We start from the raw sequence: 144,179 nt of genomic DNA, 5'->3' as shown, positions 1-144,179 counted from the left end.
CAGGGTGCGCCGGATCCTTTCATTGCTGCTGACCAATGAAGTGGCCTCTGGACTGAACTGGGCTGGGAAAAGGCCTAAGGAGGATGGGAGACAGAAGAGGGCCTTCAGAGATACAAGACTCTGTAAGTGCATTTATGGTGAGTCATTACTGCTACCATTCTGCCTTTGTCAGGTTGTCATATGGTAACACACCAATCTCACACACACTAATCCCGCTTGGTGTATGGGTCTATATTATGGCCACTCTGCATCGTAGCCTAGCCTACTTACATCACTAACGCTTAATCTATACAAGTTTAATTTTTTAAACTAAATTATAGAAATAAATAAACTTTTCCATGATACTCTAATTTTTTGGAAAGCATCTGTAGTATATTTGACGCTTTGTGATACTTTCCGTTTAATTGTTGCCGTTTGCTCGTTATGCAGCAAAAGTTGATTAGTTTTACCGGAGCAATCCCAAAATACAATTTGGCAACACTTGACGCGTCCCATGTAAAGTGAATGGAGCGCTGCTTCACTTACGCGTCTGCCGCTTCACTTTACATGTGACGAGTCAAGTGTTGCCGAATCAACTTTTGACGGATGACGAGCAAGCGTACGACAAGCATAAAAGGGGTTTAATTGGACTTGGTGGATGAAGGCTACGGAGCATCTGCAGGTTGTTAGAGACACACTCACATTACCCTTCAGATAACGTTTCACCAGACTGTAATGTTACAGTTGTCCCATGTTGGATGCTGAGCATGTTAACTGCAGTGGCATGCTAATTCCTCTGGAGGTCTAAATGGGCCGGTTGTAGTGAATGTCATCGTCACGACGCACGTAATGAAACAATTAAAGGGTCATTCCACGTCAATTCAACCAGTGCCCACGCACTTAGGTCTCAAAAAAATACCAAGTGTACCTATGGTACCCAGGGGACACTTTGTAAATTTTTGTTATGTTAAGATCAATCCTTTCCAAGTTACAGACAGTTTTATGGAGGGAGGAGTGTGTCGATAAGGGGGAAAAAAATCAAGAGCTTATGCTGAGTGAAAATATGCCTTCTGAAGGTCTCAACAGAGCCCAGACAAAAATGCCAATAAAATTTTGATCAACTTTGAGGGACAGATGTGACCATGCAGGATCATCCAGACCATGTGACAATTCAGCTACATACTATTCCTATTTATGTACCAGCATACAATATTTTAACCTCCTACATGGTTTAGTTCTTGAGCTATGGGCTTGTGAACTTGGCCAAAAAAAAAAAAAAAAGAGGACGAACAAAATCGACACCCTCCTCCCTCCGTAAAACTAACTTGAAAAGGATTGATCTTAACAAAACAAAAATGTACAGAGTGTCTCCGGGGTACCATAGGTACACATTTTTTTCAAATTTTTGAGACCCAAGTGTGTGGGCCCTGGTTGATTTGACATGGAATGACCCTAAAGATAATTCCAAAACCAACAAAAGTTCTTGTCTGATACCTACACGGCCCTCGATGCGGCATTATCCACATTAACTTAAAACATGCAATGTTAAAAAGCAATGGCAATAGAGATTAAAAATTTAACTGGTGTTCGAACCACAACCACAGCTAATAAATCAATTAACTTACATAAAAGACTGGCACGCATCGCATCACGCCACCTATTGCCGAAAGCCTACAAATGGTAGCAGCTAACCGCACATAATCAGGTTAACATAAGATAAATAGCCTACACTTAGACCTCCAGAGCCTTATAAACATTCCGTGAAATTAGGCAAATGACACAAGTTGACATGTTCACCATCCAACATGGAACACCTGGAACGTGGCACTAACTTGGTCTACAAAAAAATCTCTAAATAAACAAAATTTGTCCGCAGAATAACCAGAGATAGTCTATCCAATTAGGTCTATACGCATACAACAGGCCAGTTGATTTGTTACACTTTCGTATAGGTAGGCTAAGCTAACTGGGGTGTGGCAGTAGTGCCTGAATACAACGTAGACGACCCGGTCGAGTCCCTCTATATTTTTCTTATGCAAGCGAACATCGAAACTAACGTTAAAAGTAAGGTTTTGTTAGGTAACTTGGACAGTTCCCACACCGAAAATAATTTAGGTTCCCCGAAAGTTCACATAACCAGAAAATGTCACCTGATGACCCCTCTGCCACAGCTGGGCCTAGCGTTCTGCTTACCTTGGTCTTAACATAGGCGTGAGGCTAAAAAAAAAGCGACGTTAAACTGGTACAAAAGACAGTATCATATAGCCTATATAATAAAGGTGTGCTTACCATTTGACGTTCCCAGATGTAAATTCTCTTCAAAGAAATTTTGAAATGCATATATGGCATCGATGGTGCCTGCTGAGCCTTCACCTTGCGACCCCAGTGTGTGTCTGACCTAAATCTCTGGGCAGAATTAACTGATCATTCAACCAGCGCAAACGTTCACATATTCTCCACCAATCAGAGAGCGAGACGGAAAGGCGACGGGAAGATGAGTTGAGGCTTGCTTGCTAGTTATTCATTTTTCTCCTCGAGTTTTACTTGCCTACTTTTTGTTATCTTTTCCCCCTCCCCGAGCGTGTTTGACCTTTATGAGGATAGATGACTGTAGCGAGAGTAACGTGCGGGTGGAGCACAGAGGACGGCAGGACAGAGATCAGGGGGAATACAAGGCTTTATTGCCGGACTTTTCAGAAAGACAAGTCAACCAACACTCAGAGGCGGGCGGGCGGGCGGGCGCGCGCGCGCGCGCACACACACTGTAGTCTCCTCTCCGGAAGCTCCCCTCCGCTCTCACTCTCCCTCCTTAAATAGGGCGCAGTTTACTGGGGAAAACACACACAAAACACAGGTTAATTACCCTCAGGTGTAGCGATTCTGCCACTTACCTTCCCCGACTCCGCCCTCCTGTCACAGACCGGCGCTTGACCACGCCCCCGCTGCCACAATGACATTTAAATAATAGTATTCCACAAAATATATAGCCTATTTTTTTTTTTTTTGGTAGCAGCCTATTATTAGCAGCAGTAGTACAATGTGTAACTGAAAACTATGCTTTGTGTGTGTTTCAGATGCCCTCACTCAACAGCCTGGCATGAATGATCTGGTCTTCACCCAGGCTGTGCAGAAATGGCTACGATATGCGCCAGACAGAACTGGAGGTGTCGCTCGCGCCGAAAGACATAATTAAATGAATTTAAAATAAAAATCTTGTTTTCTTAAAAAAAGGCATGTGTTTCATATTTACTATTTTAGGCAATTAAAATGGAGATCCTGGCTGTAGATAAAGCAGGATATATGAGCCAGATATTTCTGGTAGGCTATCAATTGAAATAACATTGAAAGCGCATTGATGTTTAGTTATGTCGAAATTTCAATGTTGTTTCAATATCGACGCGAATTGAAATACAATTGAAGTTACGTGTGTCCATAGTTAATAAATCAACATCGTTTCAATGTTAGCGGAGGGTGCAAACTGATGTTAAATCAACATCGAAATCTGACGTTGGTTCAATGGTTTAACGTCGACAATGCAATGTTGATTCTACATCGTTTCAATGTCAGCTTGCTATCTGGGTAGGCTTGACTTTGGCATATAAATATGTTTTTATTACATCTCAGAAAATTAAAGTTATCTTTTAACATATCATTCATTAAAGATTACATGTTTTGTGACCTGATGGTAAAAAAATAAATGGTTTTAGGTGAATAAGTTCATGTCCCCATTTCAGTACTCATAAGCGTGGAATCACTCATATAATTCTTTTTATTTTGTTGTTATAGAAACCAAACAGTACATATTTCCAACACAGAGAAAAATCAGAGTCAAGCTTGGCTGTAATGTCTCGTCTCGTCTCGTCTTCTTCCGCTTATCCAGGACCGGGTCGCGGAGGCAGCAGTCTAAGCATGGAAGCCCAAACTTCCCTTTCCCCAGACACCTCGGCCAGCTCCTCAGGAAGAACACCGAGGCGTTCCCAGGCCAGCCGAGAGACATAGTCCCTCCAGTGTGTCCTGGGTCTTCCCCGGGGCCTCCTCCCGGGGGGACATGCCTGGAACACCTCCCCAGGGAGGCGTCCAGGAGGCATCCGAAAAAGATGCCCGAGCCACCTCAGCTGGTTCCTCTCGATGTGGAGGAGCAGCGGCTCTACTCCGAGCTCCTCCCGAGTGACTGTGCTTCTCACCCTATCTCTAAGGGAGCGCCCAGCCACCCTGTGAAGGAAACTCATTTCAGCCGCTTGTATCCACGATCTTGTTCTTTCTGTCATTACCCAAAGCTCATGACCATAGGTGAGAGTCGGAACGTAGATCGACCGGTAAATTGAGAGCTTCGCCTTTTGGCTCAGCTCCTTCTTCACCACGACGGACCGGTAAAGCGACCGCATCACTGCAGAGGCTGCACCGATCCGCCTGTCGATCTCACGCTCCATCCTTCCTTCACTCGTGAACAAGATCCCGAGATACTTAAACTCCTCCACTTGAGGCAGGACTTCTCCACCAACCTGGAGAGGGCAAGCCACCCTTTTCCGGTCTTGGCTGTAATGTACCGGGTTATTTCTGTCCAGAATGTGATGGTAAAGGGACATTGCCAGTGGGGACGACACACAAACACAGGTTAATCCCCATCAGGTGCAATGATTCCACCACTTACCTTCCCTGACTCCACCCTCCATTCACAGACCGACGCTTGGCCATGCCCCCGCCGCCACAAACACATTGCTAGAGTTCTCGTCTCATTATCTCTAGCCGCTTTATCCTGTTCTACAGGGTCGCAGGCAAGCTGGAGCCTATCCCAGCTGACTACGGGTGAAAGGCGGGGTACACCCTGGACAAGTCGCCAGGCCATCACAGGGCTGCAAACCTAAGATTCAAAGCTTTGAATGAGAAAGATTGATATTGCTAAATAAACCATATTACATGCTTTTTAGTAGTTTAACCCCATAGAAGGCAGTACTACACAAGAATGGCAGCAAATAGAAAAATTGTTTTCATTCACGTATTATTTACTGTGACTTTTTTACCAACAATGTATGCAAAGGGACCTTTGAAGCCTGCTTTCTTGCCCTCTTTCCTAGCCTGTTCAACCAACGGCCACAGTTTGTTTCTTGCATCCTTGATCTCTTGAGTCAGGTCCTCGCAAACTTTAATCTTTCTTTCTTTGAGTATGGCTGATGTTCTGGCATCCTTCCAAACTTTGCCCCGTGTGCTCATGACAGGAACCAAACTATGATGTGATGGTTGGCACACACCTCTGCAGAGCAGGGACCTAATCTGTGAGTGATATTCACTGAGTAAGCCAGCTGATCCATGATGTCTGGGGAAACCTGTTTGAAAACGTTGATGATGACATTCTTCACGTTCTCACCTGCTTGCTTCGGGATGCCAGACACTTGTAGAGTCCATCTTCTTTTATAGACATCTAGGTCACTGCTTTTGTCTAAGAGGACATTGTTCTCTTTTTCTAAGATGTGGACTTTACTTTGTATGGCAATGACTTTATTCGACATGTCTTCTACTTGTTTCCCCATAGTGTCAAGGATGTGGGTGACACTTTTAATGGAATTTGTATTATCTTTAACCGTTGTCTCAAGTGACTGCAGCCATTTGAGAGATTCTTCTCACATCTTTTCAATTCTTTCCATTATTATTAGCAAACACAAGATGGGCACAGCCTCTTTATCATCCTCGTCACTGGCACATCTTCGACTTTTTGGCTGGTCATGGTTTCGGAGTTTCTGGTTGTGGCACCAAACACTCTTCATCTTGTAAAGCATCCGGTTCAAACTTTTCACTCAGAGACTTTCTGGCATAGGAATGCTTTACGCCGTGGATCTCTTCCTCTGTTTCCATATTGACGGATAACTCAAAAAAAAGTAGCAAGTAGGTATGTTTACCAACTCCTGTTGGTTTAGTTCGTATAGTGCGACATTCACTTCGCCTTTAGTTAGCAGGTTCACTGAATTGTTAACTCTAGGAGCTAGTTGGATAACAATGAATAAAATGAAAGAAAGCGATGATAAAAAAACCTAAGTGAAAGCCTTGTAATAGCTATTTAGTTTATCAATTAGGTTCATTCTAATCACCCCTTAAGCATATTTAGCAATTCAGCATAATAGATTTCGTTTATCATGTTGCAGAGCTACACACATCACAAGTTACACAGACACCATCTTGGCCACCCCATGGAGATACACCCTTCATGGTCAAGAGGAGGTTAAATGACACGTATGCAATGAGGATGGGATTCAAATCCACACATGCAGAGCAAAACAGATTAGCAGTCTTGAAATAGCCAATCCCAGCACTCCTTTCTACTGAAAGCTTGGATAATGTGAGCTACAGCGTAAGTGCAATGTAGCGTGTGACGCCACTGAGGACATATTCATTACTGGAGAACAGCGCTGCACAGTGGCAAGTTTTGAGTTCTGCTGTCTGGCATGCAAAGCAGTTCATCAAGGTAAGTGAGTGAGCATTAAGGTTTTTTTTTCCTTCTTCTTAAATAATCTTCAGTAGTCATGTGCATTATATTTCCATTAGTCATGCAAAAGCAGTGTTAGTTTTTATGGCAACTTTGTACAGCAGGGCTCGAAATTCGCGGTACTCCGGTCGCCTGAGGCGACTTAATTTTTCATTTGGCGAGTAATTCCTGTCACTAGGCAGCCTGGCTGGTGAGTTGAAAATAAAGATATATGAAGCGAAGATTCAGACACACCGTCAACTAACGCCGCCACATATTAAGCGCGTGCCGTGTCTGTGTTCATCGATGTGTTTATCGGCAGGACGGTCAGGCTGTCGGTTTCTTCACTACTGCGCATGCTTATAACAGACATCCCAAGTCTCCCGGAAGTTCCGGGAGTCTCCCGCATATTGATAGTGGCTCCCTGATGCCCGCAAATTGGAGAATATCTCCCGGAATCTAGAGCAAGCGCGTGCACGCGAAACATCAATGTCTGCATCGCGCATATGACGGAGTGCACGAGAGAGACTGCACGTGCACCAGTTCATGAAGCGCATGCTTGACAAAGAGCATCCTGATTGGTTTACAGACATCCCAACCTGCAGACCGGGGAAAAAAGTCCAATATATTATTATTTGTTGATATTATATTATGGTGCTCTGTGTTGTTCTCATTTATATATTTAACAACAGTATCAAAATACTCTGGTTCTTGAAATAAATGCACATTAGTCATGAACAATGGTAACTACTCTCTTTTGTATTATTTTTGACAGAAGTAAAATCAGGGGTGAAAGTAAGCCGGTCCTGGCCGGTCCGGTGTACCACTAAAAGATTTGACCGTACCAGAAAGAAAAATATATTGTCTCTGAAAAAAAAAATGCACTTTCAGCATAACAACAGACCTGCTAACGTCAATTTACCAAAAGTAACACTTTTTCCTCAATAGAGTGCTTCGAGGTCAGCGCGAACCCAGCGGCGGTCATATTGGAAGTCAAAGTTCACCTGGGTCAGGCTGTGTCAGTACATTGTTGTTGTTCAGCGAAGCAAAAAGGGGTGACAATGCCGAATACATGTGTCATTGTTGGCTGTAGTAGCCGGGGGGAAAAGGGTGGCAAAAGCTTCTACAGACTCCCTAAAGTCGTGACTAACCAGGGAATTGCAGCACAGGAGAAAAGCGAATGGAGGAGACGACAGTGGCTGGCTGCCATCAACCGATCAAATTTAGGACAACTTGACTGTATCCGGATTTGTTCTGATCACTTTGTGACAGGTAGGTTAATATTGTCTTGAATTTCATAGTTACTAAAATAAATGTGATACAAACTATTATCTTTTCTATGTACTTTCAGCAATGATTAATGGATATATTTGTCACATTAGGTAGCTTATGTCTACTGCAGTGCATTGTTGCATTAAATGGCATTTAAGATCTAGGCCTAGTAATGTTTATGTACACATGCTGTTAGTACAAGTTACATACTAGGCCTACATTTTATTCACTAACTAAAATAATTGATAATAATTATAATAGTTTTTCAAACATTATTTAGACACAAATCTATCGTATGCTTCCATACTCTTGTAGTTCTGGAAATCCTTTAGTTCACAAAATGGACTTGGGTGAAACACTAGATAGTTCACAAGATCGATGTATGTCACATGTGGCAACAAGCTGCGGTCAGCTTTCCATTCCTTCTCACTAACAGTGTATGGATCTACATTCCCAATGAAACGTAACTTCTCAGCATAACGTTCCCGTGCCTGCTTATCTAAACTATCACAGTAGTGCTCCATCACTTCAGATGTCTAAATTCTTAAAAAATCCAAGCTTCTAAGCCCTCTAACGTGGAAACGAATCGGTGAATGTAAATAGCTGATATGTACTCTATGAGTGCTCTGGAACAAGTGACTTCCAAGATGGCCTCACAGACCGCAGTGTTACTATTTTTAGCATCATCTCGGAGCACTCTATATACATTGCATATAACTGGTTCTGCCCTGTCTCTGAATTCTGTCTGAAGTGAATTCCTTCCGTGTTTCACTCGACAGACAGCATGCGGGAGAGCGCGCGCGGAGCCACTGCTTCACCATCCTGCGCCACATGCGCAGCTGCTAGCCAAAGGGTTTTAGGAGACAGAATGTCCAAAATGAAAAGTTAGTTTTCAACTGTTCAGCTAAAAAAAATGTTATTCAAACGATTGTGTTGTTGAAATGATGTGTTTGCAATTTATAATCAAAAACTGATACGGGTGGATGAAAGAGTGATAGTGTGATTAAAAAAAGGACTACACTAGTACTACTGAGTGATCAGAAGTCCTAGTGAATGCTTGATAAGTAGACAATAATAAATAATTAGGTGTATTTTTCGGCGTGCGCACTATGACTCAAAATAATGGTACCGGCAAGAAATAAAAGTTACTTTCACCCCTGAGTAAAATTTATACATGAACAAATTTTGGCGAGTTGATTTTCTGTTTGGCTAGTTACTTTGGAAGGTAACTAGTCCGGCTGGCTGGTGAAAAAATATACAAATTTCGAGCCCTGTACAGAATCGTTAAACGATCGCTAACATGAGCTAACTGGCTTTGTTTGGTGTATTTTTGGCTTTTTTCTAAAGATACTTTATTAGTCTTTATTTTTCGATTGGAAATGAGACTAATCCATTGTGTTTAATCCATCCCTTTTTCCAGCGGTGATCGGCAACCAGTGTGAATTATGCAGCTACTGTAATAAACATTGTGATTGGTGTTGTGTTGTGTTGTGTTGTGTTGTGTTGTGTTGTGTTGTGTTGTTCAACACGTTTTCACATTCATTGTTTACTTGCTGACTACTGCAGGTTTGTTTACATCATGAACTTGTTATTATCCATGTCATTACTGTATTTGATTGCAAAAAAAAACCCAAAAGAATTATGTAATTTAAGGTGACCAGATTTCTGAGAAAAAAAATGAGGACATTTTCCGTTTGGCTAATGTTTTCATCTTTGTAATAAAAAGGGGGGACATTTCTGTTTTTCATGTATTTTAATCATGCATTGCATAAAAGTGGGATTTTCCTCACTGAAACAAAATTGTCTTGTTTATCCATCATTCAACGCAGGCACAAACTTTTACAGGCTCCACCAACATTTGAACTCAGATGACTGGATTCACCATTCAGAGTGCTAACCATGACACCAGGGAGCCAAATTATTCAGTGCATTTGTGTTTTAGAAGATCAATACAGACATATAGTGCCCAATACCATCGAAGCTGTGATGACTCTGCAATAAAGCCCAGATTCAAAATTGCAGAACTGGCCCGTACCCATCTTGAAAAGAAGTTGTTCCATGGTGACGGTCACAATATAAAAGTTGTCTTGACCAAAAGGAGCCTTCCTTTGAAACAGTCGGTGGATGCTAGTTTAGAAGCTCCATGGAACCAAAGTCAAACAGCATCATTGTTTTAACCATCAAATTATTGGCATCGACCTAGGCAAAAAAAAAAACACAGACCAAGCTGTACACAAGCCACAGTCCTTGATACTGAAACCTGGGATTGAACCAAAGATTTTAGATTTTGACTCTAACACTCTCCCTACTGAGCTATTTCAGCAACTCCTGGGGCAAGTACATCACGGCTCTATCCAAACAGTTGGATACAAAATTTGTTCCTTGTCAAATACATACAGCAAGCCAAAATTTTCTCATCTCATCTCATTATCTCTAGCCGCTTTATCCTGTTCTACAGGGTCGCAGGCAAGCTGGAGCCTATCCCAGCTGACTACGGGCGAAAGGCGGGGTACACCCTGGACAAGTCGCCAGGTCATCACAGGGCTGACACATAGACACAGACAATCATTCACACTCACATTCACACCTACGGTCAATTTAGAGTCACCAGTTAACCTAACCTGCATGTCTTTGGACTGTGGGGGAAACCGGAGCACCCGGAGGAAACCCACGCAGACACGGGGAGAACATGCAAACTCCGCACAGAAAGGCCCTCGCTGGCCACAGGGCTCAAACCCAGACCTTCTTGCTGTGAGGCGACAGTGCTAACCACTACACCACCGTGCCGCCAGCCAAAATTTTGTTGTGAGATTACATTACAGGCAGTTAGCAGACACTCTTATTATGGGGCTGTGGTTACAGCACTGCTTTTTCCAGGTCACTCTTTGCTGGATCGGTGGAAAATATCGATGGAGAAAGAGTGCTTGGCCATCAATTGGGCAGTCCTCACTCTCCAGTACTACCTGCTCAGACACCCGTTCACCCTCTGTCCCAACCAGTGGGACCACCGTGTGGATCACTCTGGGTATCGCCCTTCAACACTTTAAATTCAATTTGGCCGGGGGCTGCATATGGTGGTGGCAGATTATCTCTCCTGCCAGGAGTGGGGAGTTTTACAGATAAAATTAGGGCTGTTGAAGTTAATGCAAATTCCTTTTAACGCCACCATTTTTTCTCCACGTATGATTAAAGCATGCATTTTCTGTGCCCCTCCACTGTTGTTTCAGAAATCAAGAAGTGACGTAGAGAGAGCAAGCAATGTAGTGAGTGGCTGGTCGGCGTAAGTCGTGATAAAGTGCACTTATGTACAGAATCAACTTATATTGTTGCATTTTGACTGTTTATATAAAATGTGTGTATTTTTATATGCTTTTGATGGTCCAATGGGGAGAAAAGAAGATGTGTTAAGGTGTGTGTAAGTGCACAGGCTGCACACTGGAGTGAGAGTGTGTTTTATTCTGAGAAATTTGTGAGTTATTTAAAAGTGTTTATAAATGCAGTTTTTGCTCATGAATGTTCTGTATATTTACCAGTTATTGCATTTTACTAGAAAGCATCTTTATGGGCTGTGTGGTTTAAAAAAAGCATTTATTTGGGTTTTGTATTTTTATTTTCTTTATTTAAAGAGTTCCAATATTGTTGTCCAGAGTCCACATCAAATAGTTTCTTTAGTTTATTTTATTGCATAGTTTGAGGTTGGAAGCTAAATAGAGAACTCCAAGAAAATACTATATTGTTTTGTTCACACTGAATTGTGCTAAACCCTCAAAATTATTAACACTGCTTTGTTTGTTTTTTTTAAATGCAGTGGGGGGGGGGGGGATAAAATACCCACAAAAATCATTTTTGATGTGACCAGCCTTATCCTTCCCGACCTGGCCACATACATTTGCATAAAGCAAACATATTTGTCCACTCCCACTTCCCAAAACTTGAAAAGTATCCCTTTAAGGTATATTTAGAACACACACACACATTTTATATATATATATATATATATATATATATATATATATATATATATATATATATGATTAATTTGAAATTAATTGCGAGTTAACTACCAATCAAAACTTGTTTTCAATCAAACCCAACTCGGGAAGATAATCTAGGAATTGATTTAGTGAAATTGTTGTTGTGAAAATTCACATGAGGCTAAACAAAGTTAACCTCATCACTTCATCCATTTAACCACGTTTATACAACATTATATCATTCAAATAATCTTTTCTCAGGACTTATTCTTTGTTATTAAATTGCACCGAATAATACGATGTGCAATCATTTAAGTTTTCACAGTCAATGAATTCTTTTGCCAAGATGAGGTACAACTATTTCATCAGCTAATAAATCTCTGTTCGGCTCCAAGGTTTCAGAAATCTGATATTCAAAGCAATGTAAAGATGAATTAACAACTAAAATATTTTGTTTTATCAATCCAAAGACAGGCAATGCACCATTAACTTCAGCGATAATCAGAGTCTTTACCATTAATAAACTTGTTGCCATAAAGGATGAGCCACTTGACAGAGACAACATACTGAATTTCATCAACTTCTAATCTTTGACTGAATGTATTCCAAATTTGACACCTCAGAGACAGGACCCAATTCCTTTTCCTGTGCAAAAATGGCATGTCCAACACTTATTTCATTTTATATACTTTCTATAATTTGATTGTGGTCTACAAATGATTTGCATATATTTGTATAGTTCAATTTTTAAGACCACTTTAAAAAAATGGTGCTTAGAACGTTCTTAAAGATAGAAAACAAAGGCTCATTTTTAGGGGTAATACTTATCAGTGGCATTTTGTTAATAAGGGAATGACTCAAGGAAGTGTAAGTCACCTACATCTTTTTAATTTGTTTATTATTGTTCCCATTTCCGGTTGAGAGTATGCTGTGCACGTTTCGGCTTCCGCTTCTCACTGTAGCTTTTTATCCCCCCCCCCCTTTGTTTTTGTATATGTGGCGCACCCAAAATAGATGCCCACAAGTGTGTAGTTTCATTACTACTTTTGTTAGTATTTTATAAATATTTTTTTTATTACTATTATCACTTTAGAACGGCCTAGTGCCCAGTAGGAACACAAGTGTGTGACACGGGGGGGGAGTGCTTAGGGGGGGCGGACCCTCGCTCGTCCCTCAGATGCACTTTCGGGGAACAACTGTAAACAACCTGTGTCATCTCTCCTTGTTTTTCTGCACCTGTTTACAGGTTAGTACTGGGTAAAACCCCGTCCTTGTTGTAGCGTAAACTACTCATAACTGATGCTTGTTTGAACACTTGTTTTTGTGTTATTTTGAACTTTTAGCATAACAGTTATATTAGAAAGTTGCCATCGTATGAAGCGGCTAGCTGCCGTTAACGTTCAGCAGTCGTTCCGCGAGCCCTCCGTGGCGGCAAACTGAGATACCTCAGCCGGCTAGCAGCCGTCTTTTTAGCTTACCGAATCCTATGGGATTGTATTGATACTGTAGCTAACTGCTAACGTAATATTTTGAGCCCCCCGACACTGGTTTTACCGTTATTATTTCACCAAGTTTAACAAGTATAGATATGCTCACCCACTGGTTTGATGAAAGGGATATTTTAAGAAGTTTAGTGAGTATAAATAAATTAATATACACTGATGCAACACTGGTGCTAAACGAAGTTTCAAGAGTAAATCTGTAAATACACACTGGTCGTAAGACATGATTATTGTGACAAGGAATACAAGTTAATAAATAAATAAATAAATACCTTAACTTCATGAAGGGTATTTTGTAGAGTATTAAGACGCTAGGTTAAGGAATACAGTTTTGATGTAACAGTTATCTTTTGGTAATGAGTGTACAGATTAACTAAGCTATGACCCTGAAATGAATGGTTTTCATCTAGATTATATTGATTGAGTATAGTAATGACTTTGACACTTTAATATTACTGTTTTATAAGTAACTGGAGTGTTTTACAGTAATGAACCAGATCTTTATCGGTGCTATTTGCTACTTTGTAGAATCTCATTCAGTATGAATGTTTATTTAAGTGGTTTACTAGGTGGCTACGGGTAACCTGCTTTTAAATACAATGGAGCTTCCATGCTATTGCACTATTCAGCCATAGTGGCCTTTTATCACTTGTGTAAGGTGACAGGGTAAATGTAGGAATGTTTGGAATATGTATATGTAATTGTATTACATGAACGTAATTGTATTGAACATGATGATACTGACCTACGACACAAAAGAAAGAAAGATATTTTGCTATGAATGATAGTAAATAAAGAGATGCACTTTCGGGGAACAACTGTAAACAACCTGTGTCATCTCTCCTTGTTTTTCTGCACCTGTTTACAGGTACACTTATCTTTATTACCGTGGTACCACTCTTGGGACCCGTAATAAATTTTGGGGGCTCATCCGGGATCTCCTTCCGTCATCCATGGGGAAGCTGATCCAGTGATCTAGTGAACCACGAGGCCACTGCGGGGCGGCGCAACGTGACTGCAACCAGGACGACAGCCGGTGGGTGTCCAAGGGGGCGATCGGATCTCGTTGGGAGTGTCCATTCTGCCAGAGGGAACTGCACTGCTGCGTCAACAGAGAAGCACGTCATGGCCACCGCACGCAAGCAACTCGTTTGGAGCATCACCAAGAACTTGTACAAGCTCTCAGGTACCCAAGTATACCACCTTGCAAAGGACATTGCGACAGACAGCGAAGATGTCAACACACTGGAGTCTTCTGATGAAGAGGGGTGTGTGGGGTATGTTCTTAGGTACATGCAGTCTGACAGCTTGCAGAGTTCAGAAGATGAGGGTATGAGTCAGCTGTTGATGTTGAATGATCTTGTGTGTAACCTTATTGCAAAGTGTGATTCAGTTGTTGTTGTAGCTGATGGTGCACCACATATTACAGACACGGTTACTGCCCCATCACCAGCAGTAGACAACACACACGCTGCGCCTTATCTGCCACCTCCTAGCAGCACACAGCCCATGGCTCTCCCATCAGCCAACACCACTACTGCACTTCATGGCACACAACAGCACACTGCACCTGACTTGCCATCTTCTAACCACACACAGTACACTACTTTTCCATCCGGCACCACCACCACACTGTATGGCACACAACACACAGGTCTCAGCAACATGAGTCAGTCCATAAGCCAGCCTCTCACCACCCACTTGACAAGCATGACCAGCACTGACAGATACATGCCTTATGCAGGTCAGCCAGCACTGCTTCCAACACCACACCACGCCCTGTCACACTCAGCTTTGGGGGGAATGGTCTCATTAAAGGACCTCTCCTACCTCCAGCGGAGGGAGTTTAAAGTACACGGGGGACAGATTGGGGACCACAGCTCTGACATCACATACAATAGCATTTGTAAGCAGATTGATGAGGGTGTCCGAGAGGGTTTCTCCGAGACCGAGGTGATTAGAGGGGTGCTGAAGATAGTCAAGCCCAGCATCTTCAAGGACATGCTGATCAACAAAGATGAACTTACTGTCAGTGAGCTCAAGGGCTTCCTCAGATCCCATCTCTGTGAGAAGGCTAGCACAGAACTGTTCCAGGAGCTTATGTGTGCTAAGCAGAATGACCAAGAGTTCCCCCAGCAGTTCCTTTACCGCATGATTGGGCTCAAGCAGAAGATTCTCTTTCAGTCAAGGCAGGCAAGCGCAGACATCCGCTATGACCCCAGAACCATCCAAGAAGTCTTCCTGCACACCATCTATCAGGGCCTGGGATCAAAGCATTCAGACATTCGGCAGCGGCTTAGACCATTCCTCTCCAACAGCCACGTCACTGATGAGGAGATTCTCTGCCATGTCATGAAAATCATCAATGATGAGAATGAGCACCAGCGCAGACTCGGTCACGGCCCTCGTCAGAAGACAGCTCATGCACACAGTGTTCAGACGGATGGAGGGGACTGGTCAGCTGACACCAGAGACAGTGAGTCCATACAGCAGCTGAATGCTAAGGTGGAGGCTCTGACCAACATGGTGGCAGCCTTGATGGACCAGCAGACAGCAGTGATGGTGGCACCCCACTCAGGAACTCCAGCGCCTCACCTGCCAGCTCACCATCGGCCCCTCCCTGCCCCTCAGCCTCTCCAGACACCCCCTCCTACTAGCAAGTCATCTGCTATGAAGAGAGGGAAGGCACCCATCTGCACCAGCTGCTCACAGCAAAGCCTACAGAGCTGTAGCCACTGCTTTGTGTGTGGAGACACCGGGCATCGGGCGATAGGCTGTTTGAAGAGAAGCCAGCAGCAGGGAAACGCCAGTCGGTCTCTGACGGGGGACAACCAGAGACCAGCCCAGAGCTACAGTCCCAGGTACTGACACCCAGGCATCAGCAGTTCAAGGTGAGTCATCGAGAGAGAAGAGCTAACCATGTACACTCACCAAGTAAATCAACACCACCTCAACATCCAAGTTATACTGTGCCACTGGTCGGTAGAAAGAGCCTGCTAAATTGCTTCATCAGTGGCTATGCCTCCACAGTTCTTTTTGACTCCGGATCACAAGTCAGCATCATCGACAGATCCTGGAAAGAGGCGTTCATCCCCAATCATCCAGTACGTTCTCTGGAAGAGCTTCTTGACACCGGGGAAAGTCTAAACCTCCGAGCTGTTAACGGGCAGTCCATTCCGTATGATGGGTGGGTGGAGCTTACTGTCAACCTCCCAGGCAACGACAATCCCAGCCTCACCATGCAGGTCCCCTTCCTGGTCAGTCAGCTGCCACTTCCCCAGCCTCTGCTTGGTGCTAATGTACTGCAGGAGATGATCAACAGTCAGGCGTCCACTGCTGATGCACAAGCCATTGTCCTCAGTCTCCTACGCAAAGCCCTTGGCGTGGGAGAAGAGCAGGCTGCCGCCATGGTAAATTTCATCCAGGCCACAGAACCACCAGGTTGCAGTATTGCCACTGTAAGAGTGAACAGAGAAGACGTCACCATCCCTCCAGGAAAAACCATGCATGTGCGATGCAGGGTTCCACCTACCTTTGATATCACCTACCACCTCGTCCTGTACGAACCAGCAGAGAACACCAACCTCGAACAGCTCAGTGTGGGAGAAGGCCTGCTTGAAATCAGTCAGGGCAGATGGCCTTGTGTGAGTGTTCCAGTCTCCAACCACAGAAAACATGAAGTCATCCTGCCCAAAAGAACTCAGCTAGGCTTCATCCAGCACGTGAAGGTCCTTGAGGTAGCCAGAGATGCCCAGTCAACTGAACCAACACCACCTGGAACAGTGAGGGCTGAAGTGAGCACTGTCACTGCTCCTAGTACCTCCCCATCCAACCTTTGGCATCCACCTGTTGACCTCAACCACCTCAGCCCTGAACAGCAAGAGGTTCTTGGGAAAATGCTGTACGAGGAGTCTGCTGTGTTTGCCCAAGACAGCACGGACATTGGATGCATCCCGTCTCTCCAGATGTCGATTCGACTCAAAGATGACATCCCTGTTCAGAGAGCTTATGCGTCAGTCCCAAAGCCACTGTACAAGGAAGTCAAAGAATACATACAGGAGCTGCTATTGAAAGGATGGATTGTGAAGTCCCAGTCGCCATATGCCGCACCGATCGTCTGTGTGAGGAAAAAGGATGGATCCCTCCGTCTCTGTATTGACTACAGACTCCTCAACAAAAAGACTGTTCCAGACCGACACCCACTCCCACGCATTCAACACCTGATTGACTCCCTCGGAGGCTATAACTGGTTCTCCATCTTAGACCAAGGCAAAGCTTACCACCAAGGCTTCATCGCTGAGGGCTCAAGACATCTGACCGCGTTCACTACGCCATGGGGGCTCTATGAGTGGGTCAGGATCCCGTTTGGGCTATCCAATGCACCAGCAGCCTTCCAACGGAGCATGGAGGAGATGCTTGACACACTCAGAGACGACTGCTGCATACCATACCTGGATGATGTCCTCTGTTTTTCCAAGTCTTTTGATGACCATGTTGAGGTGCTGCGCCGTGTTCTCCAAGCCCTGCAGCGCCATGGTGTGAAACTGAGGCCAGAGAAGTGTGAGTTGTTTCGCAAAGAGGTCAGGTACGTGGGCCGGTTGGTGTCTGCAGACGGTGTGAGGGTGGATCCAAAAGACCTGGAGGCTGTGCGTGCACTGAGAGACAAGAGACCACAGACTGTTGGAGATGTTCAGAGGTTGCTTGGCTTTCTCAGCTACTACCGAGCATATGTCCAAGACTTTTCCCGCATTGCAAGACCACTATATGAGCTTCTCCAGGTGAAACACGGGGAAGAGTCACCAAAGCCATCAAGAGAGAAGACCAAGGGCCCTCAGCTCCCATCACGTACACCTGTTGAGTGGAAAGCTGAGCACCGGCAGATTCTTGAGCGCCTCATTGACGTCCTGACACATCCACCAGTGTTGGCCTACCCAAACTTTGACCAGCCCTTTGTTCTCCACACTGACGCTTCTCAGCTGGGCCTGGGTGCAGTCCTCTACCAGAACCAAGATGGTAGAATGAGAGTGATTGGCTACGGATCACGAACTTTAACAGCAGCAGAACGGAATTACCACCTCCACAGTGGAAAGCTCGAGTTCCTGGCCTTGAAGTGGGCAGTCAGCGATAAATTCAGAGACTACTTGTACTATGCTCCACACTTTATAGTGTACACGGATAACAACCCCCTGACGTACGTTATGAGCAGTGCAAAGCTGAATGCAGTGGGCCATCGCTGGGTAGGGGAGCTTGCAGACTTCCACTTTGAGATCAGGTACCGGCCAGGCAAGCTGAACATCGATGCAGACACTCTCTCCCGCTGTCCTCTTGACATCGATTCCTTTATGAGTGAATGCTCAGAAAGACTGTCAGAAGAAGCTGTGTGTGCCACCTGGGATGGGAGCAGTATGGCCAAGCAGAGCGATGTGGCATGGGTGGCAGCCCTCAGCATCGCACAACCGCCGCAGAGTCAGCCCGCGCCCTTTACAGTGATCAGCCCTGAGGAACTAGCAAGTGAGCAGCGAAAAGACCCCATCATTGGGAAGATCTTGCCTCTAAAGGAGACAATGACAGAGCTGACTGAGGAAGCCAGGAAGACGCTTGACAAGCCCACCAGGAAGCTGTCACGGGAATGGAGCAGGCTGTGTGTGGAGAATGGCCTTCTTTACAGGAAAGCACTGGGCCGCAAGCAGCTGGTTCTGCCTGCCATCTACAGACAGACGGCACTCACACACCTGCACGACAACATGGGGCATGTGGGTGTCGAGAGAGTATTAAGCCTAGCCAGAGACCGCTTCTATTGGCCTTTCATGAAGAGAGACATTGAAGAGTATGTCACCAGGAAGTGTCGCTGCATCAAACAGAAAAAGCCTGCCACACACGACCGAGCAGCAATGGGGTCTCTAACATCAAGCTCGCCTCTTGAACTCGTCTGTATCGACTTCCTCCACCTTGAGTCCAGTCGTGGTGGGTACGAGTACATCCTGGTTGTTGTTGACCACTTCACCAGGTTTGCACAAGCATACGCCACGAAGAACAAAGCTGGCAAGACCGCTGCTGACAAGATCTTCAATGACTTCATCCCTCGATTCGGCTACCCAAGCAAGCTCCACCATGATCAAGGTCGAGAGTTCGAGAATGAGTTGTTCAAGACTCTCAGACAACTGGCGGGTGTCAGCCACTCCAGAACCTCCCCCTACCATCCTCAAGGCAACCCTGCGGAGAGATTCAATCGAACCCTGCTACAAATGCTCCGCACACTTGAAGAGAAAGAGAAAGAATGTTGGAAAGATCATCTGTCCCACGTCATCCATGCATACAACTGCACCAAGCATGAGGCTACCGGCTACTCTCCCTACTTCCTGTTGTACGGCCACCATCCACGCCTTCCTGTTGACCTTCTCTTTGGGTTGACTGCGGAGGAAGAGACGAGCACTCCGAGGGGATTTGCTGAGAAGTGGAAAGAGAGGATGACTGAAGCCTACCGTATAGCTGCCAGCAACAGCCAGCAGTCAAGTGCGAAAGGCAAGCAGTACTACGACAGGCAAAACAAAGGTGTCACCCTTCAACCTGGAGACAGAGTCCTTGTCCGCAACCTTGCAAACAGAGGAGGTCCCGGCAAGTTGAAGCCCTATTGGGAACAGATGATCTACATTGTCAGAGAGCAAGTCGGTGACAACCCTGTTTACAAAGTGAGTCCTGAAACTGGAGGTCGGCCAGTCCGCACTCTTCACAGAAACCTGCTGTTCCAAGTAAATGATTTACCTGTAGAGCTTCCAGCCACGTCCGTGCCTGTTGAACCACAGAAGAGAAAAAGAAAAACAACACAACCATCAAGAACTGTTGAAAGGACACAGAGTGAGACAAGTGACTCAGAGGCAGATGAAGAGGGACCTGGTTATTGGCTGCAGATACCCAGAGAAGTGCCACAGTTTGAGACCGTCACACATCACCCAGGTGCCATCAGTGAGCCACAGGTCAGCGATGAGCCGAGTGGAGTGCTCTCTGTGCCGAGTGACTATGAGCAGGTTGATGCTGAGGAGGTACCAGGAGGACCAGATGGGTGCATACCGCCAGTGAGGGAACCCCAGGCTCATGAGGAGCAGGTGATGCCTCAGGCCAGTGACCCAGCCGAAGAGATGCAAGAGCCTCAGCCCGATAGTCCGCCTGCACTGAGAAGGTCGACCAGAGAAAGGCACCATCCCCAGATGTTGACCTACACTTCTCTCGGGCAACCCTCGTCTCAGCCATACACTAGTGTCAGTACAATAGATTCTCAGATGACATACCACACACATCCACGGCCACAGTCAGCTATCTACTCTGCCCAGCCTACACTCCACTCTCTCCAGCCTACACCTTACTCTCTCCAGACCACAACTCACTTTCTCCAGCCTACACCTTATTCTCAGGCTACATTCCACCCTGTTCTCCCTACACCTCACTTGCTTCAGCCTACGCCTCACCTTATCTCACCTACACCTCACAGTCTCCACACCACACCTTACTCTGCCCAGTGTACTCCTTATGCTGTCCAGCCCACCCCTCCTGCTGTTCAGCCCGCACCTTATTCAGCTCAGCACACACACATGATCCCCTTTACTTACCTGTCACCCCCCTACCTCATCCCCTACTACTGAACATGTGACATCCCTTCATACTGACCTTGAGGTTTTGTTTGAGATGTTTTTTTTTTTTTCTTTACATGGTTGAGATTTCCAGCGGGTCTTTGATCTAGGGTGATTTAAGCTCTTAGTAGCAAGTGTCGGGAGCCACTTTTGAAGTTGGGGAGCGTGTGGCGCACCCAAAATAGATGCCCACAAGTGTGTAGTTTCATTACTACTTTTGTTAGTATTTTATAAATATTTTTTTTTATTACTATTATCACTTTAGAACGGCCTAGTGCCCAGTAGGAACACAAGTGTGTGACACGGGGGGGGAGTGCTTAGGGGGGCGGACCCTCGCTCGTCCCTCAGATGCACTTTTGGGGAACAACTGTAAACAACCTGTGTCATCTCTCCTTGTTTTTCTGCACCTGTTTACAGGTTAGTACTGGGTAAAACCCCGTCCTTGTTGTAGCGTAAACTACTCATAACTGATGCTTGTTTGAACACTTGTTTTTGTGTTATTTTGAACTTTTAGCATAACAGTTATATTAGAAAGTTGCCATCGTATGAAGCGGCTAGCTGCCGTTAACGTTCAGCAGTCGTTCCGCGAGCCCTCCGTGGCGGCAAACTGAGATACCTCAGCCGGCTAGCAGCCGTCTTTTTAGCTTACCGAATCCTATGGGATTGTATTGATACTGTAGCTAACTGCTAACGTAATATTTTGAGCCCCCCGACACTGGTTTTACCGTTATTATTTCACCAAGTTTAACAAGTATAGATATGCTCACCCACTGGTTTGATGAAAGGGATATTTTAAGAAGTTTAGTGAGTATAAATAAATTAATATACACTGACGCAACACTGGTGCTAAACGAAGTTTCAAGAGTAAATCCGTAAATACACACTGGTCGTAAGACATGATTATTGTGACAAGGAATACAAGTTAATAAATAAATAAATAAATAAATACCTTAACTTCATGAAGGGTATTTTGTAGAGTATTAAGACGCTAGGTTAAGGAATACAGTTTTGATGTAACAGTTATCTTTTGGTAATGAGTGTACAGATTAACTAAGCTATGACCCTGAAATGAATGGTTTTCATCTAGATTATATTGATTGAGTATAGTAATGACTTTGACACTTTAATATTACTGTTTTATAAGTAACTGGAGTGTTTTACAGTAATGAACCAGATCTTTATCGGTGCTATTTGCTACTTTGTAGAATCTCATTCAGTATGAATGTTTATTTAAGTGGTTTACTAGGTGGCTACGGGTAACCTGCTTTTAAATACAATGGAGCTTCCATGCTATTGCACTATTCAGCCATAGTGGCCTTTTATCACTTGTGTAAGGTGACAGGGTAAATGTAGGAATGTTTGGAATATGTATATGTAATTGTATTACATGAACGTAATTGTATTGAACATGATGATACTGACCTACGACACAAAAGAAAGAAAGATATTTTGCTATGAATGATAGTAAATAAAGAGATGCACTTTCGGGGAACAACTACAGGTACACTTATCTTTATTACCGTGGTACCACTCTTGGGACCCGTAATATATAGTTTGATGGTTGTTCTTTGTTTGAATATTTTGTCCGGTGGTTGTGGCGTAGCTCCAGACCCAGTTTTGGGTGTCAGTTCCCTTCAGGCCTTGGTCTGCCATGGGTGATGCCTGTGTTCCTCGCAATGGACTACAGTGAAGTTGTTACTCTTTTAACATCATGGTCGTCCAGCGCTCTGTGCGGTGGTGCTTCTGTGCTCGGTGCACTGTTCTGAATGATGTTGCCTGATGGTGTTGTGGTGGCTGTGCAGGCAGTGTGGGACATACCTTCATGCGCCTTTTGGTGGGACTGTGGGTAGTGATGCCACTGGAATTACATCCTAAGCCTCTTTTGGTGCTTTTTTTTTTTGTAGTTGTAAAGTGGCCTTGGGTGTGAGAAAGGCACCAGGGTATCTGCACATTTTTCAAGTACAAATTTAAAGACTTTTAAGACCTTTTCAAGACCTCTAAATGGAAAAATTAAGACTGTACCATGGCAAAGAAAATGATAAATACGACAACTTAAAACTGTTTTCTGCAATAGGTTTTTTTACTAACTTTAAAAAGAATGCACACAATTGGTGAACAACAGGGCGCATCAGTGGCAACTGTTAGACAGCAAACAGCTGAAGCAAAGTCGTGTGTTTTGGGCCTGCAGAACTACTGTAGCAGCAAGGAGAAGACTGGTGTTTACTGGAGAAAACACCATGAATCATTTCAAAAACGAAAACAATAAACGGCAAGTAGAACCAGCTGAACAACCTTCCAGCATTATTTCAATCCCCAAAAATTATCTTTGATGATGTGTCCGACAGCAAAATCAGTCTGAGTGTCGTACAGTATACAGCTGGCTGAAGATGTTCTCGAGTACCTTCTGCATTATAGCAGGTAACAGCATAAACCTGTTTATGCAGTCATACAATCATCAGAGCGTTACATTAAACACAGAAAAACAACTGTCATCTTTCATAACCATTATCAATATTAATCAATGTGTTGTAAGAACTAAACTAATTATCAGTGCAATTGTTATATCAATGTTCATTATTCAAAAATAATCATTAATTATTATCTATAATCCATGAATAATTGTTTGTATTACTACTACTACTACTACTACTAATAATAATAATAATAATAATAATAATAAACTACTTTTTTAATAATATTTTTAAAAAATTGACTCAATTTTATAACATTTTAATAATCACTACTTATTAGCTATATTAATTAATAATTAGAGTAGCAATTATAATTCATTATTAATTACTACTTAATTAATAAGCAGTGATTATCAAAATGTAATTTAATAATAAGTAGTAATTATTATTATCAACTACTAAATTACACTAATAAATAATAAGTAGTGATTATTAAAATGCTATAAAATTGAGTTATAAGATTGGTTAAAATTATTATTAAAAAAGTAGTTATTATTAGTAGTAGTGATACAAACAATTATTCATGGATTATAGATAATAATTTGTTTTTAATAGTGAACATTGATATAACAATTGAACTGATAATAATAACATTAACAACAAGTATTACTAGTAGTATTATTGTTTATTATTATTATTAGTAGTAGTAGAACAGTTATTTTATATCATCTCATTATCTCTAGCCGCTTTATCCTGTTCTACAGGGTCGCAGGCAAGCTGGAGCCTATCCCAGCTGACTACGGGCGAAAGGCGGGGTACACCCTGGACAAGTCACCAGGTCATCACAGGGCTGACACATAGACACAGACAACCATTCACACTCACACCTATGGTCAATTTAGAGTCACCAGTTAACCTAACCTGCATGTCTTTGGACTGTGGGGGAAACCGGAGCACCCGGAGGAAACCCACGCGGACACGGGGAGAACATGCAAACTCCACACAGAAAGGCCCTCACAGGCCACGGGGCTCGAACCCGGACCTTCTTGCTGTGAGGTGACAGCGCTAACCACTACACCACCGTGCCGCCTATTTTATATCAGTGTTCACTATTTTAAAAAATTATCTATATTCCATGAGTATTTGTTTGTATTCTACCAATTACTACTTTTTAATAATTTTTAATAACTTAATTTTATAACATTTAATAATCCCTAGTACTTTTTAATCACTAATTCATAAGTAGTAATGATTAATAATCAATAATAATTACTCATCTCATCTCATTATCTCTAGCCGCTTTATCCTTCTACAGGGTCGCAGGCAAGCTGGAGCCTATCCCAGCTGACTACGGGCGAGAGGCGGGGTACACCCTGGACAAGTCGCCAGGTCATCACAGGGCTGACACATAGACACAGACAACCATTCACACTCACATTCACACCTACGGTCAATTTAGAGTCACCAGTTAACCTAACCTGCATGTCTTTGGACTGTGGGGGAAACCGGAGCACCCGGAGGAAACCCACGCGGACACGGGGAGAACATGCAAACTCCACACAGAAAGGCCCTCGCCGGCCCCGGGGCTCGAACCCAGGACCTTCTTGCTGTGAGGCGACAGCGCTAACCATTACACCACCGTGCCGCCCAATAATAATTACTATTACTACTAATTATTATTAGTGGTTGTTAATATTAAATTAATTTTTAATGTCTTTAAACACATTTGTGCGATCCAGCGCTTTTTATCGCAAACGAGTCTTCTCCTTATTTTGGGGGTATTTGTCATCCCCCAACCACTTGTCGTTAAACAGACATCTTCCCATAATTATCAATGCTTTCTACCGCCCACGTACGTAAGCTCCCTGTGCATCTCTCACTCTTCACAATCACAACCACCGCACCACGTTTCCTCCAGAAGCCTCCTAACGTTAGCTCTTGATCTACGGAATGCACATAAGACGCACAGAACCAATGCCGCCCCCAAAAGGTACGCTGGTCACTTTTAAAATTACGGTTAAAAAAATACCCCAAACCGGATGGAGACATTTCACTCGTTCAGTCCAATATTAAATTTAATACCTCCCTTTCGAAAATTCCAGTCATTCCAAACAATTTAAGGCATTTTTAGGCCTTGAAAACCGAAAGTTGTATTTAAGAATTTTTAAGACTTTTTAAGGACCCGCGGGAACCCTGAGGCACTATACAAGTTGAAATTATTATTAACGATCTTGATATTGTTGAAAATGAACTGAGTCATATAGTTAAATATGCGGATGATATTACCATCCAAGTTAAGGTATGCAAGAGCAAGACTAATGAGCAGATATGTAAAGAAGTTGTTGAACAATATTTTGATTGGTTTAGGGACAATTGCCTGCCCTACAATATTCTCATCTCATCTCATTATCTCTAGCCGCTTTATCCTTCTACAGGGTCGCAGGCAAGCTGGAGCCTATCCCAGCTGACTACGGGCGAAAGGCGGGGTACACCCTAGACAAGTCGCCAGGTCATCACAGGGCTGACACATAGACAACCATTCACACCTACGGTCAATTTAGAGTCACCAGTTAACCTAACCTGCATGTCTTTGGACTGTGGGGGAAACCGGAGCACCCGGAGGAAACCCACGCGGACAACATGCAAACTCCACACAGAAGGGCCCTCGCCGGCCCTGGGGCTCGAACCCAGGACCTTCTTGCTGTGAGGCAACAGCGCTAACCACTACACCACCGTGCCGCCCCCCTACAATATTAATAAAAGTAATTAATTAGTTATTTATCGGAAAACTAAGGGAGATATGAATTCAGATTGTAGCATAAAGCAAGTAGAGAAGTTTAAAGGGCATATCATTGGTAAATTCAGGAGCAAGATCAATGTAATTCTCCTATTTTATATTAAACTTTGGTCAAATATCTGTAACATTCTGCATTCTCTGCAATTTTTTTTACCTTGCGCAATACCAGAAAAATTCAGTTGAAATCAAGCCATTTGAGGCAAATTGGTCCACCTCTGAAAAAGCTTGCCATTTGGATTTCCTGCCAAACACTGATTTTCGTGACGTCGCGTGCGGGACGCCTCCCTCTGAATCCTACGTCAGCGCTGGTTTGTTTATGAGAAAACGACCTGGTGGTTTTCTGCAAATTTCTTCAACGTTATCATGTAATTATTAAAATGGTTAACAGATGTATCGTAGGAGCTCTGTTTTATGTACAACAGGAAGGCTACAAATTAAGCAAAACAGGCTAAATTAAACCAGCTAACAATAAAGCATCGGGGCTCTTGCCTAGGATGAACACACACATGCATACTTCAACCATGAAAGTGAAACTTAATTTATATCAATGTGCCTAGGCTACGTCCTGTTTTATGTACAACAGGATATAAAAATGCATGAAACAATGCACCTCTCCTAATGTTTGTCAAGCTATCTAATGAGGCATAACTTTTAACATTTATAAGGAACAGAACACACTTGAACAAGTTCTTAGAAACATTTTATGATTTATTTATAATTTATAATTGTGGCCAATTCCTCCTGCGGCGCAGACACCTGTACATGGAAACAGAAAAACATAACCAAAATTAATTTGATGCAGCATTGATAAAGAAAGTCAGCAGTAGGCTATAATGCCACCCTACCTCACGTCTCCTCATCCCTCCCTCTCTCTCTGGCGCATACTTAAGCCACTTCTTGATTGCGTCACTAAAAGTAGCGTGTGTGCTCCCTGGCAGCTGCTTTTGTATAGCATCTGAAAGAAAAAGAACAAAACAACATTGAGACTTTGCATGGTGATAATTGTTAAAGTTTGAGTTGTTAAGACTATGCACGTCACACTCTAGTGGTAGGTGGCAAGTAATGGTACTAGTACAGAAAATATATGTAAAAATCAGAAACCATAGATGTGAATCTTGTGACAATTTAAACGGGATAAAAAAAAAACATTTTAATTTCCCCATTGACACAAAGCGGAAATAGAAATGCCACTACCGGACCATTCGTCACTCAGTCAGCCTCCCTGGACTTGCCTGCACACCTGCTTTTTCTGAGTAAGGCGCCTGGTGAGTTTCTTAATCCTTTTTAATCCTTTGCATCTTTCACAATATGTTTGTCATTGTCGTTATAATCGTAATGTTACAGTTAGTGAAGGAGTTATCAAAGAACGTTTAGAAGTAGTGTGCAAGTACTTGCGACAGCTTACTATTTTACCCTCTTTTACAGCTTTGTACACATGCATAACCTACCAAACAGGACATCATGGATCTTGGTGTCCTTAAACGCAGTTTTTTCCCCCTTTCCAGCCCAGTTAAATTGGCTGGCCAAGCTGTTGACCAGGAGGCTACGCAGCATCCGCCTCACTGTGACCCCTACGTCGGTTCCTCCACAAAGGGCTAAGGTAGACACCTGATAGAATAAAATGTAGCATGAAGACAATAATGAGAAAGTATTCAGTGTTTATCATTGTTTCATTGATTCACAATGATATTAAGTATTTGTGTTTCTTTTTGCAGGTGTTGCAGATGACTGGAAAGGAAAGGTAAGACTCAATAAGTACCATTAGCTGCTTTTGTTTGGCATCTTCCTTCACCAGGGCCTCTGCTGCCAAAAACTCCTCCATGGTGGAGAGTGGGAGCTTGATTAGGGGCGATGTCTGGGGTGTGTCTTGTCTCCCCATCTCTCTCCTTAGGGCCCTGACCTCTTGCGCCAGCCTTCCTACTTCCCCCTTCAGCTCCCTGTTTTCCTCCCTCAGCTGGCCAAGGAGAGCGATGACTGTGCTGATGCCCATGTCTGTTAAGTAACACCAAACATTAGGACTTTTATTTCATATTGCTGGTCATTTTTGAACAGTGATTACAGTTGATGACTCACCACGCAGCAACTGATTGTTCCCCTGTTGCGATGGCAGAGGTGTGGCTGAAATATCAGAGAGTACAATTTAGTTCACTACAAGGTGTGCCTTAATTTAAATTTCTGTTCTAAATTTACAATTTTCATGTTGATTGATTGATTTCCTCTTTGACTTAATGGAAGCAGTGACGTGGCTGGGGTGAATCTGAAAAATTGTATAGTCAGTTGATCAAAATGCATCTACATAGATATTTGTTTGTCGTTTTGTTGTTTTTTTGTCGTTTTTGGCATAAATAAAGGCAATGCATAGTTACCATGGGTTAGTGGCTGGCTGTGAAGGAAAGGGCCTGGTGGGGTTTCTGAAGACAGTGAATCTGAAAAATAGTAAGCAGTCAGTTTTCCTCCCTCAGCTGGCCAAGGAGAGCAATGACGGTGCTGATGCCCATGTCTGTTAAGTAACACCAAACATTAGGACTTTTATTTCACATTGCTGGTCATTTATGACCAGTGATTACAGTTGTGGACTCACCACGCAGCAACTGATTGTTCCCCTGTTGCGATGACAGAGGTGTGGCTGAAATATCAGCGAGTACAATTTAGTTCACTTCAAGGTGCGCCTTAATTTAATTTCTGTTCTAAATTCACAATTTTCATGTTGATTGATTGATTTCCTCTTTGACTTACCATGGAAGCGGTGACATGGCTGGGGTGAATCTGAAAAATTGTATATTCAGTTGATCAAAACGCATCTCCATAGATATTTGTTTGTTGTTTTGTTTTGTTTTTTTAGTCGTTTATGGCATAAATCAAGGCAATGCATAGTTACCATGGGTTAGTGGCTGGCTGTGAAGGAAAGGGCCTGGCGGGGTTTCTGACGACGGTGAATCTGAAAAATAGTAAGCAGTCAGTTGATCAAAACATATCTTCACTTACTCATTGGTATTTTAATTTCTGGCATAAATAAAGGAAATGCATAGTTACCATGAGTTAATGGCTGGCTGTGAAGAAACAGGCCTGGCTGGGTGTCTGAAGACGGAAATGAAAGCATTATTATTTCAGACAACTTCTAGGTCTTTAGTAGAACAACAACAACAAGTGGTACAGATAGTCACCTTCATTAAGGGAGGGGAATTGCCACTCGCTGTCCAGCTGAGTGGCGTCAATAGATGGTGGCCTCCTCCCCCTACGGCTTGGTCCTGCCTCCTCCTCGCTGTCCTCCTCCAAATACCTTTTGTTTGGTCTTTAAAATAAACCCAGGACCTTACTGACACAGCTCAAAACACAAACGAAACCGTAATTGAACTTATAACTGCAAGTTGTGATTTAAAAAAGAAAACACTTTTACCGTCTTTTCCTTGGCCCCATCTCACCATCATCCGATTGCAGGTCTGCTGTAAGGCAGCCTTCCTCAAGCGATCGGGTCAGGTAACGTCTTTCTTTGGCAAAGGTGCCTGAAAGGGAAGGCAGTCTTAATGAAATTGGGTAATGCAGTATTGAAGTATTGTCATTGGTTTAATGAAGTAGCTATGCAGCTCACCACAGGTTGCCAGCACCCTTATTTTTTGATGGAATCGCCATCCTTGTCCCGGGGGGGTGCAGTTCATGGCGGCCTTCACAGCTTTGTTTCCGCCAAAGGTTGGCCAGTAGCATCCCACTTCTCCGTCAACATCTACCACCCAGCTGGACGGCACAACTGCTGCACTCCGGTCTTGGAATTCCACAACTTTCCAAATCTGTGCCATCTATAATAAAAAAAATAAAAAAGTACTCCATGGAAAGGATAGTTAGTGCCTGCCATCCAGCTGGCAGGCACTAACTATCCTTTCCATGGAGTACTTTTTTATTTTTTTTATTATAGATGGCACAGATTTCATTTTTAATCACTAGGCAATCATCGCCCTGCTTTGAAGAAAAGCAGAAATTATTGAAATGCACTTTTTTAAATTGCTGGCTAGAACTTAAGTGTTGGGGTAATGGGCCCTCCTGGTGTGGGTGTAACAACTGTGGTTGTGTAGGTGGTGGTGGAAATAAACAAACTGGCTCCTCTGAAAGGCGTTTGACAACCTGTTGTAAAGGTTGAGATGGCTTGCGTAGCATTTTTTTTAGTTTACCCAAATAATTCTCATAAGGAAAGGATGAGATGTTGTCTAGGGAACCATACTGGTGGTACTCATGTGTCAGATGTATTGTTTGATGTATGCTAAACACAATCTCGTCTTTACCATACACCTCTCCAAAATGCTTTACAAAAGCTATTAACAATTTTTCGGAAAAACAAACCATACTTTCAGAAATGTTTGGTGTGAGTAGCAAAAACATGGCCACAGAAAACAACATGAAGTTTTCATAGAGATCTTGTGGAAGAATGTCCCTCAGAACTAATGGCCCACTGTAAATCATAAATTGGCGCAGCTCTGCCGCTTTCCACCTATCAATTTCGGCGAGTTCATGGGGTTTCCGTGCAAATTCAGCTGGAGTATAGGGACGAAGCTGTATTAACTTTTTGGAGATGGCTTTAATGGCTCTTGTAGGCTGCCTTGTAGAGTTTTTCCCCCTCATCCAAAAATGTATCAACTTTTTCATAACGCCAAGGCAACATAAATGCATATAATCTATTGGGAAGGCAGACACCATTTTCACCAGACCCGTCAGAGGACTTCTGTTGATGTGGTGGTCCTCATCTACCATATTTTCAAACTCCTCGTCTGACCTTAGCCTAACATCAGTCTCAGGATACATCATTTTTTTCTGCCAAATACCAGTCTGATGGCATTTATCGCATCCAGAGTACACATTATGGCATTTAATTTGTTTTACAAATGCTCGAGCAGGAGCATCACAAATGAAGGATGAAATGGCCACCCTCAGCTTTCTACCTCCAAATGTTACCCCATTGCAAAGTAGATCAGAGAGGTCTTTAACAAAGTGCGTCAGATAATCAAACACATTGGAGGGTTTTCCAGGGCCACAAAAGATGCCAACTAAAAATGGTGTTCTGGTGTAATCGCAATCAATCAGTGCCAAAATAGGCCAAAACTGAAGCCTGGTGCTTTTGAAAATAGGACCATCGATGTTAAATTGAACTCTTATTGTTTGAATAACATCTGGTAAATGGATGGTGCTTAATTTGGACAAAATTCCCTTTGCCAAGCCAAAATGGAAGTATTCCCCATTACCTACGGTCTGTAATGGTACTGCAGGCTTAGTGCCCAATAAGGTCCTAGCATCCTTGGACAGTTCAGGGTGGCTTGTTCTCAAAATGGTCAACAGAGCAGTAATGGCAATCAAAGGCACAGAGAATGATGCAGCCCAGTGTTTTAATTTTTGGTGAAGCCCTGACTCTTCAAAAGAGTCACCATCAATATGACTGTCACTGTCACCCTCTGAAGACATGCTACTGCTGTCAGACTCTGCATCACTGCACCCTCCCAACTCAACAGAATCCCCACCATCCTCATCTAAACCCATTGATGATGCAGGCCTGGGTGATGCAATTGAAGGAGAGACTTGAGCAGCAGGATTACCCAGAGCTGACTCAAAATCGGACAGAATCTGCCTTTCTGACATTTCAGTAGCTGTCACAACATGTCTTCTTTTTGACCAATAAGAAGCCATGTTCTCTCCCCTAAAGAAATAAATGTCTGCAGTACTTTTTGAGGGAATGACGGGGTAGTGGTCTTCAGGTTCCACTGAGGTAAACATGGGGGGAACAAAGACAACAACATTTACGTCATTACATTTGAAATAACCTTACACACACACACACACACACACACACAGTTCAAACAATTGTTTTATAGAAAGTTCTGTTTTAATACCAACAATGTTTTAACAATGTCTGGAGTCATGTTCTAATGGCTGCGACCCATACTGCCCTACAAAGCCAAAAGACCTTAATATCACTTAAGGTCAACATGAGTTATTGCCATTTTTGGAACAGAGGACATCAGTTGTATCATGTGATGAATTATTTCGAGTCATTTCTGTTTTTTTCTGGTAACAATAAGACGTCGTTTTTACCGTAACTTCCAAAAGCAAAGGGAAAACCAAGGCAGAAGCCTGTAATGAGTCTGATGAGTTAAGGTCTTTTGGCTTTGTAGGGCAGTATAGGCCTACAGCGTTACAAAGCCCAGCCCCCTCAAGCCGGGTATAGAGCTACCGGTTATAACCACGGCCTATATACTTGATTGAAATGCTTTGTTTTCACTCCATCAAGACCACTACTTTGACTAGTTTTCGACTAAACAATGCATCTGCATGTTTATTGTATTAGTTGAGGGAATATAAGCAATTTCGTTCGTGGTACCTCAAACAAAGTGGTCACTACAGAAGCGTTGGTAGCCTGGATAATCTTTAAAGTTCATGGCCGCGAGGCGCGACCCATGGCTACACAAAAGAACAGGTCAGCTCAAAACGACATGCGACCTAGGCCTACATGCTCGATTTAAATGCTAAGTTTTCACTCCAACGCTAAGTTTTCACTCCAACAAGACAAGTACTTCGACTCGTTTGTCGATTGAATAATGCATCTGCATTGTTGTTGTTTCAAATGGATACTAGTTGAGGGAAATTTCTCCAATGCGTGATATGACTGAAGTTCATCATAACTTCTTAAACTGCTTGAAATTGTATTCGAAATTCCCTTTATTCATAGTGACTGAATAATGGTACGTACCAGATGTCCAGGGATGAATGAAAATGTAGCATGGTCCAGTGTTTTTCTCAATGTTGTTTCAATGGTCCAAGCGTAACAGCAGGCCGATCCACAAGAGAGTCGCGATCCAACCGAGTGGTGTGGGAGTTTCACATGCACCCAGGTATATAACGAAAATGACGTCATCCAGTAAACAGCAGTGGTAATCGCACTGCATTATGGGACAGCGTGGGACATCCAACGACATGTTGAAAACTGGCCGGCAAAAGTGACGATGGTTCAACATCGTATATTCGACCTTCTCTGACGGTCGACAGATCAACCTTTACCCACGGTGATTCAACAGTTATCACTGTTGAAAGTCAGAAAATCACTGTTGAAAGTCAGAAAATCACTTATCAGTTAAAATCAGTTATCACTGTTGAAAGTCAGAAAATCAACGCTGAAATGGTGCCGTGAAACGTCGATTTCTCCGCCGTCGGAGAAGGTCGATTTATCAATCGACCTTCTCCGACGGCGGAGAAATCGACGTTTCACGGCGCCATTTCAGCGTTGATTTTCTGACTTACGATGGAAACCGACCATTCTGACCAAGAATTGGCGCCGTTTCAACGTCCCTCTGCTATCTGGGAGGGTGTAGCAACACCAATCTTGAGGGGATTAGTACTCAACGTTTCCCAAAAGACCAGACAATGAGAGAGAAATGGGAGCGCTTGGTCTGCACAGGCTGTGCAATGAAACTGTGCAAGTTCTCGCAGCCTGCTGGTGCTTCCGCAGGTGACGTCACGATTCTGGCTCCAGACTCCCTTGGGATTTTTCCAGATGTGTTTTTCCAGACGTTATTTTTTTCTGCTGTAGACAGATGGCCTTGTGCAAAATTACCCTTCTGGATGAGTGTGTAAAGGGAAATACTTCCATATATATTAAAAAAAAAATTGGTCCAGGATATGCACTTTAAAATACTAAGAGCAACTTTTCAGAGTAATAATAAATTTAAAGAGCATGTTAAGGGAAAACTCATAGAAGCAAACAAGTGTCTATATGTCCTTAGATCCTTACATAAGGAAGGTGACCAGCAACCAGATATGAATTTTATGTTTTTTTAATTATCTATAGTTTTACCAAAAATTAACACAATTTATTTAGCGCCTATGCACTTTACAATATGCTCTAAGCACTTTACAATCACAAATGAATAAATAATTCAATAACTAATTAAAAAGGCTAATAACTAAATAAAAAATAAATTTATTTTAAAAAACCTATAGATTAAAAGCAAGCCTAAAAAAATGCATCTACTGAAAGCAAAGGTTCACATACATTTTGCCACTCACAGATATGTAATATTGGATCATTTTCCTCAATAAATAAATGACCAAGTATAATATTTTTCTCATTTGTTTAACTGGGTTCTCTTTATCTACTTTTAGGACTTGTGTGAAAATCTGATGATGTTTTGGGTCATATTTATGCAGAAATATAGAAAATTCTAAAGAGTTTGTAGTATCTCTATTATTTCTATTATTATTTCAGTGGACAGCAGACTTCCTGGTTGAGTTACTACACACTTCCTGAGTTGTTTGCGACTGTTAGGGTTTTGCTGGGATTCAAACCTGGCTCGCTGGTGGGATAATCCAGCAAACCCCCACTAGGCCACCAGGGGGATGACTCAAATGCAGAAGCGTGAGGCAGAAGTAGAAAAAGTATCAAAAGGTTTATTTACAATATATGCAGTCCAAAAGAAATAATCCAAAATGCTCAGAAGATGAAGGGAAAAAATAAGAAATATCCAAAGTAGAAAAGTCAAAACAAAAGCCAAAAAAACAGAAAAGAAAAGGCAAAAATACCAACGCTCAGAAGATCCAAAAAACAGTAAATACTAGGTCCAAAAAAGTCCAAAAAGAAAAAGCAAAGTGCAAAACCAAAAAGACAAAGGCAAGGAACATGGTACAGAGGAAACTGGAGCTAAACATAACAGTACAAAGACTCCGTGACAAGAGGACTAAACTCAGGGGTATAAATACACAAACTAATTAAGGACAGGGCGGGGCAGGAAACAGGCAATAAGACAAAAACAAAACACAGAACACAGTGGTGACCTCTAGAGGCCAAAACAAACATGACCAGAAAAGGAAATAACAGCGGCCTCTAGAGGCCAAAACAGTCCCAGTCCTAACAGGACCCCCCCCCCCCCCCCCCCCAGGAGCGTCTCCTGACATTCCCAGGATGATCAGGATGGGCCGAATGGAAGTCCCGACAAAGTTCTTTGTCTAGTATGTCCCGAGCTGGGACCCAGCAGCGCTCCTCAGGACCATAGCCCTCCCAGTCCACAAGATATTGGAGACCCCCACGAACCCGGTGGGAGTCCAGCAGGTGGCGCATGGTGAAAACAGTCTGACCCTGGAAGATGCGGGGGGGCGGGGGGTTCCTAGGGGCAGGGGCATACGTGGACGTCAGTACGGGCCACAACAGGGAAACATGGAATGTGGGGTTAATCCTTAGCGTACGTGGTAACTGGAGCCGGTAGGAGACAGGGTTAACTCTGCGTACAACCTTGAAGGGGCCAATGTAGCAAGGAGCAAGCTTGCGGTTCTCCACCCGCAGCGGAAGGTCCTTGGCGGACAGCCAAACCCACTACCCAGGGCGGAAAGTGTGGGCAGGTCTCCTATGGCGGTTGGCCTGAGTCTGGTTGGTACTAGAGGTCTGGATGAGTGTCCTCCTGACCTTGCTCCAGGTCTTGCGACACCGTCTCACGTATTGGTTGACCGAGGGCACCCCAGCGTCCTCCTCCTGGTCCGGGAACAGAGGTGGCTGGAACCCGAATTGGCACTGGAACGGCGACAGCTTGGTGGCCGATGACTGCAGGGTGTTGTGGGCATACTCAGCCCATGGCAGCCAGGTGCTCCACGATGTTGGGTTATCCATAGCCAGGCCTCGCAGGGTGGTTTCCAGGTCTTGGTTGAGCCTCTCCGTCTGGCCATTGGACTGGGGGTGGAACCCAGAGGAGAGGCTAGCAGTGGCCCTGATGAGCTTGCAGAAGCCATGCCACACTCGGGAGGAGAACTGGGGCCCCCAGTCAGAGACGATGTCCTGTGGAAGACCAAAGACTCGGAAGACGTGATTAAATAGCAATTTAGCAGTGTCAAGGGCAGAAGGGAGTTTGCACAGTGGTATAAAGCGGCAGGCCTTGGAGAATCTGTCCACAATGACCAAAATGACAGTGTTACTTTGAGACTCAGGGAGACCCGTGATGAAGTCGACCGCCACGTGGGACCAGGGACGCTGGGGAATATGCAGAGGATGCAGGAGACCCTGGGGACGCTGTCGTGGGTTCTTGGTTCTGGTCAGTGTTGCCAGATTGGGCGGTTTTAAGTGTTTTTTGGCGGGTTTTGAACATATTTTGGCTGGAAGACGTCAGCAGTATCTGGCAACGCTGGTTCTGGTGCAGACCTCACAGGACAGGACGAATGACCTTACTTCCTTCTCCATGTTAGGCCACCAGAAGCGTCTTTTCAGGAAGTCCAGGGTCCTCCAAGCTCCCGGGTGGGTGGTGAGAGGGGAAGAGTGACCCCACTGGAGAACCTTGGCCCGGGCTTGACGAGGGACGTACAGGAGGCCCGGTGGCCCCGTCCCAGGATCGGGGTCCCGGCGTTGAGCTTGTCAAACGGTCTCCTCAATACCCCAGCGGACAGGAGCCACAATCCGGGATACAGTGATGATAGGCCCAACTTCACTCTCCCTGTTGTTGGGTGAGAACAGCCTGGAGAGCGCGTCCGGTTTGGTGTTCTTAGAGCCCAGGCGGTATGATAGGGTGAAATTGAAATGGCTGAAAAACAAAGCCCAACTAGCCTGTCATGGGTTCAGCCTCTTGGCTTGCTGGAGGTACTCCAGGTTCTTATGGTCCATCCACACCAGGAATGGATGTTGGCTCCCTCCAGCCAGTGCCTCCACTCCTCAAGGGCTCGTTTAACCGCTAGCAGTTCCCAATCCCTCACATCATAGCGGGACTCCGCAGGGCTCAGGGAAGTGCAGGGGTGCAGCTTCCCTTCCGAGCGTTGAGAGAGCACCACGCCAACACCACTGTCTGAGGCATCCACCTCCATGATGAATGGTTGGGAGGTGTCCGGGAGAACCAGAATAGGTGCCGTGCAAAAGCGGTGTTTGAGGTCATTAAATGCCTTTTCTGCCTGAGGGGACCAGACATAGGAACCACCAGTCCTTTTGGTGAGGTCCGACATAGGTGCTGCTACGGAGCTGAAGTTCCTGATGAACTTGCGGTAGAAGTTAGCGAATCCTAAGAACCGCTGAACCTCCTTAACGGACTTGGGAGTAGGCCAGTCCCAGACGGCCAGGGTCTTGGCTGGGTCCATTTGGAGTTGCCCCATTCGTACAATAAATCCCAGGAAGGAGACCTCAGGGACATGAAACTTGCATTTCTGGGCTTTAGCAAACATATTATTCTGTAAAAGTCTCTGGAGGACTTGGCGGACATGGTGGCGGTGCTCCTGTAAGGTCTTGGAGAATATCAGGATGTCGTCGAGGTAGACGAAAACGTATTGATTAATCATATCCCTCAAGACGTTGTTGATAAGGGCCTGAAAAACAGCTGGTGCATTGGTGAGTCCGAAGGGCATGACCTGGTACTCGTAGTGCCCTGACGGGGTGTTAAAGGCGGTCTTCCACTCGTCTCCCTGTCAGACACGGACGAGATGGTATGTGTTCTGTAAGTCCAACTTGGTGAAGATGGTGGCACCTTGGAGCAGGTCGAATGCTGTGGACATCAGCGGAAGGGGATAGCGGTTGCGCACGGTGATCTTGTTCAGGCCCCTATAATCAATACATGGCCGGAGCCCCCCATCCTTCTTGCCGACAAAGACGAAGCTGGCACCAGCGGGTGAGGTGGAGGGTCGAATGAACCCAGAGGCCAAGGCCTCCTTGATGTACTCCTCCATGGCCTTGCGTTCTGGCTGAGAGAGGGAAAACAGTCTGCCACGAGGAGGGGTAGTCCCAGGGAGCAAGTCGATGGCACAGTCGTAGGCACGGTGCGGAGGGAGAACGGTGGCCCTGCTCTTACTGAAAACTTCCTTGAGATCCCAGTACTCTGTGGGAACTTGAGATAACTCGGTGAAATCAGGAGGCTCGGCAGAAGACACAGGAGAGCTAGAGAGCAGACAAGAGGCATAGCAAGCAGGACCCCACTCCACAACCTGGCTAGTGACCCAGTCTATACGAGGGTTGTGGCGGGTAAGCCAAGGAAGACCTAGAATAACTGGGAACTCAGGTGAAGGAATCAGGTGCAGGGATATTTCTTCCTTGTGACCTTGAGACTGGAGGAAGACTGGAGAAGTAACTTGGGTGACTCTTCCATCACCTAACGCTTGGCCATCGAGGGCAGACACAGACAGTGGGACTTCAAGAGGCGCAGTCGGGACATTGATGCTTTGGGCGAAGTGGATATCCATAAAGTTTCCAGCCGCCCCTGAGTCTAACAAGGCTTGACAAGAGTGGACGGACTCACCCCAGGAGATGGAGACCGGGATGTAGATTCCTTGGCCAGGGAGTCCGGGAGAGAGGGTAGGCCCCATCACAACCTTCCCTCGGTTGGACGGGGTGGTCCTTTTTCCAAGAGCTTGGGACATGATGCTCAGAAGTGACCAGGCTTGCCACAGTAGATGCAGCACTTGTCCCTCCTTCTGCGCTCCCTCTCGGCTACGGAGAGACGAGTACGGCCAACTTGCATGGGCTCTGGACAGTCACTGGAAGAGGTAGACGGGCTCCAGGTAGAGGCAGGGAGGCCGGGGAGGCTCAGGACTTGGCGGCGTTCTCTCATCCTGTTGTCAAGGCAAGTAGAATGTGAGATCAGAGTTTCGAGGTCACTTGGGCATCCGATAGAAGCCAGACCGTCTTTGATGGAGTCAGACAGACCATGGTGGAAAGCTGACACCAGGGCAGTCTCGTTCCATCCACTTACTGCTGCGAGGGTCCGGAACGAGATGGCGTAGTCTGCAATGCTTCCCTCCTGTCGGACAGACATGAGCTTCCTGGCTGCATCTTTACTGATGTCTGCCTGATTGAAGACCCGAAGCATCTCCTCCGTAAATAGCTTGAAGTCAGAACACTCGGGTCCCTGTCTTTGCCAGATGGCCGTTGCCCAAGCTCATGCCTTACCAGCTAACAAGGTTATCACAAAGGCAATCTTGCGGCGATCCGTAGTGTAGGTGGTAGGCTGGAGCTCAAAGGTGAGTTGGCACTGGGTAAGGAACTCCCGGCACTCTCCGTGCTTGCCATCATACCTCTGTGGTGCAGGAAGGCTGGGTTCATGAGGTGAAGGAGACAGCATGGCAGGAGGCACTGGAACGGGAGCAGGAGCCAGATCAGGAGATGCAGGCAGAGGTGTCAGCTGTGCCAGGGTTTTCCCAATTTGCTGAAGCAGTACCTCGTGGCAAGCAAGGGCCTCACGTTGGCTGGTGAGCATTCGTCCATGGTCGCTCCGAAGCATGTCAAAGCTGCCATAATTCCCTGAAGGTTGGCCGGGTAGACAGTTGAAGCAGCCTCTGCTGAGTCGGTCATGACGGAGTCTTTCTGTTAGGGTTTTGCTGGGATTCGAACCTGGTTCACTGGTGGGATAATCCAGCAAACCCCCACTAGGCCACCAGGGGGACGACTCAAATGCAGAGGCATGAGGCAGAAGTAGAAAAAGTATCAAAAGGTTTATTTACAATATATACAGTCCAAAAGAAATAATCCAAAACTCTCAGAAGATGAAGGGAAAAAATAAGAAATATCCAAAGTACAAAAGTCAAAACAAAAGCCAAAAAAACAGAAAAGAAAAGGCAAAAATACCAACGCTCAGAAGATCCAAAAACAGTAAATACTAGGTCCAAAAAAGTCCAAAAAGAAAAAGCAAAGTGCAAAACCAAAAAGACAAAGGCAAGGAACACGGTACAGAGGAAACTGGAGCTAAACATAACAGCACAAAGACTCCGTGACAAGAGGACTGAACTCAGGGGTATAAATACACAAACTAATTAAGGACAGGGCGGGGCAGGAAACAGGCAATAAGACAAAAACAAAACACAGAACACAGTGGTGACCTCTAGAGGCCAAAACAAACATGACCAGAAAAGGAAATAACAGTGGCCTCTAGAGGCCAAAACAGTCCCAGTCCTAACAGCGATGAGTCCTTTTTTTCCCCGCAAGCATTGGCGTTAATTACTAATCTTTTTTTATTTTCTTTTTTTTCTCCAAATAATTTTCCAGTATTATCTTCATTTTTATTGTACTGTCACTTTCCTTTTTGTACTTTCCACTTTTGCTTTCCTTTTTCCTTTTTTTTCGGAAGAACGCTGAGACCGGAAGCTTTCTTTTTCTCCTCCTGCGTAAAGACCACAAGCGGAGGCCATCCACATCGGATCTGTTTTAATATCGACAGATCTTCGATTAAGGTACATGAATCTTTTCATCATGGCACACCTTCAGCCTGTTCAGTGTGCTGAGTGCAGGAAGTTTAGTCATTCTTTCTCCGTCGCTAGCGATAGCTTTATTTGTGATAAGTGCAGATTACTTAGCTCTCTGACGGAGAAGATTACAGTGCTAAAAGCACGTGTCCAGGCTTTAGAGAAGGCCAGTGAGCGTGAGAACAGTGTAGTTTCTGTAGGGGAAAGTCTGGATGCCCTAGGTGGAGTTAGTAATCCCCCAACTCCGGCATTAGAGCCCTTACAGCGGGGCGAATGGGTGACGGCTCAGCAGCATAAGTGTAGAGCCAAAGCTACCGCTGAGGCTCACCCACGGGAGCACCACTCCTCTCCGCGTCACGTGTCGAACAGGTTTGCTCTCCTTAGTGATGCACCTGCTGAGAAACCTGAAAGAACTCTGGTTATAGGGGACTCTATCATACGGCACGTGAAATTAGCTCAGCCTTTAGGGGCACCAGCAGCTTTAGTCAGGTGTATACCGGGAGCCAGGGCGCCGGACATAGCAGGTAATCTTAGGGTCCTAGGCAAGCACAGGTTCTCAAAGATAGTTATCCATGCAGGAGCTAATGATATACACCTTCATCAGTCTGAGGTTACTAAGAGTAACTTTGTAGAGTTGTTTAAATTAGCGAAGGCGATGTCCGATGCTGTAGTATGTTCTGGTCCCATCCCAATGCGGCGTGGCAATATAGCTTACAGCAGGTTATGGTCGCTGAACTGCTGGCTGTCCAGGTGGTGCTCTGAAAACAGTGTGGGCTTTATAGATAATTGGGCTAATTTTGAGGGCACTGCTGGCCTGTTAGGGCGGGATGGTATCCATCCCACTCGGGAAGGTGCTGCTCTCATTTCCTGCAGCATAGGTCATAGTCTCAGAACAGGCCTAGTTAATTTCTGACAATCCAGAGCCAAGGCCAGGGAGCAGACGAACAGGCTAAACCGACTGTCTGCTAGCTGCACAGAGTCGTCAATCAGGGTTCACTACATTGAGACTGTGTCTGTTCACCGAGCTCAACAAAAAGGTAGAAATTTTCAGAGAGTTTGTTCCAGTAACCTTATCAATATAATATTAGATCATACTGACTGTACAGCTGCTGAGTGCACCTTTGATCTAAAAGTAGAAATTTTTAGTTCTTTAAAATGATATATCAAAATCTAAAGTCAAAATCTATAAATCTAGAAAGTAAAATTTTATAAATAGAATTAAGAATAGTAGTAGTGACATAGGGCGGCACGGTGGTGTAGTGGTTAGCGCTGTCGCCTCACAGCAAGAAGGTCCTGGGTTCGAGCCCTGGGGCCGGCGAGGGCCTTTCTGTGTGGAGTTTGCATGTTCTCCCCGTGTCCGCGTGGGTTTCCTCCGGGTGCTCTGGTTTCCCCCACAGTCCAAAGACATGCAGGTTAGGTTAACTGGTGACTCTAAATTGACCGTAGGTGTGAATGTGAGTGTGAATGGTTGTCTGTGTCTATGTGTCAGCCCTGTGATGACCTGGCGACTTGTCCAGGGTGTACCCCGCCTCTCGCCCGTAGTCAGCTGGGATAGGCTCCAGCTTGCCTGCGACCCTGTAGAAGGATAAAGCGGCTAGAGATAATGAGATGAGATGAGTAGTGACATAGCTAGTTATATTCTCTTCTCACCTGTGACCCTGCATAATCATCCCTGTTGGCCTCTGGTCCACTGTCTCCTCTCTCACCCTGCTCTTTCTATTGTGGCAATAAAGATTAAAAAATATGTGGAAAGCAACATTTTGAAATAGAATTAGGAATAAGTTAGCCTCTAAGTTAGCTAGCTAGCTTAACTAACTAACTTGACATCTATTTGTCATCTTTTAGCTAAACATTATCTACAATCAACAGCATTACTCAACTTACACGGTTTGTTTGGAAAAAACTATCTAAAGTCTTTAGCCTCTTGGCTGGTTTGCTGAACATACAGAAGCGCTGCCCAGATCTGAATCACACCAGAGATACTCATACAATATTTTCTAAAGTGTCTCTGATCACACACGACAGCGGTGTTTGTTTGCTGCCTTAGCTCCACCTGCTTATGATGCGTTTAAAGGCGGCTCGGAAAAACACGTTTCCATGTGTTAAAAATTAATTGAGTGGTTGTAATGGCTGTAAAAAGTGTGGGGGACAGAGAGCACGAATACGGGAAGTGCGGGGGACATGTCCCCCACGTCCTCTACGCCCATGTCTAGGTGTAACACAAAAACCTGGTTATAAATTCAATACATTTGAAGTTCTTCATACCCATATAATGTATGTAGCCTCGAAAAATAAGTCTACCCAGTTAATTCCATTACTTATTATTTACAGGCCCCTGGGGCAATATTATGAGTTTCTTTCTGAATTTGCAGATTTTATCTCAGATCTGGTTATTTCCTTAGACAAAGTTTTAGTTGTCGATTTTAAGATTCACTTCGATAACCCAGAAGACCCTTTGAAAACAGTGTTTGTGTCCATTTTAGATTCAGTACGGATTAATCAGAATGTCATAGGACCAACCCATAATGGTGGTCACGCCCTCGATCTAATACTAACATTCGGGTTAAACGTAGAAAATATAGTCATATTTCCACAGTCTGAAGTTATCTCCGATCATTATCTCATCTCATTCAAACTATGAGTAATAATATATGCACCTCACCATGCTACTGTATTAAACATACATTCATGTCAACTACTGCACAGAACTTTATAAATGATCTCCGAGAGTTATCAACTTTGATTGGGTCACTGTCAGCCCCTGCATAACTCATCCACTATAGACACATGCACACCTGTAGTATGTAGTAGCAACGATTTCATGAATTTTTTTAATGACAAAATTGAGAATATCTGACAAAAAATTCAAACTAGTAATTTAAGGTCAGACAATGTAAGTGACCCTGTAGTTAACAATATCAATCAATCACTTTTTTATTGTCATATATAACAATGAAATTCCGTTGGAGCAACCCAGCCATACATAGTAGGTGTAAAAGTGCATAATGTAAAAAGTGCATAGTAGTGCAAAGTCCCATAATACCCATTATAAATAGAGTCCAGTGCAGGCACGAAATGTAAACGGTCATAGTCATAGCAGCAAGAGGTATATCAGAAAACAGATCAAGAACAGGGGCACCAAAAACAGAGAGCATGGTCAGATGTGGAGTTAATGTAATGTTGCAGCAATGCAGAGTCCAGTTCACAGTTATTGTAGGGCAAGGTGTGGTCTACTGTCCATGGGAGGAGGGGAGAGAGGGGAGTGGGGCACTGTTCAGCAGCCTCACTGCTTGAGGGTACAAGCTTTGGGCCATTCTGGTTGTTCTGGCTGGTAAGGCCCTGTACCTTCTGCCTGAGGGCAGCAGGTGGAACACGTGATGGGCCGGGTGGTGTTGGTCACGGAGGATGTTACACACTGTCTTCAGACAGCAGGAAGTGTAGATGGTACTGATCTCTGGTAGAGTGGTCCCCATGATTTTACCCGCTGTTTTTACCACCCGCTGGAGTGCATGCTGTTCGGCCTTAGTGCAGCTGGAGAACCACACAAGGAAACCATACGTCAGAACACTGCTGATGGCACAGTTGTAAAAGTTCACCATCAGCTGTTTCTGGATCCCAGCATTCTTCAGTTGCCTCAGGTAGTAGAGCTGTTGCTGGGCCTTTCCTACCGCTGAGGTGGTGTTGATGCCCTAGGACAGGTCCTCAGTGATAGTCACTCCCAAGAATTTGAAGTACATCACCCTCTCTACCGCCTCATTGTCAATAAAGAGTGGAGGGTGGTTGTTTTGTCTCTTCTTGCGGGAGTCCACAATCATCTCCTTGGTCTTCTTGATGTTCAGTATGAGATTATTACCCACACACCATGACGCTAGATGTTGCACTTCAGCCCTGTAATCCGTCTCATTATTGTTGTTGAGAAGTCTGAGCACTGTGGTGTCGTCAGCGAATTTAACAATGAGATTGGAAAGAAAACAAGCAGAGCAGTCTTGTGTGAACAGGGTGTAGAGCAGAGGGCTAAGCACACACCCTTGGGGGGCCCCAGTATTGATTGAAAGGGTGGAGGAAGTGTGCTTGTTTACTCTCACATTCTGTGTTCAGTTTGTCAGAAAGTCCACAATCCAATTGCACAGTGAGATGTTCAATCCAAGATTGTGTAGTTTGGCTTGGAGCTTGAAGGGCCGGATTGTATTAAAGGCCGAGCTGAAATCAACAAAGAGGAGCCTCACATAGGAGTTCTTCTGCTCGAGATGCTCCAATAGTGAATGGAGCACGATGGCAATAGCATCCTCAGTCGACCTGTTCTGTTTGTATGCAAATTGGTATGGGTCAAGTGTTGGTGGTATTGTGCCTATAATGTGTTTGATGACCAGTCTCTCAAGGCATTTGGCAGGAATGGAGGTGAGTGCCACAGGTCTGTAGTCATTCAGACATGTGACATTTGACTGCTTGGGGATGGGAACTATTGTAGCTGCCTTAAAGCAGGCGGGGACCCATGATGTGGACAGCGATGTATTGTAAATGGAGGTCAATACATCTGTTAGCTCCACAGCACAATCTTTCAGCACGCGGCCCAGCACACCGTCCGGTCTGGCTGCTTTTCTGGTGTTGATGCTGTGGAGGACATGTCTCACCTCATGAGAGCTCAAGACTGGAGCAGGGTCAGAGAAAGGGGGGGGCAGCACTGGGTCTATGTTTTCCCTGTCAAAGCTGGCATAAAAGTAGTTTAAAATCCTGAGCTAAGGTGGCATCAGCTGAGGAAGAGGTTACTGTTGCTTTGCTCTTGTAGTCCGTGATGGCCCTGATGCCCTCCCATACCTGCCTGGCGTTTATAGAGTTGTTGAAACAGGCTTCAATACGCCTCCTATGTTGTTGGTTGGCAGTATTGATACCTTCCCTCAGTGCAGCCCTGGCTCTGCTGTATGCCCCAGAGTCCCCAGAGCTAAGTGCCACCATTTTCCTACATTATAACTGTATCAGATCAGCAATTAGAACATTTTACTCCCCTAAAAGAAACTGAATTACTTTCATTAATCTCAGCATCAAAAGCCTCAACTTGCGTACTAGATCCCTTACCTACACATCTATTCAAACCGATAATACCTGAAGTAATTGAACCGCTTCTAAAAATAATAAATTCTTCTCTTAGGATTGGCTATGTACCCAAATCCTTTAAACTAGCAGTTATCAAACCCCTGATTAAAAAACCTGACCTTGATCCCTGTCAGCTGTCCAATTATAGGCCAATATCAAACCTCCCCCTTATCTCCAAGATCCTTGAAAAAGCTGTGGCACAGCAGTTATGCTCATATTTACATAGGAATAACATCCATTAAATGTATCAGTCAGGATTTAGACCTCATCATAACACAGAGGCAGCTTTGGTTAAAGTAGTAAATGACCTACTGTTGGCGTCTGATCAGGGCTGTGTCTCGCTGCTTGTGTTGCTTGACCTCAGTGCAGCATTTGATACCATTAATCATTCCATTCTTCTGGATAGACTAGAAAATGTTGTGGGAGTTAAGGGAACAGCCCTCTCCTGGCTCAGCTCTTATTTAATTGATAGCTATCAGTATGTTGATATAAATGGTGATATTTCTAGATGTACTGAGGTAAAGTTTGGTATTCCACAAGGTTCTGTCTTGGGTCCACTGCTTTTTTTCTTTATATATGTTACCTCTGGGTAATATTATTCATAAACATTGTATTAGTTTCCACTGTTATGCTGATGACACACAGTTGTATGTTTCTGCAAAACCTGGTGAGAGACACCAGCTTTATAGAATTGAGGAATGTGTGAAGGACGTTAGACACTGGATGCTTATTAACTTACTTCTGCTTAACTCTGACAAGACAGAAGTACTTGTACTTGGACCACATGCAGCTAGAAGTAAGTTTTCTGATTACACAGTAACTCTGGATGGCCTTTCTGCTTCTTCACATGCAGCAGTAAAAGACCCCGGAGTTATTGACCCCAGTCTTTCATTTGAAACTCGCATTGATGACATTACCCGGATAGCTTTCTTTCATCTCAGAAATATTGCTAAGATAAGAAATTTAATGTCACTACATGACGCGGAAAAAACTAGTTCATGCTTTTGTTACCTCCAGGTTGGACTGTTGTAATGTCTGAATGTTCCAATAAGTGCATAAACAAGCTCCAGTTAGTTCAAAATGCAGCAGTAAGAGTCCTTACTAGAACTAGAAAATATGACCACATCACCCCTGTCTTATCCACACTGCATTGGCTCCCAATCAAATTTTGTATTGATTTATAAAGTACTACTATTGACCTTTAAAGCACTGAATGGTCTCACATCACAGTACCTAAGTGAACTTCTGCTCCTCTATGAGGGGGCAGAGTTTTTTCTTACAAAGCCCCACAGTTATGGAACAGCCTTCCAAGTAGTGTTCAGGAATCAGACACAGTCTCAGTGTTTAAGTCTAGGCTGAAAACATATCTGTTTCATCAAGCCTTTTGTTAATGGTGTTTATGAGGTAAAGGTGTAGATCTGGACGGTCCTCAGACAGAGTGTTTTGGTAAACTGGGATGTATGGATGCTGTCAGTCCCCACTCGCTTGCTCACTCGAGTTTGTTGACAGTGTAGTGGCTGGCTGCTTTATGTCCTGGGACTCCTTCATGCCTGTGTTATCTTCTGGCTCTCCCCTTTTAGTTATGCTGTCATAGTTAGTTGCCGGAGTCCCTGCTTGTACTCAGTGCAATATGTATACTGTTCCTACTTATTCAGGTGACATTGGGCATACCCAACAACCTGTGTTTTTCTCTCAGTTCTCCCCCCCAAAATCTGTCCCTCTGAGTTACATGTCGGTCCTGGGATCGAGATGCTGAACCTCTTCTGCTCCTCAGACCTGCCTGATCCATCCTGGTGCCCTGTGTCTGGTTGGAGTCTCATTGCATCGCTCCTGTGGAGGGCAGCCTCATGTGGACAGTTGGGGGTCGCGCCTGGAGGACGCTCTGGACTCTTGCAGTGGTGCTTTTGTGGCTGGGGACTGCAGTTGACTTGCTTACTGCAGTTGACTTGTTGACTTTGGGACTGTGGTTGTTGTGAACGGTTTTGTGCTGGGTTTCCGTCGGTGGGGGGTTTATAGCATCAACAAAGCTGACTTTATGTTCGGACTGTTAATGTTATAGTCATGCTGTCTGTTGTTGCCCAAATGAGGATGGGTTCCCTTTTGAGTCTGTTTCCTCTCGAGGTTTCTTCCTCATGTCATCTGAGGGAGTTTTTCCTTGCCACCGTCGCTAGAGGCATGCTTGTTGGGGATAGATTAGGGATAAAATTAGCTCATATTTTAAGTCGTTCAAATTCTGTAAAGCTGCTTTGCGACAATGTTTATTGTTAAAAGCGCTATACAAATAAACTTGACTTGACTTTCAGGAAATGCAACTTCCAAGAGCAATCCTATTCAGCTATGTACCAGAAGAGGGAAATTGGAGGGTCTTGGATGCAGATCACGAATGCAAAATTCCAAGTTCCTTCTACTTAATACTGGCTTCCTTTGCATTCTTTGTCTCATGCTGGGACTTGACCATGTCTCAGTAAAATAAACAAACAAACAAATTAATAAATAAGCAAATAAATGAATGACTGATAAACTTAAAGTCTTCTGTGCAAATGCTGATTTTTTAAAAAATATTTCCTTTTATTGTGAAGGATAATGTTTATGTCCAATTTATCATAGAATTTACTGAGATGAGACTGAACTGGCTGCATCAACAGCTAAATTGGCTGTATTGCAGGCCTCAGATCTGTAAAGTTCTTCTCAAGCACCCTCAGATGGCATGAACTCCTATCTTGAAAGGGAAAAACGGAAATGGCAATCCATCAACGTCTTAAATCCTATAGTGAAGGAATACAATCTGTGATTTTGGAAGCCAACAAAACAAATCAGTGCGATGAAGGGATCCATTCCATCTAATGACCCACAATTCCCAGATGTGCAAAGAACGGAAATGGAACAGTGGTCTGAGGCTGCCTCAAAGCAGTGGGACAATCCCAATGAGCAACAGCAAGAAACCAATACTATGGGAACATTATTACAAATTTGTCGCCAGCCAACAATGGCACCAATGGAGGGTGAGCAGAGGCAATTCTCATATCAGCAAAGTGGTCAATATTCATCTAGTGACCTCCTTACCATCATGCACAGACAAAATGACATAACTGCATCTTTAGTGCGACAATAGTACATTGTCCCTGCCACCCCAAGAAATTCCCATATTTGAAAGGAATCCACTCCAGTAAAGGGCAGTTATCAAAGCCTTTGAACAAGGAATGGAGCAAAAGGCAGGAAAGGCATACTGCTTGTACCATTTGTAGCAATTTACAAGAGGACGACCACAAGAACTAGTGCGCAGCTGTCAGCAGATAGCTCCTGAGCGAGGCTACAGTGCTCAGAGAAAATGAGTACACCCCCTTTGAAAAGTAACATTTTAAACAATATCTCAATGAACACAACCAATTTCCAAAATGTTGAAAAGACAAAGTTTAATATAACATCTGTTTAACTTATAACGGGAAAAAGTAAGGTTAATAATATAACTTAGATTACACATTTTTCAGTTTTACTCAAATTAGGGTGGTGCAAAAATGAGTACACCCCACTACAAAAACTACTACATGTAGTACTTTGTATGGCCTCCATGATTTTTAATGACAGCACCAAGTCTTCTAGGCATGGAATGAACAAGTTGGTGACATTTTGCAACATCAATCTTTTTCCATTCTTCAACAATGACCTCTTTTAGTGACTGGATGCTGGATGGAGAGTGATGCTCAACTTGTCTCTTCAGAATTCTCCATAGATGTTCGATTGGGTTCAGATCAGGAGACATACTTGGCCACTGAATCACTTTCACCTTGTTCTTCTTCAGAAATCCAACAGTGGCCTTAGACGTGTGTTTAGTCATGTTGGAAAAGTGCATGACAACCAAGGGCACAGAGTGATGGTAGCATCTTCTCTTTCAGTATAGAGCAATACATCTGTGAATTCATGATGCCATCAATGAAATGCAGCTCCCCGACACCAGCAGCACTCATGCAGCCCCACATAAGGACACTACCACCATCATGTTTCACTGTAGGCACCATGCATTTTTTTTTGTATTCCTCACCTTTGTGACGCCATACAGTTTTGAAGCCATCAGTTCCAAAAACTATCTTGTTCTCATCACTCCAGAGTATAGAGTCCCAGTAGTCTTCATCTTTGTCAGCATGGGCCCTGGCAAACTCTAGGTGGGCTTTTTTGTGCCTGGGCTTTAGGAGAGGCTTCTTTCGTGGACGGCATCCATGCATGCCATTCCTCTGCAGTGTACGCCGTATTGTGTCATGGGAAATAGTCACCCCAGTTTGGCTTTCTACTTCTTTAGATAACTGCATTAAACTTGCTTGCTGATTTTCTTCAACCCTTCTCATAAGAAGACGCTCCTGTCAAGGTGTTAACTTCCGTGGATGACCTGGACGTCTCTGTGAGATGGTTGCAGTTCCATCTTTATTAAATTTTTGTACCACTTTTTCTACAGTATTCTGACTGATAAGTAAAGCTTTGCTGATCTTCTTGTAGCCTTCACCTTTGTGGTGTCAAGAAATTATTTTCTTTGGGGAATTCTGAAGAGACAAGTTGAGCATCACTCTCCATCCAGCATCCAGTCACTAAAAGAGGTCATTGTTGAAGAATGGAAAAAGATTGATGTTGCAAAATGTCACCAACTTGTTCATTCCATGCCTAGAAGACTTGGTGCTGACATTAAAAATCATGGAGGCCATACAAAGTACTAGATATAGTAGTTTTTGTTGTGGGGTGTACTCATTTTTGCCCCCACCCTAATTTGAGTAAAACTGAAAAAAAAAAAGTGTAATCTAAGTTATATTATTAACCTTACTTTCACGTTATAAGTTAAACAGATGTTATATAAAATTTGTCTCGTCAACATTTTGGAAATTGGTTGTGTTCATTGAGATATTGTTACTTTTCAAAGGGGGTGTACTCATTTATGCTGAGCACTGTATATAGTGGCAAGGGATCTTTTACAGGAACGTTTTGGGAATCCATAGAAAATTGCAACTGCCTATACGGAAAGAGCTCTGGCATGGCAAACAAAATCTGAGGATGTTAAATCACTTCAAGCCTACTCCTTATTCTTGCATGGTTGCCGTAATGTAATAGAGGAGCTGCCATATGTGCAAGAGCAGGACATGCCAGTGAATATGAGGACCATCATCTCAAAGTTACCTTTTAAGATGAGGGAGCAATGGAGAACTAAAGCACATGAAATAATGGAAACAACTAACCATAGAGCTCGTTTCAGTGATCTGGTTACATTCATTGAATGATGAGTCAAAATTCTCTCCGATCCTTTGTTTGGTGACATACAGGATCCATTATTTGGTGCTGTAAGGGAAAAGAATCCCAACAAGTTTAAATTGCAGCCCAGGGATCGAATAAAAGGAAATATTGTCACCACAACAGTAACATGTATGGATTTGTCTGAGGGAGTTCTTGAACCAACTTCAGAGACATCTAAAGGAGTTGAATGTCTTTTTTGTGCTTGTGGTCACACTTTGGATGAGTGTAACCCAGGTCTCCCATTTAAGGATATAACTAAATGGTGAGGGAGACTGGGCCTAAGCTCGTAAAGTAAAAGGTTTACCCCTTATATCTGAAAGTTATTCTAATTTTGTTAAGTCTCACTAATTTACAGTAAGGACCACCACACTGTTTTAGAAAAAGCCAAAACCTTTACAGGTATTTATTTACAAAGGGACAAAATGAAAACTGTTATAAGGTAAATAAGAATTTTTCCCAAATGCAAAATAAAAATAAAATAAAATGCAGGGTCCCTTTAAACGGTGTACGTCAGGTTCTAGGAACTCTGGTTTTATACGTGTAGCGGGTTTAACGTGTGGGTGGAGCACAGAAGACGGCAGGACAGAGATCAGGGTAAATATCATCTTTTATTGCCGCACTTTTCAGTCGGGCACTCAACAAGCAATACTTGGAGATTCACACACAAACACACTCTGTAATCTCCTCTCGACAAGCTCCCCTCCGCTCTCACTCTCCCTCCTTAAATAGGGTGCGGTTTACTGGGGAGAACACACACAAAACACAGGTTAATTACACTCAGGTGTAGCGATTCTGCCACTTACCTTCCCCAACTCCGCCCTCCTGTCACAGACCGGCGCTTGACCACCCCCCCACTGCCACATACCCCCACCGCCCAACTCAGGCCGGGCGCCCGTCCGGCCCGCAGCCGACTCCCCCCCCCCCCCCTTGACGGGAGAGGAAGTCCGCCACGACCATCTGCGCCCCCGGCCTGTGGACCACCTTGAAGTTGAAAGATTGGAGCACCAGATACCAACGGGTGATCCGCACGTTGGCATCCTTCATGCGGTGGAGCCACTGGAGGGGCGCGTGGTCCGAACAGAGGGTGAAAGAGCGCCCCAGCAGGTAGTAACGGAGGGCGAGGACCGCCCACTTGATCGCCAGGCACTCTTTCTCGATTGTGCTGTAGCGCCCCTCACGCACTGACAGCTTTCGGCTGATGTATAACACTGGGCGGTCCTCTCCCCCCACCTGCTGGGACAAAACGGCCCCCAGCCCTCTGTCCAACACATCCGTCTGTAACAAAAAAAGGAGAGAGAAGTCAGGGGAGTGCAAAAGTGGCCCCCCACACAGTGCAGCCTTTACCTCAGAGAAAGCCCGCTGGCACTGCTCCGTCCACTGGACTGGATCTGGTGCCCCCTTTTTAGTGAGGTCAGTCAGCGGGCTGGTGACATCCGAATAATTAGGTATAAACCTACGATAATAGCCAGCCAGCCCCAGGAACTGTCTCACCCCCTTTTTGGTCTTGGGCCTCGGGCAGGCCGCAATTGCTGCTGTCTTATTAATTTGGGGATGCACCTGCCCGTTACCCAAGTGGAAGCCCAGATACCGTACTTCCACCCGCCCAATCGCACACTTCTTGGGGTTGGCAGTGAGCCCCGCCCGCCTCAGCGACCTAAGGACGGCCCTCAGGTGTTGCAGGTGCCGCTGCCAGTCATTACTATAAATGATGATGTCATCTAAGTAAGCGGCCGCATAGGTGGCGTGGGGCCGGAGGACCCGGTCCATCAGCCGCTGAAACGTAGCGGGCGCCCCAAACAGCCCAAACGGAAGTGTGACGAACTGGTGTAAGCCGAACAGTGTGGAGAAGGCCATTTTTTCCCGGGATAATGGAGTCAAGGGGATCTGCCAATATCCCTTCGTCAAATCCAGTGTCGAGTAAAAGCGAGCCGTGCCTAGTCGATCGAGCAGCTCATCAATATGAGGCATTGGGTACGCGTCGAATTTAGACACCGCGTTGACTTTTCTATAGTCCACACAGAACCGGACCGAGCCATCGGCCTTGGGAACCAAGACCACTGGGCTGCTCCAGTCACTGTGGGACTCCTCGACGATGCCCATTTTGAGCATGGCCTGAAGTTCTTCCCGAACCACCTTTTTTTTGTGTTCGGGTAATCTATAAGGACGGCTACGCACTACCACCCCCAGGGGTGTCTCTATGTGGTGTTCTATGAGGTTGGTGCGACCGGGCAGGGGCGAGAACACATCCAAAAACTCGGCCTGCAACTGGGCGACCTCCGTGAGTTGGGTCGGGGAGAGGTGGTCTCCACAGGGGACCGGAGAGGTGCGAGATGCCAATGACCCTTTTTGGACCTCCGGCCCCAGCTCCGCCTTCTCCAGAACTACCGACACCAATGCCACGGGGACCTCCTTGTTCCAGAGTTTCAGCAGATTGAGGTGGTAGATCTGTAGTGCCCCCTCCCTGTCCGTTCACCTAACCTCATAGTCGACGTCCCCGACTCGCCATGTGACCTCAAAGGGCCCTTGCCACTTGGCGATTAATTTGGAGCTCGACGTGGGCAACAGAACGAGTACCTTATCTCCCGGAGTGAACTCTCTAAGGCGCGTGCCCTTGGTGTACAGGCGGGTTTGCCGTTCCTGGGCCTGCCGCAAATTCTCCTGAGTTAGGTGGGTGAGCGTGTGGAGTTTTGCGCGCAGATCCATAACGTACTGAATTTTGTTTTTGCTCTGTGAAGGTCCCTCCTCCCAATTTTCCCGCAGTACATCTAAGATGCCGCGTGGCTTACGCCCATACAATAATTAAAACGGGGAGAACCCCGTGGAGGCTTGGGGGACCTCTCGCACTGCAAACAACAAGGGTTCGAGCCACTTATCCCAGTTACGTGCGTCCTCACTTACGAATTTTTTGATAATATTCTTGAGGGTGCGATTGAACCGTTCAACTAAACCGTCCGTCTGTGGGTGATACACGCTGGTGCGGATCGGCTTAATACCCAGTAGCCCATACAGTTCGCTCAGTGTTTGTGACATAAATGAGGTGCCTTGGTCAGTCAGAATCTCTTTCGGGATTCCAACCCGGGAGATGACGTGGAAGAGGGCCTCTGCAATACTACGTGCGGAGATATTGCGGAGAGGCACCGCTTCCGGGTATTGCGTTGCATAGTCCACCAGAACCAATATAAAGCGGTACCCTCGTGTTGACCGATCTAATGGCCCGACGAGATCCATCCCAATTCTTTCAAACGGGGTCTCGATTAATGGTAGGAGGTGCAAGGGCGCTTTTGGAATGGCCGCTGGATTTACTAATTGGCATTCGTGGCACGTCGTACACCACTTACGGACGTCGCTGCGAATCCCCGGCCAATAGAATCGGGCCATTATCCGGGCGAGTGTCTTATCCTGCCCGAGGTGTCCCGCCATGGGATTAAAGTGAGCCGCCTGGAATACCAATTCCTGGCGGCTCTTTGGAATTAACAACTGGGTGACTCGCTCCTTCGTCTGAGTGTCCTGCGTCACTCGGTATAACCTATCCTTCAAAATGGAAAAATAGGGGAAGGACGGGGTGGCGTTCGGCTGGAGCGTTTGACCATCGATTACTCTCACTTGGTCAAACGCGTGTCGCAGAGTCTCATCTCACGATTGTTCCAGTGGGAAATCCGCGAGGGATTCCCCAATAGAAAGAGGAGGGGCCGGGGGCTCCTCACTCTGTCGCGGAGATGACATAGACGGCTCTGCGACCGCAGCTCCAGCCAAAGTGACACCGGGACCCTCCCCTGACAACCGGCAGGACCCACTCTTTACTAGGCATGCCATCAACCCCCGAAATCCCGGCCAATCAGTCCCCAAGATCAAAGAGTGGGTAAGGCGAGGATTAACCGCCGCCTTCACTATCGATTTTTCCCCTCTGAAATGTATGTGGACCGACACCAACGGGTAGCTGTGAATATCCCCGTGTACACACAACACCTTCACCCCTTGTGCTCCCCCCAATGCCTCATCTTGCACCAGGCTTTGGCGGATCGAGGTCTGATTGCAACCCGAATCCACCAACGCCTGATATGTCGCCCCTTGTACACTTACCGGTATGCGATATGATCCGGCCTGATCGAGGGCAGCCTCTGGCGCATCGGGGATCCACACCACCGCCCCCACCTCCATTGCTGCACACTGTTGCTGCAGGTGGCCCGGTTCCCCGCAGCGCCAGCAAACGGGCCCGGGCCTCCCCTCTGCAGCTGTGTTTTGAGGGTCACTCACCTGAGGGGGGGGAGAGACAGACACAGAAGGGAGAAACGGGAGGGCACCACGGGTGCGGCGGGCCGGCTGGGGTGGAGCCGGCCCCCGCCTCCGTGGTGGGGGAATGGGGCGAGGACGGGACATGGGAGGAGGGGGAAGAGAGAGAGAGAGAGAAGAGGAGAGAGAAGATGGTGTCATCCATTGTCCTGCCGCCGGGACAGCCACCAGATGATCCTCTGCCAGTCCTACGGCCTGATCCAGCGACGCCGGGCGGTGGCACTGGACCCACTCCGCGGTTCCGGCGGGTAGGCGGGCGATGAACTGTTCCAGCGCCACCTGGTCGATGATTCCCTCGGCGTCGCGATCTTCGGCCTGCGTCCCGGAGCTGCTGGCCGAACGCGAACGGGCTGCCGACTTCCTCCATCCGCAGCGCGCGGAAGCGCTGGCGCTGCTGCTCCGGCGTGCGCCCCACGTGCTGGAGGACAGCCCGGCGAAGGTCAGCGTAGGCCAGCTGGCGGGGAGCTGTAGTGTGGCTAACTGCGCCTCTCCCGTCAGGAGGGGGAGGAGGCGTGCCGCGCGCTGCTCCATCGGCTACCCCGAGGCTTCGGCGACCTGCTCGAACAGTGCGATGAAAGCCTCTGGGTCGTCCTGCGGGCCCATCTTGGTCAAGGTGAGGGGAGATGGGCCCACGGCCGGGGTGCTGGTGGACCCCGCCGACGCAAGGAGGTGCCGGAACGCCTCTCGGTCTTCCTGTTGAGCCAGCACCAGGGCTTCAAAGCGGCGATCCTGCTCCTTCCGGAGCGTGACGAGTGCCTGGTGCTGGCTCTGCTGAGCCGTGGCGAGGGCGTGGACCAAGTCCGCGAACGGGGAGGATTCCATGGGGCTGCAGGACAGGTGCTCCACCTTCCCGGGTTTCGGCACTGTAGCGGGTTTAACGTGTGGGTGGAGCACAGAAGACGGCAGGACAGAGATCAGGGTAAATATCGTCTTTTATTGCCGCACTTTTCAGTCGGGCACTCAACAAGCAATACTCGGAGATTCACACACAAACACACTCCGTAATCTCCTCTCGACAAGCTCCCCTCCACTCTCACTCTCCCTCCTTAAATAGGGTGCGGTTTACTGGGGAGAACACACACAAAACACAGGTTAATTACACTCAGGTGTAGCGATTCTGCCACTTACCTTCCCCAACTCCGCCCTCTTGTCACAGACCAGCGCTTGACCATGCCCCCGCTGCCACAATACCCTATAAAGCAAAACTAAAATAAAATGTCCCTGGTCTCAATTTCAATTAACTTCAATAAACTCAAAATTCACCCGTGGGCCCACACACACACACTCACTTCAAATAACCCCAAAACTCCGTTGCAGGCCTGTGCCGAAGCTCGGGTGCGGTGAGACCTAAAACTTTTTGGTCACTTCACTCAAATAAGAGCATAAACTAAGAAGCACGTGCAATGTCAAGTCAGTAATGTACTCACAAATCCAAATGAGGGACAAAGGGGATAGCAGAGGATAGTTAATGGCGACCACAGAGGCAGATGGCAGTCACAGTCCACAATGTAGTCCACATGCAGCAACGAAGTCCAGGAAAAAAAAAAGCAGGGTCCATCCACCAGCAAAACTCGTCTCAATCTTGTTTTCACAGCGTCCGTCTCCTTTAACGGCACAAAAGCGAATTGAGCCACAATATCCTCGAGCTATATCATTCAGTTATACCCGAACGCCAGGTCATACTTAGCGCTAGCGTATTTTAGCATTGGGAAAACAGCAGACATGGAATGTTACGTTAGCATAGCAGGTATCCAAACGCATCTTTTCAACTACAACATGAAGTTACAGCTCAAACTAAAAATGTACATTATATTTACCTTCTGTAGGTCACAGAAAAGCATATCACACTCAGGACCACGGGTAGTCATCCTCGATGATAATTCTCAATGTTTCCCACAACACCTTCGCTTCCTTCAGGACTCCGAATGAAAACGCTCCCTCACTCTCCTGTTCAACTATGCTTGAACCACAGCGTGAATTTCCCGCCCCGTTCCAACATAACTGCATGAATTGGATTGGCTGAGCACTTGCTTACTTGCTTCTGACCAATGACAACGCAGAAATCAAATGACTGACATACAACTTAAAGGAAAAGTTAGATTTCACAGTAATCGCACTCGTGCTCAAATCAATTTCTCGTCTTTTATATAACAGACCTTTTTAACCATATATCTATTTATTTATTTATCTTATTATTTATTTTTTTCTGTAAGTAGTGTAACTTATTAAATCGTACATATATTTATTATGTTTTATCCAAAATTTTTTTCTAACCTAAATATTATGAACTCTTTTTAACAAAACTAATATGCATATACTAATTTTTATGAACTGACTTTTAAATGTTACACAGGGTTACACCCTCCCCCTTCTGACTGTGTAGATGTCCTCATCACACCTTTTGTCTGCCTTTAAGCTTGAAGTATGACGTTTTTTCACATCTTCTGTGTACCTCTTGGATTCTTTGCATTTTTGTCTCAGTTCATTATTGTCTTGGTTTGGAGAATTTAGCTTGAGTTGAATGACCATACCATGGTGCATAATGGTAACTGGCTCACAAGAGGGGTAACCAAGTTTTTCATAGGTCAATCTCACCAGGGGTTTTGGTTTCCTCAGAGTTTTCCGGATAGTAGAAGACCTTTCACTTTCACTTCTTACGCTTTTAGACACTCTATCATGTCTGGTTTTCTTTAATAGGGGTGAGCTTGCTCCCCCTTCTAAATTTTGTTCTTCCACAAACTCATCATGTGTGTCTTGTACTTCAAAGTCTGAATGAGAGGGTGCAGCATCTTCAGACAATTCCTCATCCTCCGTTTGTGTATTTGGCTGATTTTGATTTTCTTCCACCTCAGATTTTCCATCCTCTTCAGAGCTTTCACTCCCTCCAGAGCTTTCACTGCTCTCGCTCTCCACAGAGTTGTGACTTACAATCTCCAGGTGTCTCCTGACCTCATCTACGTCAAAATCTGGAGGATTGCGGACAGTTGCATACTCTGCATCTGATGAAACTGTGTCACTTTCTTCTGCTGGATCAACAAACTTACTTGTTTGTGGACGTTGCCATGTATGTTGTGATCTCGTGACAGGTCTCTGAGTGGGGTTGGCATCATCTGAGGGGTTGGAGATCCTGACCATATAGCCAATGGGCAAAAGATGGTCTCGATGGAGAGTTTTGACCACACTTGTACCATGCTCTGGTTTGACCTTGTAAACTGGCAGATTGGGCAGTTTCTCCACAACAACATACGGTGTTGATTTCCATCGATCTTGAAGTTTATGCTTGCCTTTAAGACCCACATTCCAAATGAGGATTCTGTCACCTTTCATCAAAGGTAAGTCTCTCACACGGTGGTCATGACGTGCTTTGTTTTTCAAGTGACTCTTTGTAGCAGCGTCAGATACGAGTTGATAGGATTTTTGCAACTCTTCCCTCATCCTGGCAATGTACTGTTGGTAAGATGACTCACTTTCACCATTTGGTGAGATTCCAAAACAGATATCAATGGGTAGCCTTGCCTCCCTTCCAAACATGAGATAATACGGTGAGTATCCCGTGGAATCATTTTTTGTACAGTTGTATGCATGCACCAGGTAGGTGATATGCTGACTCCAACATTGTTTCTTTACAGTGTCCAAGGTGCCGAGCATTACCAAAAGTGTTCAATTGAACCTTTCTGGTTGTGCATCCCTTTGAGGGTGGTAGGGGGATGTTCTTGATTTTCGGACACCAAGCATGGACAAAAGCTCTTTGATCAGGCGACTTTCAAAATCTTGGCCCTGATCCGAGTGTATGCATGCAGGTAAGCCATAGTGCACAAAATACTTCTCCCACAATACTCTTGCAACAGTGATAGCCTTTTGATCTTTGGTAGCAAATGCCTGTGCATAACGGGTGTAATGATCTGCCACTACTAACACATTGGCAACACCTTTTGAGTCCGGCTCTATCTGCAAAAAGTCAATGCATACTAAGTCTAAAGGACCATTACTTGTTATCTGATTCAAGGGCGAGGCCTGGTGAGGGAGTGTCTTCCTAGAAACACATCTTCCACAGGTTCGAATGTACTGCTCAACCTCAGCTGTCATCCGCGGCCAATAAAATCTGTCTTTGATCAGTTCAGTAGTGCGTTCCATTCCCATGTGTCCGCACTCATCATGTAGAGACCTTAACACCATAGGGCGGTATCTTACTGGCAAGACAAGTTGTTTGATTTGCTTTCCACACATTTTTTCTTTTATGCGGTAGAGCAATCCATCCTTTAATTCCAACTTGCGGCTTTCTTGTAGCAGCAACACCGTCTCGGGTGAGTCATTTTTGAAGCGAGTCAGCTTGTTATTGTTCTCCATTGCCTTTTTCAATGGCCCAATTGCTGGGTCCATATCTTGTGATGCCTGAATCTCTTTCGGGCTCAGCTGATCAAGAGTGTTTAGGCTCAGGTTAACTGGGAACACATAGGCTTCTGGTACCACTGCGGCAGAAGCTCCCAACTGATCCACCAGTCTGTCAGGCACATCTGCCTCTTTGCTGATGCAGGCTTGCTTGCAGAGGGCTTTAATGCCAGCAGGTGGAACACTAGTCCACTCTTCACCCCCCTCTGGAGTGTACTGTTGAGACAGAAAATCAGCGTCGATATTGTGCCTGCCAGGACGATACTGGATGGTGAAATCGTAGGTGGCAAGGGCGGCAAGCCAACGATGTCCGACTGCACTCAGCTTGGCGGAGGTCAACACATATGTTAACGGGTTGTTGTCAGTTCTTACAATAAACTTGGCACCATACAAGTAATCGTGAAACTTGTCCACAACAGCCCATTTCAATGCCAAGAATTCCAATTGGTGTACTGGATAGTTATGCTCTGAGTCTTTAAGTTTCCGACTGGCAAAAGCTACTGGCCTCAGGTCCTCAGGATATTCCTGGTTTAGGACAGCGCCTAACCCATTCATACTGGCATCAACATGCAGGATGTAAGTCTTTGTGGGATCAGCGAATGCCAGCACTGGGGCATTAATCAAGCAGTCACGGATTCGCTCAAAAGCCTCCTGGCAGACTTGAGTCCACCGTTCTCCAAAGGGCTCTGAGGGTTTGAAATAGACTTTGCTTGAGTCAACAGCCTTTTTGGACTTGGGGTCTTGCCAAGTGGGGGCATAACCCTTAGTGAGTTCGGAGAGAGGATGGACAATGGCGGAGTAGTTGGCAATAAACCTCCGATAATAACTGCAAAATCCAAGGAAGGACTTGAGCGGCTTCAGGTGAGTGGGCTCTTTCCAATGTTTTACTACTGCAACTTTTTCTGGATCAGTAGCTATGCCCTTTGCAGAAACAATATGACCCACATACTTGACCTGAGGCTAACAAAATTGACATTTGTCAATAGAAACTTTCAATCCGACCTCTTCCAGTCTATCCAGTACCTTGAGAAGACGTTGCTCATGTTGTTCAAGTGTTTTGCCAAAAACAATAATATCATCCAGGTACACCAAGGCTTCTAGAAGATGCATGTCTCCAACAGCTTTTTCCATTAAGTGTTGAAACGTTGCTGGTGCTCCTGTGATTCCCTGTGGCATACGCTCAAATTGATAGAAACCGAGAGGACAGATGAACGCCGTCTTTTCTTTGTCCGACTCAGCCATCTCTATCTGGTAGTAGCCACTGCGTAAGTCTAACACAGAGAACCATTGGCTGCCTGACAGAGAGTCCAAGGCATCGTCAATGCGTGGTATCATGTACTGGTCTGGCGTGGTGCGGTTGTTGAGTGTCCTATAATCAATACAGATTCTTATAGTCCCATTCTTTTTGCGGACTACAACGATTGACGAAGCGTAGGGGCTTCGGGATGCTGTGATAATTCCAGCGGCCAGCAACTGTTGTATGTGCCGCCGCACATCATCAATGTCTGCAGGGGCTAGTCTCCTCGACCTTTTCCTGAAGGGTCTGGGGTCATGCAGGCGTATGTGGTGTTTAACCCCCTTGGCTAACCCAACCTCCCACTCATGCAGTGAAAAAACATTCCGCCTCTCAGACAATTTATGCTGAAGCCGACTCGTCCACTCTTCGGGGATTGGGGAGTCCCCGAAATCAAAAAGGTTTGGGTCCAAAGTTTCAGCTGTGAGGTCCGAAGGCTGGACTGGGGTAACTGTGTCCACCGCATACATCTCCGCAATGACAGTCCCCACTGGTATCGAAGTTGTCCTCTTTGACTCATTCTGAATGAGCACAGTGAAACTGTTTCTGTCTATGTCAGCATCTGAGAGCACACCGGGCTGTACCAGCACACCGGCAGGGAGTAACTGGGAAGTGGGTGCGTCAATCAGCACAAGGTCTTTGGATGGGGCACTCTGTCTTTCTACTTTGCAGGTTGCATAATACTTTGCACCTGGAGCAATAGAGAGTGGACCAGGTCCTTTCCCCTTTATCTGTCCCAAAACTTCATCCTTTAATTGCTCTTGTGTTTTAACAGGGGCGTATACAGACTGAATTCTCATGGAATGCACAATGTTATTGTCACCCTTTATCTTCACCAACTCCCATAGGCGACAGAACAGTGATGTATTGGTTCCAACCAGCACAGGGGTTTGTTGTTGGTTTCTTGGCTCAGGACAAATCAAAGCAAGCACTTCTACATGTCCCGACACACCAGTGATCTCTTCCGTAAACTCCATCTCTACCACGACGTAACCTTTGTAAGGATACTCTGTGTCAGTGAGCCCCCAGAGTCCAAGGCGAGAGAGGGGTTTTATCGGGACGTCTGGTAAGTGTTTGTTATACCAGTTCTCAAAAATAATAGACACGTTGGACCCACTGTCTATGAGAGCATCACAGGCCACATCATTGACTCTGATAGTGTGAATAAATGATGGACCTACCAGACCCTCCGGTAGGTCAGGGTTATTCTCTGGGACTTCAATCTTGTTGATTCTAGCTACACACTGCTCTTCGGTTACTGGCTGTGGGTTCTCTTTGTTGGCATCAGGGGAACTTCGCACCAAGCGTATGAGTTTTCTAATGACCTTCTGGAGGTTCTCAGGTGCAGTGCACTGAATAGCTATGTGACCATTTTCCCCACATCTATAACAGAAAAACTCATCACTGTCTTTAGGAGGGGACACTTTGGAATGAGTGGGCTTGGAACCTGAAGCAGCTTTGTATCTGTGAGGCTGTGATGTGGGTTCTCATTTTGGGTCTGATGTGTATTTCACTGCCATTACACTCATCTTACTTTCTAGGGCTTTCACTTGTTTTCTTAGTGACTGTAGTTCAGTCTGTGAATCATTTTTTTGTTTTTGCTTTTCCTTGCCTCTGAGAGAATCACTGGATGGCAACTGGAGCCTTGGATTGTCTCTTTCCTCCAACTGAGCTCTCAACTCTTGAATCTGAGCTTGTAGTTCACTCTAAGAGACTGAAACAGGTGCTTTCTCTTTTCCTGCTTGAATAGTGCGTACACGCTGGTGACGCATCGGTGCTGCTTGGTTTTGTCTGGCTGACTGGCGACTTTCCTCTTCCATCACTTCTCTTAACAGGTTCAAAAAGGTAGGGGGATTACTGCGCCGATCCCTGATTTTTAACTGAAGCAACATGAGTTCAGAGGTGGATCCTCTAACAAGCTGCTCTAACCGAGCGCTGTTAGCAGCGCTGACTGGTAAACCACCTCCTTGTACTACTTTGACAAGGGATCTCTCTAATCTTCGCAGAAACTCAGACAGGCGTTCACCAGGCTGTTAGTGGAGAGCTCTGAACAACAGATATAGTTCCTCTGCAGACTCTACTGTACCAAAAATGCTTTCTATAGCCTCTATGTACTCACACGGGCTAGCATCAGGTTGAGTCAGGCGCACAGCTTGAATGATCTCGAAGGCGGGCCCTTTGAGACTTTCCAATATCCGACATCGTTTCTCTTTGTCTGAGCACTCACCTTCCTCTACTAAGAGTGTGGCTTGCTCCAGCCAGTTGTCTAAGGATTCCTCTCCAGCTGGGGTGGGACTGACCCCGGAAAATGTCCTCAAACATCTGTAGGAGTGGCTGTCAGGCAGTTTATTTGTTCTGTTCATTACATCACCGACTGCATGAATGATGGCTTCTGGGTTGCTATTACCCTTTTTTGTGGGGGTGCATAGACCCTGGATGTCCTCTAAGGTTCTCCCCTCCCTCTGTAGAAAGGTAAGCAATTTATCTTCAAAGTTATCAAGCTGGGGCTCAATATAGTATACGGCTTTCCAACTACGGCCACCACTTATGGGCATTATCTCAGGTGGGATTTTGGAATGGTCTATCTCTTCACGACACTCACAAAACACCATTAGGGATTGTTGTTGAGGGTGAAACATTTTTCCCTTAACTGTAACTTTCCCCAAAGCTTTGACGCACTTCCTGTTTCCTGAGTTGTTCGCGCCGAGTCCTTTTTCCCGCGAGTGCCGGGGTTAATTACTAATCCTTTTTTAACTTTTTTTCTATAAATAAATTTCCAGTATCGTCTTCATTTTTATTATACTGTCGCTTTCATTTTTGTACTTTTCACTTTCGCTTTCCTTTTTCCGTTTTTTTTTCCGGTTTTTTCTCTTTCTTTTTTCGGAAGAACGCCGAGACCGGAAGCTTTCTTTTTTTCTCCTCCTGTGTAAAGTCCACAAGCGGCGGCCATCTGATCTGCTTTAATATCAACAGATCTTCATTTAAGGTACGTGAATCTTTTCATCATGGCACACCTTCAGCCTGTTCAGTGTGCTGAGTGCAGGATGTTTAGTCATTCTTCCTCCGTCACTAGCGATAGCTCTATTAGCTTTACTTGTGATAAGTGCAGATTAGTTAGCTCTCTGACGGAGAAGATTTCAGTGCTAGAAGCGCGTGTCCAGGCTTTAGAGCAGGTTAGTGAGCGTGAGAACAGTGTAGTTTCCGTTAGGGAAAGTCTGGACGCCCTAGGTGGAGTTAGCAATCCCCCAACTCCGGCATTAGAGCCCTTACAGCGGGGCGAATGGGTGACGGCTCGGCGGCATAAGCGTAGAGCCAAAGCTACCGCTGAGGCTCGCCCACGGGAGCACCACTCCTCTCCGCGTCACGTGTCGAACAGGTTTGCTCTCCTTAGTGATGCACCCACTGAGAAACCTGAAAGAGCTCTGGTTATAGGGGACTCTATCATACGGCACGTGAAATTAGCTCAGCCTTTAGGGGCACCAGCAGCTTTAGTCAGGTGTATACCGGGAGCTAGGGCGCCGGACATAGCAGGTAATCTTAGGGTCCTAGGCAAGCACAGGTTCTCAAAGATAGTTATCCATGCAGGAGCTAATGATATACGCCTTCGTCAGTCTGAGGTTACTAAGAGTAACTTTGTAGAGGTGTTTAAATTAGCGAAGGCGATGTCCGATGCTGTAGTATGCTCTGGCCCCATCCCAATGCGGCGTGGCGATGTAGCTTACAGCAGGTTATGGTCGCTGAACTGCTGGCTGTCCAGGTGGTGCTCTGAAAACAGTGTGGGCTTTATAGATAATTGGGCTAATTTTGAGGGCACTGCTGGCCTATTAGGGCGGGACGGTATCCATCCCACTCGGGAAGGTGCTGCTCTCATTTCCTGCAGCATAGGTCATAGTCTCAGAACAGGCCTAGTTAATTTCTGACAATCCAGAGCCAAGGCCAGGGAGCAGACGAACAGGCTAAACCGACTGTCTGCTAGCTGCACAGAGTCGTCACTCAGGGCCCACTACATCGAGACTGTGTCTGTTCCCCGAGCTCAACAAAAAGGTAGAAATTTTAAGAGAGTTTGTTCCAGTAACCTAATCAATATAAAATTAGATCAGACTGACTGTACAGCTGCTGCCAGCACCTTTGATCTAAAGGTGGGGCTATTAAATATTAGATCTCTTACATCTAAAGCGCTAATGGTTAATGAACTCATTACTGATCAGGAGTTTAATGTACTGTGTTTAACAGAAACATGGATTAAGCCAAATGAATATATAGCATTAAATGAAGCGAGTCCTCCTGGATACAGTTATATACACCAGCCTCGTCTAACTGGCAGAGGAGGAGGCATCGCGGTTATTTATAACGATTATCTAGGTGTAACACACAAACCTGGTTATAAATTTAATACATTTGAAGTTCTTCATACTCATATAATGTATGTAGCCTCAAAAAATAAGTCTACCCAGTTAATTCCATTGCTTATTATTTACAGGCCCCCGGGGCCATATTCTGAGTTTCTTTCTGAATTTGCAGATTTTATCTCAGATCTGGTTATTTCCTTAGACAAAGCTTTAGTTGTCGGAGATTTTAATATTCACTTTGATAACCCAGAAGACCCTTTAAAAACAGCGTTTGTGTCCATCTTAGATTCAGTCGGGATTAAGCAGAATGTCATAGGACCGACCCATAATGGTGGTCACACCCTTGATCTAATACTAACATTCAGATTAAATGTAGACAATATAGTCATACTTCCACAGTCTGAAGTTACCTCAGATCATTGTCTCATCTCATTCAAAATATGTCTGAGTAATAATATATGCACCTCACCACGCTACTGTATTAAACGTACTTTCACGTCAACTACTGCACAGAGCTTTATAAATGATCTCCCAGAGCTGTCAACTTTGATTGGGTCACTGTCGGCCCCTGCAGAACTCGATCAGGCAACTGAATGCTTAGAGTCAACATTCCGCCATACTTTAGATAATGTAGCTCCTCTAAAAAGGAAAATGGTCAGAGACAAAAAATTAGCACCCTGGTATAATGATGACACTCGCACATTAAAACAGACCACTCGAAAATTGGAACGTAAATGGCGTCAAACAAAATTGGTAGTGTTCAAATTGGCGTGGAAGGAGAGCTTCCTGAAGTATAAAAAAGCTCTTAGTGCTGCGAGATCAACATATCTCTCCTCCCTAATAGAAGATAACAAAAATAATCCTAGATTCCTATTTAATACTGTAGCAGAATTAACCAGGAATAAGTCCACTATCAACACATGCACACCTGCAGTATGTAGTAGCAACGACTTCATTAATTTTTTTAATGACAAAATTGAGAATATCCGACAAAAAATTCAAACTACTAATTTAAGGTTAGACAATGAAAGTGACCTTGTAGTTAACAATATAACTGTATCAGATCATCAGTTAGAATGTTTTACTCCCCTAAAAGAAACTGAATTACTCTCATTAATCTCTACATCAAAAGCCTCAACTTGCGTACTAGATCCCTTACCGACACATCTATTCAAACAGATAATGCCTGGAGTAATTGAACCGCTTCTAAAAATAATAAATTCTTCTCTTACGATTGGCTATGTACCCAAATCCTTTAAACTAGCAGTTATCAAACCCCTGATTAAAAAACCTGACCTTGATCCCTGTCAGCTGTCCAATTATCGGCCAATATCAAACCTCCCCTTTATCTCCAAGATCCTTGAAAAAGCTGTGGCACAGCATTTATGCTCATATTTACATAGGAATAACATCCATGAAATGTATCAGTCAGGATTTAGACCTCATCATAGCACAGAGACAGCACTGGTTAAAGTAGTAAACGACCTACTGTTGGCGTCTGATCAGGGCTGTGTCTCGCTACTTGTGTTGCTTGACCTTAGTGCAGCATTTGATACCATTGATCATTCCATTCTTCTGGATAGACTAGAAAATGTTGTGGGAGTTAAGGGAATGGCCCTCTCCTGGCTCAGGTCTTATCTAACTGATCGTTATCAGTATGTCGATATAAATGGTGATATTTCTAGACGTACCAAGGTAAAGTTTGGTGTTCCACAAGGTTCTGTCTTGGGTCCACTGCTTTTTTCTCTATATATGTTACCTCTGGGCGATATTATTCGTAAACATTGTATTAGTTTCCACTGTTATGCTGATGACACACAGTTGTATGTTTCTGCAAAACCTGATGAGAGACACCAGCTTAATAAAATTGAGGAATGTGTTAAGGACATTAGACACTGGATGCTTATAAATTTCCTTCTGCTTAACTCTGACAAGACTGAAGTACTTGTGCTAGGACCACATACAGCTAGAAGTAAGTTTTCTGATTACACAGTAACTCTGGATGGCCTTTCTGTTTCTTCACGTGCAGCAGTAAAAGACCTCGGAGTGATTATTGACCCCAGTCTTTCATTCGAAACTCACATTGATAACATCACCCGGATAGCTTTCTTTCATCTCAGAAATATTGCAAAGATAAGAAATTTAATGTCATTGCATGATGCAGAAAAACTAGTCCATGCTTTCGTTACCTCCAGGTTGGATTATTGTAATGCCTTACTGTCTGGATGTTCCAATAAGTGCATAAACAAGCTCCAGTTAGTTCAAAATGCCGCAGCAAGAGTCCTTACTAGAACTAGAAAATATGACCACATCACGCCTGTCTTATCCACACTGCATTGGCTCCCAATCAAATTTCGTATTGATTATAAAATACTACTATTGACCTTTAAAGCACTAAATGGTCTCGCACCACAGTACCTGAGTGAACTTCTGCTCCTCTATGACCCGCCACGCCTACTTAGATCAAAAGGTGCAGGCTATCTGCTGGTACCTCGTATAGTGAAGGCTACATCAGGGGGCAGAGCCTTTTCTTACAAAGCCCCACTGTTATGGAACAGCCTTCCAAGTAATGTTCGGGAATCAGACACAGTCTCAGCATTTAAGTCTAGGCTGAAAACATATCTGTTTAGTCAAGCCTTTTGTTAATGGTGTTTATGAGGTAAAGGAGTAGATCTGGAGGGTCCTCAGACATAGAGTGTTTTGGTAAACTGGGATTTATGGATGCTGTCAGTCCCCACTCGCTTGCTCACTCGAGTTTGTTGACGGTGCAGTGGCTGGCTGCTTTATGTCCCGGGGCTCCCTCATGCCTGTGTTACCTTCTGGCTCTCTCCTTTTAGTTATGCTGTCATAGTTAGTTGCCGGAGTCCCTGCTTGTACTCGGTGCAATATGTATACTGTTCCTACTTATTCAGGTGACATTGGGCATACCTAACCACCTGTGTTTTCTTTCTCTCCCCCCCCCCCCCCCAAATCTGTCCCTCTGAGTTACATGGAGTCAACAGGAAATCTTTTGGTGGAGACGGTGGGGACCTCGACTGGCTATCGTAGCCTGCAGGGAATCGGCCGTCAGACATTCTGTCGCATGTCCCAGACCTGGTTAAATGTAACTGAATTGTCTTGGCCAGGCCTAAGGGTCCCATCTGCATCTCATCATTGCTGAGGAGTGTGCTCCCATCACCCAATCAAGCATCCAGCCAGAGCAGGTCATGATATATTTTTTACCATATTAACATGCCATTGTGCGTCATGCCTGATGTAAAGACTCTCGTCTCTGCGAGCCTACCACACAGATTTAATACTTGTCATTTTTAGGGCATACCTAACAACGTGTTTTCTTTCTCTCTCCCCCCCCCGCCCCCCCATCTGTCCCTCTGAGTTACATATTGATCCTGGGATTGAGATGCTGGCCTCTTCTGCCCCTCGGACCTGCTTGATCCATCCTGGTGCCCTGTGTCTGGTCGGAGTTTTATCGCCCCACTCCTGTGAAGGACGGCCCCATGAGGACAGTTGAGGGTTATACCTGTTAAAACTGTTAATATTATAGTCAGGCTGTCTGTTGTTGCCCAAATGAGGATGGGTTCCCTTTTGAGTCTGGTTCCTCTCGAGGTTTCTTCCTCATGTCGTCTGAGGGAGTTTTTCCTTGCCACCGTCGCCACAGGCTTGCTCATTGGGGATAGATTAGGGATAAAATTAGCTCATGTTTTAAGTCGTTCAAATTCTGTAAAGCTGCTTTGCGACAATGTTTATTGTTAAAAGCGCTGTACAAATAAACTTGATTTGATTTGATAGTCCCTGCTGTTTCTTCAATATCTTCCCTTGAAACACCTTCAGGCACTCCATATAATAGAAGGGCATGTTTGACATCTACTGACTCTCCTTTACACCAGTTAACTAGCTCAAGTTGTGATGGACTGCTTGTTTGGCCTGCCATTATCATAGTTTGTTTTAATAACGCTTAATTACTGCTCAGCACGTTACTCTTACGTTAAAGCTCTGCTAAAGTGGTGGGGTCCAGTTACTTTTTAGTTGTCTAGTATTTAGTTTATGTTATGATCATCCCAGCGGTGCCTCCATTTATGTAACCCAGGTCTCCCATTTAAGGATATAACTAAATGCTGAGGGAGACTGGGCCTGAGCTCGTAAAGTAAAAGGTTTACCCCTTATATCTGAAAGTTATTCTAATTTTGTTAAGTCTCACTAATTTACAGTAAGGACCACCACACTGTTTTAGAAAAAGCCAAAACCTTTACAGGTATTTATTTACAAAGGGACAAAATGAAAACTGTTATAAGGTAAATAAGAATTTTTCCCAAACGCAAAATAAAAATAAAATAAAATACAGGGTCCCTTTAAATGGTGTACGTCAGGTTCTAGGAACTCTGGTTTTATACCCTATAAACCAAAACTAAAATAAAATGTCCCTGGTCTCAATTTCAATTAACTTCAATAAACTGAAAATTCACCCGTGGGCCCACACACACACACACACACTCACTTCAAATAACCCCAAAACTCCGTTGCAGGCCTGTGCCGAAGCTCGGGTGCGGTGAGACCTAAAACTTTTTGGTCACTTCACTCAAATAAGAGCATAAACTAAGAAGCACGTGCAATGTCAAGTCAGTAATGTACTCACAAATCCAAATGAGGGACAAAGGGGATAGCAGAGGATAGTTAATGGCGACCACAGAGGCCGATGGCAGTCACAGTCCACAATGTAGTCCGCATGCAGCAACGAAGTCCGGGAAAAAAAAAAAAGCAGGGTCCATCCACCAGTAAAACTCGTCTCAATCTTGTTTTCACAGCGTCCGTCTCCTTTAACGGCACAAAAGCGAATTGAGCCACAATATCCTCGAGCTATATCATTCAGTTATACCCGAACGCCAGGTCATACTTAGCGCTAGCGTATTTTAGCATTGGGAAAATAGCAGACATGGAATGTTACGTTAGCATAGCAGGTATCCAAATGCATCTTTTCAACTACAACATGAAGTTACAGCTCAAACTAAAAATGTACATTATATTTACCTTCTGTAGGTCACAGAAAAGTATATCACACTCAGGACCACGGGTAGTCGTCCTCGATGATAATTCTCAATGTTTCCCACAACACCTTCGCTTCCTTCAGGACTCTGAATGAAAACGCTCCCTCACTCTCCTGTTCAACTATGCTTGAACCACAGTGTGAATTTCCCGCCCCGTTCCAACATAACTGCATGAATTGGATTGGCTGAGCACTTGCTTACTTGCTTCTGACCAATGACAATGCAGAAATCAAATGACTGACATACAACTTAAAGGAAAAGTTAGATTTCACAGTAATCGCACTCAAATCAATTTCTCGTCTTTTATATAACAGACCTTTTTAACCATATATCTATTTATTTATTTATTTTATTATTTATTTTTTTCTGTAAGTAGTGTAACTTATTAAATCGTACATATATTTATTATGTTTTATCCAAAACATTTTTTTCTAACCTAAATATTATGAACTCTTTTTAACACTCTTTTTAACAAAACTAATATGCATATACTAATTTTTATGAACTGACTTTTAAATGTTACACAGGGTTACATGAGTGTAAGAAGTTTCAGAGAAAGGACCACAAGGAAAAGATAATCTTCCTGAAGGAAAGGGGAGTTTGCTTTGCATGTTTACGTTCTGGGCTTATGAGTCATAATTGCCAGCAGTGCTTGATGTCTAAAGCATGCAGTCAAACTCATCCTACTGTGCTTCATATTAAGGGGCATCTTGCAACTCTGGAACAATCAAAGGAACCATCCAATGATCAGTTGACCCCACTCAAAACATGTAGCCCAACAGGGGCCGGTAAGGACCGAGGTGCTCTATCCATTTTACCTGGAAAGGTGAAATTAACAAAGGGGAATCAAATTATACATACATATGCCTTCCTGGATGCCGGTAGCTTGGCTACATTTTACTCAGAACATCTAATACAGAAATTGAATGTTACAGGCAGAAGAACTAGCCTCCTGTTATGGACTATGGGTAAGAAAAGATTGTTCCAGCTTATTCTTTGACTGATTAAGAGATAACTGGTCTGGACAGCAATGATTTTCACATCCTTCTCAAGGCTTTTACACAGAAGGAAATGCCTGTCACTGCAGATGATCTGGTAACTCCTGAAGACCTGACTAATTGGCCATATTTGTCAAAGGTGCACATCCCAAGCATTAAGGCAAATGTTGTGCTGTTAATTGGTAGCAATGCTCCCAAGATAATGGAACCTTGGGAGGTCATCAAGAGCTGTGGGAATGGTCCATATGCCATTTGGACATTGCTGGTATGGGTCATCAGTGGTCCACTGGCTAGAAACGATGACAACTTGGAGCAACGGTTTCTTTCTGCTACAGCAAACAGGATTTCTCTGTCCAAATTGGAGAAAATGCTGACTGATCAGTACAACTTTGTAATAAAAAGGGGGTATATTTCTGTTTTATGTATTTTGATCATGCATTGCATAAAAAGTGGGATTTTCCTCACTGAAACAAAATTGTCTTGTTGATCCATCATTCAATGCAGGCACAATCTTTTACAGGTTCCACCAACATTTGAACTCAGATGCCTGGATTCACCATCCAGAGGGCTAACCATGACACCATGGAGCCAAATCATTCAGCACTTGCGCTTTTCGGAAGATCAATACAGACACATAGTGGCCAATACCATTGAAGCTGCGATGATATTGAAATAAAGCCCAGATTCAAAATTGCAGAACTGGCCCATACCCATCTTGAAAAGAAGTTGTTTCATGGTGATGGACATAAAGGGTTTGGGACATAAAAGCTGGCTTGACCAAAAGGAGCCTTCTGTTGAGACAGTCTGTGCATGTTAGTTTGGAAGCTGCAAATGAAGGATTCACAGGTTCCACTGAGGTGGGGTTTACATTAGACCGTATCAGTAGATCATCAGATTAACGTTTTTAAAACGATTAGTGTGCACACAGCAACGCCAATACACGATTCGCGTGCACACAGCAACGCCAATACACGGATACGCTCGGCTCCGCAGGCATCCTGCGCTCCAAATCACTCCGCCCTGAACAGCGAGTGCCCTCTGGAGGGTGCGCACTCCGGCCCTGCGCAGCTCACAGAGCGCGCGAGTGAAGCACACAAGCAGTGATTTGGGACTGAGCCGCTGTGTGTGTGATCTCAGTGCATGTCGGGCATGCGCGTCACTTACCACTTGCAAGTGGAAGGATGGCAAGCCTAAAGACAATCATAACTACACAATGGGCAGTATTTGCATCAGTATTTGCAGTATTTTCATACTTTTATACTCTTTAATGAAAGGTGATACAAGGCGGAAGTCCGCGCCGTTTTTCAGCAGTTGTGTCACATGACCAACGCCAGCGAATCAGGAAGGTGGCTGTCACAGTGACGTTGTCCAATGACGGCGCCAGCTAGAGCTCAGCACAGAGTATCTGCGTATCCGTGTATTCTCAATGTTTACACAGCACCGGACCAGACACGATCTGGATTGAATACGTGGACCCTGGCGGATTCCCGTTTCCCGGCGTTTCCAGGCGTTTTAATGTAAACGGACAGTGCATCTGCGAAGAAAACGAGACAGATACGGTCTAATGTAAACTTGGCCTGAGATTTGAACTCAGATCACTGGATTCAGAGTGCTAACCATTACACCATGGAACCAAAGTCAAACAGTGTGATTGTTTTAACCATCAAATTACTGGCATCAACCTGGCAAAAAAAAAAAAAGAAGCACAGACCAAGATATACACAAGCCACAGTCCTTGATGCTGAAATCTGGGCTTGAGCCAAAGATGCTTAGATTTTCAGTCTAACACACACCCAACTGAGCTATTTCAGCAACTCCTGGGGCACTTACGTCACGGCGCTATCCAAACAGCTGGATACAAAATTTGTCCCTCGTCAAATACATACAGCAAGCCGAAATTTTGTTTTGGGATTACATTAGAATACATTACAGGCATTTAGCAGACGCTCTTATGGGACTGTGGTCGCAAAAGCTCCAGTTCGAATCTGTGTGACAGCACTGCTTTTTCCAGGTCACTCTTGAATGCTGGATGAGTGGAAAATATCGATGGACAAAAAGTGTTTGCCCATCAAGTGGGCGGTTCTCACTCTCTGGTACTACCTGCTTGGACACCCGTTCACCCTCTGTTCTGACCAGTGGGACCACTGCACAGATCACTCTGGGTATCACCCTTCAGCACTTTAAATTCAATTTGGCCTACAGACCGGGGGCTACATATGGTGGTGGCAGATTACCTCTCCTGCCAGGTAATGCCAGGAAAATGACAAAAGGAAGGTCATCAAGATTGATGTCCATTGACCTTCTCAGGACTCCAAACCAGGCTTTTAGCCTACCAAACGCACATTCTATTACCATCCATGCATGGCCCAGAGACAGTCTGAAGTACTGCTCTTGGGCAGTGCTCCCCCCATTGGCGTATTCTTTGATCAGATATGGGAGCAGTGGATACGCGGGGTCACCCAGTAGGTAAATTGGTATGGCCTCTTCATCAGTAATTTGCCTGGGACAGGGTGGAATTTTTTCCATTTTTCAGGTATGTGTTTCAATTAGAATTTGCAAACATACGAGCATCATGGACGCTCCCCAGCCATTTATTTTAACATGATGGTGGCGCTGGTAATGGTGACAGGCAGCAGCAGCGGTGTGTGAGCGTATGAATGTCAGTGCACGTTTTTTAAGCTCTAACCTCCTTGTTTTTTGTCTTTATCATCATTACTAACAAGTTCGGAATATCATTACTATTTACTGCAACAATTACAATGACTTACCGCGGTATGCTGGGCCTTCTATTTCTTCTCACTTTCTTCTGTCACCTACTGAGTGGATTATGTGACCACCGAGGGCCTCTCCAATATGGCCGTGATTTCCTGCTGCTTCTACGGGACAACAATGCTGGCAGTGTGGATCCCTCATTCACCTTCCCTGTGGAGATCATCTGTCCAGTATACATCAGCGGTAACCAGGGCTGGGGTCCCAGGCCATTGAGGAAGAGGGGGAGACGGGGTAGTGTGCGCCAGAGACTGAAGAGGCAAGGCCACTGCCGGATTCCTCTGCCCACTGTCATCTTAGCCAACATCCAGTCACTTCGCAACAAGATTGACGAGCTCCAGGCAAACATCAAGTTTTCACCTGAGTATAAGAACGCTTGTCTCCTTGCCTTGACTGAGACATGGCTCAAAGATCATGACCCCCAGTCCGATTTGGGGATCGACAGCTTTGGGGAGCCTGTTCGCTTGGACAGAGATCCCTCGGTGACAGGTAAATCACTGGGGGGAGGCTTATGTCTCTATGTTAATAAGAACTGGTGCAGCACGGTAATAATCAGAGAGTCACTATGTACCCCCTACATTGAACTGTTGTCTGTGTCCCTTCGTCCATTTTATTTACCAAGGGAATTTCCACAGTTATTTGTAACACTTGTCTACATTCACCTGAAAGCTAATGCCGAGTTAGCAACCCAGGTTATAGTCAAGGTGCTGCAGTGGCTACAAGGGATTTCCCCGGATGCGCCGGTCCTTGTCATGGGCAATTTTAACCATTGTAAACCAGGGAAGTCCCTGTGCAATTTTTACCAGTATGTGACTTGTCTGACTCGCCATGGAAAATGTCTGGACCTCTGTTACAGTTCTGTGAAGGGTGCTTACAAGTCCTTGCGCAGAGCCCCACTTGGTTTGTCGGATCACAACGCCGTGTATTTACTTCCGTCCTATAAACCAGTCCTGAAGGATCATTGATTTTAGAAAAAACAAAGATGTCATCTCCCCTGTATATATTAGTGATCAGGTAGTTGAAGTTGTGGAGGAGTATAAATACTTGGGTATCATAATTGACTACAGATTTACTTTTGACAAACATGTGGACACTGTATGCAAGAAAGCTCACCAACGTATGCATTTTTATCATAAACTGAGGAATTTTAACATGGACGGCAGTTTTATGAGAATGTTTTACAGTTGTTTTATTGAATCTGTTCTTACTTTTTATCTGCTGGTTTGGGTTGCTGACACAGGAAATACAAGAACCGTATTTTTAACATTATCAGTTTCTGTAGCAAAATTGCCAATACTCCCCTGAACAATATCTCCACTCTCCATAAAATCAGGTCACTCGAAAAAGCACAGGCAATTTTAGCTGACCCCAGTCACCCCCTGTTCTCAGAGTTCTCCCTTTTACCATCCAGATGCAGATTTGTTTTAAAAGGTTGTAGAATCAACAGATTCAAAAACTCATTTTTACCTGCTGTAACCGTCCTTTTAAACACTTCTTGATGAATGTTTTTATTGTTCTAATTATTTATGGTTGGTTTATGTCTCAATTGTGACTGTATTTATTCTTGGTGCGTGTTTTTTCTGCTGGCTGCAAAGTTAATTGCCCTCAGGGGACATTAAAAATACATTGAACCTTTCACCACCACGTCCATGAATGGATATTTATAGTCACAGGTAGCTTGAATATTTAAAGTACACCTGCCTTTCCTGTTAATGTAATCTGTGGAATTGGCTGAAGGTTGTTTTATCTCTGTGTGCGTGCCATCTACAGCACCTAGACACTGGGGGAGGCCATGCGCTTGCTGAAATCCGTGCACAAGCTGTTGGACAGCAGTTTCTGTTGTCGGCAGTCGTATGTACTTAGGACCAAGATGCACAGTAATTGCTTTACACACTTGTCTGATTATTATGGAAACCATCGACCTAGAGAGCCTGAATGTATTTGCCATTTTCCATATTCTACCCTCATCAGCTAAATAATATAGGGTGGAGGCTACTTTTGTTAATACACTGACTGGGCTCCTCATGACAGTCGTCTGGCCTTCAATGTAGAGATGCAGTAACTCTGCAAGTGAGAGCAGTGATGACTGCGACATTCGGAAGTTCTCGTGCCATTCCTCCGGGAGAACAACTTCATTTGTGAAGTTTAGCCACCAGGCAGCAGTTCGCCCGGGTCGGATCCAAAAGCGGTGGTGACATTGGTAAGCAGCAAGCCTTTGTCTTGGTGGGAGGAAAAGTGCTTGAAAAACTGCGACCCTCCTCACAGTTCTTCTCCTCTGCTCCTCATAAAGCAGTTGTAGTCCTATTTGCAAATGCAAACAAACCAAAAGTGTTTGCAAATATGTAAAAAGAACAACCACCAGTGTTGCATCCATGAGACCATCAAACCAAAATATTGAGCGCCTGACGCAAATATTGTTCTGTGACGCATATCGTGACGTCGGGAAAACCTAAAACTCCATTTTCCACTATTTACACGCAGACATGAAAACGGAGTTTTCAAAGATATCCGTTTTCAGTGACTGAAACCTCCGTTTACGTGTAAATGAGAGGTGCAACCACATAAATAAATATACATCTTCATAGATATCCGGCTACGTGTAAATGCACCATGAGAACGCGTGTCGCTTTATAGCTCTGCGGAACACTGGGAGCTGTTTGAGATGCGCTATCCTGGGGTTTAATATTGAAGGCACGTTCACGCTGTCCCTCTTCTTCCTCGTCACCCGCTTCCTCCTTTTCATCACTTTGTTCGCACTGAACCCATTTTATAACGCCATCCAAGAAGGCTTTGTAAAACTGAAATTTTGGTTCGTGCCAGTCTGTATGATCGGCCTCTCTTTCATAGTCCTCTTTTATCAATCTCTGTACTGATGCTTGCAAGTTATTAAACTCAATGAAAAATCCCTCAAATAACTTAATTTGTTTCTCAACAGTTTCTTTATCTTGGCCGGATTCAATAAGGCTGTTGATTTCATTACGTTTATGTGTTAGAACACCAAGCTTTGTGGCTCAGGTGGATAAGGCACCATACCATAAATCTGGGGACCCGGGTTCGATCCCTCCCCATCTCTCTCCCACTCATTTCCTGTCCTGTCTCTACACTGTCCTATCCAATAAAGCTGGAAAAAAAAATAGTTTCTAAAAAAAAAAAAAGAACACCAAGCTTCCCTCTGCGTGTTGCAATTAACTTAAACAGTTGTCGTTCATTTGAGAAATCCTGGTCTTCAGTCTCTTCCTCAGTCATATTGAAACTGAACACAAAAGTTCGTTACTAACTTAAAAAGGTTGAACACAGCCCAGTGCGAAAGGCAGTGCGCACACAGGCTGGTTCAGTTTGTAAGGTGTGTGCGGCAGCTCAAGTTCAAATGCGAGCACGGTGGCCCATTCAGCAGTTCAGCCTTATTCTCACCAACCAGAAAAGTCAGTCAATCCTACAAGCACGTAAATCCACATCCATGAACTCCCGACAAGTAATCCACAGACTTGCGACAACGCAGCTTCCAATCTTCCAAAACCGTGTGCCTGCTGGTGCCTCCAAGTTTCTAACCTTTCCATACACCCTTGCGCACTCTGCTAATTAGCGCAGGTGAACCAATTAACTCTTTCATGTACCAGGCTCCACTTAAGGCCAAGGCCAACATCTCATATAATCTCTAGCCGCTTTATCCTGTTCTACAGGGTCGCAGGCAAGCTGGAGCCTATATTGCAACAGAAGGCTTGGTTCGTCTTAGAAATGGTCAATGCACGACATAGGGGATGGCGTACGAATCCCCAAGAACGTCACAAGAAACTAAATTGCTATAGAGTATAATTTTTTTACACTGAATTTGCCCGATTCAGGGATTATTCTTTTGAGTACAAATTCCAACTCTGGACCCACCAGAGAGAGAGAGAGAGAGAGAGGTGGGCAGGTAGGCATCCATCCATCTATCTAAATTGTATCCGTCATTGGTCAAGGGGTTGGCTTGGGAAACAGAGAATTCTAAGGTCAAAAATCGCAATCATTGCTGATCAGTGGTGAAGGTTTTGGGTTAAGAAGCAGAACATTTAGAGTTTAAGAACGCAATTATGGCTAGTTAAGTGGTTAAGGTCATGGGTCAAGAATTAGAAGGTTTTGAGGTTAAAACAGCAATCATTGCTAGTAAAGGGGTCAAGGTATTGTATACAGAATTAGAAGGCTCCTAGTGTAAGCAGCCAATTAAGCCAAGTGTATTGTATGAAGAATTGGAAGGCTCTGAGTGTAAGCAGACAATTAAGCCTAGTGGGGGTATCCAGTCAATCTGACTTGTTTTAAGGGCTATTCCCCACAACCCCCGAACCTAACCACAACCTCTACACCTAAACTTAACCGTGATCCCAGTACCTAACCCTAACCCCAACCTCTCAACCCTTAAACCTAATCTCAACCACTAAAATCAAATCTTGGATCTAGACCCTCCCCTCATCCCGTTCCCGAACCCTGGTTGAGGACCAGCAGACTGATCACCAACCCCTTCGACCAACATCCAGATTAAGATACAGAAAGATTGTTTGCTCGGGAGTGTGGTGTGTGGGCTGTGGGGGGTGAGAGAGTAGATGGACTTTGGACAGGCCCATGCAGAACGCAGGCCCCAGCTTTTGCTGGGGCAATGGAAAACTTTCACCCTCACCCTACCCTAATCCTAACCAGAGGTAGCCTATTTTGAGGAGTGGGCCAAAGATAGCACCTTCTGGAACACCAAACTTTACTTTAGCATGCATACGAAAGTCACCATTTACGTATACAAACTGACAATGATCAGTTAAATAAGACCTGAGCCAGCAGAGGACCATTCCTTTATCTCCAATGACATTTTCTTGTCTATCCAGCAGAATGGAATGATCATTGGTGTCAAAAGCTGCACTAAGGTTAAGCAGCACAAGCAAGGAGACACACCCCTGATCAGGAGCCATTAGTTGGTCATTTACTACTTTAACCAGTGCTGTGGCTCTGCTATGATGAGATCTAAATCCTGATTGATACCTTTTATGGATGTTATTCCCATGTAGATATGAGCATAACTGTTACGCCACAGTTTTTTTCTAGGATTTTGGAGATAAAAGGGAGGGTTGATATTGGCCTATAATGGGACAGCTGACAAGGGTTGAGGTAGGTTCTTTAATCAAGAGTCTAACAACTGCTAGGTAAAAGGATTTAGGTACATAACCATTGCTAAAAGAATAACTGATTGTTTTTCAAAGAGGTTTGATTGCTTCTGGTGTTATTTGTTTAAAGAATCATATAGGTAAGGGGTGAAAAAAATCCCCACAAGTACACAAGTTGAAGATTTTGATTGAATAAGTGAAATTAGTTCAGTCTCTTTAAGGAGTGTAAAACACAAATCATTGCTCATAGTCATAGTGTTGGATACTTATCAAATTGTCTAGTTTCAAATTAATAGTTTGATATTTTTGCCTGATATTTTCAATTTTGCCATTGAAAAAAAACTTCATTAAGCCATCGCTACTACATATTGAAGGTTTGCATGTTTCTGTGGTGGTCTTATTCCTAGTTAATTTTGCAAAAGTATTCCATAAAAATGTAAGATTATTTTTGTTATCTTCTATTACGGTGGACAGAAACATTGAACAAGCAGCATTAGAAGCTTGTCTCTGGAGTTCCAGTGGCTCTCATTCCATGCTAATTGGAATACTATCAATTTTGTTTGACACCATTTTCTAATTTTACATGTGTTTTGTATGTTTTAAGGTGCATGTGTGACTGTTATACCAAGGTGCTAGTTTTTTTTTCTCCTGAATTATTTTTCTTTTAAGTGGAGCTACATTATCTAAAGTAAAGCAGAATGTTGACTCGAAGCATTCAGTTGTCTGATCAAGTTCTGTGAGGTCTAATGGGGATCCAATCATAGTTGATAACTCTGGGAAACTACTGATAAAACTTTATGCAGTAGTTGCTGTGAATGTACTTTTGATGTGATGGTGTGCAGGGTGCATATATTATTGTTAAGACATTTCAAAAAAGATGAGGTAATGGTCTGAGGGAGCATCAAACTGTGGAAGTATGACTATATTTTCTATATTTAATACAAATGCAAGTGCTAGATTGGGAGTGTGACCACTAGGAATCATACAAAAACCTGAACAAAAATACGGTTAGATCCTATGACATTCTGATTCACCCCTACTGAATCTAGAATGGACACAGATGCTGTTCTCAGTCTTCCAGGTGATCAAAATAATGTCTCTAACAATTAATTTGTTGTCTAAAGATACAACAAGATTTGAGAAATTCCACAAATTCAGAAACAACTTCAGAATTTAAACCACGGATCTGTAAATAATTAGTTGAATCAACTGCGTAGATTTTTTTTTTAGCTACATACATTAGGATAAAGAACTTCAAGCATACTGAATTTTTTTTCAGGTTTTTGTACAATTTCTAGATTATTATAAACAACTTCTGATGCCTTCTCCTCAACCAGTGAGACGAGGTGGATGCATATAGTCGGACGAGCTTCATTTAAGTGCTCCGTACTCATTTGGTTTGATCGACATTTCCATTAAACATTAAAATCCTGATCAGTAATAATTCCATCAACAATTAGTCTCATGCTGCAGTACTACACTGATAAGTGTTACAGTTAAATCATTATTTGTATGGTGGTAATTAATGACTACTTAAGAGCAAAAGAAAACATTAACAGTCTCATGTTAAACATCACTATAAGGTTACAGATTTTAAAATAGTCATAGAACACTGGTCTACAGCCAAAATGCTTCTGAAATAAATGTAGTCAAACTTTACTAATTCTGGATCGCTGAGAACGAAAATGAAACTTAAAATTGTTCATGGGCTCGTTTTCAAGATTGGCTCTATGAATAAATCTATGAGTGGCTTTGGATAGTACTTACTTTTTTGGCAAAACAATGAATGATGCAAGCTGAAGCCGGTATTGCATCATACATGACATTACGTTATTCTTAGAAGTCACTGCTGATGCATTCATAAGTCAACTGACATCACTCTGCTGAACAAATTGTCTTATATCAGCTCAAAAAAAAAAAATTCATACAGTGCTATGCACTCAAGATCAAGTCTTTGCTTAAGAGATGCTCCGTTTCATGAATACAAGAGACAAGCTGCCAATAAATAAAAACCCACTGCGTACACACAGAATAAGGACGAAACCTATTCAGTACTGATACATAATTGGTTTTTGCAATTTGGTTCATAATACATTTTATTTATATAAACTTTTTGCTGATTTTCTAGTGTTACATAAAGACAACAGGTGAAATATCATGTAAACCAACCATAAACACATGAAGAGACCTAGTTTTACAATTTATATTTAAAACATTACAATCTACACAATGTACATAAGTATAAAATTTAAAATCTTAAATATCTTGGAAACCATAGCCAATCAGCTGATTAACTGTCACTTCTAATTCAACACACCAAATTTCATAATAGCCAATTTCATCTCTGAAGCAGACAACTTCTGAAAAATTGTTGACCAGTGTAACATGAAAAATAAAGTTCAAAGTACAGGTCATTTTCAGTCAAAACTGTAATAACCATATTTAATTTGACAACTTTAAATCATGCAATGTCTCTGAGTTAGTGCACTTGAAGGTCTTAAATGTAACTAAACAAGCAAACATCTTCCCACACTGTGAGCAGTGATACGGCTTCTATCCTGTGTGAATGCGCTGGTGTATTTGGAAAAGACTCTGCTGAGTAAAACTCTTCCCACACTGTGAGCAGTGATACGGCTTCTCTCCTGTATGAATGCGCTGGTGTCGTTGGAGATCATACTGACGAGTAAAACACTTCCCACACTGTGAGCAGTGATATGGCTTCTCTCCTGTGTGAATGCGCTGGTGTCGTTGGAGATCATACTGACGAGTAAAACACTTCCCACACTGTGAGCAGTGATACGGTTTCTCTCCTGTGTGAATGCGCTGGTGTTTTTGGAGAGCACTCTGCTGAGTAAAACTCTTTCCACACTGTGAGCAGTGATACGGCTTCTCTCCTGTGTGAATTCGCTGGTGTGTTTGGAAAGCACTCTGATGAGTAAAACTCTTTCCACACTGTGAGCAGTGATACGGCTTCTCTCCTGTGTGAATGCGCTGGTGTTGTTGGAGACGACTCTTTCTACACTGTGAGCAGTGATACGGCTTCTCTCCTGTGTGAATGCGCTGGTGTGTTTGGAGATGACTCTGACTAGTAAAACTCTTCCCACACTGTGAGCAGTGATACGGCTTCTCTCCTGTGTGAATGCGCTGGTGGACTTGGAGATTACTCTGCGTCGTAAAACTCTTCCCACACTGCGAGCAGTGATACGGCTTCTCTCCTGTGTGAATGCGCTGGTGGACTTGGAGATTACTCTGCGTCGTAAAACTCTTCCCACACTGTGAGCAGTGATACGGCTTCTCTCCTGTGTGAATGCGCTGGTGTGTTTGGAGAGTACTCTGATGAGTAAAACTTTTCTCACACTGTGAGCAGTGATACGGCTTCTCTCCTGTGTGAATGCGCTGGTGTTGTTGGAGAGCACTCTGATGAGTAAAACTCTTCCCACACTGTGAGCAGTGATACGGCTTCTCTCCTGTGTGAATGCGCTGGTGTATTTGGAAATGACTCTGCTGAGTAAAACTCTTCCCACACTGTGAGCAGTGATATGGTTTCTCTCCTGTGTGAATGTGCTGGTGTATTTGGAAATGACTCTGATGAGTAAAACTCTTTCCACACTGTGAGCAGTGATACGGCTTCTCTCCTGTGTGAATGTGCTGGTGTGTTTGGAGATGACTTTGACGAATAAAACTCTTCCCACACTGTGAGCAGTGATACGGCTTCTCTCCTGTGTGAATGCGCTGGTGTGTTTGGAGATTACTCTGATGAGTAAAACTCTTCCCACACTGTGAGCAGTGATACGGCTTCTCTCCTGTGTGAATGCGCTGGTGTTGTTGGAGATGACTCTGACGAATAAAACTCTTCCCACACTGTGAGCAGTGATACGGCTTCTCTCCTGTGTGAATGCGCTGGTGTGTTTGGAGAGTACTCTGATGAGTAAAACTCTTCCCACACTGTGAGCAGTGATACGGCTTCTCTCCTGTGTGAATGCGCTGGTGTAGTTGGAGATCTCTCTGATGAGTAAAACTCTTTCCACACTGTGAGCAGTGATACGGTTTCTCTCCTGTGTGAATGCGCTGGTGTTCTGAAAGATCCAAAAATGGGCCTTATTTATCAAACTGGATATGGATAGATTTATTTGCAAATAGTTTCTGGTAGCATTTACACAAGCAAATATGTATTTTCTATCTGGATTTTTTTGTATGGATTAGATTGTCAAGTTTAAAACACATTAATTTCAATTACACACTAATTTCATGAAATTAAGTTTTGTGGGATTTTGTGAAGCCCCATGATTCATATTAATGTAATTGATGAAAGCAAGCCAACATCCATAAATTAAGACATATAACAGTCATTTAATTTAAATGTAGGCGTATAAAAAAAAAAAAAAAAAAAAAAAGACACACTGCATCGGTTCAGATGGCATTCAAGTAGGTCTGCAGCAGTAGGAATTTCCTTACTGCAGTATTTGAAGAACACCACGGTGTGATTTGTAGTAATAAAGCAACCAAACCTCCATGTGTTTAATTGTTCGTTAATTCATCAGACACCATTTGTTCCTTAACATGTTGAAGTTCTTCAGCTGCAATAGTTTAAAGTGCATATCCTGGACCAATTTATTTATTATTTTTTTTATATATGAAAAGGGGGGCGGCACGGTGGTGTAGTGGTTAGCGCTGTCGCCTCACAGCAAGAAGGTCCGGGTTCCAGGGTGTACCCCGCCTTTCGCCCGTAGTCAGCTGGGATAGGCTCCAGCTCGCCTGCGACCCTGTAGAACAGGATAAAGCGGCTAGAGATAATGAGATGAGATGAGATATATGAAAAGTATGTCCCTTTACACACTCATCCAGAAGGGTAATTTTTCACAAGACCATCTGTCGACAGCAGAAAAAAATAAAATAAAACGCGTCTGGAAAAATCCCAAGGGAGTCTGGAGCCAGATTTGTGACGTCACCTGCGGAAGTGCCAGCAGGCTGCAAGAGCTTGCACGGTTTCAGTGCACAGCCTGTGTAGACCAAGCGGTCCCATTTCTCTCTTTGGTCTTTTGGGAAACGACGAGTACTAATCTCATCATGATTGGTGTTGCTACACCCTCCTACGATACATCTGTTAACCATTTTAATAATTACGTGATAACGTTGAAGAAATTTGCAGAAAACCACCAGGTCGTTTTCTCATAAACAAACCAACGCTGATGTAGAGGGAGGGAGGTGTTCCGCACGCGACATCACGAAAATCAGTGTTTGCCGGGAAATTCAAATGCCAAGTTTTTCCAGAGGTGGACCGATTCGCCTCAAATGGCTTGATTTCAACTGAATTTTTCTGGTATTGCGCAAGGTAAAAAAATTTCAGAGAATGCAGAATGTTATAGATATTTGACCAAAGTTGAATATAAAATAGGAGAATTACATTGATCTTGCTCCTGAATTTACCCGTGATATGCACTTTAAGGAGCTAAAATTTAACAATTAAAAAGATAAGTTCTCCATGGTATGATGCTTGTGGAAATATTGAATTCCATAAAAATACTAAAATTGTTATTGCTTGTTAAATTGCTTGACAATATAACCATCACATATGCTCCTGAAATAAAGCAAATGTGTTGCAATTGATTTGTATAATGGTTGATGGGTTTGACCGACATCTGCATTATCCAATTAACAACTTAGCTTGGTTCAGACACACTGCATGTGTGTTTTCAACTAACTTCTTTCCAGCCAGCTGGTTATATTGCACTGAAGGTATTATAATGACGTCCCCCCCAGTGTTTCTGTAATATGGGGAGGTCTGACATTATCCTATATTGTGTTTACAATATTATATATATATATATATTAGTGGGCTATATTGTGTTTACAGGACATTCCCCCCTGATTTCTCCCCAATTTTCTCCCTAATTTAGCCATGGCCAATTCCCACCCATTAGACTCCTCTCCAGTATCACATAACAGCTACCAACCAGGGAGGGCTATCATGTGCTTCCTCCAAGACAAGAAACACCAGTTGACCACATTTTACTCATACAATGTCAGGGGGCTGCAAAGCACACTCGGACGAAAGCCCAGTCCACTTACTTCCTATTAAATGTGCTCTCACACACCCATGACTGGCCAGTGTAACTGACAGGGCAGAGAAGAGGGAGCATGCCATCTCTCCCTCCCAGAGAGCCCAGACAATTTTGCTCTCTTGAGCTCCCAACCACAGATGATTGTAGCATCATCAGGATTTGAAAGTGGCAATATCTGGATGATGGGGAGGATGACAGGGACAACACTTTTCTGCTGTGCCACTCGGGATCCACAGGGCATGCATTTTACGCTACTTCTGGTTAAACTGGGCATGATGAATAAAACTACAACAATATCTTGTGGTTTACTATATACAGTGGTGCTTGAAAGTTTGTGAACCTTTTAGAATTTTCTATATTTCTGCATAAATATGACCTAAAACATCATCAGATTTACACACAAAGTCCTAAAAGTAGATAAAGAGAACCCAATTAAACAAATGAGACAAAAATATTATACTTGGTCATTTATTTATTGAGGAAAGTGATCCAATATTACATATCTGTGAGTGGCAAAATTATGTGAACCTCTAGGATTAGCAGTTAATTTGAAGGTGAAATTAGAGTCAGGTGTTTTCAATCAATGGGATGACAAATCAGGTGTGTGAGTGGGCACCCTGTTTTATTTAAAAAAAAAAGGGATATATTAAAGTCTGATCTTCACAACACATGTTTGTGGAAGTGTATCATGGCACGAACAAAGGAGATTTCTGAGGACCTCAGAAAAAGCGTTGTTGATGCTCATCAGGCTGGAAAAGGTTACAAAACCGTCTCTAAAGAGTTTGGACTCCACCAATCCACAGTCAGACAGATTGTGTACAAGTAGAGGAAATTCAAGACCATTGTTACCCTCCCCAGGAGTGATCAACCAACAGAGATCACTCCAAGAGGAAGGCGTGTAATAGTCGGCGAAGTCACAAAGGACCCCAGAGTAACTTCTAAGCAACTGAAGGCCTCTCTCACATCGGCTAATGTTACTGTTCATGAGTCCACCATCAGGAGAACACTGAACAACAATGGTGTGCATGGTAGGGATGCAAGGAGAAAGCCACTGCTCTCCAAAAAGAACATTGCTGCTCGTCTGCAGTTTGCTAAAGATCATGTGGACAAGCCAGAAAGCTATTGGAAAAATGTTTTGTGGATGGATGAAACCAAAATAGAACTTTTTGGTTTGAATGAGAAGTGTCATGTTTGGAGAAAGGAAAACACTGCATTCCAGCATAAGAACCTTATCCCATCTGTGAAACATAGTGGTGGTACTATCATGGTTTGGGCCTGTTTTGATGCATCTGGGCCAGGACAGCTTGCCATCATTGATGGAACAATGAAATCTGAATTATACCAATGAATTCTAAAGGAAAATGTCAGGACATCTGTCCATGAACTGAATCTCAAGAGAAGGTGGGTCATGCAGCAAGACAATGACCCTAAGCACACAAGTTGTTTTACCAAAGAATGGTTAAAGAAGAATAAAGTTAATGTTTTGGAATGGCCAAGTCAAAGTCCTGACCTTAATCCAATCAAAATGTTGTGGAAGGACCTGAAGCGAGCAGTTCATGTGAGGAAACCCACCAACATCCCAGAGTTGAAGCTGTTCTGTACGGAGGAACGGGCTAAAATTCCTCCAAGCCAGTGTGCAGGACTGATCAACAGTTACCGGAAATGTTTAGTTGCAGTTATTGCTGCACAAGGGGGTCACACCAGATACTGAAAGCAAAGCTTCACATATTTTTGCCACTTACAGATATGTAATATTGGATCATTTTCCTCAATAAATAAATTACCAAGTATAATATTTTTGTCTCATTTGTTTAACTGGGTTCTCTTTATCTACTTTTAGGACTTGTGTGAAAATCTGATGATGTTTTAGGTCATATTTGTGCAGAAATATAGAAAATTCTAAAGGGTTCACAAACTTTCAAGCACCAGTGTTGTCAGTTTTGCAATAGCAAGATATGCAGTGGGCGGACTTCACGTGTCTCAAAGGAAGCTGACAGACTTCACCCTCTCTGGTTGGTCACGGTCATATGATCGAGAAGACCTACTTGGTTGGTGGAACAGGCCAAAATGAGTTCTCTGGGGAATGCTCTAGTTATTGCAGACTGCATTGTACAACAGCTTTCATCCCAGAAACACTGGTAGGCTCAGAAACGTCACGAAATCTCATCTCATCATCTCTAGCCGCTTTATCCTTCTACAGGGTTGCAGGCAAGCTGGAGCCTATCCCAGCTGACTACGGGCGAAAGGCGGGGTACACCCTGGACAAGTCGCCAGGTCATCACAGGGCTGACACATAAACACAGACAACCATTCACACTCACATTCACACCTACGGTCAATTTAGAGTCACCAGTTAACCTAACCTGCATGTCTTTGGACTGTGGGGGAAACCGGAGCACCCGGAGGAAACCCACGCGGACACGGGGAGAACATGCAAACTCCACACAGAAAGGCCCTCGCCGGCCCTGGGGCTCGAACCCAGGACCTTCTTGCTGTGAGGCGACAGCGCTAACCACTACACCACCGTGCCGCCCCACGTCACGAAATGATGCAGAAAATAACCTCTATAACCTCTTAGACAAAAGTAACACCTTGCTGTCTGGTTGTTCCTGTAGGTGCAGGACTGAGTTCTTTGGTGTACTCCTCTTCATACCACACCAAGAGCTCCTGTCCTGGGTTAATGGATCGACAGCAACGATACAGAATTCTCCCTTGATACTCAAATGCCACAAGATTCTGTTCTTCTTCATTACGGGCACAATTCACATACCTAAAAGAGTGAGGCAATGTTTCAGAAAAAGGTAAAAAATCAGATCAGAGTTACAGACTTGGAGAAAGCATGATGGAGATATCAATGACATGAAGATAAAGTTCTTCCAACAAATGAGGATCTGTAAAATCAAATCACTAAAACGACCCAACAGCTAGTGTACTGCTCACCTCATCCAATTCACATGCATCTCTCTTTTGGCATCGATGTATTCTTCACACTGCATGCATACCTGTAGAAAAATACCACATTTACTTTTTTTTTTTACACAAAATCAATACAGTGGGGCAAAAAAGTATTTAGTCAGCCACCAATTGTGCAAGTTCTCCCACTTAAAAAGATGAGAGAGGCCTGTAATTTTCATCATAGGTACACTTCAACTATGAGAGACAGAATGGGGGAAAAGAATCCAGGAAATCACATTGTAGGATTTTTAATGAATTAATTGGTAAATTCCTCGGTAAAATAAGTATTTGGTCACCTACAAACGAGCAAGATTTCTGGCTCTCACAGATCTGTAACTTCTTTAAGAGGCTCCTTTGTCCTCCACTCGTTACCTGTATTAATGGCACCTGTTTGAACTCGTTATCAGTATAAAAGACACCTGTCCACAACCTCAAACAGTCACACTCCAAACTCCACTATGGCCAAGACCAAAGAGCTGTCAAAGGACACCAGAAACAAAATTGTAGACCTGCACCAGGCTGGGAAGACTGAATCTGCAATAGGTAAGCAGCTTGGTGTGAAGAAATCAACTGTGGGAGCAATTATTAGAAAATGGAAGACATACAAGACCACTGATAATCTCCCTCCATCTGGGGCTCCACACAAGATCTCACCCCGTGGGGTCAAAAAGATCACAAGAACGGTGAGCAAAAATCCCAGAACCACACGGGGGGACCTAGTGAATGACCTGCAGAAAGCTGGGACCAAAGTAACAAAGGCTACCATCAGTAACACACTACGCCGCCAGGGACTCAAATCCTGCAGTGCCAGACATGTCCCCCTGCTTAAGCCAGTACATGTCCAGGCCCGTCTGAAGTTTGCTAGAGAGCATTTGGATGATCCAGAAGAGGATTGGGAGAATGTCATACGGTCAGATGAAACCAAAATTGAACTTTTTGGTAAAAACTCAACTTGTCCTGTTTGGAGGAGAAAGAATGCTGAGTTGCATCCAAAGAACACCATACCTACTGTGAAGCATGGGGGTGCAAACATCATGCTTTGGGGCTGTTTTTCTGCAAAGGGACCAGGACGACTGATCCATGTAAAGGAAAGAATGAATGGGGCCATGTATCGTGAGATTTTGAGTGAAAACCTCCTTCCGTCAGCAAGGGCATTGAAGTGAAACGTGGCTGGGTCTTTCAGCATGACAATGATCCCAAACACACCGCCCGGGCAATGAAGGAGTGGCTTCGTAAGAAGCATTTCAAGGTCCTGGAGTGGCCTAGCCAGTCTCCAGATCTCAACCCCATAGAAAATCTTTTGAGGGAGTTGAAAGTCCGTGTTGCCCAGCGACAGCCCCAAAACATCACTGCTCTAGAGGAGATCTGCATGGAGGAATGGGCCAAAATACCAGCAACAGTGTGTGAAAACCTTGTGAAGACTTACAGAAAACGTTTTACCAATAAAGGGTCATTGCCAATAAAGGGTATATAACAAAGTACTGAGATGAACTTTTGTTATTGACCAAATACTTATGTTCCACCATAATTTGCAAATAAATTCTTTAAAAATCAGACAATGGGATTATCTGGATTTTTTTTCCTCATTTTGTCTCTCATAGTTGCGGTATACCTATGATGAAAATTACAGGCCTCTCATCTTTTTAAGTGGGAGAACTTGCACAATTGGTGACTGACTAAATACTTTTTTGCCCCACTGTATATGGCTTTAAATGAGGTTTACAGAAACAAGAACAATGGATCATGCCAATATTATTAAGCCTCATGAAGGCTGAATTAAAGGTTTTTGACTGTATTGTAAGATTCACAAAACAGCTGACAAGCTCCGAGATGAATTTAGTACAGTTGAACTCAAAATTATTAGCCCCCCTTGTGGAATTGAACATAATTCTTGATTTCTCCATGAAAATGACCATTGACAACAAATGTTTTTATTCTTGAAATAAATGCACTATGAAGACATTGTCCAACAAGTTTCATTACGATATCTTATTATCACACTGAGTTTCAACCAAAAACAGCAAAAGTGAGATGTTCAAAATTATTAGCCCCCTGACCATTAGTAGTCAATTGTGTACCCTTTTTGACCCACAACTGACAACAACCTCTTGGAATAGTTTTTCACTAGGTTGGCACAGGTCTCCTGAGGAATTTTGGCCCATTCCTCCATTGCAAACTGTTCCAACTGGCCCAAATTGGATGGTTTTCGTGCATGGACGTTCTTTTTCAGCACTTGCCACAGGTTTTCTATTGGATTGAGATCTGGGTTCTGTTCAGGCCACTGTATGACGTTGGTCTTGGTATCCTTGAAGTATTGCTGGACTATTTTAGATGTATGCTTTGGGTCGTTATCTTGCTGGAAGACCCAACGATGACCTAAGCGCAAAGTGAGAGCAGACTTCTGCATGTTTTCCTTCAGTATTTTTAGGTAATCTTCCTTTTTCATGGTGCCATGCACCCGAACCAGACTGCCTGTACCTGAGGCTGCAAAACAGCCCCACAGCATGATGCTGCCACCACCATGTTTAACTGTGGGAACTGTGTTCACAGGGTTGAAGGCCTCTCCCTTTCTTCGCCATACATAGGCAATGTCCATATGCCCAAACAGCTCCAATTTCATCTCATCTGACCAAAGCACAGACTTCCAAAACTCATCTTTCTTCTTCAAGTACTCACGGGCAAACTTTAGTCGGGCTTTGATGTGACGATGTTTTAGTAAGGGGGTTCTTCTGGGACGATAGCCCCGAAGCCCATTCCGATGAAGAGCCCTCACAACAGTGTGCCTTGACACACAAACTCCAGAAGAGGCCAGGTCAGCAACAATTTCCTTTGCAGATGTACGGGTCTCTTTACGGACATCTCTGACAATTTTTCTTTCCAGAGTTCTTGAGATCTTACACTTGCGTCCACGACCAGGTTTGTTCTTGACCGAATTTGTCTCCTTGTACTTGGCAATGATGCACCGAACTGCAGTTCTGGAGACTGTAAACCTCTTCGAAATGGCAGTGTAGCCTTGGCCCTTGTCATGAGCCTCCACAATCTTTTGTCGGAGTTCAAGACTTATTTCTTTAGTCTTCGGCATTGTGACAAATAGTAATCCTCCTCATTCATTCAAATGCCCTGTTCCTTGGAGTCCTTTTAAACTGTTGAATGGAGCCAATTGACTACAGGTGTTGCTAGGAAGCCAATTGATTGCACAGGTGTTGTTTAAAAGCTGATTGGTTAATTAACTGTGTTTTAAAAGCAAGAATCTACATGGGGGCTAATATTTTTGACCAACTCATTTTTACCATATTTCATATAAAGACAGCCTAAAACTAATTTCATATTCCAAAATGCACCACAAACATCTGAATAGTACTGGTGATTGTTTGTGTATATCAATTTTTATCAATGCTTTAAACATTTGGAGGATATTTGGGAAAATGTTCCAAAATTTAAGGGGGGCTAATAATTTTGAGTTCAACTGTAACTATAGGAAAATGCAGGCAAGGCTTTATCAGAATTTAGGCAAAGGAAAGGTTTCTCATAAAAGGCTTTACTTCTGACATGGCAAAGCTGTGCTGTGAATCAGACCTCTCTGATAAATATCTATCTGTCCCTTGTGTTTTGGTCTGTAAACAGACAGCTACAAAAATACACAACTTTAAAAGTCAGTTCTGTCTCTAAATGGGTTTTATACAAAATATTTTTGATCTGTACAAGTAATATTTATTTGGGTGCCAATGTTGTTTTAGTTCAGTGTAGCAGTGTTCATCTTTAATTTAAATGATTTTAAATGTACTTTTAGTCTTGTGTCCTGAAAATAGTAGTTACATTTTAGTCTTTTTTTTTTTTGGTCAAGATTTCATCAATGGAACTCAATTTAAATTTTAGTCTAATTCTATCAATGTTTTAATCATAATTTCCTCAGATAGTTGCATGGTACTTGTAAAATATGCCCTGCAGTTTTAAGAGGGCCTGTTGCAGCAGGGGTTTAGCCGGATTCCCCCCCCCAGCATATGGCTGGTTTTGTCACTATGCAGAAGTTACAGTACTCAGTGTAAATGAGTACACCCCCTTTGAAAAGTAACATTTTAAACAATCTCAGTGAACACAAACAATTTCCAAAATGTTGACAAGACAAAGTTTAATATAACATCTGTTTAACTTATAACGTGAAAGTAAGGTTAATAATATAATCTAACTTAGATTACACGTTTTTTTTTTTTTTCAGTTTTACTCAAATTAGGGTGGTGCAAAAATGAGTACACCCCACAACAAAAACTACTACATCTAGTACTTTGTATGGCCTCCATGATTTTTAATGACAGCACCAAGTCTTCTAGGTATGGAATGAACAAGTTGGCGATATTTTGCAACAATCTTTTTCCATTCTTCAACAATGACCTCTTTTAGTGACTGGATGCTGGATGGAGAGTGATGCTCAACTTGTCTCTTCAGAATTCCCCAAAGAAAATAATTTCTTTACACCACAAAGGTGAAGGCTACAAGATGATCAGCAAAGCTTTACTTATCAGTCAGAATACTGTTGCAAAAGTGGTACAAAAATTTAAGAAAGATGGAACTGCAACCATCTCACAGAGACATCCAGGTCGTCCATGGAAGTTAACACCTCGACAGGAGCGTCTTCTGATGAGAAGGGTTGAAGAAAATTGGCATGCAAGTTCACTGCAATTACCTAAAGAAGTAGAAAGCCAAACTGGGGTGACTATTTCCCGTGACACAATACGGCGTACACTGCAGAGGAATGGCATGCATGGATGCTGTTCATGATAGAAGCCTCTCCTAAAGCCCAGGCACAAAAAAGCCCACCTCAAGTTTGCCAGGGCCCATGCTGACAAAGATGAAGCCTACTGGGACTCTATACTCTGGAGTGAGGAGACCAAGATAAATGTTTTTGGAACTGATGGCTTCAAAACTGTATGGCGTCGCAAAGGTGAGGAATACAAAGAAAAATGCATGGTGCCTACAGTGAAACATGGTGGTGGCAGTGTCCTTATGTGGGGCTGCATGAGTACTGCTGGTATCGGGGAGCTGCATTTCATTGATGGCATCATGAATTCACAGATGTATTGCTCTATACTGAAAGAGAAGATGCTACCATCACTCCGTGCCCTTGGTTGTCGTGCACTTTTCCAAAATGACAATGATCCTAAACACACATCTAAGGCCACTGTTGGATTTCTGAAGAAGAACAGGGTGAAAGTGATTCAGTGGCCAAGTATGTCTCCTGATCTGAACCCAATCAAACACCTACGGGGAATTCTGAAGAGACAAGTTGAGCATCACTCTCCATCCAGCATCCAGTCACTAAAAGAGGTCATTGTTGAAGAATGGAAAAAGATTGATGTTGCAAAATGTTGCCAACTTGTTCATTCCATGCCTAGAAGACTTGGTGCCGTCATTAAAAATCATGGACGCCATACAAAGTACTAGATGTAGTAGTTTTTGTTGTGGGGTGTACTCATTTTTGCACCACCCTAATTTGAGTAAAACTGAAAAATGTGTAATCTAAGTTATATTATTAACCTTACTTTCACGTTATAAGTTACAGATGTTATTTTAAACTTTGTCTTGTCAACATTTTGGAAATTGTGTTCATTGAGATATTGTTTAAAATGTTACTTTTCAAAGGGGGTGTACTCATTTACGCTGAGCACTGTATGTGGAGTTAGCCACGACTGTAATGGTGATGAGTGCTATTTTCATATGAAGACGTTACTTTGTTCAGACCAGTGCCGTGTGTGTGTGTCCTGACTCATATACCCGTTAGAATCCAGGAGCATTATGAAAGCCATGCGAGCAGGGAAGTGAGCGAGTCTGGCAAACCGGATTTACTCCCGCTTCCCAACTACAGTCAGGAACGTGAAAAAGAGGGAAGGCAACATACTGGAATGGATTTTGCTAAGGATATTTCCCCTAGCTGTAAAAATTCCCTTGAGAAGTAAGCTAGGATGACTGTCTGAACAGAACCAGCTATCTTGGGTCACATTTATTCGTCAGGGCATAATGAACAGAGATTTTGTTTTGCAGTGCTTTTACCGGCCCTCTCTGTGGGCCTGTCATTTCAGGTTCACATGACAGCATACGTGTTCTCACCGGTCAATCACAACCAAGTTAGCTAATGCACATTAACATTCTACACTAATGCAAAAGCAGTGTGCAGCAGTGAAACAAAAGCCATGGAAAGGTCAAAAATTAAAGGAGGGTCCAAAAAAACCAAACAAACCAGGCACTGGCTTCCAAATGTTTAAAAAATAAATAAATAAATCTACAAACTGTTTGGGCATCAGCACCCTGACTTGGCCTGCAATGCCATTTTCAAGGACCAGAATGAAGAGCTTAAAATGGACATTAAAACATAGCTATAGACTAGGCTGTTGCCTCTCGCGGTTACCAGAGGACTAGCCCCCCTGTAACCCTAGCTGTATAGGTGAGAGGCCGAGGGCTATGGAAACGAAGGTCAGCGCCGCCCAATGTGCCTGACTGCATGGAGCGGGAAGGACTTTAGAGATGGGCTAGGCTGCATGTTCATTTAAAACTGCTGTAACTTGCCCAACCATAACTGACTATCATATGTACCAGAGATTTCCAAGCTTGTTGGGGCTGAAGCACATCAAAAGGTCAAATCAGAATGTCAAGGCACACCAAATTAAAAGTTGGCTATCGATTATGAAGAATGTCACACACGTTATGATGGGCTAGAAGGTCATTTGCAAAATTTGACCCAGATTGCACTACAGCAGATTGTCAAATAATTATTAAAACAGATAGGTAAATCAGACAGGCAATTGTATAATTTATTAAAAACGTGAGGCAACGCTCATTACAGTGTTTTCCATGAGTTACCTAGACTGTAGTGACGGAAGCATTTTCAGAACACAAACACCATTTGATTTGAGACTGATGACATCAAGTGTCCACTCCAGTCATCCACTAGTCCAAACACAATACTATGGTTATCAATTTAAAACAGCAAACAGATAACATCAATGGAGAAGTTAGCATTGATAATTAGCATTCATCAAACTTGAGCTTAGAGAACGTTAACATCAGCATGTCCGACTCTCATCTCCTCGCTTTAAAACAGTGCACGGTTAAATTTGTAGAGTTTTAGCTTATTTGAGTCAGAAAAGCTGCTAACACATCCGGTAGCATGTATTCGTCATTCAAAACACAAATGCATGCTCTAACCAGAGTTCAAAATAGGTTTATTTTTGGCTAAAATGAAATTATTCTGCATGCTCTCTATTCAATATTTTAAATTTTCTAAAAAAATAAATAAACCAGTTGAACACAGGTAACCACTTCTGCTTAATTTCTTTGAGGGCTAAAATGTATGCTCTGGTCATTTTTTTAAACCGTTTATGAACTGAAACTCCTTAACCATGCTTTGCGGGTGTGGCCTTTTTGCTGTGGCATCACCATTCATATCAATACAACCAGTGTGTTTATGCTTAAATTACTAAAGCACAAAATGGTTTTGTGCAAGGTCTTCATAGATCTAAAACTCTTAATTTTGCTCTCAAAGTGCACCAGTTTGATACATTTAACTTTAAAATAAACAAAATTATCTCACAGGGGAGCATGCCCCCAGAGCGAGGTCCACTGACCCTAGTTTCACAAAATCCTGAGGGAAACACTATTATTCTGTCTTTTTTTTTTAATAACTACTGCCAGAGGAAAAGCTACCTGTTCTTTTGCAAGTTAGGATAGCTGTGAAAGAAATCTCTCTCAACTCAAACGTAGAAGTAGGTGACCGTGATTATGCAACATATCCTAGAAGCATGTTGATGTTCAAAAATAAACTTGATGGGTAGTGAACTAATGTGGCAAGTGTGTGTGGAAGGAGAAATCATGAGACGGAGAGCTCCGCTTTTGAATATAAAAGTGTGTCATTGTATATCGTACAACGAAATTGGACGCCATCCTACCAGTGCAACATCTGCTTATTTTAGATTTAATTATTTATTTCGGTAATTTCAACTTTCAATAACATACACACTGGTTACATACATATCAGCAAGAAAGACCGAAAAGGATTAGACTGAAGCAAAAGCTTGTGTCTACCCTCATCACATTTCATAAATTAATAAATCTTTTTTTATGCCAAAGGAATTAAGGAAAGAAACAAAAAGGAAAAAAAAAATAGTAACAATAGCAGGCTTTCGTCTAAACGGGGGAACAGGGGCGCTGCGCCCTCTTACTCTCGGCGTGCGCCCCCTTACCGACTCCGTGAAAACATCCCAGCAACACTACGTGACAATGTGTCTGATCATCAAATACGTTATAATTGCTCCAAAAATATTCCAATCATAGTAGATACACCGCCAGACGGTGCAAAAACAATCCGAATTGGCGTTTTCCAGACTGAGGCGCCATGTTGTTTAGTTGTTTACTTGTCGCGGCTGCTCTCACGAGATTTGACATGGGTTACATACAAGGTCGGCTGACTTGTAGAGCGAGATTTCTCGAGACTGAATGACCTTTCACCCACCGGCGTGGGAGCTTTTGACAGAAGTAGTTTGCGAGTTGTTTTTGTTGACACTTGGGCATTTAAAGATGTCATCCCGCGGCACGAAGCGGAAGAAAGCCAAAGACTGTCCGGGGCAGAAGATGATTGCTTCTTTCTTTTTCAATGTTGACAGACAATTTGTTACAATTTCCCTCTCAGACAGCCTCAGAATGTCCCGTTGGAGCATTTTTCAAAGGCTTTGCACGGCGGGGGGGGGGACAACCGGCACCATCTCCCCCCCTTCGCTCCCTCGCCATGGTGAGCGCCCTCATACTAAATTTTTCTAGAAAAAAACCCTGAATAGTATCGGTTACATATTGTTCAATACAATTTTACAGCTTTCAATTTCAAATGAACACCAAAACATACATATTGGATTTTGACCTTTTCGTATTCTGTAACGTTAAATATCAAGTAGCTGGATCAAATTTAAATCAAACCATTTTTTTCCCAAACATATTTCATATCTCAGTTTTGTATTTATGAATGAATTAATTTTATTTCGAACATGTATAAAAATGTCACTATTTGTACATACAAAAGAAAGAAAATGAAAAAAAGTGACAAAAAAAGAAATAAAATAACCAAGAGCTAATACATTACAATACACCGCACATTGTTCGAAAAAGGAGTGGGAAGAAGTACAATACTTTTTTTTTTTTATTTCCCACCCCTTTTTAACTACCCCGAAATCCAAACTACATTAATACACCTATAAAAATATATACCATATATACACTTCATGAATATCCATATAAATATATAATTACAAAAATAAATATATTCTACATACCATATATATATATATATATATATATATATATATATATATATATATATATATATATATATATATATACACACACACACACCACATATATCATACACATACACTTCATAAATATCTATATAAATATTTAGTTACAAAATTAAATATATACTTCATTCCATATATACACACTTCATAAATATCCATATAAATATATAATTACAAAAATATATATATACACTTTATACCATATATACACTTCATAAATATCTATATAAATATATAATTACAAAAATAAATATCTACTACATACCTATCCCTGTAAATATGAAGATATCTATCCCCATAAATAAATATATACCATATACTAAGTTAGTTCTAATATAACAATCAACCCTGTTCTATTTATCCCTCATCATCCTCCATTAACATACTTCCTCTTCAATATACTTGTTTAAAAAATTTTTTTGTACCTTTTTTTAAACAGATTCATATTTGCACTTTGTTTTATTTCTGTCTCCAGTCTGTTCCATAAAGTCACCCCACAGCTCGATACGCACATGCTTTTCATATTTGTTCTAACCTTTGGTTTTTTAAAATTTAGGTCTCCCCTTAGATTATATCCCCCCTCTCTCTCACTAAACATTCCTTGTATATTTTTTGGCAATAGATTATTTCTCGCTTTGTACATTATTTGTGCTGTTCTGAATTTGACCAGATCCATAAATTTCAACATGTGTGATTTTATGAATAGTGAGTTTGTGTGATCTCTGTATCCTGTTTTGTTTATTGTCCTTATTGCTCTTTTCTGTATTGTACATATCGGCTGCAGAGTGGTTTTGTAGGTGTTTCCCCAGACTTCGACACAGTAAGTCAGATATGGCAAAAATAATGAGTAATATAGAGTATGCAAAGATTTACTATCAAGAAGATATTTTGTTTTCCACAGAATTGCCGAGCACTTTGCCAGTTTTGCTCGTACGTATCCTACATGAGGTTTCCAGCAGACTTTAGGATCCAAAATCACACCAAGAAATTTAATTTCCTGTGCCATTTCTATCTTAGTATTGTCTATTATCAATTCTACATTACAATCTATTTTGTGTCTCCCAAACAACATAATCTTTGTTTTGCTTAGATTTAATGATAATTTATTTTTGTCAAACCATAGTTTTAGTTTATTTATTTCAGTTGTGATTATCTCTAAAGTCTGCTGCAAATTCTCACCGGAACAAAAAATATTGGTGTCATCTGCAAACAAAAATTTCAGTACTTGCGAAATTGTACATATGTCATTGATATATATTATGAATAATTTCGGACCTAATATTGACCCCTGTGGTACCCCGCATGTAATCTTCATGAATTCAGATTTATGGTCACCTATCTGCACAAACTGTTGCCTGTTTCTTAGATAGCTCGACAGCCAACTCCACCCAACTCCCCCAACACCACACTTTTCTAGTTTACTTAATAATATACTATGATCAATAGTATCGAATGCTTTTTTTAGGTCCACAAATACTCCAATTGCTATTTTTTTATTGTCTATACATTTTGTGATTTCCTCTATTAGTTCCATTAGTGCCATCGATGTTGATCTGTCCGTTCTGAATCCATATTGACTGTCTGTAAGGAGGTTGTGTTTTTCAATGAATTTGTCCAATCTATCTGAAAAAAGTTTGAGTATTTTGGAGAATTGGGGGAGTAAAGAAACAGGCCTGTAGTTTGTGAAATGGTGTCTATCTCCAGTTTTAAACAATGGTATCACTTTTGCAATTTTCATTTTGTCTGGAAATGTACCTGATTGAAAAGATAAATTGCAGATGTGGGTGAGTGGTTTCACAATTCCCTCAATAACTGTCTTTACTGTTAACATGTCTATATCATTCCAGTCTGTAGAGGTTTTGTTTTTACATTTTCTTACAATTTGGATAATTTCTTCATCAGTTGCAGTTAGAAAAATTGTACTTGGATTTCTTTCCCCCATATCTTCTATGTCCCCACATTGTGTTGTCTCGGGTTCCTTTATTTTTGCCGCTAAATTTGGTCCCACATTTACAAAGAATTGGTTAAAACCATTCACCACATCCTCCATATTATTCATGGTCTTGTCATTTTCAGTGTAGTACTCCGGGTAATTTGTAGTTTTGGATCCATTTCTCACAATGCCATTTAGTACAGTCCATATACCTTTAATATTGTTTTTATTTTTCTCCACTAATTTATTATAATAGTCTTTCTTACATATCCTCATAATATTAGTTAATTTATTTATATATTTTTTTTATATTTTTCCTCTGCCTCTATAGTTCGATGCTTTAAGAATTGTCTATATAATATATTTTTCTTTTTGCAGGCATTTTGTAGCCCCTTGGTGACCCACGGAGTATTTGTATATTTATGTATATTACTGTATTTCTTTATAGGACAATTTTTATTATATAGTTCATTGAATATTATTAAAAATTCCTCATATGCTTTATCAACATCTTTTTCTTTATAAACTACATTCCAGTCCTGTATTGTTAAGTCATTTTTAGTGCAATCATGGTTTCTTCAGTTTTCACTCTTATATATTTATAATTTTTAGTATCCTTTTTCTTGCTATAATTACAGTAATATACATTAAAAATAGGTAGGTGGTCACTGATATCTGTTAATAGTAGTCCACTCTCTATATTATTTTCCAAGATATTAGTAAATATATTATCTATTATAGTAGTGCTGTGAGAAGTGATCCTGCTTGGTCTGGTAATAGTTGGATACAGTCCCATACTGAACATTGAGTTAATGAACTCTTCTGTCATTTTATGTTTTTTATGATTTAAGAGGTCGATGTTAAAATCACCACAGATGTACATGACCTTCTGTGTTGATTTTATAAACATACTTTCCATCCAATCTATAAAAACTTCTATGCTTGATCCAGGAGACCTGTATATACAGCTCATTATTATATTTTTCATTTTTTCACAACATATTTCTACTGTAATACACTATCCAATCATCAACAGCTACCGTCATTTTGTTATTAATTTTATATTCCAAATTATTATCAACATATATTGCCACTCCCCCTCCTCTTTTGTTCTTTCTGTTTATATAATTAAATTCATATCCGTTCAGCTCCAAATCTACTCCCATCTCATCATTAATCCAAGTTTCTGATATGGCTATTATATTGAATGGAGTATTAAACTGACTGAGATATTCCTTCATTTTATGGAAATTGGCATACAGACTAATGGTATTGAAATGAATAATTGATATCTTATTTCCTTCTCTGGTTCTTGCATTGTATTGATTTTCAGTATAATACCGGCAGCTGATATTGATGTTGCTGAAAAGATTATTTTCCGGATCAATATTATTTTCTATATCTTGTGTTTTATGCTCAGTATAAAGGAAAGTGTCCAGTTCTTGTGTCATGATTGTAAGTTGCTTTGATTGGCTCCCTCAGAATTTGTCCAGTTCCCCAATATCTCGGATGACCTGGATCTTGGCCTCTTCTGGAGATCCCTTCAGCTTTATGAAAATCTTACAGTTTTGTGTCCAAGTGTTTTGTATTTTCCCCTGTTTCCTCAGGAGTCTCGCCTTTCTTGCAATATCTGCATTTTTTTTTGTTAAGTGCTCATTCAGAAAAACGTCTGAGCCTTTCAGTTTCCTCCCTTGCTTTAATAGTTGCATCTTATACCTTCTGTTGGCAAATCGTATTATTACAGCCGGTTTTTCTGTGTTGCTTCTCTGTGGGAGAGGGTGACATGCTTCTATGTTAGTATTTTTTACCTCTATACCCTTGGAGTGCAGGAATGCTAACACCTGTTGCTCCACATAGTTAGCATCCTCCTCTTTCTGCTCCTCTCCGTTTCCTCTCGTCACTGCTTTTATCTGCAGTCCGGTCACAATGATGTTGTTTACCTGGGTGTACTGCTCCAGCTCCTCCACTCGGTTCTCGAGAAAGGCAATCCTCTTTGCCTTCTCTGTGTGCTGCAGCCGCAGAGCTCTGACCTCTTCCACCAAGTCCAGGATGGTCTTCTGCTGCATCCTGACAGCAGAGATTTCTTCACCCAAAAAGTCGAGGGATTTTTTAATGTCATCAATCTCCTCGACCGTTGGAGCTCTCTTCGGGGGCAGTGCGTTGTTTGTTGTTACTCGGCCCGTTCCCGCGCAGCCTCCAAGTCTGCTCTCGCACAGCCTCGCTCCCGCGCAACCTCTCGGTCCGCTCTCGCGCAGCCTCGCTCCCGCGCAACCTCTCGGTCCGCTCTCGCGCAGCCTCGCTCCCGCGCAACCTCTCGGTCCGCTCTCGCGCAACCTCGCTCCCGCGCAACCTCTCGGTCCGCTCTCGCGCAACCTCTCGGCCTGTTCTCGCGCAGCCTCGCTCCCGCGCAGCCTCGCTCCCGCGCAACCTCTCGGTCTTTACCGATATTTACTGATAATCTTGTGTTTGTATGCTTTAAGGCCAAGCGTTACACAGTTTAATTTCATTTTCAAGACCATTCCATAAATTAACTCCTGTTATAGATATACACCTCTTTCACGTTTGTTCTGAACTTTGTTTTAACAAACATCTGAGTTCCTCTCAATTCATAATGACTCTCTCTGATTTGAAAGAACCTCTGAATACAGTCAGGGATAGTTTTTTGTTTTTGATTTTAAACAAATTGAGCAATTTTGTAATCCACAAAATTTAAAGCCATTCAAGTTTATAAACAACTGATTGGTTGTGTGCTGGTCTCAATGACCATATATATCCATTTGTGTTCCTGAATAAGGTTTTTCCTGTGATTTGCAGTGCACAGGCGCCATCTACTGACCACTAGTGGTAACGCAGTGCAAAAGTATACAGTTGAGTTTCGATTTCCTGTTCTCAGAAAGACAGAGACGTTTGCCAGAGCAAGGATGTGCATCCTGTTTACAAGTTTGTAAAGTTTCTTTATACCCCACGGGGGCAATGCCCTTTTATGGCGTGATTTTGCACATATGTTTAATTCGTGTGTAAAATAAAGGAGAGGAGAAAAGGAATTGGATACCCTCGGCATCTTTTCTTTGTTCACCTCACCTAGACGTTTATACGCACTGGATAGCTGAGTACGCATACGCTTTGTGAGGCCAGTACAGTAAAAGGGCAGACCCTCGCCTGTCAAGAATTAGACAGAACTTCACCTGCTACTAAGAATTTTTGCCTGTCAAGACGACGCCATTAATCTGCACTCACCACAGGACTTGTCCAGACTTGCCTGCTCCATAAGACATGGATCACCCGACCGAAATGCCACTCCCCCCTGGTGTGACTGAAGCAGAAGTCAGAGACTGGGAGGTGAGATCAGAGCTATCTGCCTCATGCTCTGTTCGTGCTCCGTCCCAACAGGGGTCAACCAGCAGCTCTCGAAAGAGCACAATGTTAGCAGCTGCTAAGGCAAAAGCCCAAGCAGCAAGAACCAAAGCTGCCTATTCTGAAAGAGAAATGGCACTGAAACTTCAGAAAATGGGCGGCACGGTGGTGTAGTGGTCAGCGCTGTCGCCTCACAGCAAGAAGGTCCTGGGTTCGAGCCCCGGGGCCGGCGAGGGCCTTTCTGTGCGGAGTTTGCATGTTCTCCCCGTGTCCGCGTGGGTTTCCTCCGGGGTGCTCCGGTTTCCCCCACAGTCCAAAGACATGCAGGTTAGGTTAACTGGTGACTCTAAATTGACCATAGGTGTGAATGGTTGTCTGTGTCTATGTGTCAGCCCTGTGATGACCTGGCGACTTGTCCAAGGTGTACCCCGCCTTTCGCCCATAGTCAGCTGGGATAGGCTCCAGCTTGCCTGCGACCCTGTAGAAGGATAAAGCAGCTAGAAACAATGAGATGAGATGAGACTTCAGAAAGCAGAAGCTGAATTAGAAGCATTGCAGTGTAAGAAAGAAATGGAGGCTGCAATAGCCGAAGCAGCAGTTCTTCAGGCCGAATTAGACGACGACAGCAGTCTCGGGCAACCTGGGTCAGAGCTGGACCAAAGGTCCTTCACTGCACGCAATGTGCTAACACAAAGACAGATAAAGCAAGAAAGCCCCACCACTTTGCCCAGCCTAAACAGTCACCAGTTTCCACCAGCATGTCCTCCAACACAGCATCTAATGACAGCTCCTGCACAGACACCAATGCATTCCCCAGCATGGACCCAGAGACCAACATCAGCTCCAAGGCAGCTGCCATCACTGCCACAGTTACCACTACAGCTACAACAGCCACCCATGCCACCTGCAAGTGCGAACTACACTCCACCCCAAGCCAGCAACAAAGCATGGCAGGGAGGAAAAGACTATGGGCTTCCCGCTCCTGCTCCGCGCCCTGCCTTGCCGTGTCACATGTGCCCGGGGCGGCCACAGCTCCCCGACGGCTGACCTGGCAAAGTTCATTGCTAGAAATCAAATCGTCTCCACAGGACCGATGAAGTTTGATAAGGCAGAGAATTACTGGGCGTGGAAAGCCTCATTCTGCAATGCCATAGACAATATAGGCCTGACAGTAGCAGAAGAGACTGACCTCCTCATCAAATGGCTCGGCAAAGAGTCGTCCGAGCAAGCACGTAGGCTCAGAACAGCATACATCAGAAACCCCCAGGGTGGCCTTGATGCCATCTGGCAGCGCATGGAAGAGTGCTACGGCACCCCTGAAGCCATCAAAGGGGTGCTGTTCGCCAGACTAGAAAGCTTCCCAAAAATATCAAAGAGCCAGCCAAGCTACGTGACTTCGCTGACTTATTACAAGAACTGTATGCCGCAAAGCAGGATGGATTTCTTCCAGGACTAGCTTACTTAGACACTGCTAGGGGAGTAGCCCCAATCATAGAAAAGCTCCCGTACAGCCTACAGGAGAAGTGGATGTTCTACGGTTCTCAGATAAAGCGTGAGCACCAGATCTCCTTCCCTCCATTCAGTGTGTTTGTCAATTTCATTCAGAGCCAAGCCAAGGCAAGAAATTATCCCAGTTTCAGAGAGTCACAATGCCTCCTCAACCTGCCACAAACAGAGACAAGCCCAAAAGCTTCCAGAGCAAAATGAATCAGCCTGTTGCAGTCCACAAGACTCAAGTTGCCGAGTCCAGCCAGAAAGGTGAGCCTGTAACTGACACTTCAGATCTCACCAAGCATTGCCCAATCCACAAAAAGCCCCATTCATTAGGATCATGTAGGAGCTTTAGAGACAAACTGCTAGCTGACTGTAAACAATATCTCAAAGACAATTCCATCTGCTATCGCTGTTGTGCTTCAACCACACACATTGCAAAGAACTGTGACAAAACCATAACATGTGCCAAATGTCAGAGCAACAAGCATGTCGAAGCCCTCCACCCAGGTCCTTCACCATGGAAAGCAAAGCCACCCCCACCTGCGTCAGAAGACGGCAGGGAGGGCCGTGAGAACCAGCAGCCTCCAGAGATTGTCTCCTCTAAGTGCACTGAAGTATGCGGTGAGGGGATGAGCGCTAGAGGTTGCTCCAAAATATGTTTAGTTACTGTCTACCCACAAGGCCAGAGAGAAGCAGCAACTAGAGTATATGCTATCATCGATGAGCAAAGTAACAAGTCCCTTGCACGATCAGAATTCTTTGAGATATTCGGCGACAAAAGCACCCCATCTTCGTACTCTCTCAAGACATGTGCGGGCAGCATGGAGACATTCGGTAGAAGAGCGTGTGGCTACATGCTGGAGTCACTGGACGAGAAGACCTGCATCCCTCTACCAGTCCTCATTGAATGCGACGAACTCCCAGACAATAGGTCTGAAATCCCAACACCCAGTGCAGCTTTGCATCACCCTCACCTGAGATGCATAGCCAGTGAGATTCCCCCCATAGACTCTAATGCTCAAATACTGTTGTTGCTAGGAAGAGACATTTTGAAAATACACAAGGTCAGGAAACAAATCAATGGCCCAGACAATGCCCCATTCGCTCAAAAGTTAGACCTCGGCTGGGTGGTGGTCGGTGATGTGTGCCTCGGCACAGCGCACCGCCACTCCTCAGTCACTTCCCTCAAGACATGCGTCCTAGGAAATGGCCGCCCCAGCTACTTCGCACCCTGCCACAGCCAGCTATGCGTGAAAGACTCTCCACATAGCCACTCAGTCCTTCAAGTTCCTCAGCCTCAGCAAGCTGCTGCCCACACTGCTCCTCTGCTCCACGGGGATGACCTGGAGTCCTCCATTTTCCACTGCACCGACAAAGACCATCAACCTGCTCCATCCATCGATGACCTCAACTTCCTGAAGATCATGGATAGCGAGGTATGCCAAGATAGCACCCAAAGCTGGGTCACACCCTTACCTTTCCGGGCTCCGAGAAAACATCTGCCCAACAACAGAGACTATGCTATAAAAAGACTTAAGTCAGTTTGCCACACACTAGAGAAAAATCCTGTCATGAGGGAACATTACATGCCGTTCATGCAAAAAATGATTGACAGTCAGCATGCAGAGATTGCCCCAGTCCTCCAAGAAGGACAAGAAAGCTGGTATTTGCAGTCTTTTGGCATCTACCATCCCAAGAAACCCAGACAGATTCGAATAGTGCCCAGTATGAAGGGATCTCACTTAATGTCCTGCTCAAAGGCCCAGATCTGAACAACGACCTGTTAGGTGTCATCAGGTTCAGACGAGAGAAAATTGCTGTGACTGCAGATATTCAACACATGTTTTACTGCTTCCTAGTCAAGGAGGAGCACAGAGACTACCTGAGGTTCCATGACAACAACTGGGACAATGACATCATGGACTACAGAATGCGTGTCCATGTGTTTGGCAACACACCATCTCCTGCTGTAGCAATATACTGCCTCAGAAGGGCAGCGAGAGAAGCAGAATCTGAGTTCGGCTCAGATGTCAGAGCATTCATCGAGAGAGACTTTTATGTAGACGATGCTCTGAAGTCATTTGCAACAGAGTCCGAGGCCATCAGTGTGGTGAAGCGAGCGCAAGAGATGCTCTCCCACAACTGCATTCAGTTGCAAAAGATTACATCAAACAGCGCAGCGGTAATGGCTGAATTTCCCCCTGAGGACCGTGCAAGCAGCATCAAAGACCTGGACTTTGCCACTGATGACGTCCCCATGCAGCGTAGCCTGGGTATCGGCTGGAACATGGTCGCAGACGCATTCACCTTTCAAGTGCAGATAGACAACAAGCCCTTCACACGCAGAGGCGTGCTCTCAACCATAAACAGCATCTTCGACCCGCTTGGCTTTCTCTCACCTGTCACCATACAAGGAAGATCGCTGCTGAGACAGCTGACCATGGAAAATGGTGAGTGGGACTCTCCGTTACCTAAACACCTCAAAGCAGAGTGGGTGAAATGGAAGTCCTCCCTACAATGCCTTCAAGACACAGACATCCCCCGCTCCTACACGTCTCTCTCCACCTCTGCAGCAAGCTCGAGAGAGTTGTGCGGATGCTTCAACCAAAGCAATTGCAGCAGTCGCCTACCTGAAGGTGACCGATGAAGATGGACACTCCGAAGTCGGATTTGTGCTTGGCAAAGCAAAGCTGGCACCAGTGAAAGAGACCACAATCCCCAGACTCGAACTCTGCGCGGCAGTCCTTGCTGTCGAGATAGCGGAGACTGTTGTGAGTAGCATGGACCTGCACATGAACTTTGTGACCTTTTATTCTGACAGCAAAGTTGTGGTAGGGTACATTAACAATGAACAGAGACGATTTTATGTTTACGTAAGCAATAGGGTGCAACACATCCGACAAGCAACTTCACCCCAACAGTGGAAGTATGTCCCCCTCAGAGCTCAACCCGGCCGACTATGGCTCCAGATCTGTTCCTGCTGCATCGCTGAGAGATACCAGCTGGCTGACCGGACCTGACTTCCTCTCTGGTAGACCTCCAGAACATCACCAGCCTCTGTTCCATCTTGTTGACCCAGAGTCAGACTCTGAAATCAGACCTCAGACCACAGTATTAATCACTGAAACCACACAACGCAGCTTAGGAACGGAGCGCGTCGAGCGTTTCTCCAAGTGGACTTCTGTACTGAGAGCACTTGCGTTCTTGATTCACATTGCTCAGTGTTTCAGGCAAACGAACAAAGACAACACATGCAGAGGGTGGCATACCTGTAAGAAAGCAATCACACCAGAGAACCTGGAAAAGGCAAAAAACATACTGATCAAGAACATGCAACAGGAAAGATATCCTACTGAATTCAGCAACATACAGAGTAAGACAGACATTCCAAAACACAGCCACATTGCAAAGCTGCGCCCACTGATTGACAGCTGTGGACTTCTCAGAGTTGGCAGACGCATTACACAGTCCAGCCTTGAGGTGAACCGCACCAATCCCCTCATCATCCCAGCTCAGCACCACCTTATGACTCTCCTTGTGTGCCACTACCATGAGCAGGTAAAACACCAGGGCAGACACTTCACAGAGGGGGCCATCAGGGACGCTGGGCTGTGGCTGGTGGGTGCGAAGAAATACATCAGAGGTACACTATTCCGGTGTGTCACCTGCAGGAGATTGCGTGGCAAGACAGAACATCAGCTGATGGCAGATCTGCCTGCAGACAGGCTTCAAGCCACCCCGCCTTTCACGTATGTCAGCCTGGACGTGTTTGGGCCGTGGGAGGTCGTCTGCCATCGGACGAGAGGTGGACAAGCCAACGACAAAAGGTGGGCTGTACTGTTCACATGTCTGTGTGTGCGTGCTGAACACATTGAAGTGATAGAGACACTGAGTGCATCTAGTTTCATTAATGCTCTGTGGAGATTTTTCTCCATCAGAGGCCCTGCAACACAGATTAGGTCAGACAGAGGGACAAATTTTACAGGTGTATCAAAAGAACTGAATCTGGAAGACGACACAGACATGCAACGTTACCTGCAAAATCAGCAATGCACATGGATATTCAACCCCCCGCATGCCTCCCATATGGGACGGGCCTGGGAGCGGCTCATCGGCGTGGCTCGTTGCATCCTGGACTCCACGTTCCTGCAGCAACGCTTCTCTTCTTTGACACATGAAGTCCTCGTCACACTCATGGCAGAGGTTTGTGCGATCATGAATGCGAGACCTCTGCTGCCTGTTTCAACTGACCCTGAGAACCCACTTATACTCACCCCATCCATGCTCCTAACACAAAAGACAGGAGCCCCGTCATCACCTCCACCTGACTTTGGCAAGGCCGAGATCATCCGTCACCAGTGGAAGTTGGTACAGCATCTTGCAGAGACATTCTGGCACAAATGGCAACGTGAGTACTTGAGCACCCTGCAAAGTCATGCCAAATGGCAGGACAAAAGACCTAACTTGCAAGAAGGAGACATCGTCCTGATGAAGGACAATGCAGTTCCAAGAAATCACTGGCCGATGGCAATGGTCATCAAAACCTTTCCCAGCAAAGACAATGTTGTAAGGACTGTAGATGTCAGAGCTATTCGCCAAGGCACTCCTAAAGTGTACAAAAGACCAGTTACTGAACTTGTGTTACTTTTCTCTCCTAAACAGGATGTTGATTGTGTTTAAGTGTCTTAAGAGGTAATAGATGTGTGGTATCCTTAAGAGGCCAGGCAGGGAGTGTGCTGGTCTCAATGACCATATATATCCATTTGTGTTCCTGAATAAGGTTTTTCCTGTGATTTGCAGTGCACAGGCGCCATCTACTGACCACTAGTGGTAACGCAGTGCAAAAGTATACAGTTGAGTTTCGATTTCCTGTTCTCAGAAAGACAGAGACGTTTGCCAGAGCAAAGATGTGCATCCTGTTTACAAGTTTATAAAGTTTCTTTATACCCCATGGGGGCAATGCCCTTTTACGGCGTGATTTTGCACATATGTTCAATTCGTGTGTAAAATAAAGGAGAGGAGAAAAGGAATTGGATACCCTCGGCATCTTTTCTTTGTGCACCTCACCTAGCCGTTTATATGCGCTGGATAGCTGAGTACGCATACGCTTAGTGAGGCCAGTACAGGTTGGTTCACTATAACATACGTTGTGTATGATCCTAATAGCTCTTTTCTGCAATATGAAGATCGGGTTTGTGATTGTTTAACATGCATTTCCCCAGACCTCCACACAATAAGTTATGTATGGAACAAGCAGAGAATTTAAAGTGCGTGCAATGAGTTTTGGCTTAGAATGTGTTTAGTTTTATGAAGTATTGCAATCGACTTGGACATTTTTGTTTTTACATGTTTAACTTGGGCGGCACGGTGGTGTAGTGGTTAGCGCTGTCGCCTCACAGCAAGAAGGTCCGGGTTCGAGCCCCGTGGCCGGCGAGGGCCTTTCTGTGTGGAGTTTGCATGTTCTCCCCGTGTCCGCGTGGGTTTCCTCCGGGTGCTCCGGTTTCCCCCACAGTCCAAAGACATGCAGGTTAGGTTAACTGGTGACTCTAAATTGACCGTAGGTGTGAATGAGTGTGTGAATGGTTGTCTGTGTCTATGTGTCAGCCCTGTGATGACCTGGCGACTTGTCCAGGGTGTACCCTGCCTTTCGCCCGTAGTCAGCTGGGATAGGCTCCAGCTTGCCTGCGACCCTGTAGAACAGGATAAAGCAGCTAGAGATAATGAGATGAGATGTTTAACTTGACAGGTAGTGAACTAATGTGGCAAGTGTGTGTGGAAGGAGAAATCATGAGACGGAGAGCTCCACTTTTGAATATAAAAACACGTCATTGCATATCATACAACGAAATTGGATGCCATCATACCAATGCAACATCTGCTTATTAAAAATAAAGAAATAAAATATGTCCACATAATATATATTAACAACTCAAAAACTCTAAAAAGACATACACGCACAAAACATTCACACACTGCTGTTTTTTTTTTTTAATTGCACGGTCCCTTTAAAACAAGCACTGTTTAGTGCAGTTATGGCTCTTGGGTAGAAGCTCTTTTTCGGTCTATAGACCCCTTACACTGACATCACATTTACGTTAGCAACGGTCACTACCCTACCCTATACCTGGGGGACAAGCAAACTTTGTTTACATACCGTTCACATACTGAAGCCAAGCAAAGATGTCAGACGTCCGTTGCTGTTGTCTGAAGAAAACTACAGCTAAAAAAAAGCTCTACTAACGGATTACTTGGATAATCTTAGTTATAAAGAAGTGAAGGATACATGGAAATTAGAGTTTATTAGAGTTTATTAGTGGCTATGATCTGTACAAAATTCCTCAAAACCAATGGAGTGACGGTGCAGATTTGTGGCCTAGTGTTAGTTACATGTTGGAATGTACTTTCCTTTTCCGGAAGAATTCGGACATGGAAGAACAGTTTAAAAAAAAAAAAAACTGCACACCCCACTATATAAACAAGAAAACCTTTGTGTAAAGAATTTTTACCGACATCAGCTTTAGGGAACAGAATGCTGCAAAAGCCTGAGCATTTACTCTCAAAGGACTACTACTTGAACTGTGGGCTAGATGGTATTCCCGGCCCGCCATGTCTCAACAACCTCAAGGACATCAAGTTACAGAGCTATTTGCACTCATTTATACATTGATATTTATGATTTGTTAAAAAAGAAACAAATCTCTGAAGTATTATTATTTGTAAAATAACGTTATCTTGCTCTAGACTTTCAAACAATGTTGTAAGATTTTATTTTAATCTAATAGCGGATGGTACAATAATTACAAATGCAAACAGAAATGGCACATTCCAGTTGCAACTGTAGTCATATAGCTAACTATAATCATATAGTTAACTATAATCACCCTTGTAATAATAATTTCAATAAACTGTTCATGTTCAGTTCTCTCTTCATTTATTCTCTATTCAAAAGGCACAACTGAGTCACACAGGTTGACAAGGGTGCAACAGACAGTAACAATTTTATCCAAAATAGTTTTTCCTGCCTTAGTCGATTTATTTCCATTTCACATGCCTGCAGCTGTTGTAAAGTTCAGGGCGTTTGTGTAGAACTCTCTCAAACTGTAGGTTCATTACTACACTCTGGCTCCAGGTTGACATTTTGCACAGGACTGAGTTCCTCTGATAACAGAAGCAAAGCTTCAGCGCTTTTTGCTCTTAATCTTTTCTATTCTTTCAGGATGCATCAGGAGCATGTCGCTCCTTGTTGGGTTTTTTAACAAACTGTCAGCGTTGTTTGTTTGGTGCCCAATCTGGGTTTTCCATGTTGAATGAGGAAGTTGGTTCATCTGGAAGAAAAATCATTTGATTTTGTCTGAACACCTGCAGGGCGGTGTAGTGGTTAGCGCTGTCGCCTCACAGCAAGAAGGTCCTGGGTTCGAGCCCCGGGGCCGGCGAGGGCCTTTCTGTGTGGAGTTTGCATGTTCTCCCCGTGTCCGCGTGGGTTTCCTCCGGGTGCTCCGGTTTCCCCCACAGTCCAAAGACATGCAGGTTAGGTTAACTGGTGACTCTAAATTGACCGTAGGTGTGAATGGTTGTCTGTGTCTATGTGTCAGCCCTGTGATGACCTGGCGACTTGTTCAGGGTGTACCCCGCCTTTCGCCCGTAGTCAGCTGGGATAGGCTCCAGCTTGCCTGCGACCTTAGAGATAATGAGATGAGATGAGATGAACACCTGCATGAAGAAGCGAATTCAAATGTGAGCAGAAATAAAAGGAGATTCTTAAACTCTTCCATACTCTGTTGCGCCTGTCTATTTTAAAAAAAATACATTTTAAATAGTTGCAAATTTCTCTGCAATTTTCAGGGTTAGCTCCTCTCGCTGTATTCTCTTTAAGCACTCATTTCTTCATTGTTCTTGAAGCATTTGCTTCTCTTTGTTAACATTTTTCTTCATAGCAGGGAAATGGTAAGATCTTTTATCTATTCCTCGATTTAAATGATTGGAACAACCAAAAACAGCACAAAAATGAACCATATTTAAGACTGGTTAAGCCTTGCTTACACGAAAACTGGTGTCTTTTCACCTGGGGGTCAATAATCACGTGATGCGTAATGTCATGTGCAAGGGGTCTATTTGTCCATTTCTTAATTGACCTGAACTGCTTGCCCAAGGGCAGCAGTTCAAACAGAGAATTTCTGGGGTGGGACAGATCTTTTAATATACTGAGGGTTCTTTTGAGGCAGCAGGAACTGTAAAGCTCTTCCAGGCAGGGAAGAGGGCATCCGATGATCATCTGGGTGGTGGTGACAACCCTCTGGAGAACTTTTCTCTCTGCTCCTGTGCAGCTGACAAACCACACACTGATGCAGTATGTATGTAAGTATGTTCTCTATGGAGCAACAATAGAAGGACACAAGCAATTTTTGAGGGAGGTCATTCATCCTGAGGATCATCAGGAAGTAAAGTCTCTGCTGTGCATTCTTTATTACTTGTGTGGCATTAGAGCTCCAGGTCAGCTCCTCCTCTATGTGCACCCCAAGGAACCAGAAGTCCAGGATCCTCTCCACATATTGCGCATTGATGAGAATAGGCTGAAAGTCCGTTTTCTTTTTCCTGAAGTCTATGATCAGCTCCTTGGTTTTGGTGGTTGAGGACCAGGTTTGTTGTCTCAGCACCATCCAGACAGCTGCTCAACCTTGTGCTGATAAGCAGACTCCTTTCCCCACTATGGTAGTATCATCCGCAAATATGATGCCATTACGGGAGCGAGCAGGGTGCAGTTGTAAGTGTAGAACAACAACTTGTTTAATCCTAGATAAAGCCGTGGCACAGCAGTTATCCTCATATTTACATAGGTATAACATCCATGAAATGTACCAGTCAGGATTTAGACCTCATCATTGCAAAGAGATAGCTCTGGTTAAAAGTAGTAAACGACCTACTGTTGGTGTCTGATCAGGGCTGTGTCTCGCTGCTTGTGTTGCTTGACCTTAGTGCAGCATTTGATACCATTGATCATTCCATTCTTCTGGATAGACTAGAAAATGTTGTGGGAGTTAAGGGAACGGGCCTCTCCTGGCTCAGCTCTTATTTAACTGATCGCTATCAGTATGCTGATGTAAATGGTGATTTTTCTAGACATATTGCATTTTTTTAATATCTCAGGGCTTTACATTAGCACCCGCCAAATGCGGGTAAAATTCGGCTTTGGCGGGTAATAACTTTAGTCTCACGAGTCACTTTGGCGGGTGGTTTATTCTGTGGTATGTAGGGCTGCAACTAATGATTATTTTAATAATCGATTAATCTGTCGATTATTTTTTCGATTAATCGATGAATCGGATAAAAAAACAAAAAAGCATTAATTTCCAGCCCTTTATTCAAAAAAAAAAAAAATTCACAGTGCAAAAAAATCTTTAGTGCAAAAGTGCAAAAACGTTGATCCTTGATCATCCCTGAGCAGTTAAAAAAAAAAAAAATAAAAATAATAATAATAATAATAATAAAAAATATAAGCTTTTTTAAAATAAAGTGCACAAAAAGAGGTATATATTTTTAAAGGGATCTGAGTGGTCAGAACAATAAATAAATTATAAAAAAAATAAAGAAAAATACAAATCAGAAAACACTCACAGTTGCACAAACTCTCACACACATACACACACTCACTCTCTCTCACTCCCTTTGCTCAGACACTTTGCATTGCAATGCAAAAATGTGAGCATGTCCACATGCTCCTGACTCAGGCTCGCTTGTCAAGCTGGACATCGAGCAAACACCAGCACCAGACGAGCTTTGGAGGGATGTTAACGTTACGTTTCATCACTTCAAAGCGGAACAAACATAGGTGTCATAGTGACTTATGCTGCGTTCATGTGCTATGGGAAGATGATATTTTCCAGTTGGGAAGTGGTATTTACCAGTGTGTTGTGTTCACATGCTTTTGTTGTTGTTGACAAATTAAAGATGGTGGACCAGATTCAGAATCAGGCCTGTTATTTAGCTAAAACAATTATAGATTGCCTTGTTCATCAGCTGCAGCAGGAATGAGTTATCAAAAGTCAAAAGGTAAATAATGCTGAATATTTCCTCATCATGACAAGTAGAGATTTTCTTAACACATTTAATGCCACGCTCGCCGCCATGTTGAAAAGGTTAAAGTTCATCTCATCTCGGCAACTCGTGTATCAAAATTTTCTACGAGTTGCCCAGTGGAAAATACCACAAGAAGGGGCGTTCATGTGTGCTTTCCATGTCGGCGTTTGGTATTTACCATAATTCCCAAAGCACATGAACGCACCATTACCCTGCTGTTGAACTCCCGTCCTCCTCATCAATGATTCCGTGTTTTCGTTTCAGGTGCTGGATCATTACTGTGGTGCTCTTGTGCCATGTCATATCACTTTTGCACATTTTACAAGTGACACACTTATTCGTTTTGTTTAGCGTGAAATGCTCCCACACTTTAGATGATTTTGGTCGGACCGGTTTCTCCGCTTCCGCCATGTTTCGAAACAACTCCACTCCGAGCTCAACTCTGCTTGTTTGGCTGGCATCCAGCTTAATGGTGCATTACCGCCACCTTCTGCTCCGGAGTGTGAACTCCGCGCTCAACTCAAACCAGAGACTTTTTTAATAATAGAATGACTTTGTTCAAAAGGTCTGTGACTTTGTAATCGCGCGACACGACGAATCGATAATGAAATTCGTTGCCAACACTTTTAATAATCGATTTTTATCGATTTTATCGATTCGTTGTTGCAGCCCTGGTGGTATGACAATATATTTTAATTGTAGTTTTCTCTGAAGGCATCTGATATAATAAACACATTGGAATGTAATATTACACGCCTACAACTCCCATGAGCACCTGCGTAAACATTCTGACAACATGTTAGAATTGTTTAGAACGTTCGTTAACGTCTCAGATAAAATCAAATGATACGGTAACCTGCGGTTAATGAACAAAGCAACAAAGTTGCTGACGACTGACAAGCGCACTGTGTGGCAGCATATAGCTGGAGTTTCAAACCCTGCTGCTCAGGAAAAAGGGGGCAGAAATGAGCAGGGCCAGAGGAGCATTTTAACATCACCGAGGTCCATGATGCGCAAAGCGCGCGCTGAAAAATGTTTGCCATATTTTAATGAGAGGGGTGAATTACACACCACATAAGAGATCTCATCTCATCTCATTATCTCATCTCATCTCATTATCTCTAGCCGCTTTATCCTTCTACAGGGTCGCAGGCAAGCTGGAGCCTATCCCAGCTGACTACGGGCGAAAGGCGGGGTACACCCTGGACAAGTCGCCAGGTCATCACAGGGCTGACACATAGACACAGACAACCATTCACACTTACATTCACACCTACGGTCAATTTAGAGTCACCAGTTAACCTAACCTGCATGTCTTTGGACTGTGAGGGAAACCAGAGCACCCAGAGGAAACCCACGCGGACACGGGGAGAACATGCAAACTCCACACAGAAAGGCCCTCGCCGGCCACGGGGCTCGAACCCGGACCTTCTTGCTGAGGAAACAGCGCTAACCACTGCATCACCGTGCCTCCCAGATTGGCTCATTCATAGCAAAACCGAAAATACCATGTACTGCGAAGACTGTAGAAAGTCTGGCAAAGACAGGCACCAGTAATTTTAAACTCCAAACTATAAAGGACCACGAAAAGTCAAATGCACACATCGGTATTATAACATCAAAACCGGCGAAGACGGCTGGTTCACTACAGGACAGCATTGCTTTCAGTCCCTGGCTGTCATGAAGTCGGCTGAGCTGGAGAGGATGGAGCTGCCGTTTAGAAACGTTCACGTGATTGTAAAGAAGTTGATCCCGCCCCAGCTATCAACTTATGACCTGCTGGAAGGTCATGAAGACCATTTTTCATGGACCATTCAGACTCATCTGATGATGAATGTAATGAGGACATTTAATGTCTCTCTCTACATATGTTCTCACACACACACACACACACACACTTAATAGATAATACATAATATACATAATACTTGATAATACACATAATACTTCAATATCAAAGCATCAAATGTTTTTCAATGATAAATGTTTTGAATTGGACTTAATATTAGAATCAGTTCAATTGTACTGAATGTTATTTTTCATATATGATATTTCATATTGTAAGGGGCTTGAATTTGAGTTCAATAAACAGAATACTCTGCTTATATTTTTGTCTGAATTGGTTCCATGTTTTCATAGAGGGACCTACCTTAACAGCACTGAATACTTGAGTGCTACTGTACAGACACATTATACGCTGCCATTCATGATTAAATCTAGATCTTCCGAACTTTAACGCATCATGGTGAAGAAAAAACTGCGATTTCCTGGCAACAAAATTGTGGCTAGTGAAAAGGCTGAATGGCTAGTGACTCACGAAAACCACTAGCCACAGTGGCCGGTGAGCAAAAAAGTTAATGTAAAGCCCTGATATATAGATTACCTCTGGGTGATATTATTCATAAACATGATATTAGTTTCCACTGTTATGCTGATGACACACAGTTGTATGTTTCTACAAAACCTGATGAGAGACACTAGCTTAATAGAATTGAGGAATGTGTGAAGGACATTAGACACTGGATGCTTATTAACTTCCTTCTGCTTAACTCTGACAAGACTCAAGTACTTGTACTCGGACCACATACAGCTAGAAGCAAGTTTTCTGATTCCACAGTAACTCTGGATGGCCTTTCTGTTTCTTCACGTGCAGCAGTAAAAGACCTCGGAGTGATTATTGACCCTGGACTTTCATTCGAAACTCACATCAATAACATTACCCGGTTAGCTTTCTTTCATCTCAGAAATATTTCTAAGAGAAGAAATTCAATGTCACTACACGACGCAGAAAAATTAGTTCATGCTTTTGTTACCTCCAGGTTGGATTATTGTAATGCCTTACTGTCTGGATGTTCCAATAAGTGCATAAACAAGCTCCAGTTAGTTCAAAATGCAGCAGCAAGAGTCCTTACTAGAGCTAGAAAATATGACCCCATCACCCCTGTCTTATCCACACTGCATTGGCTCCCAATCAAATTTCACATTGATTGTAAAATACTATTCTTGACCTTGAAAGCAGTGAATGGTCTCGCGCCACAGTACCTGAGTGAACTTCTGCTCCTCTATGACCCACCACGCCTACTTAGATCAAAAGGTGCAGGCTATCTGCTGGTACCTTGTATAGTGAAGGCTACATCAGGGGGCAGAGCCTTTTCTTACAAAGCTCCACAGTTATGGAACAGCCTTCCAAGTAGTGTTCGGGAATCAGAAACAGTCCATGTTGAAGTCAAGGCTGAACGCATATCTGTTTAGCCAAGCCTTTTGTTAAGAGTGTTTATGAGGGAAAGGAGTAGATCTGGAGGGTCCTCAGACAGAGTGTTTTGGTAAACTGGGATGTATGGATGCTGTCAGTTCCCCACTCGCTTGCTCGCTCGAGTTTGTTGATCCTGTCGTGGCTGCTGCTTTATGTCCCGGGGCTCCCTCATGCCTGTGCTACCTTCTGGCTCTCCCCTTTTAGTTATGCTGTCATAGTTAGTTGCCGGAGTCCCTGCTTGTACTCAGTGCAGAATGTATACTGTTCCTACTCATCAGGTGACATTGGGCATACCCAACAACCTGTTTTTTCTTTCTTTCTCTTCCCCTCCCCCCATTCTGTCCCTCTGAGTTACATGGCAATCCTGACCTCTTCTGCTCCTCAGACCTGCCTGATCCATTCTGATGCCCTACATCTGGTTGGAGTCTCATCACGTCGCTCCTGTGGAGGATGGGCCCATATGGACAGTTGAAAGTCACACTTGGAAGATGCTCTGGACTCTTACAGTAATGCTTTTATGGCTGAGGACTACAGCTGACTTGCTAACTTTAGGACTGCAGTTGTCATGAACAGTTTTGCACTAAAGTTTCCATCAATGAAGAGTTAGAACATCAACAAAACTGATTTCATGTTAAAAATGTTAGAATCACATTGTCTCTTATCACCCAAATGAGGATGGATTCCCTTTTGAGTCTGGTTCCTCTCGAGGTTTCTCTCATGTCGTCTGAGGGAGTTTTTCCTTGCCATCATTGCCACAGGTTTGCTCATTGGTGTAGGTACAGTCCCTTTTAAGAAACTACATTTCCCATCAGCCAACTTCCGCGTTGACCTACATCACACGTGGGCAGGATCACCAACGTCACATCCTCCATGAAAGCATAAGAAACCAGGGAACTCCTAGCTCCTCCTCTCTCCGTCTCGGGACCAGCGGTCCACAGACACAAAGAGGTCGCTCACCCGAGCAAACCAGAAAAAGACCTCTTTCTTGCAAGATCCACGATTTAGCGCGATTTCTTTCTTACCCCTGGCCAAGGTAGACTCCAGAGTCGCTCGATCTTTAACTCAATCAAGATACAACCAGTTTTATTTGCATTAGAAGTGACGTCACGACTGCCGCCCAAGCAGTTTTACAACCCCGATTCCAAAAAAAGTTGGGACAAAGTACAAATTGTAAATAAAAACGGAATGCAGTAATTTACAAATCTCAAAAACTGATATTGTATTCACAATAGAACATAAACAACATATCAAATGTTGAAAGTGAGACATTTTGAAATTTAATGCCAAATATTAGCTCATTTGAAATTTCATGACAGCAACACATCTCAAAAAAGTTGGGACAGGGGCAATAAGAGGCTGGAAAAGTTAAAGGTACAAAAAAGGAACAGCTGGAGGACCAAATTGCAACTCCTTAGGTCAATTGGCAATAGGTCATTAACATGACTGGGTATAAAAAGAGCATCTTGGAGTGGCAGCGGCTCTCAGAAGGAAAGATGGGAAGAGGATCACCAATCCCCCTAATTCTGCGCCGACAAATAGTGGAGCAATATCAGAAAGGAGTTCGACAGTGTAAAATTGCAAAGAGTTTGAACATATCATCATCTACAGTGCATAATATCATCAAAAGATTCAGAGAATCTGGAAGGATCTCTGTGCGTAAGGGTCAAGGCCGGAAAACCATACTGGGTGCCCGTGATCTTCAGGCCCTTAGACGGCACTACATCACATACAGGCATGCTTCTGTATTGGAAATCACAAAATGGGCTCAGGAATATTTCCAGAGAACATTATCTGTGAACACAATTCACCGTGCCATCCGCCCTTACCAGCTAAAACTCTATAGTTCAAAGAAGCCGTATCTAAACACGATCCAGAAGCACAGACGTCTTCTCTGGGCCAAGGCTCATTTAAAATGGACTGTGGAAAAGTGCAAAACTGTTCTGTGGTCAGACGAATCAAAATTTGAAGTTCTTTATGGAAATCAGGGATGCCGTGTCATTCAGACTAAAGAGGAGAAGGACAACCCAAGTTATTATCAGCGCTCAGTTCAGAAGCCTGCATCTCTGATGGTATGGGGTTGCATTAGTGCGTGTGGCATGGGCAGCTTACACATCTGGAAAGACACCAATGCTGAAAGGTATATCCAGGTTCTAGAGCAACATATGCTCCCATCCAGACGACGTCTCTTTCAGGGAAGACCTTGCATTTTCCAGCATGACAAAGCCAAACCACATACTGCATCAATTACAGCATCATGGCTGCGTAGAAGAAGGGTCCGGGTACTGAACTGGCCAGCCTGCAGTCCAGATCTTTCACCCATAGAAAACATTTGGCGCATCATAAAACAGAAGATACTACAAAAAAAGACCTAAGACAGTTGAGCAACTAGAATCCTACATTAGACAAGAATGGGTTAACATTCCTATCCCTAAACTTGAGCAACTTGTCTCCTCAGTCCCCAGACGTTTACAGACTGTTGTAAAGAGAAAAGGGGATGTCTCACAGTGGGAAACATGGCCTTGTCCCAACTTTTTTGAGATGTGTTGTCATGAAATTTAAAATCACCTAATTTTTCTCTTTAAATGATATATTTTCTCAGTTTAAACATTTGATATGTCATCTATGTTCTATTCTGAATAAAATATGGAATTTTGAAACTTCCACATCATGGCATTCCGTTTTTATTTACAATTTATACTTTGTCCCAACTTTTTTGGAATTGGGGTTGTAATTCAAAGTTGAGAAAGCGGCTCGACCATTTTTTAACTGAAGCGCTGTGCACCTTGTTTGACCAGAGTTTTCCTTCCCACGAGCTACGAAGCGTCGGACCAAGAATTCTCTGCTTTCCACAGACGTGCTCTACGGGCTCCTGTGGAACTCAGCCTATCCAAGCAATCTCCTGTGCTTCACGGAGATCTCCACAACGGTGAAAACTCCGAAAGTCTCGGGACATCTTCTCATAATCTCGTGTAAGACTGGCATTTTTTGGCATAATAAAAAAAAAAAAACCTAGTCTTAGGAATTAGCTTTTATTGAAGTAGTGTGAATTTAAACTCGGGAACGTTTTTTTTTTTTACACTGTAGACACACAGCGTGTCGAACTGAATTAATTGTTCTATGTTCTCTCAATTGTTTAATAGATAGGCTGTGCATGCTTCTCTATTCCGCACTAACACTTGAATTTCCTTATCACACATCTTGACCTCATCAAGATTTCAGAGGATTTAGTAGTGTTATGAGCTAGCTTCCCTTTGTCTTAGCTTTGCCACACGAGGTTAATCTAGGCCTACACAAACACGTGGCCACTCACAAACACACCTTAGCTAGCATTCCTTTGTCTTAGCTTAGCCACATGAGGCTAATCTAGGCCTACCCAAACACGTGACACACACAAACACACCTTAACTAGCAATCCATGCTAGCCTTCTGCTCAGGCCATAGGGCCTTTCACACACACAGGCCACACACACAAGCACACATTAGCAACACGTGCTAATTCTTTGTTTTACTTAGCAACACGTGGTCAACTCCACCACGTGGTCAACTCCACCACGTGGACACAAGGCCTCACACCCACAAACACATCTTAATTAGCATACAAAGCTAATCTTTTGTCTTCACTCACTCACACACACACACACACACCTCACTGTTTGTATATATATTTCAACTGCCATTATCCATTTTTTATCTTCATCTCATTATCTCTAGCAGCTTTATCCTGTTCTACAGGGTCGCAGGCAAGCTGGAGCCTATCCCAGCTGACTACGGGCGAAAGGCGGGGTACACCCTGGACAAGTCGCCAGGTCATCACAGGGCTGACGCACAGAGACAGACAACTTGAGCACTGAGGTGTTACTAGTATTTTCATTAACAGGCAAGTTCCACCACACTGGCTAAAAGAACCGATGTCGAACCGCGTTGTGCTCAAACTTGCGATTTACACCACATATCATCTGCAAGAAGAAATTGATATTAATTGGAGCTACCTTCATCTAGTCATCATATTTTGTTACATAAAAATATACAATCTTTATAATAAAATTTATGACAAACTCACAACCGAGGAGCCTCCACTGTTCTTGGCTTCCTCTCGGTTCACCAGCTCTCCCTGGCAGGGGCCGAAGTGTGCACCTACTGGAACAGTCTGCCCCTTATTAAACACTCCCAGGCCTGCATCAGGAATACTGGACTTCTGGATTTCTAGCCCAGGAGGAAGTGTTTGTCTGGCTCGGTCAGGGACTCCCATGGGAACAGGAGTATCGGGGATGAAGAGGGGTGGTCCATGAACCTCACATTTGTTGAGGAAGAAGGATTTGCAAACTTCACAGTCTAGGAGTAGAGAAAACACAACAGGAAGAAATGAGGCCCAAATGTGTGTGCAATCTGTGTGTGTCTCTCTAAGACCATATACAGTACATTAGTACTGTATAAAGATTATCCTAAGAAAGCTTGCCAGTAAGGTTCACTGAGCATCTGGTTGAGACTAGAGGTGTCCATCAGGACTGGGATCAAACAGGACACAACAAAGTACCAGTATTGGCAAAAAATATGGAAACACCTACCAATATGACAAAACACCACAATTTGACCTTTTGTTCTCAAGTCATGGATTAAAGCAAAAAAAAAAATTATTTGACTGAAAATTTACGGGGGGGGGGTTATGGGTGGATTTCGATGAAATTCTGAGAATGGTTAACTTAGAACTGATAACTTTATTATCAATTAATTAATGGATTAATATATTCAATTTATTGCACTCTCTTTCCATTGCTTCCGTATATTATTTTTTTGTGGCAAACCACACAAATGCAAGCGCCTGGAATGTTTAGTTTTTTGCACCATGAACTAAATGGCTTTCCATTTTCACCTATTTCGTACAGCCAAGCCCACCTCCACTTGTTTTTTACACCTTTATCGATGGCAGACACATCAGTGCCTTCTTTCATGTAAAGCGCATCCATGCTGCCGAAACCAGAATGACATGCTCCTCTATGCTCGATGTCAATATAGAAAAAAAGTTTGGATCTTCGCTTAAATTAAAATTATAATTTGACCTTACTTTGTGTTGAATACGACTTCAAAAACAATTCAAGATTTTATTAAGAGAAATATTGTGGCCAACACGAGTGTTAAGTTACCTAAAAGATCGCGTGAAGTTGGCTGCTATCTACTTTGCGTTCGTTCTCATTTTCCTCCATCGTTTCATAGGCCAGAAACAGATGTTTTGACGTAATTTAACTTAGTAGGCTATGATTATTATTTAACCGTAGTCTTCTAGACATTTTGACTGTTTGGGGCATTGGACGCTGGTGTATGATTTTCAGGGAATAAAGTTTAGCGCATGTCGGAACATCATTGCACTCGCAGCCTCCAACTCCTCAAACGTCCTTTAAATTGTGATATAACGTAGGCTATATGGCACGGTTCTAACATACCTTACACATTGGCCTAACAAAAATAATAATTGTTGGGGCGTCTGCTGATTTGTTAGCTATAAATTTAGGTCTAATTACTGTACTTCTGACAGTCTGCAAGCATTGCACCGTCGGGTCTTCAAGTCTGGCTGAAGCAGAGGAGCGGGCTTTCCGGGTTTTTTTTTTTTTTTTTAACATGCTCCATTTCTATATGTCCAGGTTTGAACTAAGTCATTTTGGCAAGATTTAATTTAATACAAAACAGAAATGGTCAGACAAGCACGCCAAGCAGATGGGAATGTATTTTGCCAATTTTGACAGCGCATGTTTTTTTAATGCCGCACCGTAGACAGCGAACATTTAAACATGATCAAACATAGGAAAAGAACGAAACAAAGCATGGCTCAAAAACAAAAAAGTTAAATAAACCCTGCTGATAGTTGATGGTGTTGCAACACAGTGTTATAACCCAACCACCCGTCATTTTAATTCTCCTCGGATCAGCACCGACCTCACATTTGGCCTTGGGAGAGTTCAGCTGACGGAAATCCGTCACACGCCGGAAAACTTTAATCCATGTCTCAAGTTCTCTTAATAAACTAAACATTTTCATCATAAACAAATGTTACAAGTAACCAGAGTAAATCATTCTAAAATATTATCAATATTTGGTATGGAACCCCTTGACACTGAAGTGCACTGACACGATCAGGCATGCTATCAAAGTTCATGAATAAAATCAAGTGGAATTGATCTCCATATGTCTTGCAACACTTCCCAGAGCTGTGGCAGGTTTGAAGGAGCCCTTTTCACCTTCTCTCACTCCATGTAGTTCCAGACTTGCTCAATTATATTCATGTCAGGACTTTGGGCTGACCAGTCAAGAACTGCTAAGCTGCCATCTTGTTCTTTGTTTTGTAAACACTGTTTAACCATCCCAGCTGTGTGTTTTGGGTCATTATCTTGCTGGAAGATAAAGTTGTTGCCAATGAGAGCTCTTCCAGAAGGCACAGCATGATTGATGAGGATTTGTCTGTACTTGTCAGCAGTGAGGGTCCCATCTATTTTGTAGAGATGACCAACTCCATTGTAGGTGATGGCTCCCCATACTTGCAGGACCCCTCCGCCATATTTTACTGTGGGAGAAATACAGTTTGCCTTGTATCTTTCTCCCTTTCTGCACCTGACTTACTGTTGCATAGCGTTGCCAAATCATTCAAAATTTCTTCTCATCTGAGAACATGACCCTTTTCCACTGCTTAGAAGTCCAACTCCTGTGAATTTTTGCCCAGTTAAGTCTCTTCTGCTTATTTCCACCTCTCAACAAAAGTTTTGCGCACTGACACATGACCTTTGAGGCCTTCTGCTGAGAGCGTCTTCCTAACCAGGTGTGGGGAGACATCCTTGCCTGTAGCATCTTGGAGGTCCTGTGCCAGTTCCTTGCTGGATTTCTTCCGCTCTCGTAGGGATGTAGTCTTGAGGTACTGGACATCAGCTTTAGTCAACTTTTTCTTCCTTCCTCTGCCTGAAATGTTCTTGAAGTTCCCAGTCTTCTGGTGATGCTTGAGGCATTTCCAGACAGCACTGTGGGTCACATGCAGTTTCTTTGCTATGGCTCATTATGAATGGCCCTCCTCCCGCAAAACTTTCATCCTAATACGCTGCTCTTCTGTAGTTTCTCCCTCTGATGCCATTTCTGCCTGTTGCCTGGCTGTAGTCAGAGGATAAATACTTTTTCTAATAAATTATTTGTAGAGACCACATGACTTAGTTAATGGTTTTCACCTGTGGAATAATTAGCATATCATGGTAGGATTGCCCAACAAGGAGTGATTAAGGTGGTTTTTGGGGCTAAACTAAACAAAAAGAGATACTATTTCCAATATTTTTATGATGTTTATCACACAACAATGGACAAAACTGCTAGTATTTTCATGGGTAAAGTATAAAATTGTGGTTAAAAGGTGTCTCTGTATCTTCATAATGTATTTCAGTTGTCTTCAGTGCAGATTCTGATGTCATTTGCACGGATTAATTATGCAAAATCAATCTTTTCCTAAGCATTTCCATATTTTGTGCCAGCACTGGATACGAGTATGAGTTTTTTTTTTACTTCCTTGCGGGAGTAAACAAATGGTCAGATACGAAGCTTGCAGGGCAAAATAAAACGAATGTTCATTAACATGACTGTGGCACTGCATGACGTATTTACAGTATTCTCTTAGGACTTGCCTGGTCAGGGTTGTTTTAAATTCAGCTACTTGTTTGCTTATCTTCTGGGGAACAGAATTTCCCAAATTTGTTATGAAAATCACATGCAGGTATAAACAAAATTAACTGCGGCACGGTGGTGTAGTGGTTAGCATGGTTGCCTCACAGCAAGAAGGTTCTGGGTTCGAACCCAGCAGCCGGTGAGGGCCTTTCTGTGTGGAGTTTGCATGTTCTCTCCATGTCTGCGTGGGTTTCCTCCAGGTGCTCTGGTTTCCCCCACAATCCAAAGACATGCAGTTAGGTTAACGTGGGGCGGCCTTGGGCTGAGGTGCCCTTGAGCATGGTACCTGACCCCTGACTGCTCCCCGGGCGCTCTGGTGTGGCTGCCCACTGCTCTGGGTGTATGCACGCGTGTGTGTGTTCACTGCTTCAGATGGGTTAAATGCAGAGGATGAATTTCACTGTGTTTGAAGTGTGCATGTGACAAATAAAAAGTCTCTTCTTCTTCTGTCCACACAATAAGTAAGTAAGTAAATAAATAAATAGTCCAACGCAGTCCAACGGGGAGAACTTGCAAAACGTCACACAGACAGCAACCCGAGCTTAAAATCGAATCCAGGACCCCGGAGCTGCGCCACTGTGATGCCCCGAAATCTGTATATTTGGACTCCTGTCTCTCACACCCACTGTCTCTTATTGAACATTCCATTCCAGAGGCATAATGAGGGGCATACTCTCTGTCCCCTATTAAATCACAGCTGGTTGGGATCTTCTGCGAGCTTATGTATGTGGGGAACAGAGCACATAACACTGTCCTCCAGGTGTGTTTTGCTATCATGTGATACAGCATGAGCTGCAATTGAAAAAGAGGAGTTTGATGGCTTTACATGTCTTGGAGGAAGTATGTGTTAGCCTTCACTCACATGGTTAGAGAGACCTGGCTAGTGGGTGGATACTAGCAGGTGACCACACTGGACGACAAATGGGTGGAAGAAAGGGGGGGGGGGGACCTATAATCTTCTAATATGGTGAAGACGTTACGACACATTTAACATTTATGGAAGGAGACCCAGGTATCAGTCAGCAAGTTTCCCAAGATGGAAGAGTCTTCAGGACAGAGGACTTCGTGCTTTCTGGTTTCTCAGTCACACGACATCCCACATTTTTTTTGTTTTGTCTCAGAATAAAACACAGGAGTGGCTGGAGAGAATGACAGACATTCTGCAACATTAAATGTAAACAGAAACAAATTAAACATTGAATGTGTCATTCATTAATAAATTCAAAATTGCAATAACAAGCAAATCACTATGGTTTGAGGAGGAGAATCATACATTTTGGGCCATGCTGTAATATGAAAATAAAACCACGCAGCATAGACTTTTTTAATACACACCCATCGTGTGATATTCCATGCTTTTTTTGTTCAGGTTAACGTCCTCGGTTTATAATGACTAAAGTATTTTAAATAAATAAATAAACAAACAAAGTCTCTCTCACTCCTCGCTACCATGTTACACGCTCTATAAACAAAGTTCATACTTTAATCAATAAAAAAATCTAAATTTCAATGACAATTTGTTGATTAAAATTATAAGAGAGACTGAGGCTACATGCCAAATGTACTGTATTGCACTTTTAGTGCACCAGATAGTGTGCAGGGTAGAATCAACAGTGAGTGTTACTGAGCACCAGAGTGGCCTCATGTCTTACAGAGATAGTCTTTATCGTCAGGATCTTCCACTTTAACGGAGAGACCTTCAGGTGGGTTGTCGAGATCGTCTCCATAGCTGTAGATATTCAGCTCCAGCGTCTCCTCTTTCTTCACACAGGCTTCTGAGGTCTCTCCATCCATGGATGTCTCGGTTTTCATGTCCTCACACAGCTAAAGATCAAACAAATCTGTTAGGGTGGGACGGTATCCATCCCACTCGGGAAGATGCTGCTCTCATTTCTCGCAGCATAGCTCATAGTCTCAGAACAGGCCTAGTTAATCCACGACAATCCAGAGCCAAGGCCAGGGAGCAGACGGACAGGCTAAACTGTCTGTCTGCTACCTGCACAGAGTCATCACACAGGTTTCATTACATTGAGACTGTGCCTGTTCCCCGAGCTATACAAAAAAGTAGAAATACTCAGAGTTTGTTCTAATAATCTAATTAATATAAAATTAGATCATACTGACTGTACAACCACTGCCAGCACCTTTGACCTACTGTAAAAGGTAAGACTTTTAAATATTTTCTCTCTTATGTCTGAAGCACAAACCGTTAATGAACTTCTTACTGATCAGCAGTTTAATGTACTGTGTTTAAACAGAAACATGGATTAAACCAAAGGAGTCTGTAGCATTAAATGAAACTAGTCCTCCTGGTTGCAGTTATATACACCAGCCTCGTCTAACTGGCAGAGGAGGCATCGCGATTCTTTATAATGATTATCTCAGCATGACACAAAAACCTGGACAGTTATTATGAAGAACTTCAAACGCATTTGTGGCAGTGGGGGAGTGGCTTATGGCCCTTTTCCACTACCCTTTTTCAGCTCACTTCAGCTTGCTTCAGCTCACTTCAGCCTGACACGGCTCGCGTTTCGACTACCAAAAACCAGCACGACTCAGCTACCAACGGAACTCACGACCTGTGCACTGATTGGTGAGGAGGAGTGTCCTCACATGCCCACACACGCCCCGCGAGCGCGCTGGGATCTGTAAACACCGCAAACCCGGAAGGAGAAGAATTACGAATTACGAGAATTTCTGAAGCCTTATGCGCCTCGCCTCATCTATACGCTCTTGCCAGTATCTGTCCGCGTTGTCAGTGACAACAAGCCGCAGCACCAAGACCAGCAACACTAACGACTCCATGTCCTCCATGTTTATTGTTTACTATTCGGGTCGTGAGACTACCGCTTAAAAGCTCACTGATGTCACTGCTTGCGCTGCTTAACGACATCACCTGACGTCCACCCACTTTCGCTAACTCCACCCAATGTGTCCACCCACTTCCAGCCAGCACGGTTCAGCGCGGTTGTAGTCGAAATGCAACTCCAACAGCCCCGCTCAGCCCGACTCAGCACGGCACGGCTCAGCCCGACTCAGCCGCGTTTGTAGTGGAAAAGCGGCATTAGTGTCAGTTTGTGAATGTGGGGCGGGGCCAGGGAAGGTGAGTGGCAAAGTCAATGCACCTGTTGTCAATTAAATGTGCGCGCGTGTGTGTTTGCTGCAGGGACTGTGGAGAACAGAAAAAGAGGGAGAGAGCAGAGAGAAGAGATTTCCCCAGACCAAAACACAACTGTGTGTACGCACACGTCTGTGTACCTAAACGGACGTTAAAGCTGAAAAACAACACGAAAATATAAAGGTGTGTGTGAACGTCATCTCTTGCCTGCCATGCTTCTGTACTCCACCCACATGGGGGACGTATTAGAGTGGTGCTGAGACCTGGGAGTACAGAAGGGAACCACCACATGAAGTCTTCCCCATTGAAGGATCTCATCCATGCCCTCACTACTGCCCAGCAGAACCAGAATCAAGCGCTGATCGCCCTCCGTAAGGAACAAGAGCAATGCTTTGAAGCCTTGATACTGGCCCAGCAGGAAGATCGCCAAGCGTTCCGGCATCTGCTTGTGTTGACGGGGATCTCGACTGCAGCGGACCCTCCCCACAGCACCCTCACAAAGATGGGCCCGTAGAACAATCCGGAAGGCTTTAATTGCTTACTTCAAGCCAGCAGCCTAAGCCCATGTTTACATTAGACCGTATCAGCGGATCATCAGATTAACGTTTTTAAAACGATTAGTGTGCACACAGCAACACCAATACACGATTTGCATGCACACAGCAACACCAATACACGGATACGCTCGGCTCTGCAGGCATCCTGCGCTCCAAATCACTCCGCCCTGAACAGCGAGTGCCCTCTGGAGGGTGCACACTCCGGCCTTGCGCAGCTCACAGAGCACGCAAATGAAGTGCACAAGCTGTGATTCGGGACTGAGCCGCTGTGTGTGTGATCCCAGCGCATATCACTTACCACTTGCAAGTGGAAGGATGGCAAGCCTAAAAACAACCATAACTACACAATGGGCAGTATTTGCATCAGTATTTGCAGTATTTTCATACTTTTATACTCTTTAATGAAAGGTGATACAAGGCGGAAGTCCGCGCCGTTTTTCAGCAGTCGTGTCACATGACCAACACCAGCAAATCAGGAAGGTGGATATCACAGTGACGTTGTCCAATGACGATGCCAGCTAGAGCTCAGCACAGCGTATCCGCGTATCTCAATGTTTACACAGCACCGGAGCTGACACAATCTGGATTGAATACGTGGACCCTGGCGGATTCCCGTTTCCCGGCGTTTCCAGGCGGTTTAATGTGCAGTGCATCCGCGAAGAAAACGAGACAGATACGGTCTAATGTAAACTTGGCCTAAGTGTGGGGGTGGCCAGTCAAGCAGCGTGCAGCATGCCTACTTCCGCTCCTGACTGGCGAGGCACAGCCCGCCACACAGCAGCTAGCTGCCGGCAGCCAGCTCATATACACCGACCTGAAGACAGCCATCCTGCAATGTGTCGGCCACTCTCCAGAACAACATCGCCAGTGCTTCTGGACACGGACATTGGAGGAGGTCAGCCAGCCGTTCGCATTCGACCAATAGCAGCTGAGGGTGGAAGACCATGACACTAACAGGATCATCGATCTGGTGACACTGGAACAGTTTATCGCTCAACTTCCAGAAGGAACGGCAGACTGGGTCCAGCGTCATCGCTCAGCGTCCCTGGAGCAAGCCATCAAGTTGGTGGAGGGCCATCTGATGCCGGTTCCGACAGCAGGCGGATGGGTCGCCTCTTCTCCCTTCTCTTCCCCACCCCATTCCCCCACCACAGAGATGGGGGCTGGCTCCCCACAGCTGGCCCACTGCACCAGTGGTGTCCTCCCGTATTCTCCTTCCGCGTCTGTGATTGAGGAATCACACAGTGACTGGAGCAGCCCGGCGGTCCTGGTACCCAAGAATGATAGATCGGGTCTGGTTCTTTGTAAATGTAACCCGCACGACGAGGGAAACAACCTGTGCTTGTGCGGGAACAGTCTAACTCCAACTCTAGGTTCTAAGGAGACTGGTTTAGGTTATGGCTAGACCACAGTCAATTACTCACCCCAAGCAACACACAGCACTCACTGATGTCAGAATAATAATACAATAAATATTTATTCACACAATAAATTAGTTCATTCAAGGGAAAGTCATTAAATTTATACAATAAATAATATTTAGTGCAATAAGGTGCAAGTAAGATCTATCAGTGTGAAACGTGGATAGTAAAAGTGTCAGTCAGAAGAATAATACGCTAAGTTTTGTGCAAATCACTGAAATCCTATTAAATATATGTTAGATATATATATTAAAAATAGATAAGATACTCAATATATTTAATATATTTTAGTCCTATTTGATATCTAAGCCTACTTAAACTATCTTATCATGGAATACTAAACTAATGATTGTGATCAAGTGTTTGATGTGTGTGTATGTGTATGTAACCAGAGAGTACCACCAATAAAATACCAATATCAATATACCACGGGGGTGTAACCCAGGAATGTCATACAAAAAATATCAATGTAAATCCACTACAATGTACCATGGGGGTGTAACCCAGGAGTATCGTACAAAAAATATCAATAAAAATATACCTTCTAAGTGCCGGCACTATTTATCCACGTAGTAATTACAAGGGCTCAACAAGGAATGATAACAAAATATTCTTAGATATTCATAGAAATATTCATAGGAAAAAAAACCCTATGAGATCTCAAAATAATCAACTGAATAAAAAAAATAAACCCAAATAAAACGAGTGCACTCAAAAAAAAAAAAATTTAAATTAAAAGGAATGATGACGTCGGATTCAGTCCTACCACAGTAGCAGGGACAGTGGACGTTGATGGGGGACAGTTCAATCAGAGGAAGACAGGGGGGTGTGCAAGGGGAAAATGATGATAAGGTGGGGAGTGCAGATCAGGGCTCCAGGGGTTCCAGGTAAAGATGAAGGTGATTCGGGGGACGTTTCCAGGGGTACGAAAAAACCAGTCTGCACAGAATTATACAGACTATTCAATTACTATTAAATTCCATTTCATTTAATCACTACAGTAACCTTTCCTTATCCATGTTATTGTTGTCATTACGGCAACATACAAAACAACAAATAAACTCATTCTTACGGCACATCTCCGTAAAGTCAGCTACCGGAGATTGCTGTCTTGCTAGACCGACATTGTTGCTTAGAAACCATGCTAGCCAGAGAGCTAACTGTCCAGCAACGTAACTGTCACTGACCCATACTGATGAAAATATAAGACACTCAAAATTCCTAAAATACACAAAAACCTACTAAACCATAAGGTCGAAGTCCATTCAGAGTATCCTGACTGGTTTTAAGACTATGTCATGCCAATTTACCATGTAGGAAGCTTATAAGGCTCACCAGGACCTGTTTACAATAACCTAGCTTAGCTTAACTTATTAGTATAAGTTACAAAGTTAATAATTTGCTCACCAGGATATCGGGTAGGAAAATCAAGCTCACGACGATCTCGGGACTTGATTGCAGGACATAAATCTATATTAAAACAGGGAGTTTTAATCTATTTGTAATAATTGGTTATATTAAGAAAAACATATGGGAATATCATTAGAGCTAGAGACTCACCGAAGGGAAGGAAGTCGATAAAAAAGGAAGGCGTTGAAGATGAGGATCAAATGGGGGGAATCTATTTTCTTTCTATTTGTTCTACTTTCTTCTTTCTTTTCTGTTTTTCTACTTCTACTTCTTCTTAGTCATTCGTTGGTCTATCGTGTCTGATTGAGCGTAGTTGGTTTTCCGCATCTGGTTTGATTCAAAACATTCTATGGCACGCTCTAGGGACTATCAGGAAATTCTTAGCACAATAAAAGAATTAAGGGAGCGTCTGAAAATGACATGGGTTACATAAACTATAGAAAAAAGTCAACGTGGTGTCTAAATTCGACACATATCCAATGCCTCGCATTGATGAGTTGCTTGATCGGTTAGATGATGCTCACTTTTATTCGACACTGGATTTAACAAAGGGATATTGGCAGATCCCTTTGACTCCTCTATCCTGAGAGAAAATGGCCTTTTCCACACCGTTTGGATTACACCAGTTTGTCATGCTTCTTTCTGGGTTATTTGGGGCTCCTGCCACATTCCAGCAGCTCATGGAGAATATCCTCAATCCCCACACTGCCTATGTGGCAATGTACCTTGACGACATTATCACGTACAGCAATGATTGGCCTCGGCACCTTGAACACCTTAGGGCTGTCCTAGAGTCACTGAGGCATGTGGGTCTCACAGCTAACCCCAAAAAAAATGTGCAATTGGGTGGGTGGAAGTATGGTATCTGGGTCATGGGCAGGTGTATCCCCAAATTGACAAGACTGCTGCGATTGCGGCTTGCCCGAGGCCCAAGACCAAAAAGGGGGTGAGGCAGTTCCTGGGGCTGGCTGGCTACTATCCTAGGTTCATGCCTAATTATTCAGATGTCACCAGCCCACTGACTGATCTCACTAAAAAGGGAGCACCAGATCCAGTCCAGTGGACAGAGCAGTGCCAACAGGCTTTCACCAAGGTAAAAGCTGCAGTGTGTGTGTGTGTGTGTGTGTGGGGGGGGGGGGGGGGGGACTTTTACACTCCCCTGACTTCTCTCTCCCCTTCATTTTACAGACAGACACATTGGACAGAAGGCTGGAGGCCGTTTTGTACCAGAAGGCGGAAAGCAAGGAACTGCAAATCAGCTGCAAGCTCTCGATGCACGAAAGTATGTACAGCACCATTAAAAAGGAGTGCCTGGCCATCAAGTGGGCAGTCCTCACCTTCCAATACTACCTGCTGGGGTGCCCTTTCACACTCTGTTCGGACCACGTGCCCCTCCAGTGACTCCACCGCATGACGGATGCCAATGTGCGGATCACCCATTGGTATCTCACCCTCCAGGAGGTTACATGGTTACATTCGAGGTGGTCCACAGGCCGGGGCACAGATGGTGGTGGCAGACTTCCTGTTCCATTGAAGGGGGAGTCCACTGCAGGATGGATGGCTCCCTGGCCCGAGTCGACCGGTGGGGGTATGTGGCAGTGGGGACATGGCCTAGCGGCAATTTGAGAATGGAGGGCGGGTCCAAGGTTTCTTTATTTGTACCATACCATAGTACTGGTAAATTTGTTGTGCAGGCAGGAATTCAGCGATCCCAATACAAAATAACAGCTACATAAAATACATTGTAACAGACAAGACAACAACAGTACACACATCCTAACATATAATCCTTAAAAGTGTGATCTTTAAAAAGTGCTTCATCATCAATTGTTCAGTATGAACAAAATTATTCACCTCTGGGCCTTACTGTTCAGCAATACAATTGCTGTTGGTACAAAGCTCTTTCTGTACTGTTTTGTCCTTCCCTTAGGGACCCCAAAACGACGACCAGAGCGAAGGAGCTGGAACTCACCATGCAAAGGGTGTGAGCCATCTGTAAGAATACAGGTAGCTTTACGTTGTAACTATGTCATAAAGAGAAGACATGGTGGGTTGAGGCTTCCCAATTAGCCACCTAGCCCATTTATTTGGTTCAGGGAGTTTTTGTCCTGTAGTGACAGATTACCAACCAAGACACAAAGGCAAAAGATAACAATGACTCAATAAAAGCACGATAAAATAGGGTCAGCATAGTTTTATCAATGTTAAAACAGTACAATTTCCGAAGATAAAACAACCGCTGATGTCCCCTCTTGCATACTGCTTCGCAGTTCTTGTTAAAAAAAGTCAATTTATCATCAACGACAGTCCCAAGATACTTGTAATTATACACGCATTCAACAGATTGGCCCTTGATGACTGTGGGATCATGGTTTGGAGCCTGATTTCTAAAAGCAATAATCATGTCCTTTGTTTTGGATGTATTAAGCACCAAGAAAGAAAGATCACACCACCTAATAAAATCCTCCAAGACTGGACCATGGCTGTATTCATTACTGTGTAACAAACTTACAATGACGGTATCGTCTGCAAATTTTAAAATGTGCCTGTTTTCATAGACACTCTTACACATATCTGTATAAAGGATAAAAAGTAAGGGAGAGAGAACACATCCCTAAATGAATAAGTTTAACTAGACAATTCCCCTGTGGGAAATCGTGAGAGTGATGCAGTGGGCGTAGCAGTCGCTATTGCAGGAGTTGTACTGTACTGTGTGAATGTGTGACTTGCTATGATGCTCCGATGCTATGATCATGTGTGTGTTTGAGAGAGAGAGAGCAGTCCCTCCCCCATCTGCTCCCTGACTGGAGCTTGTTGCCTTGGTGACGGTGCTCAGGTGCAGAGCAGAGACATAAGATTACAGGCAAAGAGAGATTTTTCTCAGATTTCCTTCTCCTTGAACAACGACGATTTACACGAAAATGAAAGGAGGTATTCACAAAATTCTTTCACGTTGAGCGCTACAAGGCTCTCATGAACACATTGATGTAATTTTTTGTCCCAAGTGTAAAAAATGTGGACAACAGAGCGAGTTGAAAACAACTGAAATTTCTGATTTTGTAGTAAAAGTACTGTCGGGATTATAATGGGAGTCAATGGAGCAGTTGGCCTGTGAACCTGTCACTTTGAGGCTTCTTGTGAGAAAACTGTAAATCCTATCGTTTAGGTAGACACATCATGTGAATCAAGACAAGTGTGTCTCCAACTTTTGAGAAAATTATATGTGTAGAGTGCAGGGCATTTTTTAAGGATTTTCCACTAGGAGACCAACCGGTCTGGGCAATACAATCACAGGCCACAGAGTCCATGTGGCTGCACCGCTGGGGCATATTCTGTGACGCAAAATGGTTCACCAATCACCATACAGACAAACACACTACAGTCACTACACAGCTATCAAGAGCAATTACCAAGCACAAATGTTACAGGGGCAAAGACAGGTTTTTAATTTGGGCACCATGGCAAGCTTAAATTTTTTTTTTTTACTATTTTCACGCGTAGCATGCTGAAAATTTTTGACGTATCATTTTTAGTCTTTTTTTTAACCAATTATAAATATATCGAGCAATAAAAATAATAGAAATTACATAATCATGTGCAAGTATAAAGTAGTGCTGTATCTAAAAAGTCAAAAGTTTTCTCCAACATTCTGAATAAATAAAAAAGATAAAAATATTTTGTAAGCCTAATTATGATCACAGCATCTATTTGGGCGCACATCTATTTCAATTCAACTTCCAATATAATTTGGTATAAATTAATTTGGGCATAAATGGGATAAAAATAATTTTCACTTAAGATTAAAAATAAGCTGGTACAAAGCAGATTACATAAAAGTCTCACATAAAATGTGTCATAAAAATCCATAGCGTACCTGGCAACTGTAAGGCAGCTGTTGCAGACGACAAGTCAATGACCTCGACCTTGTCAACAATATCGTCTGATGTCTTCTGACTGTTCTGTCGTGTGATAAACCTCCCCATTCCCCCGCCTGTAGACTTAATAATGCCATCGATTGTGCGTTTTCCATGAATATATGAACTGCTGTTCTTATTATGTGATTTACCAGTTGTCTTAGGTCTACCACGACCCGGCATGACGACCACTTGTCAATCTATACTATCAACAGTATCACAAACCGACAGCCACGTGTTATCATGAATCGTTGAGAATTTCACAACATAAACAAAGGAAGTATATTTTATGACATTCAGACGTCAGACTCAGACATGGTTTACGGTAATCGCTAGACGCATTTCATGTTCACTTCATGTTATGAAGCGACTGAACAACAAATTGAAATATATATGCAAAAAAATGACATTTAACAATAATTTAAAAATATTTTGGGTTCTCCACCCTTATGAAACAGGATATTTTCTTCTAATTTGGGCAATTTTCGTAAGTTCTGTTTTGGGCCTTTTGACAAGCCTGTAATTTGGGTGCCGTTAACCGGTATGTAATTGGGGCTGTATTTGCCCTTGTGTTATGTCAAAGACACTCAAAGTTACACAGTAATGACATCGGATTCTGACATCAGCCATCTCGCAAATTTTAGTTTTGTTTTTCTTAACCAACATGATCTTGTGTGTATATCTTATAACATAGATCTTCGTTTTCCTTGTTAAATGTATACTTACATGGTACTTGGTTAATTAATTGCAACTGATTGAACCAAATGATAAGACATAACTTGGTTTAAAATTTGGTCTCCCAGTGAAGCTGGTTTGGCATTGACTAGGAGACCAAATCTGGCCACTAACTATGTTAAAAAATGCTCTGGTAGAGTGAAATTTGTGGCTGAAAACACAGTTTTAATGAGAAATCTCATCTCTCATTATCTCTAGCAGCTTTATCCTTCTACAGGGTCGCAGGCAAGCTGGAGCCTATCCCGGCTGACTACGGGCGAAAGGCGGGTAACACCCTGGACAAGTCGCCAGGTCATCACAGGGCTGACACATAGACACAGACAACCATTCACATTCACACCTACTGTCAATTTAGAGTCACCAGTTAACCTAACCTGCATGTCTTCGGACTGTGGGGGAAACCGGAGCACCCGGAGGAAACCCACGCGGACACGGGGAGAACATGCAAACTCCACACAGAAAGGCCCTCGCCGGTCCCGGGGCTCGAACCCAGGACCTTCTTGCTGTGAGGCGACAGCGCTAACCACTACACCACCGTGCCGCCCTTAATGAGAAATGTAGAGCATTTTTTTAAAGCTGTGTACACTCTAGCTCGACTGCATAGACACTCATTATAAAGTCTGAATTTCTCCAGAATTGATCATGGTGATTGATCTGTGACTGATCAAAAAGTATAGAACCTAGCAAAAAAGTTGAATGCCAGATCCACACAGGAGAAGTTTGTCTCCGTTTTAAAGTTTGAATCATGTCTCTAGGAGCAGCGGATGTTTGAAAAATGTTGAAAATGTTGCCTTTTTTTCATTTATTCCCATAGAAATGAATGGGAAATTTTGCGTGATTTTTTCGCGACTACGTCACAAAAAAAAAAATCGTAGAATGCTGAACAAAGTAATAGCACACTGAGTCCGATCGAGCCGCACGTTTTGATGTATTGTTTGTCTGTGTGCGATGTACGGTTATTGGGTTATTCGAAAATGAAATTTGTACGGAAGATTAATAAGTTTAAGAAGAAGAAGAAACACGCAGAAGAGTTTGCAGTGCCTAATAAAGCCCTGCGTATAAAACCAGCCCTGAGTTAAAGTAAGAGTAAAGGCCAATTTATGCTGACAACCCAGTCCTCGCAGATAGCGTCACAGACAGTGTCTGCATAGCCCCCCCACCTTCGCAGACGCTCTGCTCGCACCTCCCAAAAATTGTGACCACCGCAGAAGCCTCGCAGACAGCGTCGCAGAAAACGTCGCAGACAAGAGGGCTCTGATTGGTCCACTCTACATCCGCTGTACACGCACTTCCGCTTCCCTACTTTCCCGGTTTGGTTTGTTTTCACGACCGCCATTTTTAAAAACACGAGCGAAGATGGAGCAGCACGAAGAGCGGTTGATCGAGGAAGTGAGGAAGTACGTACATCTATACGACTCCAGTTGTAGTCATTATAATGCCGCTTTTCCACTACAAACGCGGCTGAGTCGGGCTGAGCTGTGCCGTGCTGAGTTGGGCTGAGTCGAGCTGAGCCGAGCTGAGCGGGGCTGTTGGAGTTGCATTTCGACTACAACCGCGCTGAACCGTGCTGGCTGGAAGTGGGTGGACACATTGGGTGGAGTTAGCGAAAGTGGGTGGACGTCACGTGATGTCGTTAAGCAGCGCAAACAGTGACATCAGTGAGCTTTTAAGTGGTAGTCTCACGACCCAAATAGTAAACAATAAACATGGAGTCGTTAGTGTTGCTGGTCTTGGTTCTGTGGCTTGTTGTCACCGACAACGCCAACAGATACTGGCAAGAGCGTATAGATGAGGCGAGGCGCATAAGGCTTCAGAAATTCTCGTAATTCGTAATTATTCTTCTTCCGGGTTTACGGTGTTTACAGATCCCAGCGCGCTCGCGGGGTGTGTGTGGGCATGTGAGGACACTCCTCCTCACCAATCAGTGCACAGGGGAGTGTCTGCTCACGCCCCCAGCCTCACTCGGCTCGCTTTGGCTCGCTTCAGCCCCACTCCAAAACGGTGCGAGTTTTAGGGGCTAAGCAGGGCTGAAGCGAGCCGAGTCGTGCTGTTCTTTGGTAGTCGAAATGCGAGCCGTGTCGGGCTGAAGTGAGCTGAAAAAGGGTAGTGGAAAAGGGCCATATGTAACCGGAGGATAAACACTCCACTAACCACACCCACCAACTACTCCTAGCGATTTCACGCCCCCTTGCGTTGTGGTAGTGAATAACATCGCGCACGCCTATTACTCCCCGCTCAACGATAAATTACAACTGTCTGCGAAAAGCTATCTGCGAAAGCCTTGTCGCAAGAGCATGCAGAGGCCTTAAGAGATTTCATTGCTGCCAGAGCCAATTGTTAGACACAGTTCTCTCTCTCCAGGGATCAGAGGCTTCGAGCTCAACACCATACGATTCTTCCAACAACAAGACCTCCCGGTTCGGGAAACCATGCCTAAAACAGTCCCCTATGATTTCATCCATTTTCATTTTCAGTGTGTAAAGCTTTCTGCTCAACACACTGCAGAGGGGGTGATTCTGCCTGATTAGCTTAATAATAATAATAATAATAATAATTTTAAAAAATAAATAAAAACCCCGGGTGGCACGGTGGTGTAGTGGTTAGCGCTGTCGCCTCACAGCAAGAAGGTCTGGGTTCGAGCCCCGTGGCCGGTGAGGGCCTTTCTGTGTGGAGTTTGCATGTTCTCCCCGTGTCCGCGTGGGTTTCCTCCGGGTGCTCCGGTTTCCCCCACAGTCCAAAGACATGCAGGTTAGGTTAACTGGTGACTCTAAATTGACAGTAGGTGTGAATGTGAATGGTTGTCTGTGTCTATGTGTCAGCCCTGTGATGACCTGGCGACTTGTCCAGGGTGTACCCCGCCTTTCGCCCGTAGTCAGCTGGGATAGGCTCCAGCTTGCCTGCGACCCTGTAGAACAGGATAAAGCGGCTACAGATAATGAGATGAATGAAATAAAAACCCCGAGAAAAAAAAAGTCTGTGAGAAATCAAGCTGAAATTTTGAGAAATAAAAAGTTGGAATTGCGAGGAAGTCGCAATTTAGAGAAAGAGGAAAAAAAAACAACCCGTGATGGAAATAAACTTGAAGTGAAGATTTAAATACTTTCAATATACAACTAAACAGGTTAGCCAAACTACAACTCTCTCCTGAGTGGATAAATAGTGCACTATCTAGGGTGCACACGGCATTATTTCATACTGAACGGAGTTCCTAAAACAGTAAAGTGGAGATATATTTGGGATTCGACCACACACCTTCAGTTTAACTTACCTCAGGGTTTTAAATCCTCAGAGCCAGACACAATAACGCGTTTTTATTTTTATAACTCGAGAGGCTAAAGCGGCTCAGACGAGCAGCGGTTTTTTCTTCTCCAGTGTTTTCTGGCGGTTGGAGAAGCAGCTACTGGACGCGTTACCGCCACCACCTGGACTGGAGTGGAGTTTCAGGGTGGAGGACGCTTATCCCAGCCGAACCCAAAAGCCAGTATCTCACTGGGCTGCGACAAATTGCGAACGTCATGCGCGAGAGAGTTTCAAAAGCTGGCCCGTAGCCAGGGGGGATCAGAGGGTTCGTTCGACCCCCCCCCGGACACACACGCACCTCAAGATTACTCAAGATTTATTCATTTGTTCATGTCCGATGAATATACATTGATTCACATTTAAATTTACAATATCAAATCCAGACTAATCAAAAAAGAAAAGTAGACTAAGTGAGGACGAGTTAGAAAAACGGGTTCATTTCTCCTATGCTTATGTTTACACGTTTTGTTCAGACTGCTTTACACCCCAATCCAGTGGGTGGCGGTAATGCCCCCATTTCCGTTGGTAGCTAACCGGCAAATACACTGAAGCGAAGAAGAAGAGGAAGAAGAATCCGAAGCGGGATAGAAGAGAAAATGGGGAAAAAAGAAGATAAAGACAGAAAACGCAAGAAATCTGCTGCTACTTTGTCCCAAAATATTGGCGCCATATTCCAAAAAAGGGCCAAAATGGGTAAGGTGGTGAGTGCAGGACTTTGTTTTTCTTTTGTTTACAATAGTAGTGGTAGATCGATCTGTCAGAGTGATCAGTGGGGGGTAGCGTCAGCCCGTCCGTCAGTGACACACACGCACACACAGATGAGTTAGGTGGCTCGATGGCTAGGTACTAGTAGCGTCGGACCTGGGGCTGCTTTTATTTTTTTTTCAGCTTGGGAAATCGGAGCTGTGGTGTGGTGTGAAGACAGTAAAATGCGAGACTTTAAGAGCACGTGTTTTTCAGTCGTCATGGTAACATGACGCCCTGTCAGTGGTTTGGCATTTGGATCAGAGTGAAAAGAAACGTGTGCACTAGCTGAAAAATGAAAATGTTCAGACCAGTGTGTGTGAAAACACCCACTGTTGCTGCATTTGGGCATTTTTAAATCAATTGTCCTTATAGGGCTGTGCGATATTATTTCAATCTCAGGATTACTTGAAACATTTATCTCAATTAGAAATTGTTGTTTTTTATGCTAAAGCATTTACTCAAATTTTTTTATTGTTTTTTATGCTAAAACATTTACTCAAAAATGCACCCAAGAAGATTGGAACTGATGAGTGTTCTGATGCCATAAACAACAACTGAAGTGAGCAACAGAGACAGACAACAACAGACAGACAATGAAGGAGAGCAACAACAGACAGACAATGAAGGAGAGCAACAACAGACAGACAATGAAGGAGAGCAACAACAGACAGACAGAGGAGGGGAGAGCAACAACAGAGACAGACAATGAAAGAGAGAAACAACAGACAACTGAGGTGAGCAACAGAGACAGACAATGAAGTCACAGCACAGTTGTAGGAAGATAACAATAAGTTAGACAACAGAGAACTTATAACGAATAAAAAAATGTCTAAATTAGAAGATTTGAAGTGTGCTCGTGTATTTGGGGGGTACGGGAGCAGGGGGCCAGATGAAGGCCACTTTTGGGGAAAAAAGATCCCCCCCCTCCACAATGCTGGCTACGGGCCTGAAAAGTGTCTTGAAACATTCGCGGGGGTTCTCAATTTCCTCGCATGAGTCGCAAAGTGTCGCTCCTTCATCGCTGATATTTTGAACATGTTCAAAAAATTAGTGCGACAAAATTTCTCTCAAAATAGCCGCAAATGCATCGCTGGTGTCGCAAAGCTGTCACGAACCCTTCTCAAGTCAGTTTCCGTGAGACAGGAAGTGCGAGTTCTTCAGCCAGTATCTCACTGGGCTGCGACAGCCTGCGACTAGTTGGAGATACAGCAATTGCGATAAAATATGTGAATATCAATTCAGTGTGATTCCAAATGAAAATTGTCGCTAATTCATATATTTTATCACAATTGTTGTGTCTCCAACTAGTCGCAGGCTGTCGCAGTCCAGTGAGATACTGACTTAACCCTCACACACTTCTACTAATAACAATTTTATAATGTAATTTAAAAAAGTATAATGTTGCATGCCTGCACCCATTTGGTTGTTCTGAACATGTCTGGATTGGGGTTTTTTGTTTGTTTGTTTTCTGCCAGAAGCTAAAATTCTGTGGGGCTGGAATAATAAAGACTCCTCTGAGGCACATAAAGCCAGCATCTTTTTTATTTATTATTTATTTGTCACATTATATAAATACAGTTACAATAAAATGAAACGAGAAGCAGGTAATGATAAAATTTCTAAAACTAAATCTTGTGACAGGTGGAAGCTCCAGGACTTTCGTCCCAATTGATAAACTTTTCTGCTATAAATTAATATATAATAAAATCTCCTCAGGGTTCTCACCAGGATTTTTTTTTAGCGTAATGGGTTATGGCGAGGGAGCGTAGCGACCGAGCGGGGGGATGGTGCGGAGATTTTGAAAAATCATGCCCAAAATTGGCCATATTTGACGTTCCTGGAGGGGATAAATTGCATTTTTTATGTTGTATATCCTTGATGGAAAATTGTTACATCTTTGGATCTTGGCAATGTGTTACCTACTGTTGTATTTCACTGAACTACAAAGGGTGTTGTCAAAAGATATGTAAACTCAGACACAACCAAAGAGATAATGAATGTTTTATTGTATTAAGAAATTAAGAAATGCCTGAGCACATAAATGATTTAAAGCCACAAGGGCGATCACGTTTGGCACATTGGAGCTGAATCCCATGACTAAAATCATATCATTAACCTCATTCTCACCTGTGAATTTCCAGCCTCTGCTCGTCTTCCTCCATCTCCTCCTCTATCTCCAACAGCGGGCTCTCCCCCACTAGGCCTACCTCCATCCTCTGCCCGTTTATCTGCTACCTCCTTTCCTCTGCCTCCTATGTCCTTTCCTTCATCTCCTCCAACCTCTCTTGTGCCTGTCTCCTTATAGAAATATAACGATGGATGGCATGCAGGCAGATTACCAGTGTGTTAATGTTAGCCACAGTGGGATCCAGTAAATTAGCGCTAATTAGGGTATTAGGCAGAAAAAGAAATTTACCAGTCAAAAATAATATTTTATATAATCCTGATAAGCGCCGCAGGTGCGAAGACGAGCGCCGCAGGCGCGAAGTCCCTCTAGGGGGGTCTGGGGGCATGCCCCCCCAGAAAATTTTTGAAATGTAGACTTCATTTCCTGCATTCTAGGACATTTTCAGGGTGAAATGGCGTGTAATTTTTGATCAGAAATATTGCATATTTTTACTTTGTATTTTTTTCAGTTTCACTCCTGAATGTATCAGATGTATGTATGGTGTCTGATTTGGTAACAAAAGTGAAAAGAAAATAAACAACAATGAATTGTATATAATCTTTTGATCTAGTTACAGTATTTAATAAAAAAAAAAACCAACAGTATTCTATTTTACCATACCCCAATGAAACCCCCTTGTTAATCAATGTATCACACATACCTTTTCTGTCTTTTTGTGGAAAAACGAATCAGTTTTTGTCACATTCAATTTGGGGCGTTTGTTGGGATTCATCTTGATCCAGAAGAGTGAGTCAGCAAAAAAAAATGCGGTTCTCCCGCCAAGAAAGAGGAAACTACAACGCAGGGTGTTTGGCAATTTTCGACCAATCAGAATTCGCGATTTATTCAGTCCGCGTGTTACAAGATTCAGTGCGGGCCAAAATGGCGGAAACGATGAAATATTCTGATTTTTCATTTCAAGTTTTCAGTATTTTTCGTATTAAACTGTGTTTCTTACGATTTGTAAATGATGGCGGAACCACACACGGACTGGCCATCGGGAGTAGCGGGAGTTTTCCCAGTGGGCCGGTGGTTCAGTGTGGGCCAGCGGAGAAAAAAAAAAAACAGTTGCGCGCTGGCCTTTAATATGATAAGCAATGTTAACAGTTTCTTTAACAAACTGTTAACATTGCTTATCATATTAAAGGCCAGCGCGCAACTGTAATAAGCAATGTTAACAGTCTGTTAAAGAAACTGTTAACATTGCTTATCATATTAAAGGCCAGCGCGCAACTGTAATAAGCAATGTTAACAGTTTGTTAAAGAAACTGTTAACATTGCTTATCATATTAAAGGCCAGCGCGCAACTGTTTTTTTTTTTTTTTTTTTCTCCGCCGGCCCACGCTGAACCACCAGCCCACCGGGAAAACTCCCGCTACTCCCGATGGCCAGTCCGTGTGTGGGCGGAACATAACTGGATTTATCGGATGACATGTGGGAGTATTCATGTGCGAAAATTTTCGGCATTATCGTCCGTTTCAGTATCCGTCTGTGTGTATACTTGCCCGTTGAAATCGGCAATTGCCCGTCAAATTTACGGGTGGACGGGTCTCTGCCTAATACCTTAGCGCTAATCATCCGATACGTGCGCCCTGTCATATTGCTAAACCTGCTTACAAAGTAGACGTTTTCATTCATCAAAGGGCTTTGGGTTAAGTTTTCAAGCGTGATGGAAAACCTGTAGAAGTGGTGCACTTACATTTCTAACTGTGAAGAAAGAGCGAATGTCTCTTTTTTTGCGAGGGGGTCCGTCATCCATTGTCATTCACCGAAGTCCAGCTCAAGAGAAAGTTATCGCCAGGATCTCTCTCTCTCTCTCTCTCTCTCTCTCTCTCGGAACTGATTTCCAGGCATGGGTTTCC

The 144,179-nt window shown here is 43.7% G+C and overlaps 1 protein-coding gene across 1 annotated transcript; it reads right to left on the bottom strand.

Annotated features, from left to right (window-relative positions):
• Positions 1-80,969: 80,969 nt before the first annotated feature.
• Positions 80,970-135,611, bottom strand: LOC132865871 (zinc finger protein 431-like). Its single transcript, XM_060898382.1, has 6 exons — positions 135,329-135,611; positions 126,601-126,772; positions 121,320-121,591; positions 87,802-87,863; positions 87,453-87,631; positions 80,970-82,875 (listed from the first exon to the last, which is right to left on the bottom strand). The coding sequence occupies exons 1-6, from the start codon at positions 135,482-135,484 to the stop codon at positions 81,353-81,355; spliced, it is 2,364 nt and encodes a 787-aa protein (XP_060754365.1). The 5' UTR covers positions 135,485-135,611; the 3' UTR covers positions 80,970-81,352.
• Between the last annotated feature and the right edge of the window lie 8,568 nt (positions 135,612-144,179).

This window comes from Neoarius graeffei, chromosome 18 (assembly GCF_027579695.1).
Source record: "Neoarius graeffei isolate fNeoGra1 chromosome 18, fNeoGra1.pri, whole genome shotgun sequence".
Lineage (NCBI taxonomy): Eukaryota > Metazoa > Chordata > Actinopteri > Siluriformes > Ariidae > Neoarius > Neoarius graeffei.
The sequence above is the reverse complement of the archived record's forward strand: the minus strand, read 5'-3'. Positions and strand labels throughout refer to the sequence as shown.

Coding starts and splice junctions, on each gene's coding strand:
- LOC132865871 (XM_060898382.1), bottom strand. CDS start 135,484: ATGGAAAACGCACAATCGATGGCATTATTAAGTCTACAGGCGGGGGAA. Junction 121,592..126,600: donor TGACGATAAAGACTATCTCT/GTAAGACATGAG, acceptor CTCTACTCCTAG/ACTGTGAAGTTTGCAAATCC. Junction 87,864..121,319: donor ACAGTGGAGGCTCCTCGGTT/GTGAGTTTGTCA, acceptor ATTTTTCTACAG/GTATGCATGCAGTGTGAAGA.